Raw genomic sequence first — 144,179 nt, 5'->3', positions numbered from 1 at the left:
ACTAAACTATGTGGTTTGGTATCCTCGAAGCAAAATTGGGTAAACTACCCATAATGGCAGGGATTCAAAAAGTAACCTGAAAATAAAGCTTATATGCTTCTACAACATCAAAAAGGAAGTTCGCATCATGTCGTTTGAAGTGAAGTTGTTATTTAAGGTGTGTTTTTTGATTTAGTAGCGTAGTTTTCTTTTAGCACTAACGTTTGTTGCAGGTAAAAGATGGTTTCGTCTTTCCATGGAAAAACAGAAGAGTTTAAAAGTGTCACGACCCAGCCCCGTGAGCCATGACTAGTGCCCGAGCTGGACACCCACATGCACCTGTCAACATAACCGGACTGATACTATAGGTCCTCAATCAATCATATCGAAATAACATCTGTAAGCCGACGAGGCTGCCACTGTATATATATCATTATACTACGCAAGCCGACAAGGCTTCCACTACATATCAGTATATTACACAAGCCGACAAGGCTGCCACTACGAAACGATAACATATGCAAGCCGGCAAGGCTGCTACCACGACAGAACATCCGCAATAACCATATGGACACAGCTGATCAAACCTGTACACAACCCACATACATGTCTACAGACCTCTAAGAGTATCAACAGTAACATATGACGGGACAGGGCCCCGTCGTACCCCTGGACAAAAACATATATACACCACAAGATATTTTGTACCAAAATCTAGGCTCCGGAACAAGGGAGCTCTCCAAGATAGCTGAATAGGACTCCTAAGCTGGCGGGTTACCAACGTGAGCATCTGTACCTGCGGGCATGAACGCAGCCCCCCGAAGAAAGGGGGTCAGTACGGAATATGTACTGAGCATGTAGAGCATAAATACAATAAACAGGATCATACTGAAGTGAGGAGTACAGAAAACCAGTACAATAACCAGAAAACCACAAGGCTTACCTTTGAATCATAAATCATGGTGTCAATATCAGACTTAACTCGTTATGAAACTTAATGTCACCATTAGAGAATCATCCTGTTCATATGCATATGTATAACGTGTCTCGGCCCTCTAGTGAAGGACTCGGTAAATAAAATCATATCATCATCATGTATATATATATAACGTGTCCCGGCCCTCTAGTGAGGGACTCGGTGAATAAGATCATCATGTGCCATCCTGGCCGCCATCCCCATATCATCATATCATCATGTCATCATATCATCATATACATATATATAACGTGTCCCGACCCTCTAGTGAGGGACTCAGTGAATAATGCAGTGGATCTGTGCACGAAAACATGTCCTGGCCCTGGACTCAGTGAAAGATATATTGAGGCATGCACGAGCAGAGTAGTGAGAAACCATATGCAAGTTAAAACACATCTGAGACTCGATAGAATAATCAAAACGAGCTATCATTTGAAAATCAAGGCAATAGTCATATCAAGTACCTTTCGAATATCACTATGGATTATATCAAAATAGAACTTTTGGAATCATATACACGTATCAAGACATAATGAAATAGCTTCTGGGAGTCAAGAACATTAGTCATCCTAGTGGCTCTAAGAATAGGAACTTCTTTGAAATCATACATATACGTCGTCTGTTTGTTTCATAAAGATCATGCCAAAAGAAAGAAGGGTTAAATTTACATACCTTACGTCGTTCAAGAGCTCAGTCCAGCCAAGAACTTCCACAATTAATATGATAAACCTATAATCGTAAGAATACGCACGTGACTTAAGAAGGCTTTCGCATATCATATATATTAATTGATGACTTAATTCTAAGACGAAACGGGTAGCATCTCCTCTATATCATTAGCATCTCCCAATTTGGTATATCAGCCCAACAACAAATAAATCCTAAAAACACAACATGCATGTCCATAAAAATTTCGTAATACTCTATAACGAGCGACAAGCTCGAATTACAATCCGCATACTCCATGGCACCTTTTCGTATGTTTTCTTCTTAACCTTAAAAATATTCTCAATATGATAAGGACATCATTTACCACAAATCTCGGCTTTATATCATATATTTACAACAAGAAAAACAGCCCACAACTCCAACTATATCAATTGGCAATTCTATTCGTAAGTTCGCGTTTATTCCATCAATTCCTATATCGATACTTGTATACACTTCTTTATTTTCGTATATACATTGTATAACAACAAGCAGGATAACAATAACTACAGTACGTTTCACGATAGTCCAGCTCACTAAATAATTTATAATAACCACCAAACAGTCCGTATGATAACAATAACCATTTATCCGATTTTCCACAATTAATTTCGTAGTTCCCGTCTCACAGTTTAACTATGACCTGGACGAATTTAAATAAACTTAGGAGAGGACAAATCTTACCTTATATGCCAAGAAATGATCTTCTTCCACTTTACTTCCCTTCAAAAAGGCCCGAATTTAATAACATGACAAAACAAAACAAGGCGATCAAAGAGGAGAACAAAACCCGTATGATGTTCTTCACGCTTTGCTTCAGCACAACGGAATCGTTTCACCTCCACACGTTGCTTCCAAGTTCATGTGGAATTTCCTAATATAGCTAAAGCTCTCAAGTTACTATTCATGTTTTAGTTGAAGAAGATCAGAATGCAAAATTATACCTAAAGTGTTGTATCTACTTAATGGGCTAGAAAGTCCATTTTTTTATTTTAATCCCAACCGTATGAATTGAATACCTATTACTAGGATGCACCAGATCATTCAACAATAATGGGTGAGTCATTTCTCCTATTCCATTATGCATCCACGTGGAAAGGTTGTCCCATTAATAGTCTATTAATTTTCACTCCTTTTCTACATTGTACCAACTGAAGCCATACGTTAATAAGGAAAAGAAGGTTATATGTTGTTAGTGGACAGTGGGGTTCAGATGCAATCATTTCATAAAATTTCTTATTACATAAGATCCACCATCTGTATATATAAGAGCATAGTCACTACTTTATGCATGCAAAATAGCCCACGTGGAAGTGCTACATTAACACTTGATCCATTGCCAATTAATAAATTCCTTCCTCCACTATATTCTATATATAGCCAATTACACACATAATTAATTCAAGTAGTAGATTATTTTTGACACCTTTCATTTAACTATATAATAAGAGTGAGTCTATGGGACGACGAAGGGTATTCCGGTAATTTTATCCGGTCCAACTTTTTTTCTCCTTCTACGTACATTCTACACAGATCCTTTTCATTCTACATACATCCTACGCAGATCCTAGATTTTTTCTCACTCTAAAACCTCTGGAACTGTCCATCTTCGTCTTCACCCTCAATTCATGTCTCTGGAAGTATCCATCTTCGTCTTCACCCTTGAGGTATGCTTCTCCCTCTTGCCCTAATTTTCTTCAAATTTACCAATTTTACGGTTTAAATTCATTGTTATTGTCAGAATTTTCGTGAACTCTCTCTTCAATGTTCTTTGGCTTTTTTTTTCTATTGTATTGCTGAGCTATTGTCTGCTGCTTCTTTCGATTTTCTGATGGGTTCTTTTGGTTGCTTCCTTTCTTCTTATTCTTTCTGTTTGTCTGCTTCCCCTGCAAAGGCAGGGGAATTTGTGAGGTTGGTTCTTATGCGCTCTCACAAAGGCCTCCGCTTTTTGCAGCCATGGCGAATTAGCCCCTTTTCTGATATAATTTTAGGCTAATCTGAGCCTCTTTTATGTATTATGGTTAGTTCTACAATGAGTGGTCCTTTTGTTTAGTTCTGTTCGTGTTCTTTCTTCTGTTTTTGAATAATCTATATATCTGTATGGAGATGAATAAACATCAGCACCTTGTATCTTAAACAATTTATTCCAAGATTTCTTGACACTATAGTCTTTCATTACCCATAACTTAAAACTATCCACTCCCCATGAGTATAAGTAGAATAACCACAAAGTCCTCCTCCAAATACTGAGATTGATCTGAAATTGGGCTGTGATGATGATTTGCTTCTTTCTAGGCTATAATCTACTTCACCGCATTGAGAAAATATGCCCCGTATCTTGGCAGGGCGACTTGGTATAGCATCCATTTGCGAACCGGTGTCTGTAGCCATGGCGATGTTACTTTCTCTTTGCTTGTTTGTAGAATAGCAAAATCTGAGCCCTAAAGTGGACATATATGATTAGAAATGCTACTGGAAGGGACTGAACCTTCGACCTTGTGGTTAATAACCACACGCTCTAACCAACTGAGAAATTTTTTCCATTGTATTGCTGAGCTATTCTCTGCTGCTTCTTTCGATTTTCTGGTGGGTTCTTTTGGTTGCTTCCTTTCGTCTTATTCTTTCTGTTTGTTTGCTTACCTTTCTGGTGGTGGGTTTGCTTCAAAATATCAAAAATTATAAAATTTTGAAATGGCAAACCCGGTTGAAGAATACACTGTTTAATTTTTTTGTTGAGTTTTGGGACTAAATTTACTGCACTTGGAATTTGGTAATATATAAAGTAGGATCTTAGTTTTGATGTTGTTCCCATGAAACCATTGCTCTAAGCAGGACTATAATGAAAATATAGAGCTTTTGTTGACTCCGTTTTCTAATTTGGTTGCTCCATATCGTCGGAGAAATTTGATTTATCTTTATAATATATAACAATCTTGTGTTGAAAGTTATATCAAAGGCTTACAAAATTTTCTAAAACCAATCACACAGAAGTTCAAGATAACCACATGCTCTAACCAACTGAGAAATGATAAATAAATAAATCTATCACGGGGCTATATGATGAAATTCTTCTTAGAAAATGCAATGAAGCTTCCACATAATTTGAGCCGTAGCATGGAAGAGCGACCTGTTAGCGTCTATTGTAACATGCCAAAGGTTTGCAGCCATCACGGTGCTGAATCCGTGATGCCAATGATTTCTTCGTTAATCTAATCAATAACTCCTTTTTGTAAGTATGTGTGTGTATGTACTGTGTCTGTTTCGGTCTCACTCTCTCTGTTATACTATCTTTTGCTCCGAACTCTCACCATCACTTATTTTATTATAAATTACAGGTTTTTGCTGTCTACAGTGGATGGAATTTCAACCCAGAATAAAGAATGAGGCCAACAGGGAGAAGGGATTTCTTGGAGGGTGGTTGCCCTCTCTGCTTGGCCTATGATTTCTCCATCTACCAAATCAACAACCCTCTTCAGAAAAAAACAGGCAAGTATGTTTGGTGATTCTGATAGTCGAGATACTATCTTTTTGAGCTTAAGCCTTGAGGCAATGTTTTTGGTCCAAAACATGCCCAGATCTAAAGGTTGCGTTTGTTTGATGAGAATTTTTTAACATGTCCAAATGGCTCCTAGAACTATGGAAAAGTTTCCATTTCTCGAAAAAGGTAATGATGATACTGCTAATCGCTGCTGAAGTTCGGGGCATGGAGACAGGTGACAGGTGCTCTTGATTAGAGAAAGATCAGGGGGTGCTAATGATGCAGATAAAATATCTGATAAAATGTCCTCCAACAAAATAGTGCCTACTGCATCAGGAGATGGCTCTACAATAGTTGCTGATACCTTCAAATAATACATAGAGATGATATAGATATGCCAGATATGTTCTCTTACTTTCTTATACTACTTGAACCATAGGAAGCTGCTCTATTATTAGCTAAAGAAATAGATAAGGAGAAGCTTATTTTTCTGTTGTTGCATGTCTATGTCTTAGTTATTTGCTTTGCAACTTGAACTATTTTGATGCGTGATTTCCGTAGGAATGTGCAACCGTGGTAGTATCAATTATCCTCAAGTCCAACAGAAATTTCACCTTTAACTTCTATTTGCATACAAGCCCATTGTTTGTGGATCTCTTTTTCTTCTGAGATTAATTATGATTTGCGGGTCAATACTCAGGACATGTTTATGTCAAATAATAAAATGTATAATGCTAATTATTCTTGGTATAAAGAATGAAAATAAAGAACTGAAAAAGAATAAGAAAGACAACATTTAGACTACATGGGAGTAAGAACCTTTTATATTTACATGCTTGGACCATTTCGCATATTAGAATTGCATTGAGAGTTGATAAAAGTGCACATAAATCCTATGCTGAGAATTTTAAAAATTAATTGAACAGTGCCCGTGTCATAGTTCTTTCATGTTTTAAAAGGTAGAATAGGGGTGTGCTGCAATTTTGAAAAGCTGACAGACAAAAAGTGGAAGAACAATTCTTCCTTTAATAGTCTTCACATAAGCAATAAACAAGACACATCCTTATGACCGATTAGGCTCTTACTGGTACAATTTTGCAGGTGAGGGTTCCTTTAAGGTATCAGATATTCTCGATAATTTGACTTTTTCTTTTTGGAATTTCGGAAGATCCAAGTGACCAAATTAATGATGCTATTGAAAGGGTCCCAAGAGTTAAGTTTGTTGCTGGAGCTTTTGAGTACCCTCCGAGTTATAAGTCATTAATGGATATTGTTTGTTGTGAAGTATGTTTATATTGTCTCTTGTCATCTTTATATTGTCTCTTGTCATCTGTTACTTTATTTCCTTTCCTCTATCTTATTTTGTTGAATTCTTTAACTAAACTTGAGAATTCAATAAAGAACTAGATTGAGGAACTCCAAATTGCTTAAAATGAAACTGAAAATCCTCTCAAGGAAGAGCAAACTGAATATAGAGGTTCACATCTTCTTTTAGATTAGACTTCTGGTTGCTCTTAGTTTCATGAGAAACATTACGAATTCATTATCTGCTGCAAGATAAAAGTCAATTACAGTTACATGCTCTTTTCTTTGCATTTAGTTAGAGCTGCATGTTCTTTTTATGCTTTGTACCTACCATTAGATTTGGACATGGATTTGAGTAATGTCCTCTAGCTGTATTGCAGAACACAGCTGAATTTGTTATCAGTTACAACTACCAAAATTATGTTGGTCCACCTATAATTCACTATTTCTGTCTTTCTAGCAAGCACACTGTATAACTTTGTTCCCCAAACAAATATAATATACAACGAACCATAATATGTTTTCTTTATTTTGATCTCATTAGTTTAACGTAAAACGCCCGTGCCTTGCACGGGCACGGGCTATCTAGTATACTCATTATCACGATTATGTGACATGGCACTAGTCCATAGCCCCTTTTGGTACACACAAAATATTATTTCCAATTATCGCCATCACACTTTTTCATCTTAAATCATTTCGGAATTTCATTCCTTGTATACACTGAGTTCTTGATTTTCATGGTTGAATATGACAAAACCTCCGAACTCAAATAAATTTGCTCATGTTTGGCGGTTCAATTTCCTAGTCCAAAAATACGGGGTATTATAGCTTGGACCGTATTTCCCTCAAATAAACGTTGAACCTTAATGAAAATTATTTTATCCAATTCACTTGACTTCTAATCCTTTCAATACATCTGTATCATCACTCTAACCACCTATGAGCTTGAGGGATAACCTCGCTTCCATTACTAATGTCATTTAACTCGCACGCTTTCCAACACACAAAAATACGGGATGTAACAAAAAGCATGTGAAGATCATTCGCAAAATTCTGAAAACACGTGCTGCACTCTTTTTCCCTTCGATCTGTTTTTATCCCAAAAAAAAAATCCGGCAAGATTTTTAATGAGGCAGCAACATAAAACGTGTTACTCTAAGTGGAGAGATAATCAGAATGGATGAATTGTAATGTCTACGAAACCAAAAAGATCTAGGTAAGGGTTCAAATAATCTAAAGGGAAGGTATTAAGCACCCTTTAAGATCCATTAAAAGTGGTTAACCGACCGAACTTATGCTAATTTAATTAAGGCTAAAAATATACAAATACAACATTTTGAATGTTTGGGAAAATAGTTTGTAAGTATTATCAGGATTTCAAAATGGAGAATATAAGGCTACTATTTAAATTAGAATAAAGTAGTAGTTTATAGAAAAAGACTTTAGCCATATTAAAAAATATGTTGGATTAGTCAACACGTTAATAGGAATTCAATGATTGATTATTAATTTATTTTTTAACTGCTTAGCTTATTAAGTAATAAATAAGATCAAGAAGGCAATAAACAAATTAACTCCCTACTATTATGTGAAAAGTAGTCTAAAATAGAACTACCTCTTTTATGAAAGTTGGGCCTTGTTTGGGGAAAATAAAGATATGAATTAGGTTTGGAAAAAGATTCATCACTATTAGAATTGGTCATTTATTGCCTTTAAATAGAATTAACCATAAAACTAAAAAAGGGGGTTTATAAAATAATGTTAAGTTATAATTTGAAGTAGGTGGATAATTTGAAATCGGATTTAATTCTCGATCTGATTACTCAATCCATTTTAGACTTGTAAACAGCAATTAAAAGAAATTTTGAACTGACGAAATAGGCTAAATTATTAACCATGAAAGCACATTCAAATTCTAACTACCCCTCATCACTAAACTATCCCTACTAATTTCTATTAGAATTCATCTAAGCCAAGAAAGACAAAAAAAAAAAGATAGATGTTAGGCAAGCAAACAGATACACAAAAATAGAGTAACGGAAAACACATATGTTTAAATGGGCTCGCCCATTTTAAGGCTGCTACCTTATATTTCTGCCGTATGGGCTTTGACCCAACGTCCTTTTTCTTTTTCTGCAGGCTGCGGATTGGGGCTGACACGAGAAGAGAGTTTCGTTGGGCTTTAGCCCAACATCGAATGCGGAAGAGGACGAGTCCCTCGGACTCGTATGCGATGGTCATGCATAAAAATGAAAGAAAAAGATTAGTAAAGTGAAGATATACAAGACACATTCTTCAAATAAAATAAAAAAAAGAAATATTGGCGGCAACAACCCAGTTTGTACAGACAATAACCCAAAAGGAAAAGCCCAACAGAACAACAACACTTCTATTTCAAAGACCCAAATGAAGATATACAAGAAAATAATACCCGATATACAGGGCAGTATACACTGAAATATATAAACATTGCATATATCTGTGTACCCTATGTATAGATTTTATTCATAGTAGTTTCACAAGACAACAAATCAAAGAGGGCAGAAACACGATCTGAAAACAAGATAAACAAAGAAAAATTCTTCAAACATAGTCCTCCTTTTAGATTTCATGCTATCAAAGAGGCAAACAAAGAAAAATGCACAAATTTGCAAGGTATATGGGTCCCAATAACATACAATTAACCATTGCTCTAGACAGGCATCCCGAGGACTTTTGCATAATCATAACATATTCATTTAAACACCTAAACTGTCGTTGAGAGTCCAAATAAACCTCTGTGTTCAGACTATGGGACCTGTTAGGTACTCAAAGATCACACAAACACCATTTTGCAGTTCTAATCATCATGGATAAACGACAACCTTAAACAGATATAGCGACTTCTTAGCTACATTAGACACAAAGGTCTATAACAAGATCATGTTCATATCACCATATGTAAACAATCCTCACAGAACAAGACAGATAGGCTTAAAACATGGCATATTTGGTGAAGGGCAGTTATACCACTCTTTGAACTTAAACATGAATTTTCAAGCAGTAGAATTAAACCTTACCTAAATGAAACATGTAGGGTCATACAAAGAATTTAGATCAGCATTCTTAGACTACACCTTAGGGAAAGAGGAAAGATGTGAAAATGGGCATAAGTGGTCAAAATGGCACACAAGACATGTTTTTTTTAACTCAAATGATCACTTGTAAGGTCTAAACAAAAAAAGGACAGCTCAAACAAACACATATATAAACTAAACAGCTATGACCAGTACCAATGCATCATAGACCACAACATATTTCAAATGAGTTCACTAGCACATTCTTAACAAGTTAAGATCATTTTGAGATTAAGCTTTTATCTAAGCATATCTTCAAATTAGCATAAGAAAACAAGTAAGGAATGCCTATTAAGGAATTAAGAAATATTATTCAGTATAAAACAACTCAGAGCAGTTTCTACATCAGGCTATATGAATACAAAACTCAGACGGTCATGCTAAAGTTTCAACACTACTTCAAGTTCATTTACATGCAAAGACACCACATAATAAAAAAGAAAACTCACTTAAAACATTTTGTTAGGTTTTAAGACCTCTCATGAATCCTTAAGGGATGATTAGTCAAGCATTTAAGCCAGTCATGACCAAGGTCCACACACCACAATTTAACTTTTTTCATAGGAATTGAGAATTTATCAAAAATGTCAAACTACAAAGTCATGTAAGGAGAACTAACAGTTTCTCAATTTAGTATGTAATATCAGTCTTAACCCATTACTAAACTATTTTTACTGCATCCTAATAACCATAATGAGCAATGCTTATTACACATAATATTTTGACTACAAATTCATGAAATCTATTTGCATAGCCTTTCATCTTTTCATAGGAACCAGATTCAAAACTTAAGTTAAGCATCATGTTCAAATTGGATCATTTGTCAAGGGATTGGGATCAACACAGGGGAATACATAACACTCGTTAAAGTCGACCATCCTACGGACAAATCACATAATCACATTAGTAGCTAAACTGAACAAAATAAACATGACAGTCAAGCTAAACAGGACATAAATACCACACTAAACACAGATAACTAAACTAAACTATACTAAACATGATAGCTAAACTAAATAGAAAATAAACATTACCCTAAAACATGATAACTAAACTAGACAGAAGACAGAAAATAGACATAGCAAAACCAAATTAAACAGATAAAAACACTAAAAACACACAGAGGAATGTAAAATACAATAAGATAAAAAGAATAGACGATTGATGACCTTCCTCGTGTGCAGTGAACCGAGGCTTAGAGTCTCCGATATACCCTCGAACACTCAAACACAGATGAAAAAGAAGAGCAAACTAGGATTTAGACTCGATCGAAATGCTACTGAAAGTTGGAGTTCTAATCAAATGAGGCTAAGCTTTAATGTTGTTAATTAAAATTTCAGTATGTTCAACCCTCATCTCAAAAACTACCCTCAACACTGAGGGTGGGGTTCCTTTTATAAGACCCCCCAAACCCTAGATCCCCTTCCCGTTTTTTGTTGTGAGGCGAGTCCGAGTGGAGGGAAAAAATCCCTCCAATCTTTGAATCAGCCAATCACCAACCAGGATTGAAAATCGCAAAGGGACACATCCTCTTCAGGGATCTAAGATGATATGGCAGAAAAAGGCGAAACTCACCTCTTCAACGGTCAACCCCTGACGAAGGAGGTACGAGCATTAATTCGTTGTTCCCGAATTAGCCATGCATGGCCTGCGGGAGTGAAAGGCTCTGTTAATTTTCTATTTTCGTCGGAGAGAGAGAGAGAGTGGGTGAAGAGAGAGGGAGAAGAGAAAGAGAGAGGCGCGGCTGAAGTTGAAGGGATTAGGTTTTGGCTGATGAAATAATGGGAATGGGTCGGTCGGGTCGGGTAGTGGGTGATGGGCTGGTCGGGTGAGTTCAAAATATTGTGTTGGTCGTTTGAGTTGGGCTGGCCGAATTAGGCCTTAGCCCAAATGGTTTTTAGGGTTAATTGCGAACTGAATTAATGTTTTAGGCTTCTAAATTAGATCAAATATATTATGTAGTAATAATAATAATAATAATAACAATAATAATAAATTTCATAATTAGCGTTAATATAATAATCTTATCATTAGTATATAAAATATAAGCAAAGTAATAATAGAGTAAAATATTACCTAAGTTATATCTTATGATCAATACATAATAAGTAAGTAGCGATGTACGACGTATTAATACTAAACAATATTAATATAGAAGTAGAAATTATAATAAAGTAAAGGTGAAAAATAAGATATTTGATTTATTAATAACTTAGAAGCTCAACGAAATGAATTGGAATAAAGGAGGGACAAAATTGGGTGTCAACAGTAGTACTGATGACTGATTGTCAGGCTCTAAACCAATTAAAAATAAATCTGGATAGTTTAGTTAGCCCCTTCGGATTTAATGTATTCATTTTTATAAATCAACAGAGAGAAATTCATCAGTCAAATAGACTTTTTATCCATAAATAATATACTACGATTTAGAATTACATTTTTATAAAGCTTACATTCTAACAACTATGCCAAAATGAATTAGAGATGTCTAATTAATCAACATAAGTATAAGTCCTTTATTATGAAAATCGGAAGGATTATTCCCCACCAATATGAAAACTGGTTATACCAAATGCATTCGGAAGTATTAAACCCGAATGAAATTATTTAGAGTATGCATTCGGAAGTATTTAACCCTAATAAAATCTTACAAAGTATACATTCGGAAGCATTTAGACTGAATGAAATTGTTTAAAGTATGTGTTCGGAGGTATTTAGCCCGAATGAAATTATTTAAAGTAGCCATTCGTAAGTAATTCGTCCGAATAGAACCATATAAAGTATACATTTGGAAGTGTTTAACCCAGATAAAATAGTATAAAGCGTGTGTTTGGAATAAATATATCCGAACCAAACTAGATAGAAAGAGTTCAAAAGAAGTTTATACGAACAAAGCTAAAAGTCGAATGAAGACATTTCTGATATTTACATTGAATTCAAATTTACAGGAATTCAGCAACGATCAAAATTGAGATAAAAAAATGAAGCAAGGAGACTGTTTGAACGACATATACTTTCTATTACATTGGAAAGACATAATCACACAGAAAAATCATTTCTGAAAATACAAGCTGATTGGAGTTGAAGTTCACTTTTGAAAATTAGATCATAAAAGGTCAAAAATGTGGGGATTCATTATTGACATTGTCTTTGTTTAAAGGACAAAGTATAATTTTTTCAGCATAACCAAACGAATAAGTGCTAGAAAAGAAAAGGGTAGAATGTGCAAAAAAAAAGCCTAAGCCCAGCTATTATGTGAAAGGTTTGTTTCGAGTTGGTTCTTCTTAGAAACAATAAGAGATATTGGGATATGAAAATTATGAGGTGCAAAATTAGATCATTCAAGAAAGCAAGAGATGCGTCCAAGGATCGGTAAACCGATCTTGAAATGAGTTACAAACCTGCGAAAGGAACCAGCATGCCCGGTCCCATGATCTGCCCAGGTTTAGTCCAAAAAATAGAAAAAAAAGTTCACAAATTAAACTAATGTTCAGTTAAAAGGGTGCTTAGAACAAAAAATAAAAGGCCTAAACATTTGGAGCATCTCCTATAGCAGGTGGAACATCAGAATCTTCACTCACCGGATCATTTCCCTCGGTGCCCTAGATATCTTCAATAGCCAATTCAACGACTTCCAAGTCGATTTCCGCATCAAGGACGTAGGAAGGTCAAAGTCACTGGCACTTGCCTCTTCGAGAGTGTCCCTCCGAGTCTTCAAGATATCTAGGTCACGACGAAGCCTTAATTTTGGACATCTCGCTCAGAAGCGATTACGGGAGACCTCAACACCGGCAAGTTGACCGTGAGCATTGTTCAAATCATTCTCTAATGTGGCTGCTTTATTTTGAAGGCCTACGTAAGATAAAGTTAGTATCTGCAGAGAATTCTCCCGGTGCCTTAGAGAATTGGTCACGTCCTCCAAACGCATCTTGAGAGAAGCTTGAAGGGAACCAGAATCCCGAACTTTGTCTTGAAACCTTTTCCACTTCAACCTTGGGACGTTGATTGTCTTCTTGAAGCTTTTCTTTCCCACGGGAAGGAACAATGGTTCGGGCCAAATCCACAGTAGATGTGGCAGCCATATGGCCTTGAAAAGGTGATATTCAGTGGTAAATTGAAAATACAGGGGACTTGCGGAACAATTTTGCTACATTCCATATTTTCGTACGTTAAGTTGCGTCGTAAGTTAGTCTGCGTAAGCTCGAAGGACAAGATTATCTTTGAGGTTAAAGTGTTAATGCTATGTTTAACAAGTAATAAGTAAGTGTCGTGAAGGTTAAAGGGTAGACTAATCGAAGAGTATAAGTTTCATCGATGTAATACCCCGGGCTTTTGGGCTATAGTTTGAACCGCTCGACGTATGTTAGTAGATCTGAACCTCAGAGAATTTTGGTCATACTCAAGTATGCAAATAAAGAGCTCGTTTTATAAGGAGATGAAATCCCAAAATGATTTCGAACTTAAAAGTGTGACGTCAATGGTTGGAAATAACATTTTGTATGTGTCGAAAGAGGCTACAGAATAGTACCATATTACATGATCATGGTAATGAGTATATGAAGTGTGTTAAAAGTGGTTTCTATTTAAGAGAATTGAGATCAAGAATTGATTAGTGAGTTTATGTTGTTATCGTGTATAATCATTATCCATTAATAGAAAAATTATATCTTATATGAATAAGTGGACATGTGGAATTATACATGCATTAAGTAGGTGGTAGCCATTTCTAATGACAAGTGTTGGGCATATGGGTACCAAGGATACAAGTGTAAACAGCAAAGGAAGAGTAGCACTATGACATTTAAGTCATTTTAGTTGAGACTTCACAAAAAAAAAAAAAAAAAAAAAGCGAAAGGGAAGAATGGGTTTCAACACTAAATTATTCACCAAAATAGCAAAATGACTTCCTCTTCTACAACAGCAACGTTTTCCTTCCAATTGTGGTCTTGATATTAGGTCTCAACACAAAAATATACCAACAACCACGTAGACTCCTTGTTACAAACCAGCAGCCACATTTTCTTTTATCCTGATGGGAAGAGTATAATCCATCTGGCAAAGAAACATGGCGGGTTTTGCTCACTACTTCGATCTAGTTATTCCGTTTTTGCCGCGTTGTTTAATTCGAGCATTTTTCGAAGTGAAGTAAGGTGGAAGAAGAATAGTCCATGATATATAAGGTAATAATTCTTCTCTCCTAGATATATTTAAGTTCATCCAGGTCATAGATAAATGTGGGATGAGAAATACAGAATTAATAGTGAAAAATCATATAAGGTGTTGTAATTTGTCGTGTGGGCTGTTTGGTGATTGTTCTAGCTGGTTGTGTGGCTGGATGTGATGTGGTTGTTGTTGTTCTTGTTATTTTGAACTTGAGGGAGGTAAAGGAAATAGGAGAGATGCTGTCGATTTTTTCCTAAAACAAGCTAGTTGCTCAGTGTACCGTACACTAGTCTTCATTTTGACTTGACATTCGCGATCTTCTCGTTGTTGTAGATTGAAGAGCTATACGGACTGTTGCGATTGTGTAGTTAATTAAGTTGATAAGGTATGTAAAGGCTATACCTTTTCTTTATTGCCATGATTCCATAACCAAAAGAGTCAATCGACCGTAGAGTAAAGAAGAATATCACAAAATTCATATGTTCCTGAGTTATCCCTCGTCGGGAATTGTTACTTATCCTACGTTTTTTATATGTCAGTAGAAGGAGTATAGGAGTTATGTTTACAAGTTATATAGTACCGCCATTATATATTTACAGATATGCCCGGCTTATTAGTCGGAGAGTTATGCCCGGCTTATTAGTCGGAGAGATATGCCCAGCTTGTTAGCTGGAGCGATATGTCCAGCTTATTAGCTGGAGAGATATGATCGGTCTTATGCCTGGATAGATATACCGAACCTTATATATGGCTAGCTAGCTATATTACTACATTATGTAAAGGATGAGTCAAAGCAGGTAAGTATACCTTCAAAGTATTCTTGATTTTAGTTGATTTCGTTTATCAGTATCAGTATCAGTATCAGTTTCAGTTATTCAGTTGTCTTACATACTCAGTACATTATTCAATACTGTCTCTCTTATCGGTGGCGCTGCATTTCATGCCTGCAGGTTCGGATAGACAGGCAGAGAGGCCTTCCCAGTAGACAGTGCATAGTATTAGCTTGATTGGTAAGCTCCATCTCATTCAGAGTTAGCAGGTCCAGAATTGGTATTGTTTTTTTTTTTTTTGTATATAGAGATGATGGGTAGGCCTGTGTTACACCTCGGAAATGTTCGCGTCGTTTGTGTCATAATAAAACTAGCGTAAGCCCGGAGAGGCCATGGAAACTTATACGGTTAAGTAATACTTTTAACAAGTGTTAAGTATCTAAAGGTTCAGGAATCAAGCGAATCGAAGAAATTAAGTTTGTCAAAACTTTGAAAAAATTTGGCAAAATTCTGGATAGGATTTTTGGTCCAACTTTTGGGAGGTATAACTTCTAGCATATGAGGAGTTATGGAATGCTTAACGAGGTATATCTTCTAGCATATGAGGATTTATGGAATGCTTAACCTATGTAAATTCAAGTTCAAAGAGTCTTATTTCCAATTCAACTGACAGATCACAAATACGAGAAGTAGCGGGTACGGTCCATACAAAAATATACAATTTCAAGTACGGACCGTACCTCATAAGTAGAATGTTGCATTTTTGTAGGTCCAGGTACGCGATCCTAGTATGGGACGTACATGGAATTACGCCCCATATATGAAGGGCGTAAATAAGAGGCGGTGGCCGACTTTCTTTGTTTTAAATTTGATGGAGGGTTCATTTTTGGTTATTTCTCGACAAAACTTAGTTCCTATACTCTACTAAATATTCCCTAAAAGCTGTTTGAGGTCTAAGGGTGAATCCAAGTTGTATCAACTCAAATCCAAGGTGAAGAATGATGAAACTTCAAGAAACTACTTCTATGGTGGTGTTGTGTTGATAAGGGTTGGTGTAAGCTAAAGGAAGCTCTAGTTAATGGTTATCTATACGGTTTAAGGTAAGTTTAACCTTCCCTTGGTTGTGCTTGAGCATATCTAGGTGGTGGTTAAGTTTTTTGGATGAAGAAGCTATAAGATAGCATGTAAAGCCTGTACATCATGTTTTGAGTTGTGTGGACTATTTGTGTTGTCCTTGGGCTATGTTCTGGCTGGAAATTATGAAAGATGATTTTGAATATGTTGTGTTTATTTTTACGGTTGATGTTCTACATGTTTATATAAGAGAAGAATTGGACAATATTGTTGGTACACTTTGTATATTGAGTTAGTCATGGCTAGGTCCTTGAAGTGTAGTTATCTTGAGTGTTGATGTTATGGCTCTTGTCATTGTTCTTACTATTAAGCTTTGGGTTGGAAGGAAAATAGGGAATATGTTGCTCGAGTCCTTTTAGAAAAAAACTCGTCACTCGATATACGTTATATACAAGTATCATCCAAGTGTAACGCACATCTTGTCATTCTTTTAGGTTGAAGTGCTACGAGTGGAATACGTTGTGGTTAACGAGCGCTTGACAGAAGGTATGTTAAGGCTAATCCTTCCTTCTTTTGGCATGTTCCAATTAAACAAAACATAAATGAAAGTCTTATCAATATGACTCCATTCTTAGTAAACAGGAACATCTAAGTCCATTTCCTTATGGTGTTGTCCACGTATGTTATGAATCGGCTTCTAAGTCTTGTTGAAGCTCATGTTAATAATGTTAGTATTCATAATGTAATCGGGGGTGTAACGACCTTACATCACTCCGAAGGAAGTTCTAAAAGTCCTAAAGAGGTCCCCTAATCCTTTTGTACTTTTGTAAGAGTAAGATATGATGTTATATACATATACATAGTATGTATATAGGATTGACTAGAGTACCCTAGTTACCACCGAGCTACGGCCGGTTGGGTAGGAACGTATGTACCACCGAGCTACGGCCGGTTGGGCAGGTATGCATCTCCAGTTACCAGGTTATAGCCGGATGAGCAGACACGTATTTACCATCAGGTTATAGCCGGTTGGGCAGACACACATTTATGTCATGCCCCAAAACCCACCCTAGACATGACCGACATCTGATGTCATGAACAACATCAGAAGAACCTCATAGATCAATAACCATCAAGACAATTTTTGATAATCTTTCATTAATAGATTAAGAGATGTTATAAATAACTAATTGAAGATCATGGTCAAATTTTTGAAATAAAAATCAGTGGAAGTCTTATTCAACATTTAAATCAAAACGTGGCAACATGCCTCCATAAAACATAAGAGACATCGTTTATAACTATCTATGGAGCTTCTAAGAAAATAAACTAACTCAGGACACAACCTCAAACTGCTAAGAAGTAATAATTGACTCAATGAAAACCCACAAACAATGTGTGGGCTCACCAACAATCTGGAAATCAGCAAGTACTCCTAATCCGCGAGATATGTCTGTACCTGCTCTTCTTCGTTACCTAACATGTCATAAAAAACAACAATGGTATGCCTGAGTACTGGGTACTCAGTGAGTGTCTCGGGGACAATAAGTAATATAATGAAATAATACGATAATGATTAGTGAAAACAGTTCCAATAGAATAATTTGAAATCAAAGACGAGATCAATCATACAACTCAAAATCATCAATAGAAAACCATCAAGACAAGTATATATCTTTTCTGATTCAGTATACTATTTATTACCATTTGAGTCCTTTCAATTCAAGACCAATATCATCAACAAGCCACTCACAAGCGAACAAGTTCATTATCATCAATAATCCACTCACAGGCAACAAAGATACGAAACAGGCCACTCACAGCAATCAAGATACGAAATAAGCCACTCACAAGCAACCAAGATACGAAATAACCCACTCACAGGTAGATCAAACAATCGATATTTTGGGCTAGGAAACCACGGAGGCTAATCATCCTATAGACTAGCATAGAAATAGATGCACCAGGATATACGCCTCGGAGGTCAATCGTTCTCTGGACTGACACAGCAATAAATGCACCAGGCTATACGCCTCGGAGGTTAATCGTCCTCCGGACTAAGACAGCAATACTCATATCGATATGTTAGGATCTATAACGGCTAATCGTCCTCTGAACTAGCACAGCTTACCCATACAGGCCCAAAAACAAATAAGATACAAATCTGTAATGACCCGTTTTGTTGTCACCGTGATTCTTCTATTTTTGTCGTCGTTGACTCATTCCTGAGTCTCGTTAGAACTATTTTGACCCAATAATATAGTAGTCATGGCTTCCTAGGCGTCGTTTGGAGTTTTGAAGCATCTTTTAGAAAATGTAGCTTTAAGCGATAATCGTTTGACCAGTGGTTGACTTTTGGGTAAACAGGCCTTTTTCAGAAATTTGTTGATTCCGAGAAGTCTGAATGATCATTTGTGATTGATTGGTGTGCTTGGTTCGGTTCCCAATGCACCCGGTTGCGTTTTGGGACTTGGGTTGGAAAGTTGATAATTAGGCCATTGGGGTTGACTTAGTCAACGAATCCTCCGATGGAAATTCCAAGGCCATGAGTGCGTTCGTAGCGCGTTTTTATGTATATCTGCATACTTGGTTTGTATGTTTCGGGCCTCGGGTGAATGTCGGATTTCGGGATGAAATTGTGGAAGTTGGGAAAATTTCTAGTTCTGGTGTGACCGCTATTGCAGTGCTTTTACCACTTTTCCGGTGCCGCTATTGAGGTTACCGCTATTGCAGTGTCTCGACCGCTATTACGGTCATTGCTGGGCAGATTCTTTAAATACCTTAGTTTGAGTTATAATTTCCCATTCTCATATTTGGAGCTCTAGACCTCGGCCTTGGGAGGAAACAAGTCTTAAGTGTAAGAAACATTGTTGGGGTAAGATTCTAACCTCCCTCTAGTCTTATTTACATGATTCCTTCGCCATTTTCCTCTTCTAATCCATGAAATCATTTAGTAAGGAAGGGTTCTTTAAAATTGGGGTTCTAATTCAATCTTGAAATTTGAGGCTAAATTGTGGATAGTTTTGCATAGAAATTAGGCTATGAACTATATAAACATGATTTCTTCATTATTAGTGATAAAATTGTGGGATTAAATTTAGGGTTCTTAAACCCAAATTTGGGGGTTTTCACATTAATGATGATTTTGAGAATTAATTGAGTATTCCTATGATTAAAGTAATGGGTTTTGACCCTTTGGTATTGAATTTGGTATTTTGGTCATGAAATTCCCGTTTTGCCCTTAAGTCCCGTTTTCCTAAATTAAAGAGTGGATTTTGACCCGAATAGAATATAGTCATTATGGGTATCATTATTCATGATTTCTTACATATAATTCATATGTGATAGAGTTTGATTTTTTGGAGACGCTTCGAAAGACGAAACAAGATGTGAGTTCGTGGCACCTGTGCGGCTGCCAGGTAGGTTACGGCTTCCCTTTTCAGTAGACTCCGGCTAGTTTTCCATATTCGTGTATTACAAGGAACGGAGAATGCATGTGTAGGAATTGGAGATTTGGGATGGAATCCTAGGATGGTACTGATGTGCGATTGTGTGTTTGGGCTTGTGGCCTGTAGATTCTTTAGGATGTATAATGTGGCTTTCTTGAATATCAGTGGATTTTATGTGAATTGGGAGTAGCGGATGATACAAATTTTCTGAGTCTAATGATAAGAATTTCCGTAATATGTGATTATTTATGTTAATCCATTAATAGAGTTGATAAATGGAAGGATAAAATGCACCAACAATTGTGACTGAGTTCTAGATTGAGTTGAGACGAATGATTGTGAGTGTAGGGTGAGATTACTTGTTCTAAGCTAATAGGATGATTTAGGGAGGTGGTAATAATGTATATCGATTTGATTAACCTGTTGTGTGTTTGGGACTAGCCATCCCATTATGTTGTGATTTGGTTGTTCTATTGTGTTGGCTTGATGTCATGAGTGGTTGATAAATATTGGATTCAGTTATCGTCTTGATTACGTTATTGTTGGCATACCCACTATTGGTATTTGTGATTCAGATATATTGTTGGCATACCCACTGTTGGTATTTGTGATTAAGATATATTGTTGGCGTACCCGATTGTTGGTACTTGTGATATTAATCAGACTGTTGATGTTGACCCATGCATTGCACGCATTCTTATCCATTCATGATACATTTTTGATATCCTGATTATAATGGATAAAACTCTTTTACTTAAGTAACGTGAGATGGCCGATGTCCGATGTTTATCCCGGAATCGTTGATTGAGTGAAATTGATACTTGATAAAACTCTTTTACTTGAGTGACGTGAGATGGCCGATAACCGATGTTAGCTCCGGAATCGTTGATTGCATGGCCGATATCCGATGTTAGTTCCGGAATCGTTGATAGTGAATGGACTCCGCAGGTCCCCAAGAGTGGTGCCGGTGAGAACCTCCCGTGGGCAAAAATTTGGGGTCCCATCTGTCTATTGGGCAAAGATCCGGGACGGGTGGCACTTAGACTTCGCAAGTCGCACTAGGTTGCACTACCAAGACGTCGATATTTTCGTCCGGAGTACATGTGTACACAACATTTACATGGCATTGCATTTCATTCATACACTATTGCATTGCATTGCATTATGATTCGATTTTGAGATGTTTGGTGTTGTACTTGTGATGTTGGATTCAGACTTGATATATTCAGACTTGGCACATTTGGGATTAGATGCCTTCTTAGGCAATGATGTGTACTTGGATCCGGATTTATTGATTGAACTTGTTGAAGTATCCCATATACCGTCCATAAGATTAGTTATATGTTTGGTCTCTATGTGATGTAGGATAACAGGTGTCTTAATAATGAGTTGACTACTAGACTAAAACGAACGATTCAATGATATGTGAGTTGCGAGATTGTTGTGAGATTGACTGGTGATTATTGGGATGAAGTTAATGATTAAATGGTATTGATGTACAGTGTGTGGCAGATAGACGAATCACTTGATTGGGTTGTTATCATGTTTATCTGTGAATTCTTTTACTGATATGTGTTTCTAACCATTGTCTGCATATGATACTTACTCAATACGCGTGGATTGTACTGATATTGCACTTGCTACCCCCTTGTTGGGGTGTAGATTATTTCAGGTGGTTGATTGTGATACGAAGTGGAAACGTGCAGTGCCTATCTCGAATCCTCCCATTTCATTCCGGGACGGAGGTTGAGCCTTAGAATGTAGTGGTAATCTGAAATCATTAGTCGCACTTGTGTTAGTCTAGACCAGGCCATGGGAAGTTGGATTGAGTCTGTAATTATTTATTTATTGTAATCTCTTAAATACTTGAGTTTATGGGAAATATTATGATATTTCGCTGTTATTTCTAAATATCTATTGGTTTAAATGAATCATCTTTATTTAATTGATATGTTATTCAATGAGAGGGTTCGCCTACTGAGGTGGGAAAGGTAGGTGCCCGCGCGGTTCTAAAATGGGTCGTGAAAAATCATAGCATATTAGCCGAATCATCAATCATGGCATAGAAGCCGAATCACAAGTCATATCACGATATCCAAATTATTCCTCATGGATTATGTTCATCTTTCCATTATAGCGGTACATCAATTCATTTCAGTTTTAGAAAACAAACTCATTTCTTTAAACAAGTTTCACGTTCAACACAATCCATTTATAGAGCATTCACGTGAGACAATCAAGCTTTCCAAATATCAAGTTTAAACATCCCTTAAAGGTAATTCGAGTACAAATACCAAAGCTTTATATCTCAATCTTTAATCATCCCTTAGAGAGGAAAACAATCATGAATATGTACATATAAAATAGTACAAACAAGGTCTAATGTGGGTTTTTCCCTCACGCACACAAACCATAACCAAAGTCACACAAATCGTTTCAAAAGATTATGTTCAAAAAGAGACATACAAATCATCTTCATAGTCAAAAAAGATTTTTAAAAGAGACATACATCAAAAAAGGTTTTCAAAAGAGACATACCTCAAATCGCACTAAAAGCTAGCAAAAACGGAATTTCCATGGTTCAACAATCGATCTACAATGGATTCAGATGAGAAAGATTAAAGCTTTATTCGTTTCTACGAACTTTCTTTATGTTTCGAAAACTAGGGCTTTCTAAGCCTACAAATGCATTCTTGAGCCTCATGAGAATCATTAATGGATTCCAATCGCGTAGTATAATCTATACTAGCCTAAAAGTCATTAATTAAATCAGGAAAATCGAAGTTCATGCCTTTTAGACGAAGTTCTACACACCCATTCTTCTCCTCCCTTGAGTTTTCAAGAATCTAGGGTTTGGAGAGATGAACTAAGGTTAATTTGATATTAGATTGATGAAGTAATGATGGGAATTGATCAACAACTTCCCTTATATGTTTTGAGGAAACCCTAGGGTTGTTTCCTCTAAAACAAAGTCAGCCTAAACGAAGTGGAAATGAATATAACGAAGCTAGGCTTTTATAAAATTCAAATCGCTTCAAGCTTAAAATGGCCTGGTGTCGCCTAGGGCGTCGCCCAAGGTTACGCACACAGTATATCTATTTTGGCGATGTCAAAATTTTGAGTATCCTGGAAACTTGGCTTGGGGCACCACCCAAGGAAATGCCCAGAGCGTCGCGCACGCCTAATTTTTACACTGCACTAATGGTGTTCAGTTAAATGGGCATAACTCCTAGCACAGAGCTCCGTTAGAGTTGGGCAATCACCATTGGAAAGGTATTTCAAAGGCCTACAACTTTCATGAGGAAGTTTTCCCAAAATTCCCAGCAGATTTTCAGGCAACTGACTTAGAAGTCAGACCCACCGCAATTTAGACGTGTTTGAGAACTCTTACGAACTTCACTATTTGGTTTGACTTCAAAACGACTGCTTGTCACCAAAATTAATCCCGAATGTAATCATATAGCTAAAATATCATCTTAATACTAGTTTTACATATTCACACCTAACCTAGATTTATGGAGTGTTACATTATCCCCCCTTAGGATCATTCGTCCTCGAATGAAAGTTATGACCTAAGATTTCTTTTCACTAAACCTCATGTTCCCATAATTCTAAAGTTCTTTCACAAAGTGAATTATCCTTCAAGGTAACATAAGACTACCACACATCAAACAAATCATTCAAGCCTAAACACAGGAGTGAGGGGTTCATACCTCTAGTCTACTTTCGGAGGAACTAAATTGTCACGACCCGACCCCGTAGGCCGTGACTAGTGCCCGATATGGGCACTCAAACGCATTCTAGTATATGGAAGAAGCCGACAAGACTTAATTTCAAATTTAGATAATTTCCAGAAAAATTTCGGCAGAGTTTCCTTTGTTTTACGGACTATCTCATATACCCTGCACGGAGAAAATACCAACAAAGGCCACACAGGGCCAACAAAGCAACATTTAAACATATGCGGACCGGCCGCCGCGGCGAATGGGATCGCCCAAACACAACATATACACATGTCTGTACAGAAAGACCCCAACCCACAACATGTCTACAGACCTCTAAACAGACAGACAGAATCATATGACGGGACAGGGCCCCGCGGTACCCATGAACGAGAATATACATATATAGAAATGACATACTGTACCAAAAGATGGCTCTGAATAAAAGAGCGCTCCAAAATAGCAGAATAAGATCCTAAGCGGGCGGATCAGCAAACCTGTCGTCGGTACCTGCGCGGCATGAAAACGCAGCCCCCGAAGAAAGGGGGTCAGTACGAAATATGTACTGAATATGTAAAGCCTGAATTGCAGAGACAAAATCATAACTGGTACAGAACATACAGAAAGTAAACGGAAAATCCAAAGTATCAGATACATATTTTCAAAACATGCAGAGTGTATACAGAAACATATGTCATATCAAATCCGGCCCCTGCCAAGGGACTCGGCAGACAGAACGTGGCCACCCTCCCGACGCTGGTGCCACAACACAGAAGAATCAGAATAGGGGCATAACCCCGTAACATAATATGTCATATCAAATGGCCATAGCAAATCATATCAGAACAAGCGGACATGGCACATCATACTCCACAAACCCATGTACGCGTATACCTGCCCCCTCACATCGAGGCACGGCGAACAATGCAGAGGATCAAGCTTGACAACATATCCTGGCCCGGGCTCAGTGTGGGAAACATTGGGGCATCCACGAGTGGAGTAGTGAGAGACTAATGCAATCTAAAATATCATAAATGTTTCCATAGACTCGATGAGGCATATCAAAGACAAACCAATCCAATGAAGTCGGAAGGGATCATAATAAATGAGTTTCGGACATCATAATGAATTACAGAGTATAACCTTCCTGAAGTCGTTTCGAGTGTCAAAACAATTTATCAGACTTAATGGAATATTTAAAACAATGTTTGTTGGGTAGTTAGAATGATAGTAAAAACATTTATTTCAAAAACCGCTCGAAAGCAAGACTTGAGTACAATAAGGGCAAAACCGGGAATAGTGGGCCCACCTCGGAACAAGCAAGGCGGTGGGCTCAAATCACGCCCTTTAAGCTTATGGGGTCACCTATAAAGGTTCTACGGACATTCTATAGCTTTTCAAGGAGTTTAGAGAAAGTTTGCATAATTTCCAGGAAAGCATACCAAAAGAGTTCAATCTTACTGAAAGAAAAAGTGATATTTTCACTTGCGGATTCCGAGGGGCAGAAAGTCTTTCGAGGCCCGAATTCGATTCTAATACACTTAGGCATGTCAAAAGAAGGATCGGGGTAGCTTTACATACCTTTTGAGCTTTGCACGCCTATCCAAGCTCACTCCCCGTTTCGTCGAAAATCTGCAAATGGTCACATTTACTAATTGTGAGTTATTGATGCTACGAATTCAACTTAACTCATATATGTCTACCGAAATTTCGGCAGCACCTCCCCTATACATATAGCACCCCCGAGAATTCAACTCGGTTCAAAACCATCAACAACCCAACAACAAACATCAACAACAACAACAATCACTATAAACGCAATATAACTTATTTAGCCATCTTTTCAATACAATGTCATAACCTTCACTTTAACCTTAACTTTCAAACTAATCTCAATGATTCCACATTCATTATCAATCTAAATCACCACAACATAGTTTAGAAGCATTTCATATTGTTTCCTTAAATTATACACACGATATACATAATATACAAACTTTCCGCCAAAGTCGTAACTTATTCAAAACTTCTAATCTTTGGCATACATATTCATAACATGTTTCCTTCTTCCAAGTTCATCAATACTTGTCATAATTATCAACCTAATAACTTCATTTTCATAATGTCGTAAAATCGTACTAAAACGACATAAGCTTCTATATTCCATTTCAATACAAACTTATATCATTTTATCTCCATATACATTGCAAGTATCATAATAACACATTAAACAAACTTAATCCATTTCCATTCCCCACACTCCAAACCACACGGCCAAACACCCCACTAACAACTTCTATCAAATTCATTCAACTTTCATTCCCAATATGCATTTTACCACTATCACAACTAGAATATGACATAATTTCAACTCACCATAATTATACAACATATATACACACACGGCCATATACTATATCTCCTACCCACTTTGCAAACTTCCATATTTCCATACAATCAATTCATTTCTACATACTACAACATAAACATGACTTCATAACACAAGAACAAGGGATAATTTCTTACCTTTTGCCTCACTCTTCTTCACTTGAATGTATGGTCACTTTGATGAATTTGATGCTTCTCTCTCCAACCCAACTACACCAAGTTGAAAAGGGTACTCAACTTAGTAAGGAAATCACAAGAGAAAAATTTTTGGAGCAATATTTTTGATGGCCAATTTCCTATGGCCAAACCCGAACCCTCTCCTCTTTTTCTTTCTTATTTTGCTTTGTTTTCTTGCTTCTTATCTATTCTCTTGAAAGTTCTATAAATAATGCCTTCTTCCAAGTATTTAGCACATGGAAAAATAATTAACCAACCATGGGTTTGGGCCACTATGTGGCCGGCCACCCCTTAGTGTTGGGCCCAAATTTTCTTCATTTATTTTGGGCCCAAAGACTTATAGATCACCTTTTGAAATTTCCGGAACTAATTTCCAAAATTTCAAAATTGCCCTTAACCTTATCCCACTCTTCCACGACACTATTCTTTCATGCACAACCCCTATGTTAAATAAAAAATCAATTATGGCCTTATTTCTTACAAGTCAAGATTATTTCTAATTTTCCAAATGTGCGAAAACACAGGATATAACATAAATAACTGAAAGGTTCAACATATACCTGCAATAGAAAATAAGTCTACCTCGATGTTTAGCAATATCACTTTCACTCTATAAGGGGTTCACTAGAAATTAAAGCCTAAATATTTCTTATTGCCAATCTAGAATTTCATAACACTTGGAAAGTCAGTCTATTCCTATAATCACATCAAGGTTCACTATTTCTAATTCAAACACATCAAAAGTAGTCTCGCGACCCTTAACTACAATGATGCAGACTCTATATATATTAGAAGCGACAACAAGGACACTAGCAGGGGTATTTATAGAAAAAGAGTTTCAACAATTGTTCATGTTCCCTACCAAAATCAAGGGTAAAGTACGAAGTAACATAAGAAAGATTTTGAACCTGGGTCGATCAACGAATACGCATCAAGCGAACAAATAGTGAGAATACCTGTGACCAAAACATCTGAGGCTCCAGCCACCTCCCTACGAGCCAAATCATGAAGTCAAGCTTCCCTTGTACTAAATGACCCCGAAAAGATAAAAATACAACTAACACCCAAATAAGAACAACACAGTTCTCACGGGGATTCTAACGACTAGAACACTCAAGTCTCAAAACGAGGTAAGGGGGTTTCTACCTTTATCTCACATTCCCAAGAGTTAGATACTCAAAAGGTTCAACACGTATATGCTTTGACTAGGAAGCGCACAATATATCAATTTAGATAGTATACTCCGACAAAGAGGCTAGTTCAACAACACATGATTCAAGCTTAACTTACCTTATGCCAAAATCGAGAATAACAAACTAAAGCCTAAATCAACTACATCATCTTCTTAAATCATTATTCCACAAGCGGTTGTTTTCGAGTTTCAAGCCTAAAATATATTTCTTCCACGAAACATCAAAATAGCACAGATCTTTTAACCCAATAAGAATATAACCTCAATGTACGATAATTCTTAATTCACTACAAGAGACCCTCAATTGTTCCCTTCATCCTAACCTCTAGTTCTTGAAACATATCACATCTTGATTATTCCTTTCAGCCAAACCTGTTTTCGACAGAGTTTTTCCTGTAACAAGGACTACTTTTGTTCCCATACCAGTCTCAAATTATCAACAACCAAACCCTACATCGACCATATATACCAAACACCTACAATACAATTTCAGCGAATCTATACTATTCATCATATTACACGTCACAACAGTAAGCACTCCGTATCACCACTGTTCACTTGTTTAGCATCTACAACACGAGTTAAAGTCATCTGCATAAAGCACGAGTAACGAACACGTCAGAATGATCCTAAAGAAGGTTCAAGCTCTATAGCACAATCTAGAATTAAGATGAATGAAAAACACCTAAAATGTCCTGGTAGTCATTCATCCATACAGGTGGCCAGTCTGCATGAAGAAGACTCCACTAGTCACAGCTCCACTGACACAGACACATCCTAGGACACATCTAAACCTAGGCTCTGATACCAATCTTGTCACGCTCCAAAACCCACCTTAGACGTGACCGGCATCCAGTGTCATGATGATGTTAGGCCAAAAATGCATATATTTAGTCATTGTTTCCTCAAATTCTAGTACATTTAATCGTCTTTTGAATATTTATTATATAACTATGTGCTTAATATTATATTTTTATTGTGTAGGAATAAAGCCATGAGAAGTTGAAAAAATTTGGAGCTAAATTGAATAAATCGTGGAAGGAAAATAAGAAAAGAAAAGGAAAAGAAAGAAAGGTGGGAGACAAGAAGTAGTGACTTAATGATTTGGTCATTATTGTGCATGATTACAGACAATTAATGAGACCAAAGGAGCAAAGTGACTTAAGAGAAATTTGCAATTCATTTGAAGACGGTACCTGGCTGCCAGTAAAGGAAGCAATGGAAAAAACTGCAAAGGAGCTCTGGCGCGACGCGTTGGTCAACATGGCTTATTTTGTTGCGTCAATTGGTGCAAAGCACTGAATGTCTTTTTTCGGACTAAAATTATTCCAAATTTATTTTGGATTCAGTTAGTTTATTTGGGCTTTTTCCTATACCTATAAAGATTCCATAAGTCACAATTTTTACATAATTTTGGATAACTTGAAACCCTTAGTTTAGAACTTTGGACCTAGAGAGAGCTTTGAACTGCCGTGGAGGTCGTAGTTACAGGGTTTTACCTTCTCTTCTCTGTAATACTTATTTTGACTTTATTCGGATGATTTGTTGTTTTTCTCCATGTCTATGTGGAGATAAACTGTTTAATTCTAGGGTTTTGGCTCAAACATGAAAGTTGACGTTTGATTATCGTTTATATCTATTGATTTTCCATCTTTGGGTTATTTATTTATTCTTGATCTTAATTGTTTGATTATTTGACGAAATAGTTTAGCACTATCTATGGCGTGTGAATTGAACTAGAGATAGGGAATTTGCATGAGTAATAAGAATAAATAGAGCTTGTTCGATATAATCGTTTCGCTAATGAGGATAGGAATATACCCTTTAGCCTTGCTTAGTTGAATACGAAGAAGTAAATGCGTTCTTGTTACCTCTGGCGACCATAGGAATATAGGCGTTATAGTAGCATCTACAAGCTTGTGAGCAACTCGGAAGATACTCAAAAAGTTAACATCAACCCGTCAACTAGTAACCCATAGGTAGAACGATTTGAAGACTCAACTGGATTGTTAGTGGTCATAGCCCTAGATCTTTCTCTTCTCCGATAAAAATCCACTCTTTCTTGGTTGACGTTCATTATTTGCTTTCTTTTATTTTTATTTAGTTTATAAATTTGGATTTGTTGTTTAGATAATTAGCATTAGTTTAATTTAGTTGACAGTTAATCATAAGTCATTGTGGGTACGATATCTGGACTTAAAAATCCTATATTACTTGTATGACCGCGTATACTTGCATGTGCGTTTGGGAGCAACACATGAACAACATTGGAAGAACCTCATAGATCAATAACCGTCAAGACCATTTTTGATAATCTTTCATTAATAGCTTAAGAGGTGTTATAACTAATTAAAGATCATGGTCATAATTTATGAAATAAAAATCAGCGGAAGTCTTATTCAACGTTTAAAACAAAATGTGACAACATGCCTCCATAAAACATAAGAGACATCCAAGACACTACCCACAAGTTTATAACTATCTATGGAGCTTCGAAAAAAATAAACTAACTCAGGAAACAACCTAAAACTGCTAAGAAGTAACAATTGACTCAATGAAAACCCACGAACAATGTGTGGGCTCACCACCAATCTGGAAAGCAGCAAGTACTCCTAATCCACGAGATCTGTCTGTACCTGCTCTTCTTCGTTACCTAACATACCTTCAAAAACAACAATGGTATGCCTGAGTACTGGGTACTCAGTAAATGTCTCGGGGACAATAAGTAATATAATAAAATAATACAATAATGATTAGTGAAAACAGTTCCAATAGAATAATTTGAAATCAAAGACGAGATCAATCGTACAACTTAAAATCATCAATAGAAAACCATCAAGACAAGTATATATCTTTTCCGATTCAATGTACCATTTATTACCATTTAAGTCCTTTCAATTCGAGACCAATATCATCAACAAGCCACTCACAGGCGAACAAGTTCATTATCATCAATAAGCCACTCATAGGAAATAAAGATATGAAACAAGCCACTCGCAGGCTACTAAGATACTAAACAAGCCACTCACAGGAAGATCAAACAATCGATACTCCGAGCTAGGAAACCACGGAGGCTAATCATCCTCTGGACATCACAACAATAGATGCACCGGGCTATATGCGTCGGAGGTCAATCATCCTCTGGACTGACACAGTAATAGATGCACCGGGCTATACGCCTCAGAGGTCAATCGTCCTCTGGACTGACACAACAATAGATACACCGGGCTATACACCTCGGAGGTCAATAGTCCTCTAGACTAACACAACAATACTCGTATCGATACGTTAGAATCCATAACGGCTAATCATCCTCTGGACTAGCACAGCTTGCCCATACAGGCTAAAACACAAACAAGATACAAATCATAGCATATTAGCCAAACCATCAATCATGGCATAGAAGCCGAATCACAAGTCATATCACGATAGCCAAATTATTCCTCATGAATCTAGCTTCCCATTATAGGGGTACATCAATTCATTTCAGTTTTAAAAAGCAGACTCATTTCTTTAAACAAGTTTCATGTTCAACACAATCCATTTATAGAGCATTCACATGAGATAACCAAGCTTTCCAAATATCAAGCTTAAACATCCCTTAAGGGTAATTCGAGTACAAATACCGAAGCTTTATTTCTCAATCTTTAATAATCCCTTAGAGAGGAAAACAATCATGCATACGTATCAATAAAATAGTACAAACAAGGTTTAATGTGGGCTTGTCCCTCACGCTCGCAAACCACAACCAAACTCACACAAATCTTTTCAAAAGAGTATGTTCAAAAAGAGACATACAAATCACCTTCATGGTCAAAAAAGATTTTTAAAAGAGACATACATCAAAGAAGGTTTTCAAAAGAGACACACCTCAAATCCCGCTAAAAGCTAGCAAAATGAAATTCCCAAGGTTCAACAATCGATCTAAAATGGATTTAGATAAGAAATATTAAAGCTTTATTCGTTTATACGTACTTTCTTTATGTTTCGAAAACTAGGCTTTCTAAGCCTATAAACGCGTTCTTGAACCTCATGTGAATCATTAATGGATTCCAATCGCGTAGTATAATCTGTTTAGCCTAAAATTCATTAATTAAATCAGGAAAACCGAAGTTCATACCTTTTAGACGAAGTTCTACACGCCCATTCTTCTCCTCTCTTGAGTTTTCAAGAGTCTAGGGTTTGGAGAGATGAACTAAGATTAATTTGATATTAGATTGATGAAGTACTGAAGAGAATTGATCAAGAACTTACCTTATATGTTTTGAGGAAACCCTAGTGTTGTTTCCTCTCAAAACGTCAGCTAAAATGAAGTGGAAATGAATTATAACGAAGTTAGGCTTTTATAAAATTTGGGAAAAATCACTTCATGCTTAAAATAGCCTGGTGTGTCACCTGGGGTGTCGCCCAAGGTGACGCTACAGTATATCTATTTTGGCGGTGTCAAAATTTTGAGTTTCCTGGAAACTTGGCCTGGGGCGCTGCCCAAGGAAACGCCCAGGGCACCACGCATGCCTAATTTTTACACTGCACTGATGATGTTCAGTAAAATAGGCATAACTCCTAACACAGGGCTCCGTTTGAGCTGGGCAACCTAACGTTGGAAAGGCATTTCAAAGGCCTACAACTTTATTGAAGGAAGTTATCCCAAATTCCCAGCAAATGTTCATGCAACTGGCTTAGAAATCAGACCTACCACAATTTAGACGAGTTTGAGAACTCTTACGAACTTCACTATTTGGTTTGACTTCAAAACGACTGCTTATAAACCAAATTCATCCCGAATGGATTCATATAGCTAAAATATCATCTTAATACTAGTTTTACGCATTCACACCTAACCCATATTTATAGAGTGTTACAGTTTACCACCAAGCGACTACTGGTCAGGCAGTTATGTCATATGCATTTACCACCAGACTACGGCCGGGTGAGCAGTTACCACTGATCAGTTGGGCAGTCAGCGTCACGGTGATGAGGTAGTCAGTACTGTAACATTATAGATATATAGATACATACGAGATTGTATTAAGGTACATGATATGGCCCTTAGCGGCAAGTCAGAGTTTACAGGTTTATTCTTATCCCTCTTGTCGACAGTATTTTATTGTGATGTTACATTCCTGCCTTACATACTTAGTACATTCTTTTAACTGACGTCCCTTTGCCTGGGGGCACTGTGTTTCATCCCACGCAAGTGTAGATAGGCGAGGCGAGGATCCTTCACGGTAGGTTGCCTTCATAAATCAGCTTTTGGTTGGTAAGCTCCATATCTTCCTGGAGTATTGATGAGTCAGGGTTCTGTATATGTATTTTTGTATTATGTCATGTCATGTCATCCTGTTGTGACAGCTTTTATCAGTCCCCACATTTATATATACATCCTTTTGGGGTTAGCTATTATGAGTTATGTTTTAAGCATTCGTTGTAGACATGCACGCTACGATGTGGCCTTGAATGGCCAGGATAATTTTAATAATAATGAAATCATAGAGTACATGGTGCTCGGTTGAGTAGACACCGGGTGCCAGTCATGGCCCTTCGATTTGGATCGTGACAAAAGGGGCCCTGTCCCGATCACAGTACAGGTCTGTTATCTTTAGAGGCTTGTAGACGAGTCTGATATGTTTGGTATGTCAGTGTAGCGGCCTTGCTGTCCTTTGTATATGATCATTTTGCTATTACTGTTTGCAGACGTTCATGGCGGCTTCATCGGCCTGCATTTTTATGTATACATGTTTTTGGGTGTGTTTACCCTTAAGATGATTCGGACTACGGCCTTGTCGGCCTAGATTGGTATTGTCTCCTTGCAGGAAGGCCTTGTCGGCCTAGATTGGTATTGTCTCCTTGCAGGAAGGCCTTGTTGACCTAAGTTAAGGGTAACTTCCAGAGTTTATAGTTACAGAGTGGTACGTTCGGGGTCAAGTAAGACACTGAGTACCGGCCATGCCTCCCGAGGTTTGAGGCATGACACACTTATAAAGATGTTAGCACGAGTACCTGGAGGAATAAATTGGCTAGGTGAGTAAGAGAGGATTCCAAACTAACAACCGGAGGTTTGGGATGAGGTGATGAAGCCATGTCCCAGCATCAACACTGAAAGGTGGAACAACACTCTCTTTTGATGGTTCAAAAATTGGAGTAGCAGGCCCGGGGGGGGGGGGGGGGGGGGAGAAAGCTTTGGGTTTCCTAAAAGCCTTGCTGGAGTCATCGGGTGAGTGTTGTTTAGGTCCACCAACCTTTTTCCCCTCGTCATTATCGTTATCAATATGAACTACCCCGTGTTGAGCTTTGCTCCACGCTTCGATAAGCCTACGTCGAGTCCGTAGTCGGGAACCAATTCCAACCAGAGGAGAATTACTAGCATCCTATGGCATGCGTTTACGGCTGGTGGTAGCAGCATGAACGATGTTTGACAAAGCCACTTTGCGAGTAAGGACTCTCCAGGAAACTGATTTTCTCATGGAGAGGCCTGGAAGAGAAATATACATAAAAAGAAGCAAAGAAAAATAAAGGAGGCGGAGTAGTACACGATTAGTAAAGTTTCCTTTTGCTTACCGTGATCCTTTTCCTTCCACCAATCGGAAGTCATGCTTCTCCAGGTTCGGTTCACGTTGGGAGAAGCACACAAAAGGTCAACTACCTATTCGAAAATCCCAACTATAAGCTCTGGCTTTACAAGAACAACTGAAAAGGTGCGAAAGTGCAAGATGGATTCAAATGAAATAGGAAACGAGATTACAATAAGGAAATAAGATCCTTAAGAAGTACTTACGAGTAATATTCCACGTTTAGAGGAATGGCTCAGAAGTTGGAAGCAATTGATAGGCTCGGATCATCACAAACCTATGTAACCATCCTCGTTCAAAATCATCATCCGGGTTGATCAAGCTACGTCTCCCTCGGGGAATAAATGCGCCAATCCTCCTTAGAATAATCGAGGAGAATACAAGTGCATTAAATAGTCGAGAGAGAATGTGATTCCGGCTTAGTTGGCTAAAATTTGAATGCAATAGACTGAGTGCCAAATCTAGGGAGCCACTTGACCGATGCAAACCAGATAGTGGCGACAGAAATCCTTGATAATCTCAAGAATTGGTAGCTTGAAACCTATCGAAAAGGGTAGTATAAATTGTAGGAAAACCCTCGACATGGTGATTCATCCTGGTTTTGGGGTGACGAGGCCAAAATTACAATCCTCACGAACTTTGGGAAGGACATTTGCAGTTATCAGTGAATTAATCTCTTTAATAGACTCATGGTATTCATCAGCAATGAAATCCTCATGGTACTTAAATCCTAAGGGTAGAACACCCACGGCAAGGATTGCAATTCAGCTTCTTGACTTATTGGAGAAACATGGGCTTTTCCAAAATGGTATAGAAGAGTAGGAGTATCGTTATTAGATTTGTCCTTTGAAGAATGAGTAGGAGAAGGATGAGATGATGAGGCTGACATGGTGATAGTTTTTCTTGCAAAAAACGACAAGTGAAGGGTTGAATACAAAAAAGGTTTTTGGAGAAATCTTTCATACAAGAAAAAAAAGGATTTGGTTGAATTTGGGACTAGATAATGTCCGTATTTATACAAGACAATGGTGGTCGTAATGATCGAAATTCTAAGGCTCACAACTTTTCATAAATGACACGTTTATGTCAATCGACGTGATTAAAATGTCGCTAATGTTTCATAGAGAGGGCATTGACTGAGGATTTGACGGTTGTCTATTCGACTGAACCGTTTGGACGTTTCCACTCCCCGGTCTCACCTAAATCTTCCACCGGAAAGTGGGGGGACTATCTGTATACATCTGAAATATGGCGTTACATGTGGCATGAAGGAAGAAAGACACGTGACAGGCAAGGTCAAAGAATAGCGTGATGATTGATTTAGTTCAAAAGGAATGAATTCATGTAGACCCGGAGCGAACGTTACGAAGCAATTGCTATGGCTCATTTATGAACATCAGACGTTACGCGGCCGGTCCGGATTTAGAGTTGGATGTTACACTTCTAAATTTAAATGCATTTATTGATTATTATTGCTCATTATTGAGCATGATTTACAGCTCAATGCTAGTGATTACCACCTATAAAAGGAGCTTAAGCTCATTGTAATAGGATCAACTTTTACAACATAATAGTCTAAATACTCTGTTATAAGCAAAATTGTTCTTTTGTTAGTCTTTTTGTACCGAATTTATAAAAGTTCTTCAAGGCTAAGTGTTCAACCGGAGTGACATTTAGCAAAGGATTTCCTCGGAGCTCATATGGCCCAGGCTTATTTTATTGTTTTTTTGCATTATAATTATCTGGTTTCATTACTTGTTTCTTAATCCTTATTCATATTCATAACAAATCAATTCACGTATCCTTTAAACCACTAACAAATTTAACTGTACTTTTTTTGGGGTAAACAAACTTAAAAATAAAATTCCCTCTGTTTCAAATTAAGTGTCTTAGTTTGACTAAGTACAGAATTTAAGAGAAACTTCTGAATCTTGTGGTCCTAAATAAAAGATGAGTACAATGTACTAAAATGTCCTTTAAATCTTGTGGTTTTAAACTTGTCATGTAGGATGTTTGAATTGTCAACTTACTAAATATAGAAAGAGACACTCTTTTGGGAGATACCAAAAAGAAAAGTAAAACACTTAAATTGAGACGGAGGGAGTATATATCGTTGAAATATCAGCAATATCGTACTAAATATGCTTGACATGTACTCCTCAAAATAGGAACAATGACATGTGATCTAGTGGCTAGGTACTCGAATTTGGGGGTGTATCACGGAGTGGTAACTGGGAATAACACCAGAATGTGTTTAGCCATCAAATAGTAAGGATCAAGACAACATGCACATATATTTGGGGTAGTAATGTAGGATCACATGCCATGTTAGATAGAAATGAACATACCCACAATCTTGGGCGATCAAGCAGTCATGATCACGGCTATTTTAAAAGCAGAGGCAGTGGGCCTTACCATTATCAATTGGCACATAAGTGATATTTTTCCAAGGGGTCATTTGCACTTATGTCCTTCTTTTGTGGTGGTCTATAATTTTTGTAACGAACAACTTTTTCCCGAAATATAAATTTATGTATTCGCATCATAATATTTCAAAAGTTATGTCTTACATGACCTTTTTCCTTAAAGGACTTATGCCCCATTAGTCATAAGTTTGATTGCTAAAGGGAAAATATTAAAGAGCAGCCCATTTGAAAGCCAAAAATTAAAGACCAGACCATTTGGAGAGAAATTCGTGCAATATCTTCTTTTTCTAAGACATTACTCTAGCTAGTTCCTCTTTGTTTTTTCTTCACCTGTTTATTTTCCTTTCAACTGTTTTTCCAATTCAATCATTCAAAAGAAACAAAGAAGTTATTAGAGATTAATCTATTAATTTTCAGAAAAGAAAGCCTTTAATAATGTTTAGAGCATTAGTGATACTATTTTCTTCTGGAAACAAATTCTCCCAAAACAAAACTAAACTCCAATTCCCCACAACTAAATCCAACTCCACATTGTTTTCAAGTGAAAGGTGGAAACAAATTCTTTCAAAGCCAAATTATTAACAAAACCCCAGTAATCAAAACATCGCTTAAAATGTGAAGATATTTAACTTTTCAAGCATGTATAAGTACTCGTGCTTGATATTTAAAAAGATAATAGGAATCTCTTTAATACAGACTTACAAACAAGTTGAACTCCACACTGAATTTGTTGGGGTCTAATAAGAGAGAATCGGCAAAGTAAATGCATTCGATTATAAAAGATGTCTATCTATATATGCGCAACTTTTTTGAGAAATATTTCATTAATCGATCGTCAGGCTGCGAATTACTTAAAAATTAATTTCAGATTTTAAAAAGAAAATTTATTTATTCATTATGCAGCTGTAAAGAAGCAAGTGATATAAGCACCTAAAGTCAACACGTACATGTGCATGGGAAGTTAGGTAAATAGAACATAAGAAACACATCTCCATCTCTATTGACTTCCCCACCTTGTCTCCACTAAAGTCTCGATCAATCAAAACATGGATTAGTCAAAGTTCAACTGAATTAAACTCAGGTTTAACTGAGCTAATTTGGTATATAATTATTAATGTAGAAAAAAATCTCCCTTTGGCTCGAGTATTAATTAAGTAAATATAATAATAATTTTTTTTTAATATTTTAATCTAGTAGTAAAAAAATTTAATCACAAAATATTAATAATTACAATTACTTTGCAATTCTGTACTTCGTTGTGCCATGTAACTATTTTTCAATCATATTCTAACTTAGCCTACTTTTACAGTGACGTGAAATGTAATTTTAATACTTCTAGTATTAAAATTTAGTGTTCTATATATTTAATTTTAAAGCATTCAAATTTAGTTATTAGCATAAATTAATAAGCCGAACTATTGATTATTACAATTTTCCTTAATAATCCATCAGTTTATGATGAATCTAAATCTATATCTATATAATTATTATATAAAGCAGGGCAAAGGCCCACTGATGTGGCCCAATTAAATGACAAAAATTGTATTTATCTTTTTTGTCATTTGTTTGCTATTTTCCCTGAATTTTTTCATTAACCTTGATATTTAGAAGTCCAAAAGTCCCGTTAATTTGAATCAACCATCAATTGGAAAACCAAAAGTCAAAGTCCCATTACTTCGTTGTTATGTAGTAGCAGACTAGCAGTACTAATTAAATCCAACCACCGCATTTCTTAATTGGGAAAATAGAAGCCAAGCCTCACTGCCTAACCGTCTACAAGGATCCATTTGCAACCAGGTCCCCAAACTCCGGTGAAGCCGTAGACGCTGCCTCTGGTATGGGTTTTCCTTCCCTGTTTTATCTTAGAATTAGGGATGTACTTATCTTTAGAATACTACACAAGTTTTTATTATACCTTATATATATGCATATACCTTAGACTTCCTAAATTTTATAAGAGATCCTAGAGCCTTTAACACACGGAGCTTTGTCCATATGGTTTAACCCTGCTATTGAAAAACCTTCTTCCCCGTTCTACATACTTCGTCTGCAATTCAATCAAAACAGAGAAATAATAAGTTCAAGATTAGATATACATGGAACTTACAAGTTTAGATGGAACTGTCAAATGAAAGAGGAATAGAAAACAAGAGGAGAAAACGCCGTAGAGGACTCTTCTGATCAGGGGTGGCTCGACTATAAGGTCAATAAAGCAATCGCTTGGGGTCCCAATTTTTTTGGGCTCCATTTTCTCCTTAAAGATGTATGTTATATATAAATCATTGCCTTAACCGACAGAGGTTTTTCAAAATTAAAATTGATAGAATCTTATCCAAGATCAACTATGTCTCAAGAGAGATTGAATGGATTAGCTATATTATCAATTGAAAAGAAATTGTTAGAACAAATCGATTATAGAAATAGTAATTAATGACTTCACATCTAGAAAAATTAGAAAAGTAGACTTTAAATAAAAATATATATGACGATCTTTTCTTTTTAAAGTATTAGCTAGGGCCTCTGTTTGAAGTTTAGCTTTAGGACCCTCAATATTGTTGAGATGGCCCTGCTTCTGATTCCATTCGTTCCTATGTAATAAGCGATTGTTGGGTTCTTTAGTAAAACAAATACCGGTTTACTGTTTTTCCCCCTGATTTTTTAAAGTAAATTTGAAGGATAATTGACAAAAATAGGAGAATACCAATGCTGGTTTGTGAGACTGCCACATAAAAACGTTGTAATTGCAGAGAGCTATCGCGGAAAAGGGCAGTAGACAGAGGGATGTCCTTCGACTATTGTTTTGCAAAATCAAGCCAATCTACAGAGGAATAGACCAAGACTGATATGTTTTTCTTCTTCTTTTAGCCTTTCTTTCGCTCCAATTACCGGGACTAACAGAGAGGTTAGAGGAGATTCAGGGAAGACCAATAATATTCACATCCCAAGTTGCGGTTTATTGATTCAGATAGGATTCTTGCAATCGAGAAACATATGACCGTTGAATGGAGCAAAGTAGAGGAAATGAAATGGGAAGAAGACTAGGAGATTTGACCCACAAGTTCAAAAGTAGAATAGTTAGAATTATATCCATACCGCCTCTGAAAACTCTGGTGCATTCATTGATCTTTGTCCTTAATTTAGCCTGCATTCTGTTATTTGATACTTAACTCTTTTCCACAAAATGCAGGGCATAGGTAAGTGGAATATCTACGCGTCCTTCTGAAACGCCTCAACGAGAAAATAGCAGGTAACTACGTATTGTTTAAGAACTCAAACAGCAGGTTAATGAAGACAAGACAGAGCATTCAAATGTCTTTCGGGAAGCTGTGGCTCTTTACTAGGTAAACTGTCAATGTACATTATTTATCTAAACATTGTACTGAATGGATCAAACTATTTGCCGGCAGGGCTAGAACAAAGCTTGACTAATCATACCGTAGAAGCAGAACAGTAGAGGGAGAATTGCTATCACACTCAGGATGAGAACTTCTGGCATCTCATATTTTGTTTGGGAATTTTCCTTTTTTACCATTTGGTTGTTGATTTCAGTTTGAGGTCTTCCTGTTATCTGTTGAAGAAAGAATGTAAAGTGATCTTTGTTTTGTTTATATGCATGTTGTTCAAGGTTTGACTTTAATAATGGTTCCAGTTCTCAATAATTGTTTGCCGATGAAGCGCCTTTCTACTAAATTTTATGTATGTACTTCTCAAGTGCTGCAAGTAGAGGCAAATAAAAGGGTCATGTTGCAAATAATGATTGTTTTTGCCTTACAATGTATTTACTTGGGACATTTTGAACTCAAGCTTTTTACCTTTTGGAGCAGAAATCTCAAAACTAATAAAATGCATGAAAACGTAGCATGTTCCCCTACTGTATTTTCTCCTTTCAGCATTAAGGAGTGAAGAAAGTGCAGCAAAGTGAAGAGAGGTACATGGAGCTAATTGGCTTCTATTTTTCAGAAGCTAGAACAAAAGCTTAACAAAAAAAAGAGGCAGAAAAGGAGCAGTAACGAGGCACACCAAAGGTCATTCCTGTCACTTAGTTTCTAAAGGCATCATATATGTGAAATACAGGCTTACTAAATGGTACTCAGCATAAAATTAGGAATGGACCTAACAATCTTCCTCTCTCCATGGAATGAATAAGGAAGCCAAGAATAGTAAAGATCACCAAAGATATGGAATTGTGTATTTTGCAGACCATCACTATATCCTTGGAATTTACAGAATTTTCAGATTAACATTGTCAAGTTCAGCTTTTGTGCAGGGATTGATGCACGCATTGTTGCACCATGACAAGTTCTTTTCGCATGGAATTTCTTTTATATTCTTATATTTGGATTATTGGTATTCTATCATAATGATCAAGTGAATATTTTTTCAGTTACTAATCTATTCTTTAAATTTTATTCATTCTTTCCCATTTTCCAAGAGTAGCAAAAGGCTTTCCGGATAGATGAAAATGGAAGTTACCCTTACCAAATTTACACTGAAGACAAGCTTCAAATTTTTTGTGCTTCAACTGCAGTAGTAGAATATTCTTCAAAGACCATATAGACGGCAATTCTTGATGTTCTTGATGTAATATTATTATGTCAAAAAAGGTCCATCTAATAGTACAACTCCATGCTCTATTGAATAGTATGTGTATCCGAAGGTGTCAAGCATTCTGCTGTGTGAGAGAGGTACGAATGAATAATTAGAACTATAGTTATATTTTTGAGTATTTAAAAGCTATTTAAGAGTGTATACAATAAAGGAAGTGTAATTATATATTGGATTTTATATTGCTCTCCACCATTTGCTCATAAGGAAATTTGACATTTTTACGGAAAGTGAGCAGGTAGGAAAGTAAGAAGGAAGAAGGAAAAATGAAAAAAAAAAATAGAGGTAAAAGGGAACGGAAAATGTATAGAAGAGATTCGTACAATTTAAATCAGTGAATTTCTGGTTATACCGATTTGGTTACCTTTATATATATATATTTTTTTTAGTTTTTGTTGTTGTTTTTGAGTGAAAATAATATTGTTTAATTAAGTGTTAAAAATAAGTTAGATTAAAAAGTTAAATTTGATCTATTATGTTTTGAAGTCCAAACTTATTTTCTACTAAACAACGTATTTTATGTTATTTTCCGTTTCTTTCTTCTTTTATTATTGCTATTGTTGTTTTAGAATGAAAACTAGGGGGAAAATTAGTTAGTAAAATTGTTGAAAATAAACTAAATTAAAACGTTGAATTTTATGCATTTAGATTTGAAGCCTAAAATACATTTATAATAAATAAATGTTTAAAGGTTTTATTTACTCCCTCCGTCCCAGTGTCACATTAGCCAAAAAGATTTGTCCCATAATAAGTCACCTTAGGAAACCAAGGCATAAATTGACTAGTTTTTCCAACTCTACCCTTAGACAAAAACTACAAGTTAAAGTAACATTTAAGTGATGATTGGAAAAGCCACATAGTAACTTGGTATTGTTGGATTTTCAATGTCAAAAGGATTACTCTTGTGCATAATCAAGAGAAAAAAGTAATTTATTTTTATTATATAGGGATAATTTAGTAAACTTCACATTCTGTTATTGGTTTCTTAATATTCGTATTTTTTGCTAAAGTGACACTTATTATGGGACGAATGGAGTAGGTTTTATGACCACGCGAAACGCGAATAAATTTACTAGTTTTCTATAAGCATAGACACTTGCGAGGAAAAAAATGTTAAACAACCAACTGTGAGTTAAGTTTGGCTCCGACTCTGTTAAATTGTAACAAAGCTTACTTAATAAGGCTCAACTCAATATTGTACAACCTAGAACTAGACTTGATTTAACATGCAACAAGTTTTGATTGGACCTAGTTTGTTTGTCTAGAGCTAGTTTTAAGATGAGCCCAATATTTTTTTAATACTCTGACACCTTAGCCCAAAAAAAATAAAGTATTTTTATTAATGATTTAACTTTTAACTTCTTAGTTTATTTTAATGACGTAATTTTATAATTACACACATAATTTTATAATTACACACATACGTATAATTCATTTTAAATATAACGTTCAAAAATATTTATTTGTTTCTTAAATATGGTAGCCAATCAATCAAATACCCTCACAAAGGACGGGAGGAAGTAACAGCTAACAAAATATGTAAGTGACAAAGACGTGGATGAGTGCTGTGAAATATAAGTAAGATTATTTGTATACGGTAAAGCATTATTTGGATGGTGCGTGAATCGTGACAACAAGTAATTTTTTAATGTCCTGTGAAAGATTGGATGCACGGAGTTATAGAGAATAAGCAACCAAGCAAGCTTGCCTCGGACTAAATATCTACTTCGATGTTGAATATCAATTTTATAGTACAATGATGTTAATGAAAGTTTTCCATGCAAGCATTAGTTAATTATAATTTGTTTGATCAAGCTTTTGACAAGCTAACAATATTTTTTTAAAATAAATATTTATTTGAAGAAAATTGAGGTATTTGATTAAGTTTGTTAGAAAAAAAAAATGCTTCTAAAAATACTTTTAGAACCTTGGACAAACACAACTTGCTACCTAATATTCACAAAAATATTTCTTAAATTGATTAAACAAATACAAACTATTATTCTCCAAAAATTCCTTTTTGCAAAAATACTTCTAACAAAAAAATATTTTTTTAAAATAATCAAATTTTAAAAGTTTGGCCAAATAAATTATTAGCATGATTTCATTAAATTTTTCATGGTTAATTACATTTTCATGCTATTAGTGTGAGTTCATTTCTCTACGTCTCTTTCCTTCCTACTATATTATAGACAAATTAAAAGAAAGAAAAACATTTTTCACTGAAGCACTGAAGTGCGTTTCCCTAAAACCTGTGGGGGCCGTTTGGTATGGGGACTAAGGTGAATATTCTAGAATAAAATTTATACTATATTCGTTCAAGGTATAAATTTGTTCCAATATAGAATGAAGTCCAAATTTAATTTCGGAATATCCCGCCTTATCTTATTAAACTTGACATTATTTATCTCATCTTCCAAATAAGATAAATTCGTCCCAGTACTGTAATCTCAAAATAATTTAATCCGTAATCTCAGAATAATTTAATCCGCTCACTAGAAGACCTCTAGCATATTGGTTTATCCGTACTAGTATAGAAATGAAAAAATTACACAATCACGCTCGCATGCAGAAAAATGTCAGCCCCCACACAACACGCAGATCGAAAATCAATGGCAGCACAAGTGAAAAAGAAAGGCATTGAATAATGTTGAAAGGTTCAATGAAAAAGAATCGGACATTAACATAATGTCCACCCACCACGCCTATTACACGTGGAAATGAAAACCCACTTTCATCTATTCCCACTTATATATATATATATATATATATATATATATATATATATATATATATATATATATATATATATGTCTTTATACACCTATTTGTAATAATAACCTTTTCATTGACCCTTCCTCTCTATTTTCTCATCTTCTTTCGTTCAATCCAAGGTAAGCTATCTCAATCGCAATCTCTCCATTTAATCCTATGTAATTTAATTATTTGCTACCTACATGTACACCTTGATTTCATTTCATTGAAAATATTTATCAGATATAAGTGGTATTTGTTTTCTTACGTTTGTTCCTGATTTAGTAGTTTTATGCTTCGATTTAGTCATGTGATCATTGTTTCAAGAGGTGGGTTCAGGATTTAAATTCTATGTTTCAACTTTTATGGTTCAACATTAATCTGTTATATTTTTAAAAATTATGGGTTCATGTCGACTATTTTATCGCAATTTTGGTGATTTTTTACACATAAATTTATGCTCCGCGTGAAAGTGATGGTTGATCCGCCCCTGATTTCTCCTCCATCATTCGTGTGTCTTGTAGTTAAATTTGTCTGCGAATTGAGGATCGTCAGTAGATTCGAAATGAATGATCTTATACTAACTGTGTATACATTTTTTATTTATTTTTTGGTTTATAAATGTGACATAGTTCGAGCTAAAAGTTATGGACTCAATTGGTTAACCCAACCAGTAATCTGATCTGTAATAATAGTCTAATACCAGGCAAACCTGAAGAGTCCTGTGATTTCTCTGTTAACTCATCACCCATTTCACCATTCCTATTCCAGTTTTGCCTGATCGTCTATGTCTACTTTCTTCTTTTCCTTTCATACATACCTGTTTTGCTCTGGAGAATTTGTTTTGATCTGATTCCCAGCAACTAATTTATACATGGAAAACAAGCACGGTACAGATAATAGTAACTTTCTAGTTTCAGTTTCTTTGCAATATGGGAACACAATCACACCTACCTTACGATCTTATATTTTTGGGATTTCTTATTGAGATAGTAGCGCTTGATATTACGAATCCCCCTAAGGTCAACTTACTTTTTCATTAGAATATGCATTCGACTTCAAATTATATCTGCATCGGACAACAACACGTCTAATATACAGTGGAAAATTCAGGATAAAATCAGTTGTTTATGAATGAGTATAATCTTGTTAAAGATACATATATACATGGCTCGAACAGAAAGCAAAGGGTTCAATTGAACCCTACTACATGTTCACGGAATGAACCTGAAGATCCATTGCCCATCTTCTTTCTTTCAGGTTTACCAGGAATCATAAAAATGAGCACTGAAAACGGTGATGAACTATCTCCACAAAGACGTGCCCCTCGTTTGAATGAGAGGATCCTGTCATCTTTGTCCAGGAGGTCTGTTGCTGCCCATCCTTGGCACGACCTCGAGATAGGTAGCTAGTAGCTCTACATTTTTCATCATTCAGAATTTAACAAATTTAGCGGCTGTTAGATCTGATCATTCCCGTTGCTGCTTTTATTTGTAGGACCCGAAGCTCCAAGCGTCTTCAATGTTGTAAGTATAGTAAATCATTATGTTTTTATCCCTGTTTAATTTCTTCAAGTCTCAAATGTAAGTTCAACTAATGTGCAACTAACTGGAATCCCTAGCCTAAGCACTTCTTTCTTCTTTTAAGTTGGGAAATTAACTAGAATTATGGCTTACATAATATAATCTTCTATATCTGGCTGTAACAGGAAATTTTGGTTTACTCAATTGATTACATGACGAAACCACAAACATCCTTTATGCAGAACACGAACACTATCAATATAGAAGAAGAAAATTGGAATTAGTGCAATTTCCTTCCAATTCAGCTTGATATTTGTGCTCCTCTAATACGACATTAAATGTTTCCTCAAAATTCTTTTGTTTATGAACTGGTAACTAATTATATTATTGAAATAAACAGCAACGCGCTAAGAAAAGTGCTATGTAGGTAGAAATCAGAAAATCCCCTGCCCAAAAACAAAAGAGGGGCACCTAACTATACATAATTCGATTTCCTGTAGTGGATTGATGAATGTCTAACATACTGTTTTCATCGTTTACATCTTGTAATTTGCACCAAAAATCCAAATAACAAAGACATTTATACTCGAAACATTTGTACAGATACAACTTCTGCTTCAAAACACCTAGCATTTCTTTCTGTCCACAAAACCAACAGATGAAGCTGGCACTGTAACCCACCGACTTCTTGCTGGTTTCCTGATCCCATTTGCCACAAACAGTCCACTGGTCTTTCAAAGTGAAAGCATGACAAAAGACAAGTTGATAAGATTGAAAACTAGATTCAGTAGTTGCCTAGCCACCTTGAAATGCAAAAAGAGATGGCTGATGAACTCTTCCTCCTTGTTGCACAAGTAGCATCTGCTGCAAATTCCTTTCCCCCCTTCTATGTAAATTGCTTTGGGTCAGACAAGCACCGTAAGCTAACAACTGCATAAAGCAGTCTACCTTTTTGAGCAGCTTTAATTTTTCCATATCATCTTCCTGGCAAAGTTGAGAGTATTGTCCAGCACCTCGTTAAACTCACGTAGCAAGAGCTTATTGAAAGAAACACCATTCTGTAGCCTCAGCCAGATTAATTGATCTGCTTCATCAGTTATTAAAGCCATCTTATCCAGATCTTGTAGCAGGAGAGACAATCTTGGAATTTAAAATGATCTTCTAAAGTGGAGACATTAGCTATGACCATTCCAGTGGGACACAAGGCTATCGGTGTTAGAGGAAAAACTGTAAAGAAATAAAGATCATTGTATGCAATTATTGGTGGAGTATGACCAATCCATGCATGCTACCAGAATCTGGTTTACCTACCATCTCCCACTTTAATTGTAGTATTGGTTTCAAAAGATGGCCATAAGCTGGATTTTTGTTTCCATATCTTTGCCATCCGGAGAAAATTGACAGTTGACAGCCTCTTCAATCCTTTTCTTCCTTTATCTTGATTGTGGGGGAGTTCGGTTTATTGGGATCATTAAGTCGTTCATGTAACTATATTATAAAAATGAGAAAGGGCTTACTACTATATATTCAGTTTGTGATAGAAACTTTAATTTTGTAATGTTGTGATCTCCACAATGCATTCATGTAGGTCATTGAGATATCAAAAGGAAGCAAAGTCAAATATGAGCTGGACAAGAAAACTGGTCTTATTAAGGTATGATACAATTATCTAAATTAAGGTATCTTTAAGTGATTCTCGGAGGAGATGAGTCTTTCGCTATATGCTTAATCTAAAGAGTGAGGGTAGTCTTATTTGCTCAACTTGGCTTTGGTTGAATAGCTGTCTTTTTTATAGCAGCATTGTGAATCTCCCTTCTATCTAAGCCTTTTCCATGTATGACCAGGTTGATCGCATCCTGTATTCTTCAGTGGTTTACCCTCAGAACTATGGCTTCATTCCCCGAACACTGTGTGAAGATAATGACCCAATGGATGTATTAGTCCTCATGCAGGTAGGTAAATGAATGTACAAGACATGCAAAATATCGAAGGTGCTATCGCATTAGTGGCTAGCTCATTGTACAATCTCAATAGGACTGATTGTAACAGAATCGGCTTTAATTTTTCCAACAGGAACCTGTCCTCCCAGGTTGTTTCCTTCGAGCTAGGGCAATAGGTCTGATGCCTATGATTGATCAGGTTCCTATTGTTGTGCCAAACAATTACTTCCTCTTTGTAAACGAGACTTTTAATGACAATATTTTCTTCATCAATTCAGGGAGAGAAAGATGATAAGATCATAGCAGTGTGCGCTGATGATCCAGAATATCGCCACTACACTGATATAAAGCAGCTTCCCCCTCACCGCCTAGCTGAAATTCGCCGCTTTTTTGAAGATTGTATGCTCCTAACTAATCTTTTAATTAATAACTTCCTTAGATTAATCTGTAGAAAGTTTCCTATGATGAATTTCTTGACCTGTCTTCAGACAAGAAAAATGAAAACAAAGAGGTGGCTGTTGACGATTTTCTGCCTCCAAGTTCTGCTGTCGATGCCATCCAGTACTCCATGTATGATATAGCTCTGTCATGTTTTCCTGTTTCTACATTCATTTAACATGATTCTTTTCCATCCTTTTTCCATATGCTTATTATTCGCCGTGCACATTTTCATGTATTATATTAACTTAAGCAAATGGTTTATGCTTTCAAGATGCTGACCCTTGGATTGTTGTTATGTTTGTGCAGGGACCTGTATGCCGAATACATATTACACAGCTTGAGGAAGTGATGGATTCTCCTCAGGAACACAAAACAGAATATCATAGTTATTTACTACCCCGTTGATTTGTTAAGGTTCTTTGGACTGTTATTTTCTCGTTTTCTTGATTTTTTGGGGTTGTGGTATTCTAAAGTTCTACCGTCTTGGCATAATTCACCGTTGGTTTTTTATTTTTACTATATTTCAAACGCTATATTGCAGTGGGCAAAAGCTTTGACAATATACTCGTTGAAAATATCTTATCTTTGTTACTTTAAGAAAAGATGGAATAATTGTTACCCCTTATACTCGGTAACGCCTATTCGGTACACATCTAAACTATTCGGAGTTCGACAGCTTGGGATGCTGACATAGTAAAGAATATAAGAGTGTATCCATCACGTGAGAAACACGACCCACCATTCTGTTCACCTTGTCAATTACTAATCCATCCGCCATTGATTTTTATTCTCTCATGTTCTGTTGTCTTCTTACTAAAAAGCCAAGTCATTCCATATTCATCCATTGTGATGCTTACCAAACTAATGCAACAGAACAACTAGGATTGCTCCCTTTCCCCCTCTCCCCTGGGGAAACTATCTTCTAACCCCTTTGGTGATGAATTGATGACGTTTTAAGCGCACAACTTTTTTCTACATCTACCTGCGTTTTAGTATTTCATTACAATGTAACTCGTTTGTGATGTTGGGGTTCCTCGACTTAAAATATCACGGCAGTATTCTCAAATTTATCCAATTATATAGCATGACAAAAATTAGATGCCCATACCAATAAATTTCTTCCAAATCAACCACAACATCCAGGTGCACGATATGTGTATGAACCAACACTTCGAACCCAATGCACCAAAACGTCTACATTAATATTGCTCGTGTAATTGAGCCTAAGGTTTACAAAACCCTTATTCGTAATCGTTAACAACATTGAAAAGTGAGGAAGTATATGAAAAGTATAAATTGTTAAATATGCATTCCAAACATTTCAGCCACAGTTTCAGCGTTGACCAGAAAGAGATGCCAATTATGCCAGTGGCCTCAATATAGCGATCAACACATCTGGAGATACAACTACCCTCACTGCCGCTGTTTGCCACTCAGACTATTCCCTAGTTTTGTAATACTCTTGTCAAAGCATTTCTCCCACACTGTCTGAAAATAATTGAACAAGAACCATCAGGAAAGCAGACCAAAGAGGCATAACACACTAAAACTTGCACTGGGAATAACAATCGTGAGTTACAGCATTTTGTGCAATGCTTGTAAAGTTAATCCATCTCTTTCCAGGAAACCAATTCATATACTTCATCCGTTCCATTTTAACTGTTGCTTTAGCTCAAAAAAATTGTCCCAAAATAATTGTCACGTTAGGGATCCAATACTAAAATGAACAATTGTTTCCAACTATACCTTTTACATTAAAGAATCAGTTCTTTTAATATTACTCAATTCTCAAAAAACACCTACTAATAAATAAGGTTAACTTAGTAAACTATACCTTGTATTTATTGTTTTCCTTAATGGGTGTAAAAAAAAGTTAAAGCGACAATTAAAATGGGATGGAGAAAGTAATCCTTAAATATATTTAGAGTTGTTATATCTAAAATGATTTGAAAAAAGGAAAAAAATTCCATGGACACAGCTCCTAATATTATAAAACTACGTCAGTAGCGACAAAATACAAAATCTGATAGAGTTCCTAAATATAAAATATGATTTTTTAAAAATAAATTAAAAAGAAAACAGTATGTATAAGATGAAACTGGGGGAAAATGACTTCACAAATGGAGATCGTGTAGGAGTTTGATGACGGACTAATTGTTGATGATGGTCCATGCTTGGTATCATTCTTTATTAAAAAGTGCTAACACGAGATGATCAGATCAAAACGAAAAGGAGATATTTGGAATGTTTTATTTCCTGTCATGAGACAACGAGAATTCGAGCAATGATAACGAAAAAGAAGAACAAACAATTTTAACTTGGAAGCCGGTGCCGGCTGAAGGGTAAAGCAGCCAAAGCAATGGCTTTTTGGGGGCCCCATTTTCACTAATTAATGGGTTTATAAATTATTATGTTTAGAAAACAAAAAAAATATTTTCTCTATCCTAACGTATGCGATACTTTCCGCTTCGCGATATTCAAAACGCGTGAACATTGACTAATATTTTAAGATGTATTTTTTTTACCAAATTGATATGAGAAAAGTTGTAATTTATAGTACTTTTCACGTAGTTTTCAAATAAATTTTGAATTAATCTAATACAAGTAATTTCAAAGTTTAGTCAAATTGACTCTCAAAAAGCAAACAATATCACATAAGTTGAGGCAGATGTAGTATTTAAAAGTAAAAAGGTTAATTTCAAAGTTTACTAATGTTGATTGCACCGGTTAGAAAAATAGACTTCAAAATAAAAATATATAAGAAGTTTTTTATAGAAGAAAAGTTAAGGCCTCTCATCAAGATTTGGCTTTAGGCCACCGATGATGTTGAGCTAGCCCTGTTGGAAGCCCTCAAGGAAAAGAAAACTACGATCATTACCACTCTTATTATTCAATTAGTTCTCGACACGTGGTCCGCATGTGGATATTATGCGTTTGATTTATTAGGAAAGTTTTATGATTAAATTTTAATTGGGTGCATATTCTAAATGTATATAGAGTACTTATAAACAAACATTTAGAAGTATTTAAACTTTTTTATTAGTTTATTAAGGTTAGAATATTTTAAAAATATATATATATAATTTTAAATGATGTAGAAGCAATGATAAGGCAACTTATTTAGTATATAAATCATTATATATTGGTGTGTCTTCTGCTACTTAAGTTACTTTTATCATGATCAAAACTTTCGTTGCAAATATTAATAATGTCATTGGTGTTAATATTGCATTTTTAGAATTTATCTTGATGGCACATGAGTCATCATATACTTAGACGGTGCCAACTCTCTTTAATTACTTTGCAATAGAGTAATCAAATTCAACAAACTCCGATTCGAGTCATGGACCAATCCTTCAAAAGGTTTTAACTGACTTAATGTCTCCTATAAATTATAGAATTACTATTCTAAAATACTTAATTTACAAAGGAGTAGTATCTTTTATGCATATGAATTTTATATGAAAATACATTTGCAAACACATGTAATTGATGTACAAAGATAAGCATGTATAGCTTTCATACTATATGATTATTATTATCTATCAAGCAATATTTTCACATCTTTGTGCAGTAATATTTGAAGAAACCGAAATGATAAATTCTTCTTATAAGTATTTATTAGATCCTTGTAATAGCGGTTGAACATGAAAAACACTATTAAATTTATGCGTCGAATTTTCAATCCAGATACAATATAAATTGTATATATTCATTTTTATAAGCTCTAGAACTTATCAAAATGAGAATTTAGAATCAAAACATAAGTACAAAGATAAGCGAATGAATGTAGTCACGATTTTAATAGGTGTACACCACGCCTTGCACATATTCTTGACATATAAAAATCTGCATCATATATATAAATTTCAAATGAGGTTAACCTTTTTCCTCATTGTACATGCAACTTAGGATGTTCTTCATCAGAAAATTACTATATTAATTAATGTGCTAATTACAATAAATAGCAACATTTGACATATATAGTCATTGTTTTGGAAAAATCTAAAAAAACTATGGAGATGATGGTACCTAAACAGCTTTGGAACTTGTACTTTCCTTTTTTTTGATAAATAAAACATCCATAAAGTCCACTTAGTGGCAATTTTTTTTTTTCTAAAAAGATGGTACCTAAATCCACTCAAAGTAGCTAATAACATACTACTATAATTTGCGCAAGGCAAAATGAGAATCATTTCTTCCCTAAATAAAGGATGAGAGCTAAACTGATACTATTACCACATATCTTGTCTAAATGATGAAACTGACATTCTCATCTGTAAATAATTGGACGAATAGCTGCCATTTTTCCCTTTGGGTTTGGCTACCACATGGAATTCAGCTTCTCTCCTTCCACTATCCTTTTAAAGTGAAGACATGGTATTTCTACTATTTTAGAGTAGTTCAGTTGAAGAAGTCTAAAGGTTTGGCAGATTTAAATGACCTATTAAGTAAAAGAATGTGGTGTGCATGCATTGAATTTCATCTCTTAGTATTCTTCATACTTTGATAGAAACAAGTAGTAGAAAAAACGGTAGAAGGTGGGGAGCAATTTCAGGAGAACAAATAACAAATTGATGAGCATAAAGAGGGAGGAGAGAAACATGAGGAACGTGAGTATTGAATTATGGCATTTGAAGAACCTCTAAATAAGAGTATTAACTAAGGACTGAACGTGACTGGATTTTATTGTAAAGAATTTAATAATTATCATCAATGTAATTATAATATTACTATTTAATATTTATTAAATTAGATGTTTTATATTTTATTACATTTTAATTAATAATTAATTTACAGTAGAGGCAAACACGTAATCCAACTTCGAAGTTGGGAGCTTCCCACTTTTAGTATTATATGATATGATGAAAGATGTAATTACAAGATAATTACAACGGAAAACCATGTATATATATAGGCTGTAAAAGATCCAAAACCTTGTAGAAATCGGATGTCCTCCAAGTTGGTTTCCTATGACCAACTGTCGCCCCCTGCAACTCATGCAGTTAGTCATAGGAACGGGTCCTTACATCAATCCCACAAACATAACATTTCCTTTGCATCAAAAGACCATTTGTACTTTCTTTAGCCTATCCCATTTGATATTATTCATTTAACTTGAAAAAAAATTGAAATTTTGTGAGTGAAAAATTGGTCAAAACCATCATCGTCAGATATTTTTACCAAAAATTTAGTCCAATGTATAACGAACGTTTTTTTTTAAAAAAAAAAAAAAAGATCGAAAAGGGTTTCATGGACAAACCGCTCATGTCACTAGCGATAAAATAACAAAGAGCCCGTTTGGATTGGCTTATAAGTTGCTTATAAGCTGTTTTCAGCTTTTTTGAGTGTTTGGCTGGCCAGCTTAAAGTCATTTTGTGCTTAAAATAAGCTCAAAAAAATAATTGGGCCCATTTGACTTAGCTTATCTAAAACAACTTATAAGCTGAAAACAGCTTATAAGCCAAAAAAAATAAGTTAGACTATCCCAACTTATTTTTTTTAACTTATAAGCTGCAAACCGCTTATAGGCATAAGCCCATCCAAACAGGCTCAAAATTTAAAGTCATAGAGTTCCTAAACATAAAATATATTTTTTTAAAACAAATTGAAAAGAACAGTGTGTATGAGATGAAACAGAGGGAACAGAACCTTTGATAACGGACTAATGGTTGATGATGGTCCATTCTTTTTTAAAAGGTGCTAACACGAGATAATGATCAGATCAAAACTAAAAGGTGATATTTGGAATATTTTGTTTCCTTTGCATCAAAGACCATTTGTACTTACTAATATGGGTTGTGGTAGGATGAATAGAAGATTACGTATTAGAATCTGAGTATAAATTTTTTTGTTAGAAAGCGTTTCCCTTTAATGAACATTTTGTGACATGAATTTGAATTAATGGGATTTCAATGATACTATATGTACCAAGTGGGAAACAAAAAAAAAAAAAAAAAAAAGACCTTTTGTACTTTCTTTAGCCTATAACATTTTCACACGACTTGATATTCCTTTTACTTTTCAGTGTCAGCAGCCATTTGGCTTGACCCATGCTTCAAGTTTTTAGATGCCAATATTCCCTTCCTAATTAAAAATGTTATTCATTCACAAAAGTAGAATAAAAATTAAATCAAGAAACTTGGGAGTAGGAGATTACCCACATGCTAATTTCTTTTGAAATAATAATCAATTGGAAAATTATTAAAGTGAAGAGGATTGACATTTTTCAGACAAGTGCACATCGTTTGTTTGCTTAATCGATGTACTAATCAATAGATTGGAATTGAGGAGAGAGATGCCTTAATTCTCTTCGAAGAGAAGTTTAAGTTATTAGAAAAAATACATTCTTTATTTAATTAATTTTATTTTCAATACATCTTCACATGTGGGCGTGATTTTTTTTAAAGGGTTAAACACGTGAAAACTCTTTTCAATAATGAGTGATGGTGAGACTCAAATAATGAATATCTATCTACTCTAATATCATATTAAAGTGTGTGACGACAAAATTAAATTTACTTCGGTAGATAAAGCATGCACATTTTTTTATAATATAATTAACTATGTCTTCAACAATACGTCTAGTCTAGCTTTTTTATACGACTCATATGTCATTTTCAATATATATACTCAAGTAACCTAAGCCTAGTTCAGAAACTATTTGGCACTGTTTTCTCTGCTTTACAAATATCATCATCTTCATCAATTAAGACAACCATAAAAGCATCAACAACATGCCTAGGGGTCGACCACTTTCTTTGCAGGTTACACTTTCACTTCCCCTTTGGGCTTCTTCCTTTAATCTTTTCCTTTTCCTTTTCCTTTTCCTTTTCCTTTCAGCAAAAAAATCTTTCGTTTTCTCTACCTTTTCATCAGTTCAGCCTGAAAATGATTTCACCTGATTTTCTACTTGTCAACTTTATAGTAAAGAGCATGTTAAAATATCAAGAGAACTACGAGAAATAATGGTAAAAAAATAATAATTAAGTTATATACTTTTTTACCTGTTGTAGCAAGTAATGTGTCTTATTTTTTAGATTACAAATCTTACGTGTTAAAGAAATTTAGTATGAAAAGTTCTTTATATTAATGATTTTTATTACTTAAAGCTCTAGAGGGAAAATGTTGATCAACAAAAATGTAATTTATTTCCTTATTTATTACCATGTTCCTTTTTTTCTTTTCAGAACCATGTTCCCTCGTTTGTGTTGAATTTTGGCTAAAAAATTGTGTTTGACATTCTACAAAATTGTGCCAAAGACAATAAATTAAGGAACAACATAAGTAAAACAAACAAATTAAAAGAAAGAAGCACATTTGGTTTAAAGATGGACATATTAGTTACTACAATTTACAAAGCAAAGGATAATTCTGAGAATACTTAAATTTTGATTTATTTTACAGACAGTGGAACTCAAAGTAAGGATGTGTTGCCCAGGTTGTGAGAGAGTTGTCAAAGACGCTATCCAAAAGCTTAGAGGTATGCACAAGTTCATATATATATACACACACATACAATCTCTATTGAAAAATATCATTAATTGTCGCTAATATTGAAACATATCTTGATATAAAAAAGAAATTATAATGGGACTAAGTTATGATTCATATGACACTCACAAATTTGTGACAGGCCCTCATTTCCGTCACATATTTCTGAAGAAATTATGTCAGATCTTCATGTCTGTCACAAATTTGTCCGCAATAATGAATTCCACCAAAATAATATGTTGCAGTCTTATCATGAAATTTCCTCATAATAATTTCATCACAAATCTATAGTAAAGTATATGTTGACATAATAAGAAGCTATAATTGGACAAAGTTATGATTCATATTTCCTCACAAGTTTGTGGCGGACCCTCATTTCTATCACAAATTTCTGACGAAATTATGCCAGATCGACATTCATATTTGTCACAAAAACACAGTAATGAATTCCGCCACAGTAATATGTCACAAGATTCTGTCATAAGTATTCCGTCACAAATTTGTATTTTTGTTGATGTACGATAAGCGTAAATTCCTTACAAATGATAGGGATTGACTCGGTCGAGGTGGAGGTGGAAATGGAGAAGGTGACAGTAATGGGATACGTTGATCGTAAAAAGGTGCTGAAGGCAGTGAGAAGGGCAGGAAAGAGGGCAGAATTCTGGCCATATCCCAATCCACCTCTATATTTCACATCATCAAATAATTACTTCAAAGATACAACAACAGAGTACAGAGAGAGCTATAATTACTGGAGGCACGGCTACAATGCGAGTGACAAGCATGGTACTATACCTATAAGTTATCGAGGAGATGACAAAGTTAGCAACTTGTTTAACGATGATAATGTCAATTCTTGTACTCTCATGTGATGTATAAAACATGTATGTTATAATCTTAATCTTATTTGCATAAGTAAATTATGAGTGTAATCTATATCATGTTGTCCCAGCTTTATGTTATTCCCTAGTCTCTTGCTTGTAAGATATACCATCATATATAAAATATGATCAGGCAAGATTTGAATAATATGACACTCCTTCTGTTCCAATTTATGTGGCAAGATTCAAATTATGTGAATTTGACCAATATTTAAAAATGTACTTTCATCATACTACAATTGCAACTTATATTACTTTTGGTATAGTTTTTCAATATATAAATTCTAATTTTAAAATATCGAGTTGATTTCATCCAATATACTTCAAATATTGACTTTCAGAAAGCGAAAAATGTCACATAAATTGAGATGGATAGAGTATTAGAATACCAAAAAAGAAACTTGTTCGTGAATGACACTTGTTGTCTTGAATTCTCATTGTTGATATATTTCAATAACCTGAAAAAGTTATGAAAGACTGGGCTTTCTCCGTATAATTCAATTTTTTTTTTTTGTTTGGTCATAACTTTCAACTGGGAAAGTTATGCATGTTATATAAGACTACAAAAGAACCTAATCAAATGTTATATATGTTAAAGTATATTAAATTATAAAACAAAAATAGACTTCCATAGACTAGTGCTATTTCATCACAAGCAGCTAGAGGGTACGCAAGGGGTTCATTCAGATTCCTTTGCCGAAATATCATACTCCATATATAAGATTGATGTTTATGAACTTGACATGGAAGATATTCAATTGAATAACCAAAAGGGTTTCTACATTTATGAACCTGAGACGGGATATAACTCTAAAGATGATAAAAACTTAAACCCCAGAAGATTAAAAGGAACAAAAGGGGATGATGGATCCAATTGGGACTAATTGTTTGGTCAAGTAAGAGAGACTAAAATACTAGCCGCGAGGTTCATCAAATTCCACCAATTTTTCCTAGAGTTTAATGGATCATTGACATGCCATTTAGACCGTAATTGACAGTTCAAAACTCTACGAAATTTTTTGAAGTTTGAATTGTCACTTTATGATAAAGTTTTAACTATATGGAAGCTCAAAGCTCCATGAAATTAAAAAATTTGGGGTCTGAAAACTCCATGAAAAAATGATGGAGTTCAAACTCCAGGAAATAAGAGAGATGAAGAAGTGGCTCTCTGCCGCTTTCAAAGGAAGAAGATAATGGCAAAAAGATTATCATAACTAAAAACTGATTATTTTCTAATGACATTTTAACTAATGACGGAACATTAGAAAGCGATCCAAAAAATGACTAGTCCACCTAATTTTTACTGGGTTAGGAACACTTACGACATTTTTTAGACACTTTCAAACAATCATACAATTTATTAATATTTTTCATTTGGTAGTAATTTAAGCTAACTATTCTTGACTTTAGGTCTCAATTTATTGATACAGCTAATTAGGGGTACTTATCGGTCGGTTCGGTTCGGGTTCGTAAATTATCGGTTCGGTTTAGCGGTTTTCGGTTTGTAAATATGCTAAACAAAACCAAACCGATAAGATATTGTTATCGGTTTTTGGTCCTTAACGATTCGATTTTCAAAAATAACCAATAAGAAAGTGCTCCACTAGTTTTTTTTTTTTTTTTTTTTTTGCTTTCTCTTATTTTCATATGTTCATATATGCACCGCCTTCATGCATAAAGCCTACACAAATTTCAAGACAAAAATATAAAGTGCATTCTAGCAATCTTTCAAAAACTAAACAAGGTCAGTTCACATTTCATATACAACGCCAACCCCGTTTGTTTTGAGAAGTGAGAGAGAGGCAGAGACAGAGAGGTATCACAAGCCTTAGTTTCATATGAGAATTGAGATTTTAATTTGAGAGAATAAGCGTGTCTGTGGTAAGCCGTAGTTTTGTATGAGAATTGAGACTTTGAGAGAATAAGCATGCTTGCAGTAAGTAGTTTAGATATAGGTTTGTACGTAAAAATTAAAATTTAAAGCCACTAATATATAATTAGGGATAAAAAAATAATTTTAATATAAGCTTATTGGGTTATCGGTTTAACCATTAACTAAATCTTTAAAACCGTAAACCAAACCGATAACCCAATAAAAAAAAATACAAAACCGTTTACAAACTGTTAACCCAATAACCCGTTATGTTATTGGTTTGATTTATCGGTTAAACTGGTTTTTGAACACCCCTAAAGCTAATCCCCGATCTTCTCAATTTTCAGTTGTTTTGATTGCTGGTTGTTCTTTGCGTGAAATATAATTTTGTGGGAAACATTACATAAATGGCAAAGGACTTAAAGGTTTTGAACGAACGTGATGCAGTCAAAACATAATGCTATAGCAATTGGGTGTTGCTCGATATTATTGGGAATAGCTCGGAGGAGTCAGATTCTGAAGTTTGGTTTCATGTAGAACTTATCCATGTTAATTTTGATATTAAGAAAAAAAAAAAAAAGGAATCAAAGTTGAATTTTGTGGAGAAGGGGATCGCGCGTGCCACATGTATTTTATAACTATATGTGATGTGTATATCTTGTACTAGACGGCGTATGTCCGTACGCACTTTGGATTACAGTGTATCTATGTGTATGTAGTTATGTTTGGGTAGTGATAATATATATATATATCATATTGCTAATAAACATATATAAGTTTGCACTGTTTTTATGCATATATATATACATACTATGTTCAAAACACGATTAATATAACATTGTAGTATATGCTCCGTATCCAAAACTTTACTATATTAGTGTTTGCTACGAATACGAAGTTGACAAAAATTTATTAATACTTTTTAAAAGAGAAGACTTTTTTAAAAGAAAACTATTTTCCTCTCTTTGAGATAAAACAATAGCAATATTTAAGCATCAGTTGATACTTTGAATTTTAATTCGATTAATTTAAAGGTGTAAAATATTCTGTTGTTAATGTACGTAGATTGGACCTAAACAATACTTATTATTTTTTATCAAATTTTGATTTGGATAATTTTAATTCAAATTATTAAATTAAGTTTACATGTTTAAAACGAAACAAAATAGAAATTTAATTTTCTATTTAAACGAAGAACTACTATTTTTTAATTTTTGGTAAATATTCTTGGTTTAACTCATTTTACTTGTCATGTTGTCTTTTGCATGGTTTTTTAAGGAAACGTCAATTAAAATTATAATTTGACTAATTTACCTTATTAATTATTTGATCTCCATTTAATATTATTTTTTTTAGTAAACATAACAAATAAATGACATGACGGAATAGCAAATACAACAGTTGATATCTAAATTATATCTCGGGCTAATATAAGAAAAGAAAGGAAATTGTATGGTTTGACTACTTAACCTTTTGAACAAAAGCAATAATATGAGGTCCATATTTTTTGTTGTACAATAATTTCATTTGCTCCCACTAATGGGTTGATACACATGTGGCAATGAATCCACCATTATTAACTTAATGGGGATACTTTGAGAATTACATGAATATTGTTTCATTTTTTAATATGGGGTGCATTTTTTTTTTGACATTGCTTATTTCTTTAATATGGGGTCTACTTTTTTATTTTTTATTTTTTATATTGCTTAATTTTTTTAATATGGGTTCACTTTTTTTTTTTCATGAGTTTGGAGATGATAGGATCCACTTTTTTTCCTTTTTTTTTAATATTGCCTGATGTCTTTAGTATGGGGGCAACTTATATATATATATATTTATTTATTTTTTTCTAGGCTGATTGACGACGAAGCATGGATATAAACCCATGCTTCTATATAGTTAATAAAATATATCATATGTATGTCGCACGCATCAGTATTATATACACAATATATTTGTGATATACATATGATATACAAGTGACATATATGAGACTGCTCTTCTTCAACCGAATGTTTAATTTGATGTTCGATCCAAAACCTCATTAAATCATTCCAAACTTGAGATATAAGCTCGTCAAGATGTTCTTAACTTTTGTAACAACACCAGTCAAAAATGACACTTGAATTTCAGCTTCAAAGCTCCATCAATGATGGTTGACTCTAGTTCTTCACATTATAATTACTACAATAATATAAGCCATAAATTTCAACTTTATTCCATGATTTCCAACAACTATTATCACAGGTGAACTCAGTTTTCGAAAAAACAATTTCAGTCATGACTTCGAACCAACGAGACCGGTCAGTTTGAATTTGATTATGATCAAAACTAGCTATTGATTCACGTTTTCAACTCTAAAATTCCGATAACCAACTCAAACAAGTGACAAATAGTCGGCACAATTTAAAATCTCAAATCTTTAAAATTCTTAATTTTAAGAGTTTTATTGGATGTTATATACTCACTTCGGTTCATTTTACTTGTCATATTTTTTTTACACGCCACTTAAGAATACATTAACTGAAAGGGGAATATGACTAAACTATCCTTATTTATTCCTTAATCTCAATTTTATACTACGATCTATTTTACTATATTAATCTTTCACCACATTTATTGAGTAAGGTTAAATGTGGAAACTAAAGGTTAATTATGTCTCAATTTCCTAAATGACAACTATCTTGGACCATCTAATTTTAGTAAGTACGACAAATAAAGTGGACCTGAAACTGAAAGGAGTATTATGCGGTAAAAGTTTTGTTGCTGTATTTTGAAAGTGGAATAAGATTATAAATTCTATTTTTCATTTTTCTATAAGATGGAATTTTTATTTTTTACTGCTCCAAGCTTACATTATGAATATGGTCTGAGATGTGCCAAGTAATATAAGAGAATAAATACGAGGCCCGCAGTACAATAAAATCCGGACCGACTTATATCTTTTCCATTTTGCATTTGCACTAACTTTTATTCGGGGGTTGTTAGTTAGCTCTATTCGCTTCCCGTTCGTCTTTCCTCCCAGGTTTATTCTCTCTTCATTATTATGAATTTTTCAATTAATATACAAATGATGAATGTGTATGCCACGTGTGTGAATTTGCGCCTCCCAATTTATCATAGCCCTTTCAGTTTTGTTAATTAAAATCTGTATTTGGAATCAACTGTACCAACGCTATTGTATTAGCGGCTTGAAGAATAAGTTAAGGATCTGTTTCATGTCTCAAAATATCCGTATTGATGCTATTGTTGTATTTGTATTTGTTTTATTTTTAGTTTCATAGTCAATCAGGACAATTTTTATAAGGTATGCAAACAAAATTGAGTGCACTATTTTTAGTTCCGTGAAAGACCTGAGAGGGCGACTCATATTTCACCTCTAGATGAACTCATTTCCAAAGTAATATTTGATTTATGTACCAATACCAGCGCATCTTGTGCCACAGAATCGGTTGTGCGGTTAGGCATCCTTAGATGAAAGAGTGGTCTTTTCATATTGCTGGTGGAGAGTCAAATAAACTAATTTTGGCCAAGATTTTGCAAATATATCCAATTATAACTGGTGTGGGAACATTTTATCGAAAGATGATTTTCAAAGTTTGTACAGAATTTCTTGCCAAAGAGACTTGTCGATTCAACAAATTAGGGGGACACAAGATGGACCAACTTTTTGGGACTTGAGATTTAGAAGGGGTTTTCAAGATTGGGAAGCGAGTGAGTTTCAAAGTTTGATAGAATTACTTTATAAGCAAGTCAATCTGGCGGATAATCCCAATGTGCGATGGTGGGGCCCGGAAAATAATGGAGTGTACTATGTGGAGTCTTTTTATGAGAAACTTTTGGTTAGGGAGGAGGTTGATTTTCCATGTAATGCAATATGGGTTCCAAGTCTGACGAAGAAGATGTGTTTCTTCACCTGGCTAGCCACTAGAGGGGTGGTTTTGACAGGTAAAAATCTTAGAAAGCGGAAGGTTGTCTGATGTCAGTTGGTGTTACATGTGCAAGGAGGCGAGCGAGAATATGGACCATCTTTTTCTACATTGCAGGTTTACCATGAGATTATGGTGAGATATGTTTAAGTTGTTTCGAACTCCTTGGCAATGCCTAGAAGTGTGAAAGAGTTGTTCAGTTGGAAGAGCGGGAGAAGAAGGAGAAGACGATGGGGGCTTGGAACGTGGTTCAAATTGCATTAATGTGGGCGGTTTGGAGAGAGAAATAGCAGAGCTTTTGAAGGAGTAGAGTCGAGTCTCTCTCAGCCGAGGAGTAGTTTCCGCTCCCGCATTTTCTTTCGGTGTAAACAGAAAGTTCCTTGTAGTGTAGATGACTGGGCGGAGTTTGTAGAGAATCATATTGTTTAGATGTTTTACCTTTTGGTATATCCCTTGTATACGGCTAGTTTGGCCATGTTTATGAATAAAACCCTTGATTGAAATAAATGTTATTGAAATGGAAAAAAGTTTAACTCATGTTTTTTTCCTGTTCTATTGTTTCTAAAATTTGTATATTGTATATTTTTCGAAAAAAGAAATTAAACTAAATCTATGTTTTAGCTCTAAAAGTTATTCAAATTTACTACACTAAAGAATGATTTGGCGCCTTAGTTAGTGACCGCTTACCCCCAAAGTGGGACTTCCCGGTGCAAATCCAGATTAGTGGGCCCAAAGCAGGTACCACAGACCTATGTTGCTCGCCAAAAATATTGTTACACCCGTGTCGGATCCTCCAAAAATGCACTTGTTTTGGAGGATCCAACATGCTCCTGGCAACATTTTTAGAGAGTCCGAACAACATAGCCACACATCGTGTGGGAAACCAAAAAAGAAAAAGAATAGATTTGGGACGGGGGAGTATGTGATTCCATTTCTTCCAAATAAATTTAGATTGATCCTAGAAAAGCTATAATGACAGTCAACTTTATTGATCTTGTAGCCAGTTGAATGAAAATAACATGGATTTCGCGCAAATCTATGATTTGAGATTAACAAATCTACAATGTCATACAACTTGTGGTAAAGGAATAGCAAACTTTGCAAATACACAATGCTAGGCTTCTCTGCTATTAAGATTATTCTTACTTCTGCATTGCATTCTTAATGCAGCATAGTTGAAATGACTTCTGGAAGTGCAAACGAGAATTGCCTTGGTTGGGCCGCGAGAGATCCATCTGGAGTTCTTTCACCTTATGAATTCAACCGGAGGTACATTTACAGCGTGCAAGGATTGAATGGCCTTTTGTAACGCTTCATTTTCTTTTCTTCTGGTTGTGTTTTCATCATCTGACGAAGGCTGTTCTTATTCTCCACTTTAGATTACATGATCATTGACTAACTTTAAATGGTTGAACTTTTTTTTTATTTTTTACTTTTGAATTATTTTAAATCGCTGTGTTATGTTCTGCTAAATTTTCTACTCTTTACCACAGGGCAGTTGGCAGTGATGATGTTCTTCTAGACATTGCATTTTGTGGAATATGTTTCGCTGATGTTGTCTGGAGCAGGAATAAACTTGGACATTCAAAATATCCTCTAGTCCCAGGGTGCGAAGCTTGATTTCAGAAATTATTTGGTGCCAGGATACATTTTCTTTCATTTACTTATATTGTGAAATTTCTACATTGTTAAGCACTGCCTTATTTGATTTTTGTAATGATTGTCAGACATGAAATTACGGGAACTGTGAGAGAGGTTGGTACCAATGTTAAGCACTTTAAAGTTGGCGACCATGTTGGAGTTGGAACATATGTTAATTCATGCAGGGAATGTGAATATTGCAGTGATGGATTAGAAGTTCATTGTGAAAAAGGAGCAATATACACTTTTGATGGTATAGATGTGGATGGTACAGTTACTAAAGGGGGATACTCCAGTTACATAGTTGTAAATGAAAGGTTAATTTGTCCAACTCTCTGACAAATTAAGTGTCACTCACTCCTGATCTATTCTCTACGTGGACCAATGGTCTTAAAAATACAGTATATAGTATACTGATATATGTTGCTTATATGTACAGGTACTGCTTTAGAATACCTGAAAATTACCCACTTGCATCTGCAGCACCTTTATTATGTGCTGGAATTACTGTTTATACTCCGATGATAAGACATAACATGAACCAACCTGGAAAATCTCTAGGTGTGGTTGGATTAGGTGGTCTAGGTCACTTAGCAGTGAAGTTTGGAAAGGCTTTTGGATTGAATGTAACAGTATTCAGTACAAGTATATCTAAAAGAGAAGAGGCGTTGAAGCTTCTTGGAGCAGACAATTTTGTAATTTCATCAGACGAACAGCAGATGATGGTATGATGTCAGCCATAAGCTTGTGGTCTACTTCTTTATGGATAAAGATATCAGAAAATGCTATAAGCTGATGTTGCTGTGATTGATCCTTTACATTGTTACAGGCGCTGAGTAAGTCGTTTGACTTCATTATTAACACTGCTTCTGGAGATATTCCTTTTGATCCATACTTGTCACTGTTAAAGACTGCGGGCACTCTTGTTCTGGTTGGCTTCCCAAGTGAAGTGAAATTTATTCCAGGGAACTTAATCCTCGGTATTATTTTCTATATCTGCTCACAATTTGAATCAAGTTTGTGTTCTATATGGTATACTCAGCTAAAATGACTCGCTTCTGGCAGGTATGAAGAGCATCGTTGGGAGTGTAACTGGTGGAACAAAGCAGACACAAGAAATGCTGGATTTCTGTGCTTCCCACAAAATTTATCCAGAGATTGAGATAGTCCCAATACAGTATGCTAATGAAGCACTCGAAAGGTTGATAAAGAAGGATGTCAAATATCGTTTTGTAATTGATGTAGGGAACAGCCTCAAGTAAGACGGAGGAAGAGTATGTTCTCTTGCACTAAATTAAGTGTCAAAAAATCTCATATGAGCATTCATGTTGCTGATACACAGCTGGAAATAAAAAGAAACCTATTCCCGTTGGCGCATCAGCGTAGTGTAAGTTTTTACAATTAGATATCTTAAAGTCTTTTTTAAGGTCCAAGGTATAAGGGAATGGTATTATGCAGCTAAACTAGAGGGCATGTTCATGCTCATTTTTTGTTACTTGAGTTGTACTTATCATTTTCTTTGTCTCTTCAGATATTGCAATATTTCATACAATTATTAACTTCCATCCAAAGGCATGTTTGTAGTTGCTGGTTTTATGCATTTCAATCACTTTATCTTCTCTCCAAGAATATAATTGCAAGAATGATGCTCACTTGACAAGCAATGAACTTTATCTCTTTATTTGTAGGAGGCCCTAGCCCTTCTAATTCCTCTTTTTAATGGACTAGAATCCTTTGTCCTTTGGTCGGGGACGAAATTATCCTGGGATTATACTTTGGGATTATAATTTTAGGATCATAATTCTTGGACTAATTTATTCCACCTGAAGGGCCGGATAAAATAAATTTATGCGTTCAATCAAATAAAGTAGTGTAAATTTAATACCAAACTTAATTTTGGGATATCCCACGTTATCCTAGAAACCAAACGACCTAGAAAGTAAAATTGGTTTGTTTCAGTGACAAAATATCTATTTGTCTGATAGCTGTCAATCTCTAGTTTATTCGATCATTTCCTAATTATCTTGATTCATTTCAATTCGGTAATCAGCTATTAAACTAATTTGGTGTTTTTTTCGTGGTATTTATATGATAATGTATAAAGATGTATGTACGTTGTTGTAAATTTTATATTCGCTAGCCGATAAAACTAAAACCGTGGTTACGTAAGTGCAATACAGCATGTTGGACTGTAATTTGGAGTTCGGAACCTAAATGACCCAAAAAAGAAGAAATGAACCAAAATACCCCAAGAAAAAAAAATTGGTACCAAAGTACTCTTAACGCAGTAAATTACCGTGTTAAAGGACTTAACTATAATGGCTCAGTTAAGTGCTTTAGCGCAGTAAATTACTGTGCTATACTGACTTGTATGACACAAGAATTTCCTGTGTTATACAAGTCAATAATTCCATGGATATTTCAGTAGATTCTACTGCCCATCCATCTCGTCCGATTATACAGTCCCCGAGTGTTTCGGGGTGGATTAATCAAGCTCACCCGGCAAGCCAAGACGGCCCCATTTTTGTGTATCGACCAGGATAGGGATCGAGGGTGGCAAAGCAGGTTCGTCCTTGTGAGGACCGAGGACCTCATCCCTTCCAATCAACTTCCATTTCCCGAGAAGTGGAACCTAAAGCGTAAGTGCATCTTCCTCCAAGTAAATGAAAACCTTTCTGGTATTACCATACTTCGAAGAAGAGCCGATGCTGATGCATCGGGCTCATCTTCCGTGGGCGAAGCTACTGCAGAGGAAGAAAAACTCGTAAAGAGAAAAAGACGGTCTCCCGATCCTTCCGATGATCCTGCTGAGGGCAAAAAGAAAATGAGGACGGCGGTCAAGGTTAAAAGGAATGCCTTTCAAAAGACCACCAAGAGTAGGCTCAAAGATGAGGATATTATGTTATCCTCTATGATCCAACCACTGAGATTCTCGGAAGATATCGATCCGGGCCTCTAAGACTTGGAAAACACCAACTAAGAGCTGAAAAGCTCGAAAGACCCTGCTCCATCGTCGGTAGTTATGGAAACTGCTGACCAAGAAACGGGAGTCCCCGAGGACACTGTCATCGTGCTCTCCCCGACCTGGGGCCTCGAAAAAGATTATGTTGCTGCTGTTTCGAAGGATGACTTTCATACCCTGGCCCATTCCCTGTATGAGGAAGATTTACTGCACCCAGCCGGGGATGTATCTATACTGGCCCAGGCCACGACACGCGAACCGGAGTTGTCACCCCGCCAAACGCCCGCCCGTTCCGAGGGCGTTGGTGCAGAAGAAAGACCGATGGATCCATCCCGGTCTTTCGACCAAACCATCGACCACCTGTTCGGTAGTGGGGAAGCTAGTGCTATAGAAGACTATTTTAGGTTTGGGCACCTGACAGTCCCTAGGAGGGTCGCTCCATTCGGGGTCATCTCTGGACCCCCGTTAAAAAAGTAATTCCCTGCCCCGAGCGTAGATCCTAACAATATGAAGAAGGTTACGTTTCTAGTGCTAGCAGATGTGAACATGTTGTCCGGTCCAGTCGGAGTGGCCAATTACCTGCGCATTTTGGCGTCTGAGGCGGATCAGCAGAAGATGAACAAGGTCGATGAATTCTACCTCTTTAATGAGGCCCAGCAAGCCATTAACCGGGTATGCCTCGTCTTATTTTTATTTTTGTGCTAAGTTCTTGCTTCTTCCTCTTATCCCGATAATTGACTTCTTCTTTTACTCTAGGCCTCCGTGCTTCATCATGAAAGCTTCCTTCGATTGAGAATGGAGGTGGACCGTCTCAAGGTCAGAACCTGGGAGCAGACCCAACTGACGGAGTTGTACAAACGACTCAACAAACAACGAGAGGAGTATATCAGGGACATGCCCGACCTCTCCATCCTTCAATCAGAATTTGAGAAGGCTCGAGAAGAACGTAACCTCTTGGCCGAAAAGGTAAGGATTTTTAAAGCTTACAAGTAAGGATTTTCGAAGCTTACAACAATCAGTTGATAGCTGAAGCTAATGCCTCTACTTCTCAGGCCTAGGAGAGATTAAACCTGATCGATCAGCTTCGGTCCGATCTTGATGGACTCAAGGCTGAACTTGAAGCCTTCAAAATCAAGACGGACGACCTTGCCTCAGAGAGAGATGTCCTTAAGGAGGATTTGGCATTGACCAAAGAAGGGCTCTGGGTAGCAGAGGACAAGGCCGGTAGATGGTCTAGGCTTAACGGAGAACTCCAGTCGCAACTTGCTTCGGCCGAGATAGAGCGTGACACTCTTGCCGCGAAAATATCAAGCTGAAGCGCAAACTCGACCAGGACTCCGAGAAACTCTCCGATGTTGATGAGATGTTAGCTCAGTACAAGGCCGATGTTGAATCGACTGAGGCTTGGAGCAGCGCTAGGGCTGAATATGTGCGGTGCTTATCCCGCAGGGAAATGCTAGAAGAAGTCCAAGGCGGGGGAGCAGTCATAATAGCCATAGTTGAAAAGGCCAAGAGGCTCGAGAAAGAGGCGAAGGCTAAGTACCAACCCGAGGAGTCGGGCAGTGATGCTGACTCGGTCGGAGGTTCCGATGGCTCGGACGAAGAATAGGCTTAAAAGCTTTAGCCTCCTCTTTTTGTCTATATGTAATTTTTTTGGCCCTTTTAAGCTCGAGGCCATTTTCCGAGCCTTGGTAAATATTTTGGATATATATACAAAAGTTTTGTTCGGCTTGATTCGATATCTTTCCTTGTTCGATATTCATTTATCCTTTCTACTTAGGATTTAGAACAATCAGTTATTCGGTTTTGATTCAGACTGATGCGTAATGTTGCCTCGGCGAAAGGTTTTAGAAATAACTCTGAGACCGGTGGTCTCTTAGTTCTAATCGGTGGCAGTTTGTTGAATATGTACGAGCTTTTATTTTCATGTTTGCATACTAAACCGTCTCCGAGTTGCACTATGTGTTTAAATCAAAGTCTCTAAGGCCTCGGATCTTGTTCGGTCATAGTCTTTGATGTTTTACGCCGCAGCCTTTACTAATTTTGGAAAATAATTTTGACCTTAGTCTTTAATAATTTAAACCGTAGTCTTTAATACTTTCAGACCGTAGTCTTAAATAATTTAGACCGTAGTCTTTGATGCTTTAGACCGTAGTCTTTAAGACTTTTAGACCGTAGTCTTAAATAATTTAAACCGTAGTCTTTAATAATGTGGGCTTTAACCTTCGTTTTTTAATACATCGGCCTCTTGGTGGTCCGATAAATTGTAATTCTAATGCAAAAGGAATAGTAACAGCTAAAGTGATACTTTGAGAAATTTCCTTTATTGATTGAACCGGAGACAAGATTACAATAGTAGCCGCGGCGAGAACGAAGTAATCGGGCACGATTCATTCAATCGTTTGGCCCTTACAAAAGGAATCATATCGCTCAAGTCTTGGCTTTGAATAGGTATCGAGTTGCCCAGGGTATGATAGTCCCCTAGTACTGGAGTCCGAAGTGTGAAGGCTTGAGTACTATTGATCGGACATAGGCAGTCCCCAGTCCCCGGTTCTTGACTGGTTTTCTTAGTTTTAGTAGCACGCTGTATGGCGCTACCTCATTAAAAACCTTACCGAAAAAACCATCTCGGGACAAAACCAGTCGAAGGGAAAAAGAGTGCAGCACGCGCTTTCTGTCCTACGTCTATGACTTCTCGACTTCCATTGTGCTGCTTCCGATGTCCACTTCGATGTATGCCTACATGGTTAGAATTAAAAGAATAGAAAGGGAAATACTGTTCATACCTTAGCAATAGTATCGTTTTAGGGGCGCCACATTCCAGTTGTTTGGGAGTTGTTTTCCATTTTCATATTCGAGCTTATAGGAGCCTTTCCCGATTATGCCGGTGACCCTATACGGTCCTTCCCAATTCGGACCCAATTTCCCGTTATTGGGATTCTTAGTGTGGAGTGTGACTTTTCGCAGGACCAAATCCCCAATCTAAATATGCCTAAGATTGGCCCTCCGATTATAGTATCTTTGCATCCTTTGCTTTTGAGTTGCTAACCGGACATAGGCGGCTTCTTTTTTTTCATCTACTAGATTTAGACCAGTGGCCATCGCTTTGTGGTTTGATGCCTCTATAGTGTGCTGAAATCTTAAGCTTGGTTCACCGACCTTGACGGGTATTAGTGCCTCGGCTCCATACACTACGGAGAACGGGGTTTCCCCGATGCTGGATCTCATCGTTGTACGATACGCCCATAAGACCTCAAGTAAAATCTCCTTCCACCTGTGCTTAGACCCGATCAATCTTTTCTTCAGTTTTTGCAATATAATTTTGTTTGTTGATTCAGCCTGACCATTCACACTTGGATGATACGGGGTCTACAAGATCTTTTTGATCGTGTATTCTTCAAAAAACTTGCTGACTTTACTGCCTATGAACTGCTTCCCATTATCGCATGCAATTTCTGCTGGTATCTCGAGCAGACAGATTATGTTGTCATATATGAAGTCAATGACTTCCTTTTCTCTAACCTTCTCAAATACCCGTGCTTCAACCCACTTAGAGAAATAATTAGTCATAAGTAATATATAGTGCGCCTTACCCGGAGCCCAGGGCAAAGGCCCTACTATGTCCATTCCCCATTTCATGAATGGCCATGGAGAAAGGATCGGATGAAGTTCCTCTCTCGGCTGATGTCGAAGGAGCATGTCTTTGGCACTCGTTGCATTTTTGGACGAAGGCTTTTGCGTCTTTCTCCATCTCATTCCAATAGTAACCGGCTCGGATCAGCTTGCGTACCAGTAAATCGGCTCCTGAGTGGTTTCCACAAGTCCCCTCGTGAACCTCTCTCATGACGTAATCGGTTTCTCCTGGCCCCAAACACCTTGTCATGGGACCGTAAAATGACCTTCGGTATAACTGGCCATTGACCAAGCAAAATCTAGCCGTCTTGGCTCGAAGAGCCCTCGATTCTTTGGGATCGGACGGCAACTTCCCCGTTTCAAGATAATCTATATACTTGTTTCTCGAATCCCAAGTTAAGCCTCGAGTTTATTTCAGCGTGGCCGGTTTCTATTACCGAACTCATCATCTACACCACCGCTCCGGAATTGAATCCTTTAGATTTTATCGATGAGCCTAAGTTTGCCAAGGCGTAGGCCTCATTATTCTGTTCCCGAGGTATGTGCTCCAGCGTCTACTCTTTGAATCGATGTAGTACCACTTGTAATTTTTCTAAGTATCTACGCATCCGGTCGTCCTTGACTTCGAACGTACAGTTTACTTGATTGACCACTAGGAGGTAATCGCACTTGGCCTCAATGATTTCGGCTCCCAAGCTTTTAGCTAGTTCCAAACCTGCAATCATAGCCTCGTACTCGGCTTTGTTGTTAGTCAAGTTAACAGATCTAATAGATTGCCTTATTACATCATTAGTGGGTGGTTTAAGGACGATCCCCAATCCGAACCCTTTTACATTGGAAGCTTCGTCTGTGAATAAGGTCCAAACCCCCGAACTAGTCCCCGAGGTAAGGTGTAATTGTTTATCGACCTCAGGGATCATGGCTGGTGTAAATTCGGCCACGAAGTCCGCTAGTATTTGGGATTTGATAGTAGTTCGGGGTTTATATTTAATATCGTACCCGCTAATCTCGACAGCCATTTTGCTAACCGGCCTGAGAGTTCGGGTTTATGCATAACATTCCTTAAGGGGTATGATGTTACGACACATATAGGATGACACTGAAAGTAAAGTTTTAATTTCCTAGATGCACTCAATAAAGCAAGTGCTAATTTTTCTAAGTGTGGGTACCTGGCTTCAGCGTCACCTAAAGTCCTGCTCACATAATAAATCGGGTATTGTGCACCTTCCTCTTCTAGAATCAGGACGCCGCTTACCGCTATCTCGGACACCACCAAGTATAGGTACAATTGCTCGTTTGCTTTTGGTGTGTGTAACAAAGGTGGGCTCGATAAATACCTTTTGAGTTCTCCTAAAGTCTTCTGACACTCGGGGGTCCAAGCGAAGTTGGTTCTTTTCTTCAGCAATGAGAAAAACTGATGACTTTTATCCGAGGACCTGGAGATGAAGCAGCTTAGAGCAGCTATCCGCCCGGTCAATCTTTGCACCCCTTTGATGTCGTCTATAACGATGACATCTTCTATTGCTTTTATCTTGTCCGGGTTGATCTCGATCCCTCGGTTCGATACCATGAATCCGAGAAACTTACCCGATCCGACGGCGAAGGCATATTTTTTCGGGTTCAGCTTTATGTTGTATTTCCTTAATACGTCGAAAATTTCCTGCAAATACTTTAAATGGTCCTCTGCTCGCAGGGACTTAACAACCATGTCATCTATATAAACTTCGATTGATTTTCCTATTTGGTGTTCAAACATGCGGTTGACTAGGCGTTGATAAGTGGCACCGGTGTTTTTTAAGCCAAAAGGCATTACATTATAACAATATGTGCCAAACCTAATCACAAAAGAAGTTTTTTCTCGATCCTCTGGGTCCATCTGTATCTAGTTATACCCCAAGTAGGCATCGAGGAAACTCAGCATCTCTTGCCCTGCCGTAGCGTCGATCATCGGATCGATGCTGAGAAAAGTAAACGAATCCTTCGGGCATGCCTTATTTAAATCTTTATAATATATGCACATTCTAAACTTGTTTCCATTTTTAGGTACGACCACTACATTAGCTAACCAATCCAGGTACTTAACTTTCCAAATGGATCCTATTTTATGGAGTTTAGATACCTCGTCTTTGATGAATGCATGCTTGACCTCGGGCTGTGGCCTTCTTTTTTGTTTAACTGGAGGAAAATTTGGGTCCAGACTCATCTTGTGAGTTGTCACCTCCGGTGGGATACCTGTCATATCTAAATGGGACCAGGCAAAGAAATCGGTGCTATTTTTAAGAAATTCAATAAAAAAATTCCTGAGCTTGGAAGTTAACCCAGTGCCTAGGTATACCTTCCTGTCTGGTAGATGAACGAACAATATAACTTGCTCAAGTTCCTCGACCGTTGACTTGGTGGCTTTTAAATCATCAAGTACCACGAACAATCTCGGGACTCCATAGTTGATTTCTTCATCTGGTGCGTTCCTTTCCCGATCTTCCAAGGACACCGAGACTGGGACCTGTGATTGCTATTTGGTATCTTCCCCTTTGTTCGACTTCCCATCTTTCAGTATCAGAGGTTTAGAGATAGGGGCCATTTCCTCGACCGCGAACATCTCTTTCGCAGCCTGTTGCTCACCACGGACCGTCCTAATTCCATCTGTGGTCGGGAATGTCAACACTTGGTGCATAGTTCAGGGGACTGCCCTCATGTTATGTATCCACGGTCTCCTAAACAAGGCGTTATACCCCATGTCCCCTTCGATCACATAGAACTTAGTCTGTTGCGTGGTTCCCGTTGTGTTGACCGGCAGGGTGATTTCACCCTTCGTCGTCTCGCATGCCATGTTGAACCCGTTAAGAACTCGTACTGCTGGCACGATCTGGTCTAATAATACCAGCTGTTTCATGACTCTCCATCGAATGATATTAGTCGAGCTACCTGGATCAACTAATATACGTTTAATTCGAAATTTATTGACAAGTACAGATATTACCAGTGCATCATTGTGAGGTTGAACGATACTTTCTATGTCCTCATCGCTGAACGAGATGAAACCCTCGGGGTCATAATTCCTAGTTCGCTTCTCTCTTGTGATGGAGACTTTGATGCGTTTCAATATCAGTCCTTGGGGAATGTCCACTCCCCCAATGATCATGTTGATCACATGTTGAGGTTCTTCCTGTTCGGGTTGCTTGTTAGCATCCCTGTTTTTGAAGTGAGTCTTAGCTCGTTCACTTAGGAATTCCCGAAGATGCCCCAAATTAAATAACCGAGCGACTTCTTCCCTTAGTTGTTGACAATCCTCGGTTTTGTGCCTGTGAGTACCATGGAACTTGCAAATCAAGCTTTTATCTTTTCGATTTGGGTCGGTCTGGAGAGGCCTCGGCCACCTTGTCTCTCCAATGCGACCAAGAGTCGATGTTATGCTTGATACATCCATATTGAAACTATATTCTGATATTTTTGGGGTCTCTTTATTTTTCAATGATTTGTCGGAACCATTCTTATTCCTCAGTCCCCGGTTGCTCGAACCTCGATCGTTTCTTTTATCGTTCCTGGTGAAGTCTTTATCCCGAACATTATCTCTTCGATCGGGTGGATAAGGCTGATACCTGTTACGAGATTGTATTGATTCTCGATATATCGCTCTCCTCGATTGATCATTTTCTCCGAATGGTCGTAACGATCTCGATGCGTTCCTCAGAAATTGATCGTCCTCGACCCTGATTTTTTTATTGATATCTATTGTGTACATCGGCCCATGTGATTGCTGGGTACTCCATCAAATTTTGCTTCAATTCTAGAGATGTGATCGAACTTCTTGGGTTGAGTCCCTGAGCGAACGCTTGAACGGCCCAATCGTCTTGTACCGATGGTAGATCTATACGCTCCATTTGAAACCGGGCCACGAACTCTCAGAGTGTCTCGTTCTCCCGCTGCTTGACATTGAACAGGTCTGATTTCTTCGTTTCCACTTTTATGGCTCCAGCATGAGCTTTGACAAAGGCATCTGCAAGCATAGCAAAAGAATCAATAGAATGTTCGGGTAAATTGTGATACCACACCATTGCCCCTTTCGACAAGGTCTCCCCAAATCTCTTGAGTAGCACCGACTCTATTTCGTCCTTTTTCGAGGTCGTTGCCCATGTGTATGCGGTCACATGCTCGTTTGGGTCGATGGTCCCATTGTATTTGGGAATATTAGGCATTCGGAATCTCTTTGGGATCGGCTTCGACGCAGCACTTGGAGGGAAATGCATCTGAATAAACTTTTTGGAGTCCCATCCCTTCAATACCGGAGGTGCTCCTGGGATTTGATCGACCCTTGAGTTATAAGTTTCCACTTTCTTATCATTTGCCTCTACCTGCTTTGTCAGCTCTTCGAGCTTTTTCATCAGTTCGGCGGTTTGCCCGGGGTCGTTCCCATTGTTCTCAGCGATGGGCCTCTCCTCTCTCGGGGCTGTATCTTCGGTCTGTTCGGACTAAACAGCATTGGGCGCTCGATTCTAGCTTTGTAATTAAGTTATGACCGCTGGTTGGTCCTGCAATTGTGCCATAGCCATTTCTAATTGATTCCTGAGCTGTTGCAATGTGGCTCCGTTGCCTCTATCTGCATGCGCATCACGTACCGATGACCGGCCGGTATTCACAGCGTTTTGAGAGTAAGGATCAGCTTCGTTTGGATCAACTGGGGGTACGTTGTTGTTAGGTACCCCGTTGTCATTTTCCTCGTGATGGCTTGATTCAGCATGAAAGTTAACGGAGTGAGAGTCTGACATGTTGAATAGTCCTGAAATCAAACTTCAAAGAGCAAGCGTAAAATACCGTGCATTATCGAAATTCATATAAAACCACCACTATTATCCTAGGCCCTACGGTGGGCGCCAAATTGTTTACCCTTAAAATGGATAATAATTAAATTTGTACGCGGTGCAAAGGATATGCGGTTTAATTTAATACGAATGGCTATAAAGCGATAAATAATAAAACAAGTGCAAGTAAAAACAATCAAACCACGGTAAAGCAATGATTGGTCCAGGAAGCGACTGATCGGTTGGATCGGGTCCTAGGAACCGAGCTCGTGTTACAGTGGTTAAGTAATGAACAATGATAGAACACTTATATAGATGGATAAACACTTAGAATCAAATTGTATTGCTCAGTATGTTTGTGCGTTTGTAGAACTAGCCAAAAGTAAAAGGGGGTCTCCTCTTTATATAGTAGAGGAATCCTAACCCTAGTACAAGTCTAAATAAGGTACAAAATCTTCAGTATCTGACTAGTGAGATCGGCGCCGCCATATCCGACTAGTGACGGATATTACGGACCCTCACTTATCATGGTTAATTGCCTTCTCGTCCTATCTCGGTATCTAGTTCCAACCGAACTCAACGACCCGGGACCAGGTGCGCTCGGTCTTGCTACAATCCAACGCTTGACTTTGACCCCAATTGGGACTCGTTCGACCCAGCAATGATCATCATGAGCTTAATTTTCATGTCGGGAAACCGAGGATACCCTTGCTCTCGGTTTTGCCCGTATACACACATATACGTTAAATTTAATGAAAAAGACTTAGGCCTCATTTGTTATTACTAATATTAAGACGTTTGAATTTGAATACACATCTAAATGTTACAATGTGCATTAGGGCCTCATTTGTTTTCATTTAATGGGAATATTAATTTTAATCATTCAAATGTTAGCCAACAAGTCTAATTATTTTGTAGATCTGAATTTTAATCGTAATTGTTGGGTGTTGTATATGCGTGTCAATTGCCCAATTTTAAACAAGTAGACATCACCTTTTTGTTTAAGTAGACATCACCTTTTTGTTTACTTTAAATCAAACAAGTCCATGCCTAATGAAAATTCACTTTGTGGAAAAATATGGAGTTAATTCATATCAAGACATGAATAGCACTAAAAATCGAACCTCAAATATGTTACCAACTTTATATAATCTATTTTTTTTGGAAAACTGATTGGTATAAAGTACTTGGTCTAAAGAAAGTAGTCCACACAAAAGATGAAAATCCAAAAGATTCTTTTAACATTGATGCTATTACTACTACAACAACAACCCAGTGAAATCCCACAACGTGGGGTCTGGGGAGGGTAGCTATTAGAAAAGGAAAAATGGGAAAAGGGTCAAAAATATCTTCTACGTTGGAAAAGGGGTTAGAAATATCCTCCATTATAAATTTGGGTCAAAAATACCCCTCTATTCATTAAAATTTTCAAATAGACCCCTCTTAACGGAAATTTCCAACATAACCGGTTTCATTTTTAAGCTCATTCCATTTAAACTCGACCCAACTAAATAAAAAACTAATATGGGTTACCCGCTCTTGTGCCTAGTGGCTCCAGATGTAGGACTCAAGCACAAATTGATCACATATGGGTTTTTAATGTAGTTGGATCGGGTTTAAAAATGAAATTGGATAATGTTGGGATTTCCGTTAAGACAGGGATATATTTGAAAACTTTAATGACGTGAGAGGTACTTTTGACCCAAATTTGTGATGGAGTATATTTTTAGCTCTTTTCTCAAAGTAGTGCTTTTCCCAAGAAGAATTGCTCCATATAATTATTTTACAAAATAATTTGACATTAATAAAAGTTATAGTGCTTGGGCCCCTTGCTAACCTTCACTAGTTATAAAAATATATATTGTAATTGTTAGGTGACTTCGATTTTTGAACTTATCCCTAATTTGCACAAGGAGACAACATGGATACATTTGTAGTCATAATTGAAGTTATTATTTTTGTACATATGCATGAAAAAGGACCTTTACCTAAATAATTTATTCTGCGGACAAATCCGAACCTGACTTCAACATGTGGCACAAGAAAAAACATTGATTAAAATAATTACACTAAAGCGGGATCCATTAGGCCCCCACAAGTTGTTTAGAATCCTACTGTCATCATCCAATTATTCTTCTCTTATTTCTACTTCTTTAATTACTCCAAATCAGACCGCATTATTTTGACCTGAAATTATGTCACTTTTTTGCCAAGGAGGATTAACTCAACGGCGAATATGGAGTTAGGTTTAGTCCAGATAAGAATTGTTTAATAAAAGAACATCTCAATTTTTTTTTAATAATAATAATAATAAATCATCAACACCCCCTTACCTTACCAATCCTAATTAGCTAACTAAACTCTACTAATTAACAAGCATGAAGAAAATAAGAGCTAGAGAGAACTAGATAATCTATGATCATTATAGAGTTTATATTACACTCTATGATGATATTACAAATAAGAATGCTTAAGTAATCCAATAATATAAAAACTAAGAAGAAAGTTGAGTTATCAACCTCAAACTTTCTGTTACAAATGTATAAACTAAAAAACATATAATGCCCATCTAAGGTAACCTGAAGTATTTTCCTCTTTCTTCTTCTTCTTCAAATCTGTCCAACAACACTTGATAATTCATCATTTCTTCTTGGATTTATTGGATCTTGTTGCAGTTGACACTGCCATATTATTTTGCTTTGCTAGTCGCATCGGTGGGTGCCTTGGAACAAAATCCTTAGTCACCTTACCATCCCAGCTTTTCTTTCTTCCATGATTCTTTTTGTTATTGCGTAGTTGCCTAGGAGAAATATCTGCATCCCTAGCGGCATTTGCAAAACAATTATCCAACATAGCCTCTTCCTCATGGATGTCCTCATCTTGTGGGTTAACAAATCTATTTGGAGAGAAAGTACTATCATCACCAACTTGTAGTAGCTTGTTAGTGTTAATAGGTGTAAGAGAAGTCAACTTTTCAACATTAGAACTCACTAATGCATCAAGAAGCTCTTTGTCGCTAACATAATTTTTTTTAACACTAGAATCGGTTAAAACCAATTGTCGCCCAGGATGTAGTGCAGATGAAGCACTGATAATGCCACTGCCTTTAGGAACAAAAGCGGGTGCGTCGGGGCTCAATTTGCTAGGCATGGAGGGAGAGATAACATGCTCATTATCTTCTTCCACCATTTCGGCCCATCGACTCTCACTTGTAACACCTTTTTGCCCGCTAGAAGGAAGTAAATTCTCAGTCAATATATGTACTGGATTTATGCTCTCGGAAATTTGGGATCCACTGACATTAATGGTCACAGTTGCAGGTGTGGGGAAAATGTCATCATATTGATCCCTGCAATAGCTTGAAAAGAGTTTTTTTCCAAAACTATATTCGGGTAACCAATATTTTTCGAGGCAGTAGGTTGAAGACTTGAAGTAGCTGCTCCCTGTTGCTGATTTTTACGTTCGGGAGAGGCACTTCTGCTGGATGAAGAACTCTTTCGCGCTACCGTTGTCCAACCTTCACCCCCGTTGGACTCCTCATATGTGCCTGTAATATCTCTGTTTTCAATAGTTAGTCGCTGCCCAATATCGACATTTGACGCAATGATCTTTGCTGCATTATTTTCCCCATCAATATCAGCTTGTGCATCTTTAACAACATGAGCACCAACATTAGACGACACTTGTGTACCGTGACGTGAAGCTACAGCAGCTGTAGCATTCTCAGATGATTGTGTCGCTAAAACAGTATTCAAATCTGCCGATTTCAAAATTGTGAGACGCCCTTGTTCTTCCAGAATTTGTCCAGCAATCAAACCTAATTCGCATACATCAATATCAGCTAGTTGCTACCTAGAATCGACTAGCGACTCATCGACCACGACTCTTGAATCCACTGTATTATTTTGAACCTCAACATCAATTGCCTCTTTTTCAGTATCGACTTGTGGCTCGACAATCTCATCCACTTTAGGATCTGTTTGCAAACCACGTTCACTAGTTGTATCTACTTCATCACTAAGAGTAGCTAAAGCTAATTGTTTTCCACTTGTATTGCCCGCTACAACTTGCCCATTCTCTTTAGTTCGAACACCTGAGGCGTCGAGATTTTTTCCAGATTGGTCAATTGTAAATGCTTCATTATCACGTGTAGTCTGCCTCATTCCAGCACCTGTACCATCTACACTTTGATGAGCTACAACAGCTCTTCTTCTTTCATTTAAGAGTTGTCTCAAATCCCCTTGGAATTTTTCCCCATTACTTCCATTTTGGTCACTGTTTTGATCGTTCTTCCCCATTGAGAGTTTTGTCCTTCTTTTGAAGAATAAGACGACATGAACTTTCATTGTGGCCTTGGTGCTTACAAAAATTGCGATATGGAGGGAGATTATCATAAACAATCTCTTGGAAATCTTCCACCATTTTTCCAGATTTTTCATCCAAGTATCGAACTCTAACTCTATACGGCAATTTATCAAGGAGGTCGAGCTCCACCTTAACTCTAGCCGTACTAGGTCGAGTTTTCTTTTGGGTAGCTTTATCTATCGTAATTGGCTTGCCAACAGCAGTAGCTATAGACAGTAAAGATTTTTTCGCAAACAAAACTAGAGGCAAGCTTGGAAAAGAAATCCAAACAAACGCCCTAGTTGTCTCCTCCTTAGGATTGAACCCTAATGACCATGGAAAAATCCTAATCTGAATTTGCTCACCTTTGTATAGTAAATAACGGACCGATTTCGCCGCTGCTATCACATAATCCTCCATCCTATCAAACCTAACCAATATCTGCCTGTGAGCCAACCATCCAATATTGATTAATTTTTAAATTTTAGTTCCAAATGAAAACAAGGTATGGACCAAATTTTCCAGAAAAAAAAAATCGTGGGTTTGTAAACACTAATATATTTTTAAATACCATTATTTTCACTTGAACAAAATCTTTAAGCAGCACTTTAATAAGTTCATCAAGATTTTTACCTTGTTGTAATCAATTCGAAAATGTGCATAGTCTCGGTTGGATTAGTTACTTTTTGGTGGAGTAATGATTATTTATCATAGTGGTATCTTAATTCATTTTAAATTGAACGCCCAAATCTTTTTATTTAGGCAAAAGATCATGTCAACTTTTAAACAAGAAAACCACATTTAATGCATTAAAATCAAAAGATACTCTTTTGAATTCTGTTTTCCTTACCTATTCTATTATCGAAGAACATGAAACTGACATGTTAATCAGATGATCTCTTTATGCTCTATAAAATACATGTAACTTTTCAATGAAAACCAAATGACCTTTAGTTTGATTGAAAGAGTACTCATTCCAAAAACATGTTTACAGTTATATTATTCACTTACATAAAGTAAAATAAAAAAGTAAGATAGATTAAGGGGTAGGTGGTATGAATTAGATATATTGAGGGGTAGGTGGTATGAATTTAAATTTTCTCACGTTAAATTGGTCGAATATTTTGCAAAATAAGTAATTTAAAAATCATGAAAATGACTTTTTCGATAGAGGTAGGAAAACTAGCTGGCATTCCATATGTATTGTATCCTTCCCACCCTCCAAACATTCCACCCTCACCCGTAGTGTTTGCCTGATAATATATAAATAATTTTTAAATAATATTTTTTGCTTACTTAACAAAAATAAGAAAATAAGTAAGGACCCGTTTGGACATAATCCTTTTCTCCTTTTATTCAAAAAGTATTTTTAAAATTATGTTTAATTACACATTACAATGATTTTTTGGTTATTTGAAGATGAGTTTTTCAAGTAAAATTTTCCCCATTCACAAAGCTTCAACTTTTTAAAAGTGAAATAACATATCCAAACACAACTTCAAATATCATTTTTTAACTTCAACTTCTAAGGAGCCGTTTGGACATGATTTGAAATCATGATATAAAATCAGTGATGATTTGAAGTTGAAGTTTTATTTAGACATGCGATTTGGATTATTTAAGTTTGTATTTTTTTTTTATAGACATAAAAACCCCGCAAGTTATGAAAACCATCAAAATTTTCTCGATTCTTACACAGTCTTTCCAATTGAGCAAATAATAGTTCATAACAAAATTAATACGATACTAGAAGGCCTTTCTAAAAAATACAACATCAATTGATCGAACTGTAATTCAATAAAAAGAAAAATTGAACATGAATTGCAGTGTAACTACTCTTTAGTATAATTCCCTCACATTGTATGGACAAGAGTAAATTTGTTATAAATATGCTATCAACTTGCAGATATTTTAATATTTGATGTAAATGGTTGATAAATGTATCTACTAACTAATAGATTTTTTTTACAAAATATAAACTTATGAGTCAAATTTTACATTAAAAAAATTGAAATCATGATTTGGAATCTCAAATCATACCTTTCTAGAGAATTTCAAATTGAAGTTGAAATTTTGTGCAAACTGCATAAACAAACACCGATTTGAAATTAAATATAAAATCATGATATGAAGTTGAAGTTGAAATTTTGTGCAAACTGTATAAACAAATACTGATTTGAAATTAATTATGAAATCATGATTTCATATCGCCCAAACGCCTACCAATACTACTCTTTTCAAATATTACTCAATTCATGTCCAAGTGCCTGTAAACAAAATCACTTATTCTCTAAAAGAATTGTAGTAAAAGGATTGGCAACTTAAGTTCCAAATTCCCCAATCAGAAAGTACATCAACCCCATGTGCTTCAATGTTCACTTGATCACATCCTAGCCAGCTAACAAAATTTAAAATTATGGCATCAAAGAGATGCACACCTTATGGATCATTATCACATTATTACTTGGGAGTATTATTAATTCAAGCAAACAGTTGCGTGTGGACGAAATATGAAACTCATAATAATGCTAATGTAACAATTCCCAGAGCGACAAATATGAACTAACACAACCAAACACCCCACATGTAAATCCACAACTCATACTTCGGTTTGGTTCCATTATTTTGCAAGTTCCAAAATAGATTTAAACTTATATCAAAAGCAATATAGAACAATGCAATTTTCTTACAGTCATTTCATTTGGCCTTTTCCCAACCCCAAGTCCCTACCTTCTTTCACAAAAATTTCACTGTCATGATAGTAAATAATGTACTCTTCAAACAGCAAACTTTCTAGTCTCTTTGTTTCTCCCTATTCTCTTCCTCTCCACAAAGATTTAAAGAATCAAAAATTTTCATTTTTGTTTTAACCTTGTAGTAGTATTAGACTAAAGTACCTTTTCATCATCATTTGCATCATGACCTCCTTTTTCTTCCTTGTCACATTTTGCTTCCAACAATTGATCACCACCTTCTTTAGGACTCTCAACTAATGCCCTTTTCTCTTGCTCTTCATCCTCCACCCTTGATTTTACTGCATTACTATTATTAGTATTCCTCTCAGCCCTTATCTTCAATGCTTCCAACAATTCCAAAACTGCCTTGTCTTTATTCCTCCTGTTCTTGATCAACACTTCACTTATATCAGCTGGTGTCATTTCAGCCTTCTCAATAACCTTCTCCAATTGCACCAATATTTTCTCCTCCACATCATGTTCGTCGTATCCCAAGTAATTCTTCAAAAGAATTTGCAACGCCGCGAAGGAAGAGTAGCTCATGTGGATATGCATGTCCATTCGTCCGCTCCTCAATAAAGCCGGATCAAGCTTCTCAATGTGGTTCGTCGTGAACACGAATAGCCTCTCACTCCCACAACACGACCACAATCCATCAGTAAAATTTAATAAACCCGAAAGTGTTATTGTATTCCCACCATTTTCTTCACCGCACCCTGGTGGTGAAGAAACATTGTAGTTGTTGCTATTGTTCACTCCACTACTAGTAGTATTATTTTTCCTGTTAGTCAGATTGATAGAACAATCAATATCCTCAATGACAATAATAGACTTTGAACTAGTCTTCATCAACAACTTCCTCAACTCGGAATTTGTGTGCACCTCGGTTAATTCAAGATCATAAATATCATAACCAAGAAAATTAGCCATAGCAGCAATCATACTAGACTTGCCTGTCCCGGGCGGGCCGTATAGCAAATAACCCCTTTTCCAGGCCCGGCCCGTTCTCTGATAAAAAGATTCTCCATTCGCAAAATCCAATAAATCATCCATAATCTCGGACTTTTTCTCAGGGTCCATAGCAAGTGTAGCGAAAGTACTGGGATGTTTAAAGGGTACCGATTCCCAAGGATGTCCTCGGGAATCGAGTGACCCTCCACGTGAATTAGTATACAACAACCTATCTTGATTTTTCCTTCTTATTTCATTAGCTCTTTCCATGACAAAATCAAGATAAGATGTTAATACAATAGCCTTATCTTTTTTCCTAGCACGTAACAAGAAACCTCTTTTTTCTTCAGGCAATGGACGCCAAGAAAATGTTTGAGAATTTCTTGGGGTAACTATATGTTCCCACAAGACCTTAACGCCGTTAAATGAATCAATTAACGAGTCGTTATTTGATAACCCGAATGTAATGTTGCTGGAATTGAGGCCCCTTGTGAGAGACAAACGGTTACCAGTAATGGAAGCAGAGCTGCTTAAGTAGAGCTGAACAGCGTTATAAAGTTCGTTGGTGTTAACACCGTCAATCTCCGTTATGTCGTAGTAACAGTAAGCTGAAAACCAGCTAAATATTCTATGCATGAATTTGAGAATAGCGTAACGGAGTTCTGGTGGGAACACTGCACTAAGGAGGCTTTGACTGAATGCCCAAATACCCATCATTGATGCTAATGTTGTCCAATACTCTCTCATCCTTAAACCCTTTTTGTTTCTTGTGCTTTCTTGAAAATATGGAGATTTTGGAAAATAATCACAACTTCTTGATGGGATTTTTGGAATCTTGGAGAAACAATGACAAATCTTGAAAAGGGGGTCTAAAAAGTGAAAAGAAGAGATAGATTACTATTTTTTTCACTTATAGAAAAAATGGAGATAAGGGAAAATTTGATTGGGTTTTGAAATCTTGGAGAAACAATGAGGAATCTTGAAAAGGGAGTTTAAAAGGTGAAGGGGCTTCAAAATCTTGAAAAATGAGTGCAAAAGGTGAAGAGAAGTGATTGAAGTTTCTTCTATTTTTTTTTTTTCACTTATAGAAAAATGGAGATCTTTTTGGAAAATAATCACAAAAACTTCTTCCCATACTGATAAATTCTACTTGGATGTAAGAAAATTTTGATGGGGTTTTGGAATCTTGGAGAAACAATGAGGAATCTTGGAGAAAAAAATGAGAATTCTTAAAAAGGAAGGGTCTTGAAAATCTTGAAGAAAAAATAAGAACTCTTGAAAAGGGAGGGGTCTTGAAAATCTTGGAAAAGGAGTCTAAAAAGTGAAGGGAAGAGAGATTCAAGTTTTTTCTTCTAGTTTTTTTTTTTTTTTTTTTTTTTTTTTTTTTTAACTTGCTACACTTATAGAGGGAAGTATTAATGGGTTCTTGAAAAAAGGCGATTTTGTTCAGAGGATTAAATTAAAGAAAGAGGAAAAAGGAGTCTGAAAAGATGGAAGGTTTTTTGTGTTGAGTAGAGAGAGTTGGCTGGCAATGACTAATATCATGACATTACAGTATGAGAAAGAGGAGCACAAGTTATCAGAGATACTCTGTCAGTCGGTCACAAACTCACATTACATATGAAGAGGTTATATATAATTTTTGAAATTTGTAATTTAAATAAATTATTAAGAAAAAAAATTATTGTAATTTTTTGAAATTAAGTTATTACTGTATTAAATATAAAAAGATATCATTCCTTTTTAGATCGATTAAAAAGGAAAAATAATTACTCCCACCATTTTCAATATAGACGAATTTATAAATAAGAAAGATATCATTTTTAGATTGATTAAAAAGGAAAAAATACTACTCTCCTCATTTCAATATAAATGAATGTCATAAAATTTAAAGATATATTAATTAACTTTTTCTTTTCTAAAATTACTCTTTTCGTTAATGGGTTTGTCAAAATTTTTAACATTGACTATCTCTTGTTTGAAGAAAAATTTGTAAAGAAGCAAAGAGGATTATATTGATAAATTACTCTTTAATTAACTTTCTTGAGTGGCCTCTTCATTTTTTGTTATGTCTTTTTCTGGACTGCTTTAGATTGCTTTTCTTGAGTTGAGGGTCCTTAAGTAGGGGTGGGCATTCGGTTTTTCGATTCGGTTTGGCTATTTCGGGTTCGGTTTTTTGAGGTGAACACCGAATACCGAACCAAACTAGTTCGGTTCGGTTCTTTCGATTTCGATTTTTTAAAGATCGGTTCGGTTCAGTTTCGGTTTTTTCAATTCGGTTTTTTTGATATGATATTAGAAGTGATTCCCTTGACACTAATTCATATTCTCAAAAGCAATAAAACATAAAACTGATAAATTGAAATCAAAATCAAACAAACAGGATATACAAGAATAGAAAACTATAACCATGATATAGGATTACTAGGTGTTATATACATACCGTAAGAATAATTAAGAAAACACATAAAGGACATACATTAATCCTAAAGACACATCTTAGTTGCCCTCCTTAACATATTTGATTTTCTCAACTGAAGTAGAAAATTAGGGATACAAATGCAAAAGAGGACTTGTTACAATTGGGTTTTTTTGGCTTTAAACTTAATGGGTCTGGACTATTTTAATTTTTTTGGGTAATGTATTAAATTTCGGTGTGTGTTCGGTTTTTCGGTTCGGTTTTATCAAACTTCAGTTCGGCTATTTCGGTTTCGGTTTTTTGAAGGTGGACACCAAACACCAAACCAAACTAGTTCGGTTCGGTTCGGTTTGTTGAAGTTTCGGTTCGGTTCGATTCGATTTTTCGATTTTCGGTATTTATGTCCAGCCCTATCTTAAGAGACAGCGTCTCTACCTCTTAAAGTAACAATAAGGTCTGCGTATATTCTATGTTTTCTAGAACTCAATTTGTGAACTATACTAAATATGTTGTTATTGTCATAATTAACTTTCTTAAGTAGTGTGATGTGTCGCAAAAAATTATTTATTTTAAAATGGACGAATTACATAAATTGAGACGAAGATACTTTAGTTCAAATTGTGCGACCCGGACTGAGTGACAGAGGGGAAGAGAGGGTCATGGATCAGTCTGGAAAACAAAAAGGTATTTTGGATGGGGTGAGTTGGTTCTGAATAGATCACAGGTAGGACCTTATAGGTGGGTTGTAGAGTTGGAATTTAGTGAGGTACACAGCTTTTATTTCAAAAACTACTCCCTCTATTTTAAAAAGATTTTTTTTTTTTAATTTGACATAAAATTTAAAAAATAAAAAAAATTGAAATGTAAGATTCAAAATAAATCTTAGATATTTGTGTGACTATAAATTATTTTTAAATATTAAAAAGAAATAATTTTTTTAAAACAAATTAAAAATGGAAGGAGGATAATTTTTTTCGGAGAGAGAAAGTATCTTTTGTTTCTTTCTTCTACCTCATAATGGAAAACGAGAATCAGCTTCTTCTCTTTCCATCTATGTATGATTTCATCTGTAGAGCGTTCATGATGTCGATTTGTTATACTTCCTCCGTTATAATTTATGTGACATCATTTAATTAGACATGAAATTTAAAAAATAAAGAATTTTTTTTAAAATTTGTGAATCAAAATAAGCCTTAAATATTTGTTTGGCTGTAAATTATTTTATAAAGTTAAATTATTTCTAAATATTAAAATATGACATTCTTTTTTGGACAAACTAAAAGGGAAAGTGTGCCACATAAATTGGACAGAGAGAGTATTGATTTGCGGGTTTTAAAAATATTCTGCTAAGTAGTATTTTGGTATTTTAAGTTCGGTGTTGACTTGTGCATTATTGTAAGTCGGTAATTATAATTTGTTTGATTTCAACTCACAAATAAGGAGCATTATAACATATAATAACTTTTTTGTGCTTAAAATGAATAAAAATTATCAAGTATTAATTGAAAATGATACAAATGTTTGAGCAAGTTGTATTTATATGATTAGACATGATTAAATGGTTACGTAAACTAATAACACTTAAGAGTAATAACTACGTTACTTATCGACTATGTGAATAATTGTGCCGCTCATTTAAATCCTGTTTTAACCTTTCAGCAAGGCTGTTTTGCCAAAATTCATCCTCATAACTAATTTTCAATGAACTAGGACTACATTCATTTATTGGTGTGTTCTGGAGAAACTCTCCTGCACATGTTGTGTCCAAAACTGTTTTGTTTGTATCTCGAGCATGTTTGCTCTTTCCACTGGCGTCCTCTCTTCATAATAATAAGCATCTTATACACCTTCAAGTTTGAACAATAGGTAAGGAATGCTAATTGTTGAGTTTAAATGAGATTGATGTCATAAGATTTCATACATGCTAACTGAATCACTATTTTCATTATAATTTGTTTCAAACTAGTTACCGTATTGTTTTTTCTTGGAAGAGATGTTATTTCACTTCTGTTTTGTGCATTAGAAGAACTTCAAATGTTGTAAGGTTTTTAGTTTGGTTTGAACTTCATTGTGAACTTTGGGTTCTTTACTGGTTAAAATTTGAGGTTGCTAGTTTCAGGTAAGTTTTGAATGAAAAATGGTTTGTTTACTTATTTGCTTATATAGAAATAACATGAATATCTGTCTTAGATTGGAAGGAACAGGCTAACTGTTGTTTCTGAAGATTTTTGTCATAAATATTGTTTTGAACATTAATAGAAAAATCTTTTTTTTTTCTTCTAATTTCCTAAAGTTAAGGTGTTAGAACAGTTGGAAGTTGTTGTTTATAGCTGTTTCTGCTCCTCTCTTTGGGATTCTGATGGCTTAATTTCTTGGAGTTTAAGAATACTTAGAACTAAAATGACTATGGGCGCGGTAGGTTATCTGGTATTTAATTATAAAAACAGATCATGGAAAATACTATTTGAAGCTCGATCACTGTTTTGTTTCTCTTATGATTTTTTTTGCGAAGCTATGTGGCTATGCCTTGTTCCTCTGTGAGGTACCTTAGCTGCACATTTAGAAGTTTAAATGGCAGGACTAACTAATGTCTTACTCTAAAAAAAGTCAGAAACTTGTTTTTTTTGTGGTAAACTTCTTTTCTAGCTACTGGTAAAAAGGGGGTATGCACCAATAAGATTTTAGAGATTACTTTGATAAGGTGAACCAGTCTACTTCTTTTCTCCATCCATTCATGAGATTTTAAAACGTGGTTGAATCCAATGAATGTTTTACCTCTCCGGTATATCCATAAATGGTTAACAATAAACTTGTAAAGTGTGCGAAAAATGTTGAAGTCTATCAAAGTTCTTAAATTATTTGATCAAGTACATTATTTTCACAAGAAAAAATGTTAAATTAATTTAGTCTTATTTGTACTGAGTCTCCCCCCTATATGTTGCTCGCTTAAGTTGTAGCTTTATTTTTAGGAGAGTTCTTTGTGCGTTGAGGTGAAGCGGCTGCTTTGACGTAATTTTACTAAAATAAAAATCAGTTTGAGCTATCTCTAGATGGTTGAAAAGAAAGTTACTATTTTTGATATAAAAAAAGGCTACTGGTTTTTAACTAAAAAGCTACTGTTTGCTGGTTAAAAAGTTACTATCTTGATTAGAGAAAAAAGGATGATATTTTGATTAAAAAAAAAAAGAGTTACTGTTTTGATTAGGGAAAAGTTACTTGTCCTGATTAATGGAAAAGTTACCGATGCATGAAAATTAAATTCGTCAAATATGTGTTTAGCTTAGTCGCTTGGCTAATTTTCTGTTTTAGTTATTTGTTAAAATCTGGGATGTTCCTACGTTTATCTTAAATCACTATGACGGATAGAAACTATGAATTTAAGAAAAAGAGGAAATCCATCGATTTGTGAGAATATGATAGGAGCTTATATGTACATTTAGTATTTTTTTTTGTTGTCTCGTATGTGTGAATAAATGTCTAAAGAGTTCTGCTTCTTTTCTCCAAGTATCTATTATGTATCATGTTAAAGTGACGGGGAAAATATGTTTGAATGAACAGTGAATTGGAATTCGAGTATATTTAGAACTTTCTTCTCTCGCGATGCCAGTTGATAGAGTTTAGACCACTGTTAAACTTATTAATATGCTATGTCACAGTCCTTAAATATAAAACTGGCTGAAATGTTTCTTTTATGGGGGTTGTTGCTTGCTGCTATTACGTGCCTGAGATTTTATTTAGGATCCTGAATCTTTAGGCTTCAGAGATTGGGAAATGACATTATCTTGTTCTGCTAGAAATTCTGCTTCCTTTCTACCTAAAAAAAAGCACTTATTTTGATGCTGAATCCATGAAACTACTGAAAACATACCCATTGTTATTAGTGTTTTTTCTCACTTCATCTTGACAGAAGGTTTAAATCAACTAAGTTGCTATGCTGAGAATCTATAGGGAAACTTGTGTTCTGCAGATATGTCCATGTGATAAGACATAGTTAAGAGCCCTAAGTATTAACCTAATTTTACACTTTATTTGCACCCAAGAAAAGGGATTTGCTTGTCTACTTATGGAAATTAAATGTGGACAGGTGTGATTGTTCCCTGGTTCTCTTGTGTGCCCTAAGTTGTTGATAACATAAATTTGTAAAGTTTGCTAGAAAACTTTTTGAGATCTATGAAGGTTATTGGGTTGTTTATCTGGTGTATTCTTGTCCAAAGGAAATAAGAGATTTCGCCTAAGAGATAACTAAAAGAAAACTTGACTGAAAGGACCTAAGAGATTTGTATTTATACCTACTGGAGGGTTGTATTACTCTTTTAAGTTCACCTGTTTGCTGCATTGATTATCTGTACTCCATTCATGTCTTGATAGCTTGATTGATATGTGAGTATAGTTACCTTTGAGCTGGATTGTTTAAATATTAGACTTAGTAATATTTGCTGTAAAGACCATCCTGAGAATTGATTCATTGTCCTTAGAACTGATCAATCTGTCCAAAAAAAATTTATCCTGACTATTGTAGTCTACTGTTACCTACTTTCTCTTAAAAACTTTAGAATGAGTAGAGGATCCGTTTGAGCAAATGGGATACTCTCCCTAAATGGTTCGAATTGTATCGTTAGAGTAGCCTGATAATAAGTTTTACAGTTTACACTTCTTTGAGGCATGGATGCGAGCTTGTTTCCCTATTTATGAACTTTGAATAAGTATGTAATATGTCTCTGAATTTCTGTTGTTTGGAAGCACGACAATATTGTTTTGAACTTAAATGATGCTTATTTCATCTAAAAGGTTACACCATATTTAGTTTGGAAAGCTAGATAGAAGAGCTGAATGTTTAAGTAACAATTGGAACTGCATTGATCTTCTTTTAAAACTGATTGTGGTATTGCGTTTTGAGAATATGACACGAGAAAGCCTTGTCTTACATTTGATTCTTTTATCTAGCTTTTATTAATTAAAGTTATATAGACTTCTTTCTCCTCGTTGAGAATTGTTTCTAATCCTTATCTTTATCTTTTTTTTTTTTTTTTTCATGAGGAACCTTGGGAGCATTTGGAGTTATGGCAACTCCGGATTCTGCTCATACCAGAGAATAGCCAGTAGCAGATTTAATTGCTCGTGTCTAGCCGTCTCCTACTTTCACGTCTCGAGTCTCCGCTCTTCCTTTATTCAAAATTTTAAGCCTTCATATTGTTTGATACATGCTATTTATATTATTTGACTAACACTCTTGTGAATTTGTATTTTTTGTAGTTTTGTTGTGAACTCGTAACTCGACTTATGTTAGTAAGTGTAGTCATTATCTTTCCTGCCCCCCTTTTTTTATTGAACTTAGTATATTTATTCGGATTAGGCGTATTAGAGTAATCACATAAATGATGTCAACTTTTTGAGGATGTAAGAAAATTGGGATTTTCTTTTTAAAAGGTGAAACTGGAGACTCTTTTCAAATAAAGAACGTGCTAACAATGTTTTCCAAGTGTTTCAAGTAAGAGTTAGGTATAGAATATGCGAAGGCTCCCACATGGATTTTTAGAAGTAAGGAAAAACGCCAGTTTTGGAGGATTAAAAATGAGAGTCTCAGTGGCTCTAAATTTAGGTAAAACAGTAGTCAAAAAGCGAGTTTTTGCACTTTAATGAATCTGCGCCCAAATGTTTAAAGATAAAAGTCCAAACCCATCTTTATTTTTCAAAATTCATTTTGTACTAACACTTTGAGCATGCTAAAATGTAATACAAGGATCCCTATTAGGGCCCAAGTATAGTGGCCTAAATATTTTTGAGAACTACAAGATATATACTCTACTTTATATACAAAGATCTTATATATATACTATTCTTACTTTTTTTAATCATTTTTTCATCACATGCATGCAACAATTTTATTGTACCTCATCTTCTAAAAAATACATATGTACTCTTTTGTAAATAATACATATCCCTAAGATATATTTTTACATCTTGTATTAATTACTTTACCTTACCTTGATTATAGCTATATACTACTTTCATAAGCACATACCATACATATACTATTTTTTTTCCCATTAATTTCTCCAATTATCTTTTCATTATATATATATATATATTATTTTCTTTAAAAAAAAATACATCTCCTTATTCTATACTACCCATACTATCCTTATATAAAATATACTGTCATATATATATATATATATTCTCATGCATACATTCATCAACTACTTTTTATAAATATGTAAATCCTCACATAGCCATAATTAGCTTAAAACCTGTTTTTTGTACAAATCGTTTTAGTAGAGTAGTTTCCTTTTTTTTCCCGTAATTCTTTAATAAGTAATAATAAACAAGAACTGATTAAATAATCCCCCTCTGGTGTTAATTAAGCTAAGTTTAAAGACTATCTTCGATAGACTCTGAGGAATGCTTAACACCTTCCCCTCAGGGTAAATAAAACCCTTACCTAGAATCTCACAGGTTTCAAAGACTAAAAATGGAGTTTACATTTTTACGAATGGTTTCCTAATATTTCCTAAAATTAGGTGGCGACTCTGAAAATTTTCGAAACCAGAGGAAACATAGTCATAAGTTGTGAACTAGTTTTAATCCGTTAAAAATAGGGCATAACACACCCCACCACCCATTTCACCATCACTAACCAACTCTGTCATCACAATCACCACCCTCGCCCTCCCAACCCCCACCACCACCTCACCCACCGACACACCTACCTAGCCCTACCCGCCAACTCTCCACCACTACCCCCCCCCCCCCTAACCGCATTATCCCCTACCTACCACCCCATTACCACTAAACACCTCTTCCATCACAACCACTACTATTGTAGCCAACCACCACCACCTACCATATTTGCCATCACAACCACCACTGCTGACAACTAATACTGTCAGTCCCTACCACCTCCACCTTTATAATTATATCAATGGCCGCCGCTGACGCGGCCGCTACCGCCACTGCGGCAAATCCTTACTACCAATCACCTCTACCATTATAACTAGCACCAACACCATTGTTAACCTCCACATGTTCTTCAGTCACCACCACCAACACCGCCAATTACTAACATCAATCATCTCAACCATCACCAACTGCCACCATCACATCAGTCACTACAACTCCAACCACCTTCACCATCACAACTATCACTATCACCACCACTACAAAACATCTCTACTATCACTAGTGAACATAAATATTTAATTTTTTATCAAAGAAAATTTTTATTTTATTAGATTTATATTTATTTTCTACTATTTAGTCACTTTTTCTTTGAATTGTATATTTATTATGTTTAAATATATATTATGCACATTAAGATGTTGAAAAACAAACAGTCTTAATCATTTAGTGTTCAGATCTAAAGACAATATCTTAATTATTCAAATGTGCATTCAAATCCAGACGTCTTAATCATAATGAAAACAAATGAAATACTTTATCTAATTTGTATTATTATAGAAGTAAAATCAAGAAGCTTTTAGTTTGAAGGATTTTAGGATTTTAGGTTTTTTCTTATTTTATATTTAAATTAATTAAATAGTCGTCCTGCCTTAGTAGGAGTAAGGTCTGCGTACACTCTACCCTCCCCAGACCCTACGTTGTGGAATTTCACTGGGTGGTTGTTGTTGTTGTTGTTGTTGTTGTTGTTGTATATTTAAATTAATTAAATTATAATTTATAAATGTATAATATATATATGGATTGTAAGGGATTCGATATTTCGATATATTTTTATAAATAACAAATATCGTACGAATTCCAATACAAAAAATTAAAATACATATCAAATATCGTAATTCCAAAACTAAAGTGCTAAAATTTTGGTGTCGACGCGTATTCAGTATTTACTAAGGTATTCACACCCCTAATTCGCCCTCCGGCTCCACGGTTGTTTTCAAAATTCTATAGCATGTGCTTTAAAGTTGTTGTTGTGTACTTCACATTGTGTTGAAGACGTGTTTTAAGCACGCCAGTCACCGTCTTTAATCTTCCCGACCCGCAATGAATAGGCAAGGTATAGTAATGCTATGAATGACCCAGTATCGAATACTGGTAATAATATCAGTAAACGAACATTCTCCTGTGCTTCCAGACATGGTGAGCTCCACATATTCTTGTACAATCAAAGAAGATCGATTCCGTAAAAGATGAGATCAGTAAATGACAATTGACTGAAATTTCATCTTTGTGAGATCGTCAAAATTGTACTAGAGATCAGAAATTGTTGAAGAAACAACAAGATCTTTCTTTTGTCCCTTCTAGGCGATCGGAAAAGAAAGAAATGGTTAACATATTCAAGATAATTACGTATTTATAAAATACAGTCTCAATTCATCCTATTTCATCAGATCTGGGATGTGATATGGTTCCGAAGGATGAACCGAATACGGACAGTTCCAATAAGATTTCATTCTTGAACAAAAATCCATTTTTTGATTTATTTCATCTATTCCATGACCGAAACAGGGGAGGATACACATTACACTATGATTTTGAATCAGAAGAGAGATTTTCAGGGTCCAGTCAGGTCCAGTCATTATACAATGCATTAATAATATAAAATTTTGATTTGTAGTAGAAGATAATTGCGAAGTCTTGATAGCCTCTCTAGCATTCAAATATTTCCTTCCCATTTCACCCCGTTTTTGTCACATTCTAAATGTTGGAGAGATGGACTAGCACTCGATACCTTAACTTTGACCGAACAAACCAACCTTAACATGACTTACTGATCAAGATTCATGCATGAGCGGAAATATAAATCTTTTCATAAAACACTTTCCTTTTGTAAACTCGTGAAATTGTAATTAACAAAATAGTTATTCATGTATGACATATGAGACCACAATAGAAATGACAAAACAAAATATATAAACTTACTATGTCTATGGAGCATCTATGACAATATGGATAAAAGAAATATCAGTAACAAGCCCGGGACACAGGCGAAAGAATAGTAATATTTGTATTTAACAAAATAACGCCCCGAACTTAAGGATGAAGGGGGTTCCTAGTGAAGATCCACACCATCCTAAGTATCAACACATGCATACACCCACAAAAGAGATGCAGCACCCCAGTGAAGGGATGTGAGCACACACAACAAGTACTCGATATGCATCGTCGACTCCCTCACATGAAACGGGACAAGACATCTAAGGAAATATGAAGAGATAATATGTAATTTGAAAACAAGCAAGGATCATTTTATTAATCATAGTTTGTTTGAGCCTTAGCACATGTTACCCCCTGTTTGGATGGTTGTTTCCCGTGGTTCATTAATGTTTGGTTTTTTATGAAATCATGTTTGTATCCACTATTCTTAAAATTATTTAGTATGATGTTATAAACCTGTTGAATTCCGTGGTTATATAACCATGAAAAAGTTCAATTTTTGTAACCACGGATTTGGTGATTTTTGCGTGGTTACGTTTTTCACTTCTTTATTATACCCCCACCCACCACCACCCACCTAACCCATCCCCTACTACCTATGCATCTGCCACCAACCCCACCTACCCCACCCACCACCCACTACCCCACCAACTACCCCTCTCCACCATCCCACAACTACCCACCCCCACCTTTATCCCACAACTACCTACCCCTCCACCACGCCCACCCACTACCCCTCACCCTCATTCCACAACCACCCACCTCACCCCACCCTCCTTCCCCAACCACCCATCTCACACCACCCAACCTTCCACCACCACCACCACCCACCCAATGACCACCCTCACCCACCCCTTACTTATTTTTTAAAGTTCCTATTTATCCTTTACCTGAGTTTTATATATATCTTAATTTCTAATTAATTAAGAGTTAAGGGTATTTTAGTAAACTTATAAGTTATTATACAGTACCAAACAATACAAATGTTATTAAATCACAACAAACGATACAGTCTATCAAACATTGTGTTCATTAATAGAGTATAATACAATACAACACCCTACTGTACATTAATGAACCACGAGAAACAACCACCCAAACAGAGTGTTAAGCAAACTTAAATTTTTTAGTGGGAGTTCCTAGTCTTGGCCCATCCAAATAAGACATCTCACTACAATGGCTTTTGGATGTTGACAAGTTTGTTAGTCAGTGGTTACGATCATAGTCAGTGGTGGAGCCACATAGAGTCGAGAGTGTTCATCTGAACCCCCTTGGAGGAAAAAATATTGTTTTATAAGGTTAAAATTATTTTTTATGTATATATAGTAGATGTTGAACCCCCTTAGACTTCTTCGTATGTTTACTTTTTTATTTTTTGAACCCCTTCGGCGGAAATCTTGGCTCCACCACTGATCATAGTCCTGCACAGACACGTAGAGATACGGGTATTTGGCTATTTTCTAAATAGTAAATACCTTTTCAGTTTTCTAAAAATACTTCGAACACATTTTGCTTTCTTCCTTTGGAACCTTTGGCCCATATTTATAGTCTTTAAATTTAGGATAGGTAGTCAGAAGATTTAACTTAGGGAAAATACATTAAACCCCCCCCCCCCCCCAACGTATAGCCAGATTAATTATGACGCACCCAACCTTTGCGGGCGACCTATTACCCCCCCCCCCCCCCCCAGTCTTGATTTTTCAGTATTTTAGTAGCATTTTCGACTGACGTGGCAAAAAAAAATATGGCGAGTGAAAATGGTCCAAACGTGATATTTTAATAAAAATTTATTTATATTTTATCCTCTCACCCACCCCCACCCTCCCTCTCTTTCTTCTTCTTTCTTATTTTTCTCTTTCTTCTTCTTTCTCCTCAACCACCGCAGCCGCCGCCGCCACCGCAGCAACAACACCGCAGCAGCAGCAACAACAGCAACAACAGCAACAAGGCAGCAGCAGCAGCAACCACCGCCGCTGCCGCTGCCGCCGCCACCGCAGCAGCAACACCGCAGCAGCAGCAGCAACCACCGCAGCAGCAGCAACCATATCGCCGCCGCCACACCGCAGCAGCAACCACCGCCGCCGCCACCGACACACCGCAGCCGCAGCCACCGCCGCCGCCGCTGGAGGAAGAATGTGTGTGTGTATGTTAATAAAAGAAAAATCAAATGAAAAAAAAAGTGTCAGTGACGTGGCGGAGAGTGTGCAACACTCTCCACTGTGCAACTGGGCTTCAATTTTTTTTTTTGCCACGTCAGCCAAAAAATGGTATAAAAATATAGAAAAATTAAGACTTGGGGGGTAATAGGTCACCCGCAAAGGTTGGGTGCGTCATAATTAATCTGACTATACGTTGGGGGGGTTTTATGTATTTTCCCTTTAACGTATGGTGACAAATAAGTCTGCTAATTAGAAATGGTGACAAGTTTGACCAGCCAAGGTCAAACTTATCTTAAAAATACAATTAAGTTAAATAGGACTGAATTATAATTTTTAAAAGATCTTAATCTTTTATAAAATACAAAAAGATCTCAACTTAATCCCAAAAAACCCACAAGCCCCCCTTCTCCTCCTCCCACCCCTCCCCCTGCCAACACCCTCCCCTTCCCCCCACAATTTTTTTTTTTAAAGTTTTGATATTTTTATTGTTTTTTCACCAGCCCCCCCCCCCCCCTCTTCCACCTCCTCCCACCCCTCCCCCGCACCCTACTCCTTAATATTTATTTTTTAAAGTTTTAATTTTTTTTTTTGCTTTTTCAACAGCCACCCCCCTCCTCGTCCTACTACCCCCCCCCCCCCCCATTTCTTGTACTTGCCATTAGCACCAGAAGTGGAAAAATACTTCAGGGTGACAATAAAAAGCCAATTGATCAGGAGCCAATTGTTGAAAAAGAAGCGCAGCCTAGTGTATTGGATGATATTGTCGAGGAAGAAGTAGGGGAGGAAGTCCCCATTGTAGTTGAAGAAGAGCTGAATCTTAATAAACCAAAGGAACCGGTGGAAAACCAGGAAAAGGGGAAGGCAAAACTTTCCGGTGCTCTTCGCCCTTTGAGCCAATTGTTTAAATCTTCACCGCCTTTTCCTCAAAGGTTGGTGAGAAAAACAGAAGATGAGAAGTGCTTGAGATTTTATGATCAACTCAAGCAGTTGACGATGAACATTCCTTTCATGGATGCTGTTAAAGAAATGCCTGGCTTTGCTAAGTATTTGAAGGATCTTTTAACAAAGAAGAAAAAGCCATTGAAACACGACACTGTGGGTATCACTCACCGCGTTAGTGCCATTCTTTCCAAAACCACTGTGCAAAAGAGGGAAGATCCTGGAGCATTCACAATTCCATGCACCATAGGGCAGCAAAATTTTGCCAGGGCTTTGTGTGATAACGGGGCTAGCATAAATCTTATGCCCCTGGAAATTTTTAAGAGATCGGGGCTAGCTATGCCAAGGCCAACTACCATGAGGTTGCAGATGGCTGACAGATCGATAAAAAGGCCAGTTGGAGTAGTTGATGATGTGCTGGTTCAAATCGGGGAATTTCTACTGCCGGCAGATTTCGTGATTCTTGATTGTGCTATTGATCAAGAAATTCCTATTATTCTGGGAAGACCTTTCCTTGCCACAGGGAGGGCTCTTATGGACTCCGAAAAGCACGAAATAAAGTTCCGGGTGAACGATGAGGAGGTGACTTTTCACGCTAGCAAAGGCATGAAGTTACCTAGTCCTTATCAAAGCATTTCAGTCATAAACTCTGTTGACAAGGTGGATGAAGCAGTGGAATTTAAAATGGAGGAAGAATGCTTGAGCGAAGCATTGTTGGCCATCTTGGTGAATTTTGATGCCGACCAAATGGAGGGATATAATGAGACAGTGAATTCACTCACAGGTCTGGGGTCTTACTCTTATGAGCCCAAGAAATTGTCTCTTGATCTAGAGAAACGAACAACTCCTCCAGCAAAACCATCAATTATTGAGCCACCGAAACTGGAACTCAAGAAACTGCCATCACATCTTAAATATGTATTTCTTGGAGAAAATGCTACTCTTCCAGTTATTGTGTCATCGCTTCTGAATGAGGGCCAAATTCAAAGACTCATCGTAGTCTTGAGAAAGCATTTAAGAGCTCTGGGTTGGACTATTGCAGACATCCGGGGGATTCCCGCCGGAATTTCTGAGCACCGAATACAGTTGGAGGAGGAAAGTTCGCCGAGTGTTGAACATCAGAGAAGATTAAATCCACCGATGCAAGAGGTGGTGAAGAAGGAGATCATTAAGTGGTTAGATGCTGGGGTGGTTTACCCGATTGCCAACAGCCCTTGGGTAAGCCCTGTTCAGTGTGTGCCAAAGAAAGGGGGCATCACTGTTGTCCCTAACTCGAAAAATGAGTTGATTCCAACAAGGACTGTCACCGGTTGGAGAGTGTGTATGGACTACCGGAAGCTGAATACCGCATCTTGCAAGGATCACTTCCCTATGCCTTTTATTGATCAAATGCTTGATCGGCTAGCCGGAAGATCTTATTACTGTTTCTTGGATGGGTACTCAGGATACAACCAGATCAACATTGCGTTGGAAGACCAAGAAAAGACTACTTTCACTTGTCCCTATGGGACATTCGCTTTCAGCCGGATGCCATTTGGTCTTTGAAATGCACCAGCTACCTTCCAAAGATGCATGATGTCCATATTCTCTGATATGGTTGAAAACTTTCTTGAAGTTTTCTTGGATGATTTCTCGGTGGTGGGAGATTCATTCGATGAATGTTTGGGTCATCTTGATCGGGTGCTGCAACGGTGTGAGGAAACCAACCTCGTGCTCAACTGGGAGAAGTGTCATTTTATGGTCAAGGAGGGCATTGTCCTTGGCCATAAGATTTCAGAAAAAGGGATTGAGGTTGATCAAGCTAAAATCGATGTGATTTCACAACTCCCTCCGCCCGTTTCAGTAAAAGGAGTTCGGAGTTTCTTGGGGCACGCCGGATTCTATAGAAGGTTTATCAAAGACTTCTCAAAAATTGCAAATCCCATGTGCAAACTCTTAGAAAAAGAATCCAAATTCAATTTTGATGAAAAGTGCATCAAGGCGTTTGACGAGTTGAAGCTGAAATTAACCTCCGCACCGATTGTGGTGTCCCCAGATTGGTCACTTCCCTTTGAATTAATGTGTGACGCCAGTGGTCTTGCAATTGGTGCTGTGCTTGGTCAGCGGCTAAACAAAATCCTACACCCAATTTATTATGCCAGCAAAACATTGAATGGAGCCCAGCTGAACTATACAGTAACGGAGCAAGAATTGCTTGCTATTGTTTATGCTTTTGAAAAGTTTCGGGCTTATTTGTTGGGTGCCAAGGTAGTGGTTCACACTGACCATGCTGCATTGCGCTATTTGATGGCGAAAAAGGATGCTAAGCCTCGGTTGATAAGATGGGTGTTGTTGCTACAAGAATTTGACTTTGAAGTCAGAGACCGGAAAGGGTCAGAAAATCAAGTAGCTGACCATCTTTCCAGACAGGAAGCACCAGGGAGACCGAGTGATGTGCTAGATATTGATGACACTTTCCCGGATGAAAGAGTTTTGGTCATTTCCAATGATGTGGCACCATGGTATGCCGATATTGCCAATTATTTGGTAACTGGCATCGTTCCTGAAGAGTTGAAGACATATCAAAAGAAGAAGTTCTTGCGAGACTGCCGACAGTATTGTTGGGATGAGCCTTACTTATTTAGAACGTGTGCTGACAATATGATCCGGAGATGTGTGGCGGAATCTGAGGTGATGGACATCTTGAAAGCGTGCCATGATTCTCCAGTTGGTGGACATCACAGTGGAAATCGAACAGCAGCCAAGGTGCTAGAGTGTGGCTACTACTGGCCAGCCATTTATCGTGATGCAAATATGTTGGCACGCTCTTGTGATAAATGCCAACGCCAGGGCACAATAGGTCGGAGGCATGAAACTCCGATGAACTTTGTTCTTGAGGTGGAGCTATTTGATGTATGGGGAATTGATTTTATGGGGCCCTTCGTGAGCTCCTACGGCCTGAAATACATTCTTGTCGCAGTGGATTATGTCTCCAAATGGGTGGAGGCGGTGGCCTTGCCTAACAATGATGGTAGGAGAGTCAATGCGTTTCTCAAAAAGAACATCTTTACTAGATTTGGCACTCCTAGAGCTATTATTAGCGATGGTGGATCTCATTTCTGCAATAAACCATTTGCTGATCTTCTTGAAAAATATGGCGTGCATCACAGGGTTGCCACTCCATATCATCCTCAGACGAGTGGTCAGGTTGAGGTCTCAAACAGAGAAATAAAAAGCATCTTGGCAAAGACGGTCAATGTGAATCGCACTGACTGGTCTAAAAAGTTGGATGATGCTTTATGGGCATATCGCACGGCATTCAAAACGCCTATAGGGACTTCACCGTATAAGTTGGTATTTGGGAAGGCATGTCATTTGCCTATTGAGCTTGAGCATAAAGCCCTTTGGGCATTGAAAAAGCTGAATATGGATTGGCATGAAGCAACTAAGCTGCGGTTGTTTCAAATCAACGAGATGGATGAATTTAGGTACAATGCCTATGAAAGTGCAACATTGTACAAGGAAAAGATGAAATACTATCATGACTCGAAGATCCTAAAAAGGGATTTTCAGCCAAAAGACTTGGTCTTGTTGTACAATTCACGCCTGAAGTTCTTCCCAGGCAAGTTAAAGTCTCGTTGGTCTGGTCCTTTTGAAATTGTGAGTGTGTTCCCAAATGGAAGCGTCATTGAGGTGAAATCCGAGGATGGCACTCGGACTTTTAAGGTGAATGCACAAAGAGTGAAGCATTACCATTGGTGTATTGATGATGGTAAGGTCGTGGATAGGTATCGTTTGAAATATGGCTCCTGAACTCGAAAATGAGGTACCACGTCGAGCCGTGACGTTAAACCAAGCGCTGTGTGGGAGGCAACCCACATTTACCGCTTTGTAAGTAGTTTAAAGTTTGTATTTTCATTGTATTCTTTTGTGTTGTTGATGTGCTAATGTGGTGGGATTTTGAGAACTGAAGGGACCAAATAACTACCAAGTGATCCAAGGCGAGACGCTCCACGTTACGGCCCGTAACTCTCGTTACGGTCCGTATCATGAAGCGTAACAGGCAAAAAGAAAAAAAGAAAAAATCACTGAAGGGTGAGGAAGAGTGTTACGGTACGAGTTACGGTCCGTCGTACGTGCTACGGACCGTAACACTGTGTCGTAACTTTGATGCAAAATATGGGCTTCACTGGAAATTTTCAACATGTTACGCCAGGTGATACGGACCGTAACACGAGTTACGGTCCGTCGATTGGACTACCAGGTCATTAATGAATAAACGAAACGGGGTCGTTTGATGAACCGTAACACAAGATACGGACCGTATCCTATGATACGGTCCGTAACAGGTAACGTAATTGTCGGAAATGTTTAAATACATTACCGACGGTTCCCATTCCAAATTATAACGATTCTTCACACGTTTTTCAACTCCCTCTCCCTCATAAATCCTCTCTTCTCTTCTTCACATCCTCCTCTCTTCATCCTCCTCCCATTCTCCCCCATATTTCTCTAAAATCTCATTACTATTTTCTTATCCACAATCACTGTTTTAAGTTGAGTTTCATCCTTACAATCGCCAACGATCAGGTATTACATGTCTTTACTCTTTTCTTTTAGCTATCAATGCGAGTTCTATGATGCTCATGAGTAATTTCGTATAATATGTGTTGAAATTCGTGTTTTGGGCTGTGTTGATTGAGTTTGCATTTAAATTGATAAGTTATGGGGGATTTGACATTGGTTGGGGGTTGGTATTGGTATTGGTGCTGTTTAAAAGATTAGTGGGTACAAGCAACTGCTTCCCACTGAATTGGAGGGCAAATCCGGTTGAAGGTTTCATTCGTGAAATTACTAAATCGGTTTGCCCACCAACTGTTCGATACAAGTCCCCAATGAAAACTTTAATAAAATCGGGTGAAGTCTGAGTAACCCGAGGCATGTGAGGGGATATAATATTGTTTCACAACATACCCATGGATCATTAAGTCGAAAATCTTGGCCTCGTGCTTAAAACGATAAAACTTGGCCAAGCCATTTGTTTGCTACTCTGTTGCCCGTCATTATGTGTTACGGACCATAACGTACGTTACGGACCGTAACATCACACCGTAACATCGATGAATTCCATGAAAGCCTTCTGGAATTTTGAGAGACGTTATGGTGAGGTGTTACGGACCGTAACACGAGTGACGGACCGTAACATCACACCGTAACATCGATGGATTCCATGAAAGCCTTCTGGAATTTTGAGAGACGTTACGGCGAGGTGTTACGGACCGTAACACGAGTGACGGACCGTAACAGCATACCGTAACACCTCTCAAATTTCCAGTAACTTTTCTGGAAATTTTGATAACGTTACGGTGCGACGTTACGAACCGTATACTATGATACGGACCGTCGACTGTGTTACGGTCCCTTTGCTTAATTGAACCATTTCAGTTACGGATGAAGATACGGCCCGTAACACCATCGACGGTCCGTCGACTGTGTTACGGTAGCTGACCTAATTAAAGTCTTTGGCTTAAATTCATAAGGTGTAAAAATTTTACAACTTCTCGTACATCATATCTAACTTTTCCTTCCACAGGTATGGGTAAACCACGACAATCAAAGAAGGCTTCACCTAAGGTCGCGCAAAAAGGAAAAGGTCGTGCTGCAAGCAAGGTAACCTCACGGCTGCGCGACGACGATCTGATCAAGGACGCCAGGCCTAAAAAGAGGCCGGTCGCACCCAGCAAGCCACCCCCACCAGTTGCACCCAGCCAACCAGACCCACAATCAGAAAGTTCCTCCTCGACTGAGGAGTTAAGAGAGTCGAGCTCGTCGAGTTCGTCGAGCCAAAGTGAACCCCAGCGGGCTATCACACCAACACACCGACCTCAACCACCCATTAGACAGTCTACTGCGGAGGAGCGCGAAAAAGAGCGCGAACAGGAAAGAAGGAAACTTGACATTCGGCTGCAAACTATGACTGAGAAGATCCTCTGGTTTAATGTGGAGGGATCTGAAGATTTGTATAACAAGGGGTGTGAGCAGGTAAAAGGTGAGGGAATGGACCCAAGGCGGAGTATTTTCGAGGAACGGAATGTCATCTTCGATGGAATCGAAGGATATCCCGGCATTAGTGATACTATCCGATTCCACAAGTTGGAGTTTTTGAAAAACCCCGTTGGGTCCTACATATCGGTTTTTGTTAGGGAATTCTACGCTTCATATGGGGCAGCTGTATTCAAAGTAGTGAAGAAAGGGCAGCGAGCAACTCAAGTACCGGCAATGAATGAGGTTGTATTCCGGACAAAGAAGATAGATGTCTCTCCATCGGCTATAAATAAAACACTATTCGGGGAAGATTATATAGAGCCTACAGCAGCGGAAGAAGGGGAGTTTGCCTACAAAATTGAACAGAAGGATACAATCCCCGTCTGAAAATGGGTAGCTTCTGTTATTGCACGGACAACAGATCCTGAATGGGCCATAGTGCCAAAGTTGACAGCCACCACGCGGATTTGGAAAAACACCCTAACGCCAGAGGCAAAGTTTTGGTGGCAAATTGTTCTGTTCCGAATCCGTCCTACCCAATCAGATAATTATTTGACTCCAGACAGGGCTGTTCTTGTGGCTTCCATAATGTCGCGATATAAGATCAACTTCGGGCGACTGATAGCCGAAGACCTCCGAGAGAGAGCCACCCAGCCGACCACTTCCCTCATTCATCCATGCCTGCTTACGCTACTATGCTTGCGTGCAGAACAAGAACCCCTACCCCATATCGATCACAGTGTGATTGCCAGCCATATTTATGACATCACAAAAGGGAAAGATGAGGTGTTCAGCCAGGGTTCGTTGCCCTCTGCATCGGTTTCTGAGGTGCCGGAGGGGCCTACGGGATCAGATGTTATACCCTTGGCTATCATGGGTGAAGAGGGAGCTGCTGCGGATCAGCACACAGATTCTGAGGCTCCACCGGCTGATCATGCTACACAGCCTATGCCACCTCCAGCCGCACCTACTTCGGGTGGTCCTACCTCTTCCACTAGAGCAAGCCCAGCACCACCGCAGGCAACACCAGGAGTCCCACCCGAGCTTGCGAGAAAAATGATGTTCAACCGGGACAATTTTGGGGTGGTGGTCTTACAAGCGGATCGCACAGATAGGCAGGTCAAGCAGATCATGACTAAGCTAAAATTATACACAAAAAGGGCTATTGATGCAGCGCTGCGACCGATAAAAGAACAGATAAAAGAACAGATGGCTGAGGACCACCTACAATCATTACAAATCCACTCCCGGATAGATGGTATTGAGCGCAGGATGACTGAGCTGACTAGGACACACCCTACTATGGAATTGGGCGCTATTCGGAGTGAGTTGCGGTCTGTCAAGGATGATGTGCAGAAATTGAAGGCCCAGGAAGTGGCTGTGGCGACAGACCAGCTTCCTAAAGTACACACGGAGTTGGTACAGACCCTATACCAGCCGATTCAGAGCTTACTAGGGGATGATGACAACGATGACACGATTGAGGAACAACACGACGAGGAGTTGGAGGAGGATATCCCCTCTTTGGACAAAGGGAAGCGAAGCAGAGCCTCGCCAGATCTCGAGCCCATTCTCCAAAGTCTTGATCCATATGCTGAGTTACGCCCACAGAATGAGGAAGAGGAGCGGCGTACTTTGAAAAGAATCCGCCAGGAGTCCCGGTTAAGTTCCGACACCGCAGGAGCTACTTCTAGCTCAACTCAGCCTACAGAGCCGGCTCACCGTATTTCTCCCCCATCCACTGCTCCACCCCATGATGCTGCGACAGATCCGAGTGCCTAGTGCGCTCCAGGGAGGCCCTCCATATTTTTTACTGCGTTATATTGATGCTTTGAGGGCAATGCATGCTTTTAAGTTGGGGGTGTGGTATTTGCTGATTGGTTGTTGGGATTGCTGTTTTAGTATACTGGATATTGTTTTTATTGTTTTGTTTTGGTAAATATCTTATCAAAATTGTGATAGTAAGCATGTGTTTAAGACAATTGTTATTGTTTTGTTTTGTTGGTATTGTTTTTATTAACAAGTATGTGTTAGGACGTTCTTCGGCTGTTCTTTGCTATGTGTTTCTATTCCCGAAGAATGCTGTGTGTATGTTGAACCTAGCATGTTTAGAATGTTTAATATAGAAGTAAAGTAATGCTGACTTAAGTGGTGGTGGTCCGTGTTTCTAGCATAGAAAAAAAAATGGTTTTTACAAGTTCAATGATATCCCTCCGAAAAATAATTTGTGATGTACATCAAAACTGAGTTGTTGATATTGACATGTATGGTTCTTTTAATGACATTGCAAAGAAAGGGTGTTTATGTATGTGAAATCTTCAAACAGAAATGAAGTCGGAGTATTTAAACAATCCTTATGCCATTGTGTTGTGAGTTTTTAGCTTCTATTTGCATATGATGCCTGCAATCTAGAACTTGCCCGGTTGGTCGTGCGTGAATTCTAAGGAGAATTAGATTGTGAAGTGATCTTAGGCTTTCTTTGTATTAACCCCAAAGTATCTTAAATGAGCCTGGCCCGTACAGAAAATGATCCCTAGTCTCCCATTTTTGAGCCTATAGACTTTTTCTTCGAATAAACCCATTTGGCACCAAGTCCCTCCTTGACACGGAAGATTGACAAATGAGGCTAAAAGCCTAAGTTGGGGGTGACAAGTCAAAAATGCGGAAAATGAGGCTAAAAGCCTAAGTTGGGGGTGATAAGTCAAAAATGAGGAAAATGAGGTCAAAGGCCTGTTGGGGGTAATCACGAATATAAAGGGACATAATTCAGCGTGGATATATATATAAAAAAAAAAAAAAAATTGTTCAAAGTTCTAAATAAATCCACGCTAAAAATGGAGGGTCGGAAATGATAGGAAGAATGGTGAATGAAGTCAAAAAGAAGTGTCGAGGAGAGTGAGTCACCGATACCCAAATATTCATCTTACCCGTCCCTAAGCCAATGTTACAAGCCCAAAAAGTCCTAATGTGATCACGATCAAATTGTTCAAAGTTGAATGCATGGAAAATAAAGGCAAGCCTATGGTATGTGCACGCATGGTATGCAAATTTCTTTGTGAGTGTGAGTGTTCTTCTGTCTCTTTAGTCTTCTGTCCCATTTATGTCGTAAATGTGTGTTGGGACATTCTTTGGTCTATGTGAGGGCATAAGGATTGTAGGTTTCAAAGTAACTGGCTTTCCGGAAGTTGAAATTCATGTGCATAGAGGCCCCCGTACTATGATTATGTCATTAATTGAGGTTGCATAGTGAATTGACATTTTTCTGAAATGTGCATCTTGTATCACAAATAGGAGATGGATAAGAGCCTAAATATTTTTCTTGAATTGAAGAGTCCGTGCTAGGAACACATGCCAAAACCACCGTAGTCATTCTTATTTTGCTAAGATGTCGTGTGTTAGTAGTGAGTATTGTTGTAGTTGCTTGAGGACAAGCAAAAGCTTAAGTTGGGGGTGTTGATGTGCCGTGAATTTTGGCACATTTTATGCCTTTGTAACTAGAAATATTGCTTGATTTTAAGTGTTTTTATATTGTTTCTTATGTTATTTTTGTGTTTTATAGGGTTGATTAACTAAGGATCGGAAATGAGAAGTAATGCTGGAAAAACGGACAAATTTGAGCTAAGCGACGGTCCGTAACTCATGTTACGGACCGTAACGGTGTCCGTAACTCATGTTACGGTTCGTACCTTTGAACCGTAACAAGGCCTGAATTTCCAGAAAGTTTCATTGAAACCATCAGTGTTACGGTGAAGTGTTACGGTCCGTAACTCATGTTACGGTCCGTAACATGTCACCGTAACATGAGCTAAATTTCCAGAGAGTTTCAATAAAATCTTCAGTGTTACGGTTTAGTGTTACGGTCCGTAACTCATGTTACGGTCCGTAACCCTTCACCGTAACATCATCCAAAATTCCAGAGAGTTGCCAAGTAATTGTCACCACTTACGCTTCAGAAGGACGGACCGTAACACAGGGTACGGTCCGTCGCATGGTGGCCGTAACGTCGAAGTGGTCAAATGACGAAATGAAGGACGGACCGTAACCTGAGTTACGGTCCGTAACAATGCGGCGTAAGGGCATTTTTGTCCAGAAACTTGGCGCGATTTTTGGCTCTATAAATACATAATGTAGGGTTTTAATTCATTATTCAGATTTTATTTTAGAGGCATAAACCCTAGATTTTTAATCTTGAAGTGATTGGAGCATTTAAAGCAACAACTTCACTCTCATTCCATCTTGTATTAGTATTGTAAGTGTATTATGTAAATCTTTAAGCTTTTTCTGTCAAGAAACATTATGAGTAGCTAATTTCAATTCTAAGGTTGTGAATCCCATGATGGGTATTATGTGAATGGGTTTCTATTATTGATATATGCATAATGGTTGTTGTTATTTATTCTATCTTTGTGTTGTAACGTTGGGTAATGATTGCAAGCATTAGCCGAAGCCATTATATTGACTTTTCTTGGGAAAGAGAGTCAATATTGGTAAGATTGAATAACAATGACTCGAGGCGTTAACCCTCGTTTAATAGACTAACTTAGGAATAAGAATAAGTCTAAATTGGCATTATTGGTCGCTCTTCGATTGTAACTCTTTTATATTCGGAAAAATCATAAAGAGGAAATACTGCTTAACTGTTGGGAAACATTAAGAAGTCTTTAAGAGATCAAGTGCATATTCTTAGAACAACCATTAGAAGTATATCACATTGAAATCCGAAGCATAATATCTAATCAAATTGGGAAACACAACCTTAGTCTCTCTCTCATATTAATTACATTCTAAGTCAAAGTATTCAATTACATTATTCAACAATCAATTCAAACTATCCGGAATAGGATTAAAGCATTTAAAGATTGGTATCGCATACGATTAGTACTCTTTTCTCTCCATATTCCCTGTGGGATTCGACCCCAACCTTGTTGGGTTACTATATTTGACAACGTCCGCTTTACGCCATTAATAGGTGTAATTTGAGCGTATCAAGCGTGTGTCTTAGACTTTAAAGGTAATTAGAATGATCACTTGCCTCTCATTGAATTTGGTTATAATAACAGTTATCATGCTAGTATCAAGATGGAACCGTTTGAAGCTTTGTATGGGCGAAAGTGTAGATCACCCATTGGTTGGTTTGTAGTTGGTGAAGCAGAGTTGTTGGGACCATATTTGGTCTATCAGGCTATGGAGAAAGTCAAGTTGACTTAGGAGCGTTTGAGAACGGCTCAGAGTCTCTAAAAGTCTTATACATATGTGGCGGCGTAGATACTTAGAATTTCAAGTTGATGATTGGGTTTTCTTAGAGGTTTCACCTATGAAAAGTGTGATAAGATTTGGAAAGAAATGGAAACTTAGTCCCAGATATATTGGACCATACAAAATACTACGAAGGACTGGTCAAGTGGATTATGAGCTTGCATTGCCACAAGAATTGGTTATTGTACACCTAGTGTTTCATGTATTCATGTTGACAAAGTGTGTGAGATACCCGTCGTTCGTTGTTCCTACTGACACTATAATGGTTAAAGATGGCCTAACCTATAAGGAGACCCCTATAGCTATTCTTGATCGTCAAGTTCGCAAGTTGAGAATAAGGAAATATCCTCAGCAAAAGTGCTATGGAGGAGTCAGAAAGTCGAAGAGGCAATATGGGAAGTCGAAAAGGCAATATGGGAAGCCGAAGAAGACATGAAATCCAGATATCCGCATTTGTTTGAGGAATACGCTGAAAATATTCAAGGTAAATACCATCCGAATCCATGTCATGTCCCTTACTTATTTAAACCTCACGTTTCACGTTCATGTATTCTCTACTCATGTCTCATGTCCAAACGTTCATGTGTCCATGAAAACGATGTCATGTTATTTTAATATTCATGTTCCATGTCATGTTTTCTCAAGTTCACGTGTTCAAGCTATGTCCAGTTGCATTCTTAATCACGACCCATCATTTGCGGATGAATGATCCCAAGGGAGACATATTGTAATACCTCGTACCTTATAACTAAGCCTTATTAATGATTCAGGGACTTAGAAACCAAGGTGGCAAGTGTTGGATTTGGAATTTTTTCCTCAGAATGGTAATTGCACGTTTTTCATCAATTGTACGGGTCGTACAATTAGTACGGACCGTACTTATCACTGTACATTATTGTACACGACATACTTCCAGCTCGTAGCAAATCAGAGAGGATTAGAGGTCATTGGAATTTGACATTCCAGGAATTGCCAAATTGTACGAGCCGTACTTTCCATAGTACATTTTTGTACGGGACGTACATGGATCACGTACCCCACTCAAGAAAAATCATAGATTCTTTAAATTTCCACTTGAAGTACGACCTCAAAGTACGGGTCGTACATTGTGCCCGTACTTTTCCCGATGCAGCAAAAAGTATAAATACGGGACTTCAGTTTTTAATCCTATTTTTCATACTCTCAAGCCCTAATACGAAGGTTCTCTCCTCCCATCAATCCAATACACCAAGGTAAGCCTATTCCAAATGAATTCTAATGCATATACATGAACTCTAAGTAGAAATTCATTGTCTCTAACCTAGGGTTTTCAAGAAAAACCCTCACAAGGATTCAAGGTTAAAGCTTTTGGGTTTCTTCACAAGTTCAAACTTTTTTTATAAGTTTTGGAGCGATTAAGATATGTACGATTCTATCCACATATGGGAAAATCATTATTCTACCCCACACCACTTTTATCCATGAAAACATGAAGGTACATAAACCAAGGGTTTCTATTTCAATTCATGATAACCCTAAGTTACATGTATCATACTATACCATGTTTGTATTAGTAGTTCGTTATTGCATTCTTGATATTCCATTTTTGCTTATAAGGAATACGTCTATAATCCATGAACACCCGCGCTTGGCATACCATGGGTTCTTAAATGCAAGATATGAATTATTATGCTTATTTTCATGAAATTCGACATGCTTCCATGTTTTCATACAAGTTATACTATATATCTATATTCATGATATATTACACTCACAAATCATGTTTATTTAATTCATGGGCTTCTAAGCCAATTATAACCATGTTCATGTTTTAGGAGTTACATAGATTACCGAAAAGGTTTAATACATGAAACTACGTATGCCAGCGTAGGATACGGATCGATCCACCCAGTTAGAGGTTATTGGATCTATTCATGTCATGTTCATGTCTCGTACCTCGTCAAGGTATGAGATGTCTTAGTTGATCGGACAGAGATCAGACGCCACGTGTTCACATGGTGGTTACATGTCGATTATACTAAGGCTCTCCCACTTAAAATGTTTTACTTATATATATATATATATATATAAGTTCAAGTCAGATGATGCTAATGTTTATGTTCAGCTTACAGTTTCTGTTCAATTCTTATTATTTCATGTGCCATGGTTATTTCATTCAGTTGCTTTACATACCAGTGCAATTCAAGTGTACTGGCGTCCCTATTTATTGCCCGGGGGGCTTTCATTTCACAATATAGATATTGATTTACAGAATGACGCATCAGCTCGTTAGGATATTGCTCGTATCAGCTTTTGATGAGCCCCATTCCATTCGGGGTATTATCTTTTCTTTAGTTTCATGTCAATTATGTAGTTAAGGTATGTCGGGGGCCTTGTCTCGGTAAACAATTTAGCAGTCAGACTCATGTCAGAGGTTTCATAGACTAGTCAGTCATGTCATGTCAGATGCTCAGTTGAGTTAGCCTCATTAGCTATATTACTATATTTCCACTTTCATGATATAATAGTTTTTTCAAACTTACCATGTTTTCACAAGTCATGCATTCTTATATTATATTCCGCATCAGTTCATGCCCCATGTTGATTCAACAAGTTATGTGGTTTACTCGGTCACATGCAGCAAGGCACCGAGTGCCATGTTACCAGGCCATGGTTCGGGGCGTGACCTGAACAAAGCTAGACAGTTGATTGAGATGAAACAGAGATTCCATATAATGTAAAAGGCCTGAGAAAATCAAGAGGCAGAGGATGGTTAGAACAGGTCCATAGACATGTTCCATTGTAAAGAAGTTACATGAAATATCATGCACATGAACCCAGATTGCAAACATATATGCCATTGCAAAGACAAGTGCAATGATCTGATCAGAGAGAGAATGAACCATCCACATACATGATATATCATAAGACAGATTCAGATAGAGCAAAGGAGATAAAGATGACTTAGTCACAGGGCAGTTCATTGAAGAATAAAACAAGTTTGAAAATATGTTCCATCACAAAGAGTCATCAGGTGCAGTGGTTGATTGAATCAGGAGAGAAGAAATCACGAGGAGAAATGGTGAAGATGACTCAGAAGCATTTTGTTCGAATAAAGAGAGTTGCAGACAAAGCACATGAACTAGGTCTGCGAACATATTTCAACACAAAGCAAGAACATGATCAGAGTCATAGAGCTAGACAAGGCTAAAGACATGATTTATTCTAGCAATGACTATATCTAAGCGAAGAAATGTTGACACCCAATTTCGTCCCTCCTTTATTCCTATTTTTTATTTCTGCGGGCTTCTAAATTTATTGGCGAGCTAAAAAAATTTCACTATTAACATTGTTATTTTCATTTTTCACTATTACTGGCATCACTTTATCACAAATTTCAAAAGGGTTCGTCATCACTTTATTTTCGTTAAATTAATTATACTTTATGTATTGTACTAGTTATTAAATTAGAAGCCCAAAAATAATTAAATAGAGGAGGAAGGATCAACAATTTCAGCCAAATAAATGGCCAAAACGACTGAGCCCAAATCAGCCTACATATTAAATTCAACAGTCAACCCATTTCGTCCAAATTACCGATCCAGCCCATTACCATTTTCTTACCCGATCCAGCCCACATCAACGACCCGACCCACTATTCCTATTCTTCTAAACAAACCTAAAAAGAAAAAGGAGGGTTGCACACTTCATCCTCATCCGCCTCTTTCAAACAAGAGGTCATGCCTCCACAACAATGGCAGATCAAAACAGACCCATTTTCGTGCAATCCCCCCTGCTCTCTTCTCCTGTTTTAAGCGAAAAGCCAAGCTCCTTTCCTCCAAACTCAGACCGTGTCTCTCCATTTCTAGGGAATCTTTTTGCTCCAACATAAAAATTCAGAAGTTCACTGAAAAGATCAAAAAACGAACAACTTTATTCAATTTCAAACGGTTATTTCACTTCGAATCCAGCCCAAAAAAAGAGTGAAAACCTAGGTTGATTTACACCTATAAATATTCGTTTTCATTATCCATGAGGGAGAGTTCTTTTTAGCCGACGATATTCCTTTTAAAAAAAAAAAAACATCAATACTCTTCAATCTTAGCACCTCCAGGTAGTGATTCAAAAATATTTAGTCATTTTATTCCTTTTTTTGCCCCTGCTACTGACTTGAGTCCGAGCGATACTCAAGCTCGGAGCTTGTTGGTGTTCGAGTGTGTATCGGAGACCCGACGACCTGTTCACTGCACCCACAAAAGGTAATTTCGCATTTCCTTCAGTAGTTTTATTTTCTGGTTCTGTTAAGTTATTGGATTTTTCTGAGTTTGAATGTTTGTGATTTCTCTTGGTTTTTGTTGATGCAAGCATGAAATGGCTTTCTGCCATATTTAATTGCCATTGTCGAGTTTCATATGATTATGTTGAAGTGGGCATTTACATTCATGTTGCTTTCTTGCTTTCTTTCATTCTGTATGTTTGTTAGAAAAAGCAAAATTTTGTTTTCCTTTAAACGTTAACTTAAATTTTTAAGTTCCCTGTTCACTTCCATTTTTGTCAAGTCCCCATTTGAAGTTTTGATATAGCTGAGATTACTGTCTGCTTGTTTGGGCTTTCCGTATGATTTTGTACTAAGTTCCATGTCAAGTTTTTATGTAAAATTCATGTTTCCAAAACCTTGGCCATTTTCTTATTTTCTGAAATGAAAGAATGAATATAGGAGTTTGTTTAGTCGCTTTTCAGTAGTACCCCTGCCTTCCCTTTTTAATATCGTTCCTTTGGAGTACATTAAGTGTAAAAAGTGGTGAATGATCTGTGAAGGGTCTATTCAAGTTTAAATTAGCTTCAAATCTGCAATGGAGATGTCTCTTAAATCACGGTTCACAGATTTTTTTCTTTCTCTTCTAGCATAAGAACTGAAGAAGTAGTTGGCATTTTCTGCTTAGTTTGAATGAGAGGCTTGTTGTAGTATTTGTTACCTGACAAAGTACTAATGTGCATTTTCTCAAAGTTCCATTTTGGTTAAGTTCTTATCCTTACTTCAACCAGTCTTAAAATTTCATATTGCCAAAATAGTCTTGAGTCTAAAAGGTTCAATCCGCATTTCATTTTCGTTCGTGTCTAAACCTCTTGTAAGAAATTGGTTTCTAATAATCTTGAATGTGAAATAACTTAGTCTCCTTTTTCAGTCTTTTTAAAAAAAAAAAAAAACAGATGGTACGAAGGACTCTCCTTACTTGTTGTTTGAAATATCACGTTGGTAGTAGTTCACTCTTTTTTTTTTTTAGTTAAGATGTTCTTCTTAAGTGTCTATATGTATGGTTCAAACGTGTGTTTTCCTTTACTTCGATAGGTAAGTTTTAAAGTTAGCGGCAATGACCTTCATTTTCTCTTGTCCAGAAGTCCTAAATAGGCCTTAGCTTAATGTAATCTTGGCTTCCTCTTTTATGAGTTTAATTTAAGTGCCTTTCTGTCATGGGGCATAGTTGAATTACCCTCTTTCAAAACTAAAATAGTCGTTGGTTATAGAGAACAAGTTTTCTCTATGTTAGAAAAGTTAATTGCTTCTTTGTTAAAGGGATCATGATTTGTTTTGAATATCAAGTGGGTAATAACTAAAAACAGTGAACCATTAGAGTTTAAATGATTGGTCGAAACCTTTTGCTAAGTCACTAGACTCAATCCTTGTGCTAGGTTTGAAGTAGTTGTTGCTATGATATTCTGAATCACTGCGATTTGCTGGTTACAATTGGGATTTTAGAACTGCTTCTATGATTGATTGGACATTCGTTGTGTTGGCCCAGTGATTCGCTGCATTCTACCTGAACTTATTACATGATCATGAGGGGACTGATTAGAAATGCTCACATGCCATTCGCTTGCCAATTTTGCTGCAATTTAACTTTGTTTTTTTTAGTGCTGCGTAGCAAAAATGTTGTTGCCGCTATTCCCAGAGAAACACAACTGTATTCTTAAATTTATCATCTCACGAGCATGTTTGATATGCTGCTTCTAAACTGCTATGACCGTTACTTTTTTTCCTCATCACCATCTGAATCATTCTTGAAGTTCTAAAAGATGCTGTCTTGATGCTTCATTTTGTTGCTGTGTTTTCTTTGAACTTTATACTAATCTTTATTTTTTTTTACATGTACACTTCGAAGCGAAATGGAGTCTTCATAAAGACTCATTATCCGAACATTCTCATGTTGAGATTATGTGGCATTTGGACCTTGCATGCGCATTCCTATTCGGCTCTCGACATTCATCCGAACAGAAAACAAAGGGAGTGGTTAACCAAATGGCAAACCACTGAAAACTTTACTCTTCTATGGGAGCCAAATGTGGCTTTAGTCATCTTTTTTTCATTTCTGATATTGTTTATGCGTTTGGTGTGACTAACATTTTACCTAGCTGTGTGATTGGGATAAATACTCAATTGCTTATTTTAACCGAGCCTATTTTAACGTTAGCTTGTTTTGAGAAATAAAAAAAAAACGAACTAGTTTTCATAGATAACTATTCCACATTAGCTCCTTTCCAACATTTGAAATACGTATTTGTTAAAACAACTTTTGCACAGTTTATATTGAACTAATTGTCTTTCTATAAAACCTTTTAAATTTTATTAATGTTAATCTTACAATAACTCTTTTAATTATAGGTCGGTATAACTTATTTTTCACAAATATTTATAAAATGTTGCACACTTTCTTCAGTTTACCTATAACTAAGCTCTTTTATACAAATTAGTATGTTTCTACCAGTCCTATTTTAAATAGCATTCCTACGTGTCTATCTATAACTTCAACAATACTTACAAAGTTATTTTCTTTTCCATAATACTATATTTTCATGTAGCCTAGTTAATTGTAAGTCCGGTCAGTTAACCATTGTTAATGGATTTTAGAGGATGCCTAATACCTTCCCTCTAGATTAGTTGAACCCTTACCTAGAATCTTAGGTTAGTAGACCTTAAAATGGAGTAAACTTTAGAAAATAACTTTAATTAACTTTAGGTGTCCTAATTCACCATAAATAATTAGGTGGCGACTCCCTAACTTTAACTAATCCCGGAATTACCGGAATGTTATAAACTATTTTGACTTAGGTTAAAATAGGGTATAACAAGAAATACACAGAGCAAAGAGCATGATGCCATGAAACAGGTCTGTCAACATGTTTTATCATCCATCACAAAAGCAGGCTCAAGATAGAGTTGGAGGAATGAATGAGAAGGGAATGATAAAACAGGTTAGTGAACATGTTCCATCTCAGACAGTGCAGAGATTCAGAGACGGACGAACCAGGTACATGAACATATTCCAGTGCAAGTCCTACAGCAACTAGGATTTTCAATTTTATGGTAAAGACTTGGAGGTCAAAGATTACAAGATTCCTTGCCATAATTAAACAAGGTTCTTCAGACTCCTACAGGGACAATGAAGTCGATCCAAAAAGGAAAGAATCCCAATTCAACACAAACCCTAATATATCTCATGAGCCACTCGAAGATGGTTTTGTGTTTGCCGACTTGCTGAACTCTCAAAGCTATATATATCCAAGTCTAACCAATAAGAAGGTTTGTGCATCCACAAAGAGAGATTTTAGAATATTGGGTGATCAATGAAGATATCAAGAATATTCAGAATCTAGGCGAGCGTCCCTAGTACGAGAAGAAGATTGAAGAAATTATCAATTAGAGTTGATGTTTTACAGTTTTGAATCTAGAAAACTTGTATTAGGTTGGGCTATCGAGTTGTATATTTATCTGCTTTATTAGAAGCATTACAGTTAGATACAAAAATGTTGTAAATTCAACTTTAAGTTAGGGATCGACTTAAAGGTTGCTTACTAGTCTAGAGAGCTTAGTGAGATAGGGATTAGAGGTTAGTTCCTAGGTTACAGAGTCTGTAACTTGAATTTGCAGAGGCTCACCGTTGTAGTGGAGTTTGGAGTAAATCCTATAGAGGTGTAGGTAGTGATTTTTATCGCCCTTACGAGTCGGGTAGTTTTCACGTAAAAGTGTTGTGTTATTTACTTACATGTTGTTTACATTCTACAAGATGCTAGCATAGAACAAGTAAAGTAACGTGTTCCATCCTTAGGCGAAAATTGGATATAGAATTGTAAAGAAAGTAGGTCGTGGAACCCAACACCTCGATAGCCCTTGGACTGTGTACCCCGCGACCACTACGGCCTGACTGAAATCCACCCCTAGCTGACTGAGAATTGCCCCTACCGGATTGATGACCACCTCTGCCAGGCTGTGAACCCCTCTACTAAAATATCCACCTCTACTAGCTGTTGGTGCTGGAGGCCTAGGTGCCTGAACCCTAGTACTCTACTGGGCTCCACCCTGTCTAAGCTTGTGGAACTCCCTCTTGAAATGCCCGAGGTCACCATGCTCGAAACAAACCCTGCACCACATGGGCTACTGAACAAATACGGAAGAACCTAAATGACCCCCCCCCCCCCTCCCGATCCGAATGCCTCGGATAAAAACCTCGAGATGTCTTCCCAAAACTGAACTCATTGTACCCATAAGATCCACCCGCTGAAGTCTGAAGTATAGACTGAATGGGGCGATTAGAATGATATCGGTGGCCTCTTCCATAGTGTCCCTCGCTCCTAGAGGTGGAACCACTGAAACTACCAAACTTGTATGCCATCTTGTTATCACCCTTACTCGGAGCCTTCCACCTCGCTGACTAGACGTCCTTAGCATGATCCACCACTGTCTGTAATGAATCCCCAGAAGCTACTACCTGTAACATCGCCAATCGAAGTGGAACGTTCATAAAACGCTTCACCCTCTCTACCTCAGTGGGGAGTAACAACACAGCAAAACGGGCCAGAGTGTGAAATCGAGACTCATACTCTACCACAGATAACTCCCTCTGCTTCAAATCAGCGAACTCGTCCCTCTTCTTGTCTCTCAAACTACAGGGAACATACTTCTCCAGAAATACTTGATAAAATCGAATCCAAGTCAAAGGAGGTGACCCAGCTAGTCGGTAGTCAACGTAAGACCTTCACCACAGTTTAGCATTCCCAATCAACTAAAAAGAAACGTAGTCAACTCTGTGTGACTCTACTACACCCAACTTATGGAGTCTCTCATGACAACAGATGATAAACTCATACGCATCCTCCTTAACAGTACCATAGAAATAGTTAGGCTTCATCATGGTGAGATGATCAAACGTCATCTGCTCATCTCAGGCCATAACTGGTCCAGTGACTGGGCGAGGAGTGAAATCGGGTGTCGGTATCTTATGAATACGGGGAGCCACAACGGCAACAGGCTGTATCCCCGGAGTCCGAAACTGGTCAGGCGTTAGGCCCCCAGCCCTGGTTCTGGGCTCACCCAGAATGTCTTGAATATAAGCATCAAGATCAACCACAAGGTCCTGAGATAGAATAGGGATTGGTAACTGCACATTAGAAAAAGAGTGCAGAAGTGCAGCATGAGTACAACACTAGTACCCTATAGGTATCATAGGCCGATAATGATATGAACACGTATATAGCATATAAACACTAAAGAAGCATCAAGCATAACATTAGAGTTAAACCACCTTAACAATAATTACTTAGCATATTTCCATGAAGTCTAGTAAGAAATTAGATAAAACAGTTGAGGACATAGCACATAGAGGAATGATGAAGTATATGAATGTTGAAGCTAAATGCAATATATTGGCCAAGAAATACTCGCTACACACATGCTATAGGTCATGACATATAGTCATGACCCATAACCCATGGGGACTCGCGAGGTCCATCTGCCTGTCACTGTACCACTCGAGGTCCTTTTTCCTTCAGACTATGACCACTCACTATACCGCTGACTTTACCACCAAACTGTGAGACACTCACTGCACCGCTTGGCTATACCACTGGACTGTGAGAACATTATCCTTACCTTTTTCCGGTCCTGGATTGCTGAACCGCAACCCCAACAAGTCACTCCATCGCCTTGCCCTTCCTCTGAAGCTCAGAACCAAAGTAGTCTAAGCATAATCGAATTCTAAATTAGAAATCATAGAGAATGATATTAATACTGCTATGTCATTAATTAGGTCTATTTTAACCCTAGAAATTGGGGAAACGGGCCCACAAGGGCCAAGCGGGAAATTTGCGGGTAGAATACAAAATTGAATCCTAGGTAATCATAACCCAATCATTAATTGTTGATTTAGCTCAAGAATTATTCCCAAATCTGATTTCTAGTAAAAACTCCCAAATTGAGTATGAACCCTAATTCTCCAAATCTGAAATTCAACGTTAAAAGTGGAAGATATGGGTTTACTAAGCTTAGATTTATCACATTTTACTATTAACACCATCAATTTATCAAGTATAATCTTAGAGAAAAATCTCCCAAAACCCTCCTTCAAATTCCATTTATAAGGGATTTGTAACACCCCGTAAAGTTGAAATACGTGTGAATGTGTAAAAATCTAGTGTTAAAATGATATTTTATCTATACGAATCCAATTTTGATGAATTCGGGTGGAAGATGGTCGTTTTGAAGTCAAACCAACAATTGAAGTTCGTAAGGGCTCTTAAATTCACATAAGTTTTGGTAGGTCTATCTTCTGGGCGATTTCATGAAAACATGTTAATAATGTGGAAAAACTTCCTTAATGCAAGTTGTAGATCTTTGAAATATCTTTCCAACGGTAGGTCACCCAGCTTCAACGGATCTCTGTGCTAGGATTTATGTCCATTTTACTGAAGGGCGCAAAAGCTGGAAATTTCGCCCAATGTTCACCCAGAAAGTACGGGACGTCCTTTTAGGTCGTCCTTCTTCCGTTCCTCGCTGTTTTTGGTAGAAAAAGTACGGGCTACAAGTACGGGACGTACTTCAAAGTACGAGACGTACTTTGTGGCCGTACTTTCACCGTTTTTGGCAGAAAATTTGGTTTAAAATGGATATGGTCTTATTTTATTCCCATTATTTTTTCATTCTCCCAAACCCTAAGGACGAAATTATTCTCTAGCAAACTCAAGATACTCTAAGGTAAGCCATTCCAAGTTAATTTTAACATGTACCCATGATTAGTAATCAAGAATTCATTGTTCTCAACCTAGGGTTTTCTGATCAAGATTCTAGCTATGTTCATGAAAACCCTACAGCAACAACAACAAACCCAGTTGAATCCCACACTGTGGGTTTTGCGGAGAGTTAAATGTACGCACACCTTACCCCCACCTTGGTGGGGAGGCTGTAATCTTGATTATTACAGCCCTAGCTTTCAAAATTCCAAGAAAACTTCAAGAAACTATTCATGTTCTAATCTTTCTCATCTAAAACCATTGTAGTGTGATTATTGAACCTTGGAAAGTGCGTTTGAGCGGGATTTGAGGAAGGTCTAGATTTTTCCAAAAATCCTTCTTGAAGTATGTCTATATTCCAAAAATCATCTTTTCAACTATGTCTACTTGTGAAGTACGTTTATATTGTGAAAGCATGAATTGTATTTGAGAATCCTTCCTTGATTGTTTGTATAAGTTATAACTCTTGTTTGGTGGAATTTTTTCTGCAATTAAAGATGATTTCTGTTAGACAAGGTCATGCGTGTGTAGGGTCAAGCCCACATCGAACCTTATACGAACTATACTACTTCGTGAAACTCGTTTTTCCTATTATTGGATGATTGAACTTATTCTTCTAAAGGTTGGACCTTAAAAATTGTTTTTCTGTTGAATAGATTTCTTGAACTTGAAGATTGAATAAGAGATTTAAATAAGATTCTAAATCGGCTATGATTCGAAATGCCTCTATTTTGAGATGATGACTTGAGAAGTGAGATTCGGCTCTAAGCCATGATTGATGATTCCGTAATATGCCATGATTTGTATTTTGTTTGTGTTTGGGCCTGTATGGGCAAGCTGTGCTAGTCCAGAGGACGATTAGCTGTTATGGACCCTAACGTATCGATATGAGTATTGTTGTGTCAGTCCAAAGGACAATTGGCCTCCGTTGCTTCCTAGCCCAGAGTATCTATTGCTGTGTCGGTCCAAAAGACGATTGACCTCCGTTGCTTCGTAGCCCAGAGTATCTATTGCTGTGTCAGTCCAGAGGATGATTGACCTCCGAGGTATGTCGCCCGGTGCATCTGTTGCTGTGCTAGTCCAGAGGACGATTAGCCTCCGTGTCTTTTTAGCCGGAGTATTGAGTGATTGATATTTTGTTGCCTGTGAGTGGCTTGTGGTGATATTGAATTCGTAAGTGAAATACGTGGCATGGTAAATGGTAAGGAGTTAAGTTAACGTGTCCTTCGTTGTTGGATTCTCTGATGACTCTTTAATGTTCCTGACTTACTTTATTCCTGGGTTTGAACTGTTATTTTCATTGATATCATTTCATTGATTTTATTCACTATATCTTGTTTTGTTAACTATTGTCCCTTAGACACTCACTGAGTACCAGTACTCAAGCATACCATTGTTGTTTTTTATGGTATATTCGGTATCATTGAGGAGCAAGTTCGTGATACGCCTACGACTTAAGAGAACTTGCTGCTTTCGAGACTATTCGGTGAGCCCACATGATTGTTCATGGGGCACCATTCTATCTTTTCTTTTCGCATTTCAGTTTCGGGCTGCGTCCCGATGTTTTTAGACAGTCTTTATTATCTTAGAAGCTCCATAGACAGTTGTCAGATTTTGGGTAGTGTGTTAGAGTCTTGTGTGACTCGTTGGGCATTTTGCCACGTTTATTTACTAAGTTTCTGATTTGACTTCCGCTGGATTATCTCAAAGTATGATCATTATTTTTTTCAATTTATTAATGACTGGTTTTCGTATTTACTAAAAGATTATCGAAAGAGATTAGATGTTTATTGATTTTATAAGGTGCTTCCGGTGTTGTTCATAGCATCGGATGCCTGTTACGCCTAGAATGGGTTTTGGGGCGTGATAGGATTGGAAAGGGAAGGGGAAAGTCTAAGATGATTCTGATTAAAGAGAAGTAAAGGATTTGACGGGGTTGTACCTCTAAGAATAGCTTTCCCAAGCCCCAATATCGAGATATGAAATAATGAGGGTCTAAGACTCATTTAAGACTAATTAAATGATCAGTCACTAGCCCGTCACCACTATAGCGGTAACTGAACCGCCCAGGCGGCACCGCCCCAGCGGCCACCTGATCGCTTCAGCGGCCACCTAACCGCTTCAGCGGTCAAGCCAAAATGGCTGGGACCGCTTCAGCGACAGGGTTACCACCCCAGCGGTGCCGCTGTTGCGGTGCTGGTGCCGCCAAAGCGGGACCAGACACTAGAAACTTGGCCCAATATTTTCCTTCGATCCGATTTTTCGACTAACTCCCGAGGCCATCTGCTCACATACCTGATACCTAGTCCCACATAAAAATGCACTACGAACGCGCCTGTAGCCTCGGAATTCCCAATGGAGGTCTTGTTGACCGAGTCAACCACCGATGCCTTAATTTCCATTTCCCATCCAATGTCCCAAAGTGCATCCGAATGCATTGAGAACCGAACCAAACGCACACACAAGTTCTAAACGACTACCCGGACCTCTCGGAATTGATGGAATTTCGAAAAAGGTTCGCTTATCCAAAATTCAACTTTGGGCCAACCACTTTCGCTTTTAAGCCTATATTTTCACCAAAGTTACCCGAATCCAGTCTAGACACCTCGAGAAGCGTGTCAACGGTCTCCTCGGATCAAAAGGGAGCTAATCAATGCTCGGGAGCGGGCGAAAGTGCCAAAAGAACTATAACGACCAAACGGGTCGTTACATCATATACCAATTGAATCGTTGCGCATCCTCGAGCAAAGAAAAGAAGGAAAGTATGAAAATACCGAAATCAGTAAACAACTGGGATATCGGCCATGCATATCACACTCAGTCTCCCAAGTAGCCTCTTCCACAGGACGGTGCTTCCATTGCACTTTCACAGAAGCAATCTCCTTGGATCTCAACTTTCGAACCTGCCTATCCAAGATCGCGATAGGCTCCTCCTCGTAAGTCAAATTCTCATCAAGCAATATAGAATTCCAACGGACAATGTAGGTACCGTCGGCATGGTATTTCTTCAGCATCGAAACATGAAAGACCGGGTGAACTCCCGCCAAGCTTGGCGGCAATGCTAACTCATAAACTACATCGTCTATACAATCCACGATCTCAAACGAGCCAATGTATCTAGGGCTCAACTTGCCTCTCTTACCAAACCTCATAACACCCTTCATGGGTGAAACCTTCAACAGAACCTGATCACCAATAGCAAACTTCAAATCCTGAACCTTCCGGTCCGCATACATCTTCTGCTGACTCTGAGCTGCCACGAGTCTAGCCTGAATAACTCTCACTCTATCAAGAGATTCTCTCTATAGATCCATGCTCCCAGGTCGAGCCTCGAACCCATCGAACCAACCAATTGGAGATCTACACCTCCTAACATATAAGGCCTCAAAAGGCGACATACCAATACTCAAATGATAATTGTTGTTGTATGCAAACTCCACCAAGGGCAAGTGCTGATCCCAATGACCACCAAAATCAATAACACATGCTCTCAATATATCCTCGAGTATCTGAATGGTCCACTCAGACTGGTCGTCCGTCTGGGGATGGAAAGTTGTACTAAAGTCTATTCGGGTACCCAACTCATCATGAAATACCCTCCAAAATCGGAAAGGGAAGATAGTACCCCGATCAAATAGACAGAAATAGGGATCCCATGTAATCTCACAATATCCCGAATGTACATCTTGGCTAACTTCTCCGCAGTGTAAGAAACCTAAACCGGAATAAAGTGAGCTGACTTAGTAAATCAATCCACTATCACCCAAATAGAATTAAACTTACCAAGGGTCTTCGGAAGACCCATAACAAAGTCCATGGTAATCCTCTCCCACTTCCACTCGGGAATGGGCATCCTCTGAAACACCCCTACCCGGTCGCTGATGCTCATACTTTACCTATTGACAATTTCCACACTTAGCCACAAAATCAACTATATCCTTCTTCATACGGCGCCACCAATAGTGCTGTCTCAAGTCACAGTACATCTTAGTCACTCCCGGATGAATGGAATAGCGAGAGTTGTGGGCCTCACAAAAGATCAACTGAATCAGGTCACCAACACGAGGAACACATACTTGTCCTCCAATCCTCAGAATGCCCTAAGAATCAATCATGGCCTTCTTGGCCTCACCTCTCGACACTGTATCTCGGATCTTGCTCAATTGGGAATCCTCAAATTGATGAGCCTTGATTCGATCCAATAACGATGATCTCGCCTTTATACAAGCCAAAATCCTGCCCGGGGTCGAGATGTCGAGACGGACGAAACTATTGGGCAGAGTCTGAACCCATGGCCAACGGACGCTCGAAAACAACCAATCCTGCTAAACTCCCCATACTCACTGCCTTGCGACTCAAGGCATCGGCCACCACATTGGCTTTACCAGGGTGATACAGAATAGCGATGTCATAATCCTTCAGGAGTTCCATCCATCGGCGCTGCCTAGAATTAAGATCTCTCTAGGTAAACACATGCTGAAGGCTACGGTGATCGGTAAAAACCTCACAATGGACACAGTAAAAGTAATGCCTCCAAAACTTCAAGGCGAAGACTACGGCCAACAACTCCAAATCATGGGTAGGGTAATTCGTCTCGTGAACCTTCAACTGACGGGAAGCATAAGCTATCACTCTACCCTCCTGCATCAACACTGCACCCAAACCCATACGGGAAGCATCACAATAGACCGTGAAGTCCTTGCCCTCCATAGGTAAGGCTAGGATGGGGGCTATGGTCAAAATAAGCTTGAGCTTTTGAAAGCTCTCCTCACAATCATCCGTCCACTGGAAGGGAACATCCTTTTGAGTCAATCTGGTCAAGGACGAAGCAATGGTAGCAAAACCCTTCACAAAGCGACAGTAATAACTGGCCAAACCCACAAAACTACGAATCTTAGTAATAGTATTAGGCCTCGCCCAACCCCTCACAGCCTCAATCTTCTGTGGTTAACCATAGTTCCCTCTTTGGACACCACATGACCCAAGAATGCCACAGACTCTAACCAGAACTAACACTTAGAAAATTTCGCAAATAGGCTATGTTTCTTCAACAACCCAAGAACGGTGCGCACATGGCTCTCATGCTCCACTCTACTCTTGAATACACCAAAATGTCATTAATAAACACAATCACAAAAGAATCAAGGAACGGCCTAAAGATGCCATTCATCAAGGTCATAAATGCTGTTGCGGCATTGGTAAGCCCAAAAGACATTACTAAAAACTCATAGTGGCCATATCTCGTCTGAAATGCTGTCTTCGGAATATTCGCCGCCTTAATTTTCAACTGATGATAGCCGGAACGCAAATCAATCTTAGAAAACACCGAAGCACCTTGAAGCTGGTCAAATAGATCATCAATACGACTCATAAGGCAATTGTTCCGGATAATGACCTTGGTCAACTGGCGGTAATCAATGCACATCCTCATGGTCCCATCTTTCTTCTTCACAAATAACACTGGATCACCCCAAGGGGAGACGCTCGATCTAATGAACCCCTTGCTCAATAAATCTTGCAATTGTTCATTAAGTTCTCTCAACTTGGCTGGTGCCATCTGATATAGTGAGATGGAAATAGGACGAGTACCCGATTCTACGTCGATAAAGAAATCAACGTCACGATCGGGTGGCATACCTGGCAAATCTGACGGATATACCTCCGCGAACTCGCTCACAATAGGAATAGACTCAAGGGATAGAGATGTAACAGTCGTATCACGAACATGCGCCAAATACGCTAAACACCCCTTACTTACTAATTTCTTCGCCTGAAGGAAGGAAATAATCTTCTTCGGAGCGGGACTAGGAGTACCTCTCCACTCAAGCCTAGGGATGCCTGGCATGGCCAAAGTGACTGTCTTGGCGTGACAGTCCAAGATCGCATGATAAGGTGAAAGCCAGGACATACCTAATATAATATCAAAGTTTACCATATCCAGAATCATCAAATCTACCCAAGTGTCATACCCCATAAAAGTAACTAATTAAGATCGGTAGACTCGATCAACAACCACAGAATCTCCAAGTGGAGTAGACACATGAACAGGTATATCTATGCTATCACAGGGTAAATCCCAACCAATTGCATGAAATGCAGATACATACGAATAAGTGGATCCATGATCAAATAACACAGATGCTGCTCTATGACGGACAGAAATGGTACCTGAGATCACAGCATCTGAGGCCTCTGCCTCGAGCCTACCAGGAAATGAATAATAATAGGCTCCATCAGGCCCAGTTTGGGATCTCCCTCTCGCACTCTAAGTACCACCTCTAGTTGGCTGGGACCTACCTCTAGAACCATGGGAAGTACCGCGGCCTGACTGAGCACCGCCTCTCTGAGAAGTCCCTCCTCGACCACCGGATGATACAGGAGTCCTCGGCGGATGATAATCTCGCCTAGGTCGGGGACATCTCTTGGAAATATGCCCAACCTCCCCACAAGAGAAATAGGTAAGAGGAGTCGAGTGCTGATACACGAAAACTGAAGACCCGGATGAAGCAGTCTTGTCCACTGGTCTAGAGAATGAGTTCTCTATCTAGGTGGCTCACTAGAGGAAGTAGGTAATGCTGAATGCACGGGACCACCGGAATAGGGCTGAGGTGGCCTCGAAAACTTACCGGCGCCCCTCGTACCAGAACCCCCAAAACTGCCAGTCTGACGTGGCCTTTTATCACCACCACTAAAAGCATGGGCCTTGGCGCCCTCAACCATCGAAGCATGCTCAATAATGGATTGGAAAGAAGCCCCCGTAGACTCTATCTGAAGGTAAGGAATCTGTAGAGAGCCCACTAGTCCTCCAATAAAGTGCCTGATCCTATCAGCCTCGGTAGGAATCAACGGAGTAGAGTATCGGTCCAAAAAGAGGAAACGAGTCACATAAGACTCCAAGGACATGCCCCTCTGCTTAAGTTGTAGAAATTGCTCCCTACGAGCCTCTCTCAAAGACCAGGGCACATACTTCTCAAGGAAGGCCCGGTAGAACTGAGTCCAAGTCAAAGGGGGAGAACCCTCAGGTCTGCACGCCATGAAATACCTCCACCACGTCTTCGCGTCGCCGCGAAACTGGTAGGCCACATAATCTACGCTGTGGGTCTCCACTGTCCCCATACGGTGCAGCAACTCATGCATATAAAGAATAAACTCATAGGCATCCGCAGACGAAGTACCAGAGAACCTCGGCGGCTCTAACTTCCTGAACCTCCCTACCAGGTCCTGATCAGCAACAGTCATAACGGCGCTATCCATGGGCCTAATATCCTCACCAGGGGCGGGTATAGTATCAATACGGGGAGCCATAGCTGCGGCGGGATGTGCTACCCGCGTAGGTCCCTGCGCAGGGGTCTGTGCCCTAAACCTAGTCTGTGAACCCCCGCCGGGAGTAGTAACATCGGTGGCCGCCTTCTGGGCATCAAGATGAAGTAGGATCTTGGCCATAGTGTCATGCACGGTCTGGTCAGAAGTAACCTCAGGCTGTGTCCGTGTTGGGGTCACGCCATACTCTATGGTCTGTCTCTACCCGACTGGTAATCGGGCTTGGGAGATGGAGACCTCTCTCGTCGCTGGCCCACCGTCAGAGCTCTACCCCTGGCTGGGACAGCCCCGCGGCCTCTCGCTCTGCCGTGCCCTCTGACTGTAGAGCGCCCTCGGGTGCCAGCCGTAGCTGCGAGCTCCGGCACCTGACATCGGACCATAAAGCTCGAGTCCTCACCATCTGTGAGAGAAGAGATAAGAGTCAGATACCAATTTGGTCTTTTCATATACCAATTTGAATAAAGTAGCATGATGGAAAGAAAGAAAGTGAGATTTCCTAAATGTCCCATAGCCTCCCGCAGATAAATACGGAGCTCATCATACCGATCCACGAGACTCTACTAGACACACTCTTGTATTAAAGACCGGGTAAACTAGGGCTCTGATACCAACTTGTCACGACCCATATTAGTCTAGGTCATGCGGGCACATACCCTTCTTACCTCGGTAGGCGAACCCTTAACTCAACGTTCACAGTTAATAAAATAATAGCGGAAGAACTAAAATAACGTAAGTCTCACAATATGATATAATATAGATAAGTGCGGAAGTAAATGAATCCACCCAGTATCTGGTCTGGTCATACAAGAGCATTTAAATGCGAATACTAATGTCGGAATAATAATACATAAAATGTCTCAAATCATGTCTTGAGTGAAAAGTAAGACATAAGCAATAGAAGAGTCTTCGAGGTCAGCGGACACCATGCTCACCCTGGAACACTCAAGTAGAATCTGAGGAGTCGATCAGCCACGAGTCAAAGAAGTAGATCCGGCCTGATACTCTGCATTCATAAAAGAATGTAGCAAGTGCAGGTCAGTACAAACAACAGTACTGGTAGGCATAATAGGCCGACTAAGCGTAGTTAACACAATTCAGAAAATAACGCATATAAACAAGTAAACCAATCACGCATGTAACCGACTATCCGTTAACACCTATGTAAGTATCTAACCCCAATATAATAAGTCTTAGTATATCTAATCCTGAAACAATCACCACAATAAAATCATCACAGTCCAATCATCAACAACACAATCGTCACAATATAATCATCACGACATCTCACTCAAGTCATAATGCAATGCAGTGCAATAATGGTATGAATGTGATGCCATGCCATGCTATGCAAATGAGGTATACATATGCACTCCGGATGGAAATATCGCCGTCTCGGTAGCACAACCTCGCGTGACTCGCGAAGTCTAAGTGCCACCCATCCCGGATCTTTGTCAAACAGACAGACGGGACCCTGGCTAATTGCTCACAAGGGGATTCTCACCGACACCACCCTGGGGGACCCACGGAACCCATGCACTAACAAACGATTCTGGAATAACATCGGAATCGGCCATGCAACAACGATGCCCGAATATAACCATCGGACATCAGCCTCCTCACAATCACTCAAAGGAGTTGCCAAATATCAGTTTCACAAATCAACGATTTCGGAATTGAACCTCGAACATCGGCCTCCTCACAATCGCTCAAGTAAAAGAGTTTATCAAGTGTCAATTTCATATAAACAACGATTCCGGAATGGATCATCGAACATCGGCCTTTTTTGCAATCACTCAAGTAAAAGAGTTTATCAAATATCAATTTCGCTCAATCAACGATACCGGATCATCACCGGATATCGGCCATGCATAATAAATAGAAGAAAATACGTGCAATGCATATGTCAATCACCAACAGTTGAATTTAATATCACCAATACCACAACGGTTATGCCAACAACATATCATATCACAATACCAACAGTGGGTATGCCAACATATATTAACAACTCAAGTACCAACAGTGGGTACGCTGACAATATATCAAGTACAACTACCAAAACGGGTATGTCAATCCTATTCCAAACAGGACAACGAGCAGAATTCTATATCTACCAACTACACACAAGGCATCAAGCCAACACAATTGAATAATCGACACGCATAACGGGGTGACTAGTCCCAACACACACCACGGCCCAACCTAAAGCAATATCCATCCCAACTCCACACCCGAAGGTTCATATGTTGTCTCCGACATTGTAATCTAAATATGTGATTCGCTATATGAAGTCTCACCACAGGTAAACCATAACGTACCTGGACTGCCGAACCACAACACCAACAAGTCACTCTATCGCCTTGCCCTTCCTTTGAAGCTCAGAACCAAAGTAGTCCAAGCATAATCGAATTCTAAATTAGAAACCGTAGAGAATGATACTAATACTGCTATGACATCAATTAGGTCCATTTTAACCCTAGAAATTGGGACAACGGGCCCATAAGGGCAAAACGGGAAATTCGTAGGTAAGATATCAAATTGAATCCTAGGTAATCATAACCCAATCATTAATTGTTGATTTAGCTCAAGAATTATTCCCAAATCAGTTTTCTAGTAAAAACCCCTAAATTGGGTATGAGCCCTAATTCTCCAAATCCGAAATTCAATGTTAAAAGTGGAAGATATGGGTTTACTAAGGTTATATTCATCACATTTTACTATTAACATCATCAATTTATCAAGTATAATCTTAGAGAAAAATCTCTCAAAACCCTCATTCAAATTTCATTTCTAAGGGATTGGAAAGGGAAGGGGAAAGTCTAAGATGATTATGATTAAAAAGAAGTAAAGGATTAGACGGGGTTTTACCTCTAAGATTTCCTTCAATTTGTCTCTAAGAACAGCTTTCCCGAGCCCCAATATCGAGATATGAAATAATGAGGGTCTAAGACTCATTAAATGAACAGTCACTGCCCGTCACCGCTGTAGCGGTAACTAGACCGCCCTAGCGGCCACCTGACCGCTTCAGTGGTCAAGCCAAAATGGATGGGACCGCTTCAGCGGCAGGGCTACCACCCCAGCGGTGCCGCTGCCGCGGTGCTGGTGCCACCAAAGCGGGCACCAAACACCAGAAATTTAGCCCAATATTTTCCCTCGATCCAATTTTTTGACTAACTCCCGAGGCTATCTGCTCACATACCAGATACCTAGTCCCACATAAAAACGTGCTACGAACGCGCCTGTGGCCTCAGATTTCCCAACGGAGGTCTCGTTGACCGAGTCAATCACCGATGCCTTAATTCCCATTTCCCATCCCATGTCCCAAAGTGCATCCGATTGCATTGGGAACTGAACCAAACGCACACACAAGTTCTAAACGACTACCCGGACCTCTCGAAATTGACAGAATTCTGAAAAAGGTTCGCTTGCCCAAAAGTCAACTTCGGGCCAACCACTTTCACTTTTAAGCTGATATTTTCACCAAAGTTACCCGAATCCAGTCTAGACACCTCGAGAAGCATGTCAACGGTCCCTTCGGGTTAGAAGGGAGCTAATTAAATTACAAAATATGAATTGAATCGCAAAATTTCCAATTTAATTGTACCTGTTACCGTAATTTGTTCAAACACGTGTCAAAGAAAATCCTTCTTCAAACACGGGTCAAAGAAAATCCTTCTGAAGGATTTTTCCGTATTGTGAGAGATGAATGAACTCTATATTTTCCTTTTGTGTGTTAAGAGATGGGGAAGGGTTCATCTAGACCGTGATGGCTAACTTTACCCGACAATCGAACTAATTTGAAAGTAACCACGAACCCAAGGCATTATAGCGGGGAAAAAAAAGCACAACAATTAACATAATTAAATCATCTCCAACAATATATACAATGCGGAACTAATCTCTACAACCCCAAAAGCTAGTGTCACAAGTCATGAGCTGTGAAAAATGGAATATACAACTCGAAAAGGAAGGTAAAACATTTTTTAAGAAAATTAAAATCATTGACTCCGACTTCAAAAAACTAGATGACAGCTTAACTATGGATCGTTGATATTATCTTCGACGCTCTCTCATGAATCTGCAATAAAACTAATTTAACATGTACACAAAATGTGCAACAAGTATAGCATGAGTACAAAATCAATGCGTACTCAACAAGTATCATCGATCGACCCTAACAAAGTAGTGGCGAGATTTGGCCTTTAAAATACTTGTGGTCTTTGAAAAGATCAATCATAACAAACACATGTACAGAAACAACAACAAGTGAGGGGACGACGACAGAGGGGTTCATCGCATGTCTTGTATATTTATTCTTTTTCTTCTTGCTAAGTTCTTTTTTTTTAATTAGTTAGTCAAAGCCATGCGACCTTTTATCACTGGTTTCTTTTTTCACGTCTTTACGCGTGAAGTCCGCACTCTTTATTTATTTTAAAATGCCTAGGCATGCGTGGTTAATAGGCACATTTTAGTGAATGTAAGAGTGTTTAATAGTACAAGGATCAATTGAGATGTCAAAATAAAATCGATGAAAACTTCAAATAGCCATTTATTTGTTTGGCCTTAAAATTAACTAGATTAATTAGGTAATTTTTTTGTATGTAATTATGTATTCATCGAATTCATTTCTTTAATTTGTAACTGACATTTATTGAACATAACATCTATCAAGCAAACTCATACCCAGTTGCATCAAAAGAAACATAATAGCAAATAACGGAGTTTCATACACTTAATCACATAACCTAAGAGGGAACTGTCAGATCTTCTCATCTCATAGTAATACCTACTTGTACTTTTTTTTTATCTTAATAAGCTTGAACAAATTAAAATAATTACTTGAAATTCAATATCGTCTGCTCTTGGTTCTCATGTCGTACACAATCTCTTCTTAGTCATGCGTACGGGTTGTACGACAAAATATACATCTTTAAAAAAAACCAAGACATTCTCGAATCATAGGTGATTTTCCCTTTGGCTCTATTATGTTTAAATTCATATTGATTAACTTATATCTGTTGCAGCTAAATTCATAATGGGATTCTTCGAGGGGTCTTACATTAGTGCTATCATCATCATACTTGTGGCAACATATGAGGATGCGTCTGTGTCCTGACGACCTGCTAAAACACATAAGCGGCTCTGACTTCCACATGTATTACCAGACTTAGCTACATTACCTCATCTTAGGCTTGAGAATTACAGGAAGCTGCTGAATTTGCGGACTGAGCCACATTACCTCTTCCTCTATCTTACTGATGGGCAGTCCCTCAGATAGTGACCTTGCAAGCCATACCTAAAATACACATCCATGTCTGAATGATACACCTCTTCGTGTCTCCTATCACATTTGTTGCGCATAGGATTCTGAAAACCTTTGTGGCCCACACTGGCCTGTGACTAGGAGTCTGGAGCTCTAAAACTCTATTTCTAGCTGAATTAACCTTTCTGATCATATCGGGACCTCAAGAATGGTGCATTGGCTATAGCTGGAGTGAGTCTTGATGGCCTCCTATCGAAAAACTGTCTGCCTCCACATCCCTGAGATCCTCTATGGCTAACGTTTCCTATAGACTTGGCTCTTTTACTAATTTCTCTATTTTTCTCTTCTTACAATTTCTCATTCTCTTTCCTTAAGTACGTCGTTATTATTCGACTTTCACATCCATGAAACAACTTCCCCTTCTCAGGTGACATGCACTTTATTCCACTTTTAATATCATCTCAAGTCCCATCCGTCACTATCAGACACTCTACAATTTTACCCCAATGTTAATCATCCTCACTTGGACCTTAGATTTCTTGCTCATTGTTTGCGCATTCGCTACGTACATCGATAGAAAGATAATGTTACTTACTGATCTAAGCTTCATGGCACGAGTTAGAAAAGTTCCTGATGGCATAGCTCTAATTGCACGATCTAGATTATGAAAGAAGTGAGACACTCCTAAATGTCTTGGTAGTTAACCATTTATATGTGTGGCCGGCATACACATATAAAGGAAACTCCACTGGACACTATTTCATAGACACCCTAAGACACTTGAACCTAGGCTCTGATACCAAGATTTGTCACTCCTCGAACCATGGCCTGGGCACGACACGACACTCGGTGCCTCACTGCATGTGATCGAGCGAACCACATGGCTGACTGAATCAACATGGGATATGTAATGATGCAAAATATAATTTAAAACATGAGTAGTCTGAATAATAATATTGTTTTTAATCATAAGTGCAGAAAATAGTCTGAAACATAGTTGTGTAGCCCACAAGGCTAAACATAACTGAATACCGAACATGACACACTAACTATTCTATGAAACCTCTAAACATGAATTTGGATACTAAACTGTTTACCGGGACAAGGCCCCCGACATACCTTTACTTCATGACATAACATGAACATAAAATAAAGATAACACCCCAAATGAAATGAGGCTCACCAATAGTTGATATGAGAAATCCTAGCGAGCAAATCCGTCGTCCTATAAATCAATGTCTGCATCGTGAAATGCAGGCCCAGGGAAAAAGGGACATAAGTACATTTGAATTGTACTTGTATGTAAAGCAACTGAATTAAAGAACTGTAAGTGGGATGCTCGGGGAATGGGAAACCCAAATCAATAACATGGATACATGAAGTAATACAAACTAAAACTATAATTGAAACATGGGCATCTGTCATGATAAAGCTGTAACATGAGTAAATTATTTTTGAAGTGGGAGAGCCTTAGTATAACCGACAATATAAAATCACCACGTAAGCACGTGGAGTCTAGTACCTGGCCCGACCAGTAGAGGAATCTCATACCTTACCGGGGTATAAGACATGAACATAACATGAAAGGGTCCAATTAATAGTTTGAAGGTATCATCCTAATTGGGCGGAGCGGTCCTTACCCTACGGTGGTATACGTAGTTTTAGGTGGTCTACACCTTCTCGGTAAATCTATGCTACTCCCCAAAATACTGAATATGCACATGGTTGGCTTAAAAGCTCATAAATTTCATAAACATGATTTGTAAATAGTTTTACATGAAAATCTGTATAAATATATGTATATAATTTTTGAGACATGAAAACATGTAAAAATAAATAGAATAGAACAAGTTGAGTTCATACCTAATATCTGAGAGCTCATGGAAAAGATAACATGAGCATACATACATTACAGTCATGTTCATCACAATCATAATGATATACATGAATACAATTATCTGAAACATGATTGAGCATGGCAATACATACAATTAACTTGTATCTGAGGTATTTCATGAACCGAAGCATGATTCTTTAACTCTGAGGAGAAATAAGGTTTCATTAATTAACGAGGAGTTGGGAAGAACAACAATGTTCCTACACATATATAAAAGCCCTACATACCTGTAATCACTCCAATCTAACGAACTAAACTGATTCTATAATGAAGAACACCAAAACCCTAGCTTTGAATCGCTTGAGAAGGATTTACCTTGGAAATCCTATGTTTTGGTTGAATAATCATGTTACTAATCATGAATTAATGTTATAATGGCTAAGGATTTTTTAGAGCAATCTTACCTTGACGTTGGAGGATGAGGAGAGGAGAAAAACGACTGCTTAGGGCTTTAGAATGAAGTTGAAACGTCAAAAATGACATAAAATCGTCTAAGGGTCGCTTTTTGGGCCTGGGGCGAAGTACCCCTTGGCTCCCTGAGCGAGCTCCAAAGCGATCTCACCCATCGCTCTAGACCTCTAGGGCGAGCTCAAACCTCACTTTGGCACTCGCTCAGCGACGTCCCAGCTCTTTTTAGGGCCTGCCGAGTATGCTTCAGTAAAATGGGCATAACTCTTTGTACAAAGATCTATTTAGCCTTCACCATATATCATTGGAAATTTATTTCAAAGGGCTACAACTTTCATGTGTTAAGTTTTCTCAAATTCTCAACGGATTTTCACGAAATCAGGATAGAAGACAGCCCTATCAAAAACTTAGCCGATTCTATCGAATCTTATGCACTTTGTTATGCGTTTTGATTCCGAGACAACTATTTCCAGCAAAACTCATCCTAGTGGGACTTTATATGGCTAAAATGTCACGTTAATACTTATTTAGCATATTCACTCCTAACTCAGATTTACGGAGTATTACAATATATGTATACACACATACAAAAAACCCCTAAATAAGCAAATTATATTTACTAGATTCACAAGTGCCTAATGTACATAATCAAGTTGGATTCAACTAAATCCAATAAAAAGAAAACAAGGCGATAACATTGGACTTGTAACGACCCAAGCCGAACTGCCGAAGTATTGTTCGATCTGGCTTTGCGTCTAGGCCTCAAATTTCAGGGTCTCGTAGCTTTGTCCCCTTGAACATTAATAATAAAAAGTGCCTCTACAATTGATTCGTGAATTCTTCCTAATATGAACAAAAAATTTCTCCTTCATTTTGATGTGGGATTTCCATGGGCAAGCTTCAAAGTGAACCTCTTTTCAAGTTTTGCCACCAGTGGTCCATGAGCTGCTTTACTTTTCTTAGGGACTCTACATCCACATAAAGGCTTGTCCTACTATCTTACTAAGGCAGGTGCCAACTCTGACACCATCTGTAACGGCTCGTGCTCAATTACCAAGGTATTGCCTGCTCTGCTCAACCTTTGGGGCATCACAACTTTGTCCCCTTCGACTTTAAAACAATAGGGGCCTCAACAGTTAAGTTCATTGTTCCCTTTATAGGCCCCTAACTTTTCCCTCCAATTGCAATAAGGGGTCTGTTTAAGTCAAGCCTTAAGCAAAAACTATTTTTGAGTTCAATCGTAGAGGTTGTGGCTATTACATTCGCTATCCCTTAGAGACTCGACATCATTACTAAGGGTAGAAATAGCACTAGCTGGCTCTTTTAAGATCCTATTTATACTCTAATAAATTATTAAAAAAACTATTTAGCGTTTAGCCATAATGGAACTTGTCCTCCTCATTCTTTTTCTTCTTCAGACCTGTAAAGATTTAAATTGTTAAAGCTTTGAAGCTTGCAAGAACAACAACAATAACATACCCAGTTGAATCCCACAATATGGGGTCTGGGGAGGGTAAAGTGTACGCAGACCTTACCCTCACCTTGGAAGGTAGGGAGGCTATTTTCGAAAGACCTTCGGCTCAAAAGAAAACAAAGGAAAAGAGTCAGATATGGACAAACAAATCAAAACAATGCGAAAATGAGAAATTGCAAGAGAAAGGAAGTCATGATAAAACAGCAAAGATAGACAAGACCCAACACATAGAAGCAGGATAAAAATACTCCTAATGCGAGAAAGAAAACCTCGCGCCCCCCCCCCCCCCACTAGCCCTCTACCCCTTCCTATTACCGGTCATGTCCTCGGTAAGATGAAGTAGCGCCATATCCTGCCGAATCACCTCTCCCCAGACCTTCTTTGGCCTACCCCTCCCTCTCTTCAGGCCCACCACTGCCATCCTCTCACGGGCACATCAATGCATCTCCGCTGCACATGGCCGAACCATCTCAACCTTCCTTCCGACATCTTATCCACCACAGGGGCCACACCCACCTTGTCCCAAATCACTTCATTCCGAATCCTATTTTCCCTAGTGTAACACCCCGCATTTTAGGACTGAGTTTAAGCTCATATCATTAGAGTTCTAGTAGAAACATGGAAGGTTTGAACGTTTTGCGAAAATGGTTGATAGGCCTATTTCGGGCAGCGATAACTCCTTGATCGGTTTGGAATTTTGGAAGGTACTATCAATGAAGTTGTAGTATGTAGAAATATCTTTCTAACGATATAAGGATCAAGCCAATCAGAGATCGGAGCAAGGAGATATGATCGTCTCAATATGGCTAATAGTAAGGCACTTGAAATCCTATAGAATCGGCTAAGTTTTGATACGTCTGACTTCCAGTCAAATTTCATGAAACTACGTTGGGAATTTGAGAAAACTTTCTTGATGAAAGTTGTAGCCCTTTGAAATAGCTTTCCAACGGTATCTTACGGGGGTCAAACGGACATCTGTGCAAAGAGTTATGCCCATTTTACTGAAGCCTGTTCGCTGGAAATACTGTCAGCGTAACGGTGACGTTACGGGCCGTATCTCGTGTTACGGTCCGTAACAGTGGACCGTAACGTCCCGAAAATTTCCAGAAACGCACTGGAAATTTTCACCAAGAGATACGGTACCATGTTACGGTCCGTATCTCGTGTTACGGGACCGTAACAGTGACCGTATCTTGGTCCGTATATACGTTTCGGGTCACCTGACTTCGGGAGGCCATAACCCTATCATAACTTGGGAATTTGGGAAAACGCAAAGAACGAAAGTTGTAGATAATTGAAAAACCTTTCCAACCATAGGTTGTGGGTTCACAGGAGACGTCGGGATAAGGAGATATGAATATTTTAAGACAGCAAGGTCCCAACCCGTTTTCAAGTTGGGTCAACCCATTTTCCCCTTGGTATATAAAGAAAATATTACCCTAACAGCCCATTTTTCCTCCAAAACTCAGATTTTAGAGAGAGGAAGTGAGAGAGAAGGGAAATTAGAGAGAGAAAGTAGAAAATCAACCAAGTTTAAGGCCCCGAATCCCAAAGCTCGTGAAGGAAAAAGTGTAGTACAAGTCGTTGTCGTCATTTTAAGCCCAAGATCGGACTTGGGGGTGTTGATTTCGTGATGACTACCCAAAAGGTAATATTTCTACTCCCTAATCACTTATAGTTATGAATTGATGAATTCTTGGGAGTATAATAATTGGGTTTGTTGAAGAGAATTATATGGACTATGCTAGAATTGTTGGATTGTTGGTTTGGGATTGTTGTATTCATATGGGTGGTGAAGAATGATGTTAATTACACCTAATTGAGATTGTAGAAATTGTTAGAAGTAAAAGAATGGGGATTTGGTGAAGAAAACACCATTAATGGGGGTTATAGAGCTTCATGCCCACTAAGTGTTTGATAAAATGCTTAGATGAACAAAACATGGATATTGTTGCTAATATAGAATCCCTATGACTTGTATGCTATAGATTGAAGTTGAAGGGGGTGAAGGACATTGTGATACGCCCAAAAGCGGAAGGTTAAGGTATGTAGAACTTCCATCCACATGTGGGAACTTCTATGTTCTTCCCCATGATCCGTTTAGTAAATTCTATGAAGTTCAACTCCTAGGGCATTAAACCCAATGTATTGGTAGCCCGTAATTATGTATGTATGTATGTACATGAATTCCGTATATATGTTCGTTATTGTGTTCCTAAACCTCCATTTCGGACATTAGGAATCCTAGCTTAATCCATGAATCATGAATTCTTCCTCATGTGTTCTCATGATGTTTATATGAAATTGTAAAATGTTATTTTACAAATTACAAGCATGTTTTCAAGTCAACTACAAACGTATGATTATGCATTATGGTATTTCTCATGATCAAGTTTACAAGTTATTTCATGAAAATATGTTTACAAGTCCTTTCGTGAAATCATGATTTCAAGACAAGTACAAGTTAATTCACGAAAGTCATGGGCTTCTTAGCCAACTATATTATTTTCATGTTCGGGAGTTGTAATAATACCGAGAAGGCTCAGATAGCCTGAAACTACGTATGCCAACGTAGGATAAGAATCGCTCCGCCCAGTAGGACGATTCCTTCATATGTTCCCCATTGAGGGATTTGGATCCATTCATGTTATGTTCATGTCTCGTGCCCCGGCAAGGTACGAGATGGCTTAGCTGATCGGGCAGAGATCAGACTCCACGCTCCTCCCCGTGGTGGTTTATGTCGGTATTACAGATTATTACAGATTATTACAGATTACTACAGACTATCTCATGCTTCCAGTACTCAGTTTCAGTTTTAAATTTCATGATTTTGTACTCATGCTCATGCTCATGTTCATGTCCAAGTTTTCAGTTTCAGTTCTGATCATGTTATTCTATGTCCCATGTTTTTCTTCCGGTTGCTTTACATACCAGTACATTCAATGTGCTGACGTCCCCTTTTTATTGCCCGGGGGCCTGCATTTCACGATGCAGGTATTGATATACAGGACGACACATCTGCTCAGTAGGACAACATTCGTATCAGCTTATTGGTGAGCCTCATCTCATTCGGGGTTTAGTCAAATTTTGTTTTATGATTAATTATGCACCTAAAGGTATGCTGGGGGCCTTATCCCAGTAAGTATGTTTTTCAGTCAGACTCATGATAGAGGTTTCATAGACTAGACAAGTCAGTTATGTCATGTTAGACATTTGGAGTCGTATAACCATTTTGGCACACTCATGTTTAAACAAGTACTTTATTATGTATTATGACTTATTACGTTTTACAAAGGTTCATCATGCATTCACGTCATATTCCGCTTATGATATGAAATCATGTTAGTTCAGCAAGTCATGTGGTTCGCTCGGTCACATGCAGTCAGGCACCGAGTGCCGTGTTACGTCCAGGCCATGGTTCGGGGCGTGACAAAGCTTGGTATCAGAGCCTAGGTTCAAGTGTCTTAGGGAGTCTTTGAAACCGTGTCTAGTGGGGTCACTTTTATATGTGTGTGCGCGCCACACATATAAACAGTTGACCACCAAGACATTCAGGATTATCTCATTTCTTTCTACTCTAGATCGTGCCATGAAGCTTAGAGCAATAAGAAACTTCTCTTCCTCTCGAATTACGTAAGTTTCGAATGTGCAGGAGATGAATAGAAAATTCAAGGTCCAAGTAAGGATGTTTACCCATAGGGGGTACAATTGTGCAGTACTTACTGGTAACGAATGAGACTTCAAGTGCTATTGAAAGTGGAATGAATGGTATGTTGAATGATAATGATGTTCTTGAGAAAGGTAAATCATGGAGGATCTCAAAGGAGTGGTGGTAGACAGTTTTCTACCGGAGGTCATCAGGACCCACTCTATCTGCAGTTAAAGATTGAAAGGGAAAATAAACAGGAAAGTGTAACAGGTACAGTTTGAGTTGGACATATGAGGTAAGTTCATCATTTCTATACTGTTGTCAAAATTGGGAGCCCTGTGTGGCTACGATATGATATGATATGATATATGTATATATGTTGGCCTTGTGAGGCATTGTTGGTATTTCCTGCGTGCAGGTTTTGGGATAGTAAGAAATACAGAGGAAACTCTGCCAATTTTTTTTTCCCTAGAAATAGAAGGAGAATAAGATATAAGTTCGTAATATGTCTGGAAAAGCCATGTCAACAGTAATGATAAGATTTGACTAAGTTACGAGTACGGCTGACCTTGAGAAATATAATTTGATTTCCTATTCAGATGAACACCTTGAGTGGGAGACAGTTCGAATACATCCGAATGTGTGTTAGAAACCAAGGGCTTAAGTTAAGTTCAGAGTAGAGTGATCAGTGGAAGAAGAAATCAGCTAAGCCGTAAAAGAGCAAACTACAGAAGAATAGCCTTTAAGAGTTGTCAAAAAGGGGTTGTCCTAATATTTACAGTGTGAGCAGAGTTAAGTCGTTAAGATGGAGTATGCCAGTTATGAATACAGTAGCAACCCGTTCATGTAAGTAAATTTAGTTTTTCCCCATGAGAAATTGCTCAGATGTGAGTCAAAAAAAAAAAAAAATCGTCAGTGTTGTAGAATACAAAGAAATTACAGAAGATAAGAAATGTTAATTGCAATCCCATCAGAAGAGAAGAATTTATAAGTATAAGATGTTAGCCTTGGTCTAAGGGGGAGATGCATAAATCGCCAGTAAGTCCAGCGAGATAATTGAAGACCTGAATGGTTAGTATGAGATATGAAGAACCTCAGTTCAGTTAAGTTGGCATAATGAGATAGTCTCCATGAGGAATATGCCTCATCTTAGAGGAAACCCGAAGTGAGTAGAATGATCGTCGAACGAATCGTGTCAAGTTCAATCACTATCGATTAGGCGATCACAGAAAAGCTATAAGATCATGCCCAATTATATGTCAAAAGGGTAGTGCCATTGCACAAGACTCTAATCTTTAAGGTTCTAGTGAAAGACTTAGCACACAACAGTACTATGAGTATTTTAGGAAATATCTCAAAAAAAAAAAAAAAAAAATCAAGTATGGGAAGTACAACTCATGATTTAGGCAGACAAGAGAACTAAGGTGAAAGAATTTCACTACTTCTCCAAGCTAGGAATTCGACTTTCAGACTCCGAAGTGGGTGGAGTTATTGCCCAGAACATGGCATTCCTGCTTGGTCATTTAAGTTAGAGAGAAGCAGTTTGGTGATTCCTACTTGCTGCAGATGAAAGAGGGGATTCACGAATAGAAAGTCTTAGCTTTTGAACAGGAGGGAGATAATGGTACCTTGAGATATCGAGGCAGATTATGCGTTCCAGATGTTGATGGGCTTAGAGAGCGAATCATGTTAGAAGCTCACAACTCTAGGTATTCCATTTACCCAGGTTCCACTAAGGTGTATCATGATATTAAGGATATTTACTGGTGGAACGATATGAAGAAGGATGTGGCAGATTTTGTAGCTAAGTGCCCGAATTGTCAACAGGTGAAAGCCGAACACCAGAGGTCTGGTGGCTTGGCTCAGAATGCTGATATTCCTGTATGGAAATGGGAAATGATCAATATGGGCTTTGTATCAGGTCCACCTCGTTCAGCTAGGAGGTATGATTTAATTTCAGTGATTGTGGACAGACTTACGAAGTCAGCGCACTTCTTGCCAGTTAAGACCACAGATTGAACAAGAAGATTATGCCAAGTCATATGTTAATGAAATTTCCGGATTGTATGGGACCCTAGTGTCCATTATTTCAGATTTTGGTGCTCAGTCACAGCGAACTTCTGAAAATCCTTTCAGAAAGGATTTGGGTACGGAGGTGAACCTTAGCACAGCTTTTCATCCTCAGACAAATGGTCAGACAGATACGCTATTCAGATCTCATGTTATGATATTCATGCTAGTTCAATACTCAGATATTTATGTCAGCTTAGTACTCAGGTATCAGTCCAGTATTCACGTATTTATGCCAGCTCAGTATTCAGCTAATCCAGTATTCAGTTAGCTCAGTATTCAGTCAGCCAGTCTTCAATCAGTTCAATAGACATTCAATTTAGTATCTCAGCAGTTTAGTAGTCACGTATTCATTCAGTTCAGTAACCATGTGTCCTTGATTTCAATGGTAATTGAGACGACCACCTGCCTCTTATTGAGTTTACTTACAAAAATAACTACCATGCTAGTATTGGGATGGCTCCATTTGAGCTCTGTGTGGACGAAGGTGTAGATCACCAATTGGTTGGTTAGAAGTGGGTGAAGCAGAGTTGTTAAGATCAGATTTGGCTTACCAAGTTATAGAGAAAGTCAAGTTGATACAAAAGCGTTTGAAAATGACGCAGAATTTCCAGAAATTTTACACAAATGTGAGACAGAAGAGATTTATGATGAAGCACCAAGAATTGGAGGTATGTAAGCTTTCTTTTCATGCTTTTGGTCATGTGTGGCCAATATATAATGCTATTGTGATGTAGCCCTGTGAGGCAATGATATTATGGGCTGTTGCGACAGGTTGGTAGTGCCATATTACAGGGGAAACTCTGGCGAAATTTTTGTAGAATCCTGAATGTTATCATTTGGGGACGTATGTTCCAACAGAGGGGGAGGATGTTACACCTAGGAAATTTCTCCGTTAGCATACCGCGAATAGACCCACGAAGGGTATGACGTATACGACATGTTGATGAGTAAGGAGTAATATTTAATGATTCTAAATGAGATTTCAAAGACATTTGAGGTAGGAGACGAAAGTTGTTAAGGAAAGCAAGGTATACATTGTGTGTCGGGCAAGAATTACGAATATCGACATAATGATGGCTTAATGACATTTTGGAGAGGAGTTATAATGTCCCTTATGTATTCCTGCCTCACGTTTAACGTTCGAGTTCATGTATTCACTATTCATGTCTCATGTTTAGGCACTGATGTTTTCAAGAAACTATGTCATGTCAGTTTTCATGCCCCATGTCATGCTATGTCTCATGTTCCACGCTCTTGTCAGCTATCCGGTGCCCATGTTCATGTCTCAGTATTCACGTTTCCATGTAACCATGTCATGTTAATTCAGTCTCCATGTTTCATGTCATGTTTCCTTCACGTTCATGTAATCAAGCCATGTCTAGCCATATTATTAACCATGACCCATCATTCGAGGACGAATGATCCCAAGGGGGAGATATTGTAACACCCCGCATTTTAGGACTGAGTTTAAGCTCATATCATTAGAGTTCTAGTGGAAACATGGAAGGTTTGAACGTTTTGCGAAAATGGTTGATAGGCCTATTTCGGGCAGCGATAACTCTTTGATCGGTTTGGAATTTTGGAAGGTACTATCAATGAAGTTGTAGTATGTAGAAATATCTTTCTAACGATATAAGGATCAAGCCAATCAGAGATCGGAGCAAGGAGATATGATCGTCTCAATATGGCTAATAGTAAGGCACTTGAAATCCTATAGAATCGGCTAAGTTTTGATACGTCTGACTTCCAGTCAAATTTCATGAAAATACGTTGGGAATTTGAGAAAACTTTCTTGATGAAAGTTGTAGCCCTTTGAAATATATTTCCAACGGTATCTTACGGGGGTCAAACGGACATCTGTGCAAAGCGTTATGCCCATTTTACTGAAGCCTGTTCGCTGGAAATACTGCCAGCGTAACGGTGACGTTACGGGCCGTATCTCGTGTTACGGTCCGTAACAGTGGACCGTAACGTCCCGAAAATTTCCAGAAACTCACTGGAAATTTTCACCAAGTTACGGTCCGTATCTCGTGTTACGGGACCGTAACAGTGACCGTATCTTGGTCCGTATATACGTTTCGGGTCACCTGACTTCGGGAGGCCATAACCCTATCATAACTTGGGAATTTGGGAAAACTCAAAGAACGAAAGTTGTAGATAATTGAAAAACCTTTCCAACCATAGGTTGTGGGTTCACAGGAGACGTCGGGATAAGGAGATATGGATATTTTAAGACAGCAAGGTCCCAACCCGTTTTCAAGTTGGGTCAACCCATTTTCCCCTTGGTATATAAAGAAAATATTACCCTAACAGCCCATTTTTCCTCCAAAACTCAGATTTTAGAGAGAGGAAGTGAGAGA

The 144,179-nt window shown here is 37.7% G+C and overlaps 6 protein-coding genes and 4 long non-coding RNA genes across 15 annotated transcripts; 7 read left to right on the top strand and 3 right to left on the bottom strand.

The window, feature by feature from the left end:
* Positions 1–532: 532 nt before the first annotated feature.
* LOC132602413 (uncharacterized) lies at positions 533–2,821 on the bottom strand. Its single transcript, XR_009567773.1, has 3 exons — positions 2,348–2,821; positions 1,628–1,684; positions 533–775 (listed from the first exon to the last, which is right to left on the bottom strand). It is a non-coding gene; the product is annotated as an uncharacterized LOC132602413 (long non-coding RNA).
* Positions 2,822–3,113: 292 nt separating this feature from the next.
* LOC132602412 (uncharacterized) lies at positions 3,114–5,632 on the top strand. The gene is made up of 2 exons (XR_009567772.1): positions 3,114–3,330; positions 4,999–5,632. It is a non-coding gene; the product is annotated as an uncharacterized LOC132602412 (long non-coding RNA).
* Positions 5,633–38,086: 32,454 nt separating this feature from the next.
* Positions 38,087–40,169, top strand: LOC132603784 (uncharacterized). Of its 3 annotated transcripts, XR_009568518.1 has the most exons (4): positions 38,091–38,330; positions 38,563–38,698; positions 39,243–39,605; positions 39,683–40,169. It is a non-coding gene; the product is annotated as an uncharacterized LOC132603784 (long non-coding RNA). The 3 variants fall into 3 exon arrangements; XR_009568517.1 differs by lacking the exon at positions 38,563–38,698 and having other exon boundaries at positions 38,095–38,330; XR_009568516.1 differs by lacking the exons at positions 38,563–38,698; positions 39,243–39,605 and having other exon boundaries at positions 38,087–38,330.
* Positions 40,170–43,898: 3,729 nt separating this feature from the next.
* LOC132603783 (soluble inorganic pyrophosphatase PPA1) lies at positions 43,899–48,335 on the top strand. Of its 2 annotated transcripts, none has more exons than XM_060317003.1 (9): positions 43,899–43,994; positions 45,115–45,258; positions 45,352–45,380; positions 46,966–47,031; positions 47,222–47,329; positions 47,451–47,516; positions 47,596–47,716; positions 47,806–47,887; positions 48,065–48,335. In XM_060317003.1, the coding sequence occupies exons 2-9, from the start codon at positions 45,135–45,137 to the stop codon at positions 48,105–48,107; spliced, it is 639 nt and encodes a 212-aa protein (XP_060172986.1). In that variant the 5' UTR covers positions 43,899–43,994; positions 45,115–45,134; the 3' UTR covers positions 48,108–48,335. The 2 variants fall into 2 exon arrangements, with proteins under 2 accessions (XP_060172986.1, XP_060172985.1); XM_060317002.1 differs by lacking the exon at positions 43,899–43,994 and adding an exon at positions 44,132–44,183.
* Positions 48,336–54,381: 6,046 nt separating this feature from the next.
* LOC132602410 (heavy metal-associated isoprenylated plant protein 30-like) lies at positions 54,382–56,281 on the top strand. Its single transcript, XM_060315270.1, has 3 exons — positions 54,382–54,525; positions 55,166–55,241; positions 55,802–56,281. The coding sequence occupies exons 1-3, from the start codon at positions 54,496–54,498 to the stop codon at positions 56,122–56,124; spliced, it is 429 nt and encodes a 142-aa protein (XP_060171253.1). The 5' UTR covers positions 54,382–54,495; the 3' UTR covers positions 56,125–56,281.
* A 4,600-nt stretch (positions 56,282–60,881) lies between these two features.
* On the top strand, positions 60,882–65,150 carry LOC132603781 (probable cinnamyl alcohol dehydrogenase 1). 3 transcript variants are annotated; one of them, XM_060317001.1, is made up of 7 exons: positions 60,882–61,034; positions 63,109–63,207; positions 63,437–63,545; positions 63,666–63,896; positions 64,019–64,304; positions 64,409–64,559; positions 64,645–65,150. In XM_060317001.1, the coding sequence occupies exons 2-7, from the start codon at positions 63,192–63,194 to the stop codon at positions 64,839–64,841; spliced, it is 990 nt and encodes a 329-aa protein (XP_060172984.1). In that variant the 5' UTR covers positions 60,882–61,034; positions 63,109–63,191; the 3' UTR covers positions 64,842–65,150. The 3 variants fall into 3 exon arrangements, with proteins under 3 accessions (XP_060172984.1, XP_060172983.1, XP_060172982.1); XM_060317000.1 differs by having other exon boundaries at positions 63,432–63,545; XM_060316999.1 differs by lacking the exon at positions 60,882–61,034 and adding an exon at positions 62,963–63,018 and having other exon boundaries at positions 63,432–63,545.
* Positions 65,151–72,851: 7,701 nt separating this feature from the next.
* LOC132601732 (uncharacterized) lies at positions 72,852–73,916 on the bottom strand. The gene has a single exon (XM_060314797.1). The coding sequence runs from the start codon at positions 73,914–73,916 to the stop codon at positions 72,852–72,854; it is 1,065 nt and encodes a 354-aa protein (XP_060170780.1).
* Positions 73,917–81,937: 8,021 nt separating this feature from the next.
* LOC132603780 (AAA-ATPase At5g57480) lies at positions 81,938–84,608 on the bottom strand. Its single transcript, XM_060316998.1, has one exon. It carries the CDS (start codon positions 83,748–83,750, stop codon positions 82,206–82,208), a length of 1,545 nt encoding a protein of 514 aa, XP_060172981.1. The 5' UTR covers positions 83,751–84,608; the 3' UTR covers positions 81,938–82,205.
* Positions 84,609–86,984: 2,376 nt separating this feature from the next.
* Positions 86,985–90,734, top strand: LOC132603779 (uncharacterized). The gene is made up of 2 exons (XR_009568515.1): positions 86,985–87,288; positions 90,460–90,734. It is a non-coding gene; the product is annotated as an uncharacterized LOC132603779 (long non-coding RNA).
* A 17,956-nt stretch (positions 90,735–108,690) lies between these two features.
* On the top strand, positions 108,691–109,131 carry LOC132601731 (uncharacterized). Its single transcript, XM_060314796.1, has one exon. The coding sequence runs from the start codon at positions 108,691–108,693 to the stop codon at positions 109,129–109,131; it is 441 nt and encodes a 146-aa protein (XP_060170779.1).
* Positions 109,132–144,179: the final 35,048 nt, after the last annotated feature.

The sequence above is a fragment of the Lycium barbarum genome, chromosome 7 (genome assembly GCF_019175385.1).
Source record: "Lycium barbarum isolate Lr01 chromosome 7, ASM1917538v2, whole genome shotgun sequence".
Classification (NCBI taxonomy): Eukaryota; Viridiplantae; Streptophyta; class Magnoliopsida; order Solanales; family Solanaceae; genus Lycium; species Lycium barbarum.
The sequence above is the reverse complement of the archived record's forward strand: the minus strand, read 5'-3'. Positions and strand labels throughout refer to the sequence as shown.

Excerpts from the sequence above, each read along its gene's own strand:
- LOC132603780 (XM_060316998.1), bottom strand. The coding sequence starts at position 83,750 with ATGAGAGAGTATTGGACAACATTAGCATCAATGATGGGTATTTGGGCA.
- LOC132601731 (XM_060314796.1), top strand. The coding sequence starts at position 108,691 with ATGTGGCGGCGTAGATACTTAGAATTTCAAGTTGATGATTGGGTTTTC.
- LOC132602410 (XM_060315270.1), top strand. The coding sequence starts at position 54,496 with ATGCCTAGGGGTCGACCACTTTCTTTGCAG. Across the intron at positions 54,526-55,165 it reads GTCGACCACTTTCTTTGCAG|ACAGTGGAACTCAAAGTAAG; the intron begins GTTACACTTTCA and ends TTTATTTTACAG. Across the intron at positions 55,242-55,801 it reads CGCTATCCAAAAGCTTAGAG|GGATTGACTCGGTCGAGGTG; the intron begins GTATGCACAAGT and ends TACAAATGATAG.
- LOC132601732 (XM_060314797.1), bottom strand. The coding sequence starts at position 73,916 with ATGTACACAATAGATATCAATAAAAAAATCAGGGTCGAGGACGATCAA.
- LOC132603781 (XM_060316999.1), top strand. Across the intron at positions 63,208-63,431 it reads CCTTATGAATTCAACCGGAG|GGCAGTTGGCAGTGATGATG; the intron begins GTACATTTACAG and ends TCTTTACCACAG. Across the intron at positions 64,560-64,644 it reads TCCAGGGAACTTAATCCTCG|GTATGAAGAGCATCGTTGGG; the intron begins GTATTATTTTCT and ends CGCTTCTGGCAG.
- LOC132603783 (XM_060317002.1), top strand. The coding sequence starts at position 44,147 with ATGCTTCGATTTAGTCATGTGATCATTGTTTCAAGAG. Across the intron at positions 47,517-47,595 it reads TGATGCCTATGATTGATCAG|GGAGAGAAAGATGATAAGAT; the intron begins GTTCCTATTGTT and ends TCATCAATTCAG. Across the intron at positions 47,717-47,805 it reads TCGCCGCTTTTTTGAAGATT|ACAAGAAAAATGAAAACAAA; the intron begins GTATGCTCCTAA and ends ACCTGTCTTCAG.